Raw genomic sequence first — 144,179 nt, forward strand, 5'->3', positions numbered from 1 at the left:
TCCTGTGGCAAAAATGCGCATAAAAAGCAAAATGACAACGATTTTTAAATGTCCTGGGGCTAAAAACCGCATAAAAGCAAAATTACAACGGCTTGTAATTGTCGTGAGGCTGGCGCAAGACATGTTCAGTATGCAGCCCACCTTTTTCTGTCACAAGCTGAAATCGAGGAACAGCGTATTCCACAACACATCGGGTGTCTCGACGCTCACGTACAGAATGCGTGGCGCAATGCTACCTTCAATTCAGCTACGTTCGTAATTGGAACACTCGGCACAACATCTTTAGATAACCCCACAGTCAGAAGTTAAGCGGATTAAGATCAGGTGATCTGTACGGCCAGGCGTAGGCAAATGAGAGCTGATACTTGTTGCATTTCCGAAATGTCTCTGCAACAGCCACTTCACTGGTTGTGCAACGTTCGGCGCAGCGCCGCCTTGCAATAAAAATGATCCTACCCAGACATACAGGTTGTTTAACACTTGGAATGACGTTGGTGCGCAAAGACTCTCATAGCGTTGACCATTGACGGTACAGGAAACAGGACGGGCAGGAATAATATACTCGAAAATCTGCAGCACTACGGCAAACAATGCCGCCAACCCGCAGCACACAGTTACCTTTGCAGAATGAAGTACCGGCTGACGTGCGTGCGGATTATCCGTTGCCCATATGCTGCAGTTCTGCGTACTGACATGTCTTTGTAGACGTAAATGGGCCTCGACTGTCCACAGAATATTCCATGGCCATTCGTTGTCCACTTCGATCCGGACAAGAAATTCCGGAGCGAACGTTTGTCTTACTGGCTGGTCAGCAGGAAGCAGTTCCTGAACATGGTGATTTTGTATGAATAATAATGCAGTATGTTTCGTAAGATTTTATGCACTGTGCTCTTAGCCATATTCAACGTTCGGGTTCCCCATGCACTACATGTTTGCACAACCACAGTTCGATCCCTTCTGCAATGATATGGCCACATCTTCGACAGACGTCGGATCAAGTGCTTTCCTCCCCCTGCCACAATGCGATTCGAAAGAACCTGTCTTTTCGATTTTTGCAATCATTTTTTCAGGACTCTTAGTGAACATCGGACCAATACCTTTTTCATGCCCTTGGGTGCACGAAACATCCGCACAGGCTACTGGGGCACAGTCGCTGTTCTTGTAAAAGAGCTTACCAGCAGCTCGCGATCTTTTATGGAGGGAGTCATGGTGGACGCCTCGAACTCAAACTAAGCTGTGTGCCACGCGTCTGTTGGTGTACATATTCTGACGCTTACAGCGCCATATTTTGGTCAAATTTTCGTTAAAAATTTTTTGTTCCATGATGTTTCCCCCTGCGTCTGTAACAGGCTGTTCGATTTTGACGCCGTTCTCAGTTGTGGTTCTCTTTCTACAGCGTTTTGAAATCGAAATTTCAATTATGGACACATTGTACTCTTTCAACGTATCCATCCTCTCCTCTGCTGTTAACAGTGGAATTCCCTCTGTACCCTCAATGTTTTCGCCCTTACTTTTAAGTTCTCCGAAAGCTGTTCTAACTTTTTTATCTCATGACTTAGCCCTTCTGACGATAATTTTGTTTATTTCTTCATATTTTTCCTGCAGCCATTTCACCTTGGCTTCCCTGGCCTGTATTTCATTCCAAATTGATTTATGTTGCCACATTCCCGTCTTCCGTTGAACATTTTTGTACTTTCTTCTTTCGTCGATCTGTTGAAGCACTTCGCAGTTACTCTTCTAATACTTACGGTTGTCTGCCCAAAATCTGTGATCGCTCTTTTAGAGATGTCTACTCACGTTCAATTGAACTGTCTAGTGTGGTATTCCTTACCGCAGTATCCACATTTTTAGCATTACTAAATTATGATCAGAGATTATATCTTCCCCTGGATACGCCGACAATCCAATATCTGATTTCAGAATCTTTGTCTGACCACTGCGTGATCCAACTGGAATCTCTCCGTGTCTCTGGGCCTTTTCCACGTATACCTCTCCTTCCTGTGATTCTTGAACTGAATATTCGCACTTACTAGCTGAAGTTTGTCGCAGAACTGAATTAGTCTTTCTCCTCTCTTATTCGTACTACCAAGCTCCTATTTCCCTGTAACCCCTTTTTTTCAACTCCTTCCATTCGGCCGTCATTATTAGATTTTCATCTCCACGTGCTGAATTACGCCTTCAATATCCTCATGTAGTTTCTCTATCTCTTCATTTTCGGCTTGTGAAGTTGACATGTATACCTTAACTATTGTTCTCGGTGTTGGTTTGCTGCCAAATCTGATGAGAACAACCCTATCACTCTCTGCCCTGTCTTCTTATTTAAAATAAATCCCACTCCTGTTATACCATTTTCTGATCCGTTGGTATTACCCTTTCTTCGTCTGGCCAGAAATCCTTGTTTCATTTCCATTTTCATTCACTTACCCACACTATATCTAGATTGAGCCTTTGCATTTTCTTTTTCAGATTCTCCAGCTTCGTTACAAATATGAGATTCCACGCTCAGCCTCGTAGAATGTTACCCTTTAGTTTTTCCATATTTTGCTCATGGTCACCTCCACCTTGACCATCTCCTCCTTAATATCTTGCCTATAAGTGTAGGTTATCTTGTAGAATGCATTACTTATTTTATTGACACCAAGTATGTTGTGTACATCTTCCCAGTTTGTAATTTACAAATACATTTTAACGTAATCAGTTCCTTTTTTATCTTCGAGTATTTATCTTCTAGCTTAACTGTAAGTAATTACACGATGACTTTGAAATGTTTTCAGTAGTAGCACTTCTGGATTACGTAACACCTGTAAATTATATGAGCGATAGTTAGATTATACGAAATGAGAAGTGACTTAAGTATATCTGTACAACAGGTATGTCCTAAACATTAATAATCTGTTTAGAAGTTAAAAACTTTAGTAATGTTACATTGATAACTCAAAATAACGAGCTGTATCCCAGTATATTGTGACTATTCCCACTGACTTCCTATGAATTTCTACTTCTAGATTCAAAATTCTACTTACCGCAAAAATTGGGAGTATCAGTGATTTAAGATTTGCGTTCTTTCTTATTATAAGTTAATTTTTAGAGTTGATTCTTTCGTCACTTCTTGGTAGAAAAGCTTTATAGTTATAAACGAAAAGCGTGAAACTGTGGACGTCCTACAATATAAACTTATTTCGTCAATGGTTTTCAGTATGCAAGGGCATCAGTAGATTTCAACTTAACAGCGGTAGTCCCTTAAAATCTGCTGATGGCATTCTAACCGGAAAACCGGTTGACGAAATAAATTAATATTGTGGAATGCCACCATTTAGTGGTTTTCATTTAGAATTATAAATCCTAACAAGAAGTCACTCTATGTGGGTGTATCGAAATGGACGAAACAGAATTATCCCACTTAAAAGCTCCGTAAACAATTCGCAGTCACGGAGCCACTTACTCACACCTGAACGACTCGTCGCATGCGATTTAGCGTATTGCTTGGAAATTACGAGTAATCAGTGATCGATAATTCTGAATTTCTCACAAATCTGCGATGTACGACAGACCGCACGTCCTGTGACGGATCCCCGTGAATCGCCGTTCGTCCATGGAGCTCTTTTTATAGTAAGGTGTCGCAGTGGTTGAGACCTCGATTCAAACAACGAAGACGGGAAGAGGGAGTTTATGGCTGGCAGGGGGGAGTGGGCATGACAGAAACCAGTTCGGCTGTCCTGGTTATCTGTGCTTACAGTAAGTTAATTAAGGTGAATGACCGGACTGCTGCACTGAAAATGACAAGATGAAACGGAGCTCGTGCTCCTGCTTTAACGGCATAGTTATGGGCGGGTCGTTCAACATTAATACACACTGAAGAGTCAAAGAAACTGGTACTTATGCCTAATATCGCGTAGGGCTCCCGCGGGCACTCAGGACTGCCGCAGTACGAAGTGGCATGGACTCGACTGATGTCTGCGGTAGTGCTGGAGGGAACTGACGCCATGAATCCTGCAGGGCCGTCCATAAATCCATAAGAGTATGAGAGGGTAGAGATCTCTTTCGAAAAGCACGTTGCAAGGCATCCCAGATATGCTCAATAATGTTCATGTCTGGGGAGCTAGGTGGTCAGTGGAAGTGTTTCAACTCTGAAGAGTGATCCTGGAGCCACTCTGTAGCAATTCTGAACGTGTGGAGTCTCGCATTGTCCTGCTGCGATTGCCCAAGTTCTTTGGAATTCACGATGGACATGAACGGATGCAAGTCATCACCACCGAGCGAGGTGGCGCAGTGGTTCGACACTGGACTCGCATTCGGGAGGACGACGGTTCAATCCCGCGTCCGGCCATCCTGATTTAGGTTTTCCGTCATTTCCCTAAATCACTCCAGGCAAATGCCGGGATGGTTCCTCTGAAAGGGCACGGCCGACTTCATTCCCCATCCTTCCCTAATCCGATGAGACCGATGACCACGCTGTCTGGTCTCCTTCCCCAAACCAACCAACCAACCAACCAAGTCATCAGACAGGATGCTTACGTACGTGTCACCTGTCAGAGTATAAAGGAATCCCATATCACTCCAAATGCACACGCCTCACATCATTACAGAGCCTCCACCAGCTTTAACAGTCCCTGCTGACTTGCGGCGTCCATGGATTCATGAGGCTGTCTCTATCCGCTCGATACAATTTGAAACGAGACTCGCCCGACCAGGCAACATGTTTCCAGTCATCAACAGCCCAATGTCGGTGTTGACGAGCCCAGGCGAGGCGTAAGGCTTTGTGTCATGCAGTCATCAATGGCGCAGTCCGCACCGGTAGCAGAGTGGTCAGCGTGACAGACTGTCAATCCTAAGGGCCCGGGTTCGATTCCCGGCTGGGTCGGAGATTTTCTCCGCTCAGGGACTGGTTGTTGTGTTGTCCTAATCATCATCATTTCATCCCCATCGACGCGCAGGTCGCCGAAGTGCCGTTAAATCGAAAGACCTGTACCAGGCGAACGGTCTACACGACGGGAGACCCCAGCCGCACGACATTTCATTTCATTTTTCATCAATGGCACACGAGTGGGCCTTCGGCTCCGAAAGCCCATATCGATGATGTTTCGTTGAATGTTTCGCACGCTGACACTTGCTGCTGGTCCAGCATTGAATTCTGCAGCAATTTGCGGAAGGGTTGCACTTCTGTCACGCTGAATGATTCTCTTCAGTCGTCGTTGGTCCTGTTCTTACAGGATCTTTTTCCGGTCGCAACGATGTCGGAGATCTGGTGTTTTATCGGATTCCTACTTCGAAGACGCTGTGTTGCATCGCTTGTGCGCCGACTATAACGCCATGTTCAAACTGACTTTAATCTTGACAACCTGCCATTGTAGCAGCAATAACCGATCTAACAACTGCTCCAGACACTTATTATCTTGTATAGGCGTTGCCGATCGCAGCGCCGTATTCTGACTGTTTACATTGTCTCTGTATTTGAATACGCATGCCTATAACAGTTTCTTTGGCGCTTGAATGTGTCTTCTTTCTTCCTAATGTCAATCTTCTTCGCTAGCACACACAATGTGTTTATCTTCCACTGTGGCAGATGGAATCAAGTTGCAACTTTAAAATTTGGCTATGATGATACAGCTTCTCTACAGATTCGCTCTTCGAGGTGAAACATAGTTCCCAAGATGAATGGTCTGGCGGAGGCCTTGGTTGCAGAAGTCTGCATTTTCCTTGTTCAGAGAACGCTCCACATCGAAAACCACATCGTCATCCTGGTAACGCTTACCACGTAATGATTTCTTCATTCGAGGAAAGAGGAAGAAGTTGGTCGGTGCCATGTCAGGAGAATACAACGGTGTGACCAAATTTGACACGCAAATAAGCAGCATACATGACTTTGTCCTGTGTGGAGTTAGCTGAGGAGTTGTCGCCGAGTAGATACATCGCCTTGGAAAGGAATCCGCGAAGTTTCGTCTTGGCAGTCTCCCCTAAACCCGTCACATTTCGGTAGTACGACCCTGTGACCGTTTGCTCCTTACGCGCACAGCACCATGAAAAACAACACTCGGCATCATCTCGTCCGAAAGTGTTTGGACATTCGCCTTCTCGGGGATGATTGCCTCGCTCGTTTGCTTCGGGGTCAAACGAGGTGATACACCTAGCACTTACCCATTCTGACTGTCCAGCTAAGTAAGTCATCTAGAGTAACCTTAGACAGCTTCAGTACTGCAGCTGCTGCCTCGATTCGGATGTTTGAATGAGTGTGAGAAGACGCGGAACCCAGAGGTTGTGACCTTTTCTCATGTTCAAAATATCGTGTGCGATCTTGAAATCTAATCCACGACTGATTTTTCGCGTTTTTCAGTATCGCCTCGATTGTGACACGCCAGGGTTCGAACACTAGGGCCTCCTCTAGCGATTCCCGGCACCACACAGAAATATGGTCTGTCACGTCGTTCTTCGTGGTTCAGACTCGTTTGACTGGACTGGATGCGTTTGCGTCACGTGATAACAGTGTTATTTGATGGCGCGCTGTCATGGTACACTTCTACCGAATCAGCGAGGCTGGTTGTAGCTTTTTTCCTCCTCCAACGCAGAAAACAAACTACTGCTGGATACTCCACTTTGTCAATGGATGGCCTCATTTTGCGTGCTTCGGTACTGTGGTGAGGAAATTTCAATGTACAGGGTGACCCGAAAGTCCGCTAACATTTGAAAATGCATTAATTCGCGAATAATGTATGTAAAGAGGTAAAAATTAACATATATTCCTGGAATGGCATGGAGTCTTATTGAAACCAAAAACGAGTGCAACTACTAGTCAACAGATCGTGCTAGACAGCAACACGTCAGTGACGCAGCATTAGAGTCGTGTACAAAATGAGCTGAAGTTAGAGGAGGATGGCCGAGCTACTGCTTCGGTCGCAGGTTCGAATCCTGCCTCGGGCAGGGATGTGTGTGAAGTCCTTAGGTTAGTAAGGTTTAAGTAGTTCTAAGTCTAGGGGTCGGATGACCTCAGATGTTAAGTCCCACAGTGCTTAGAGCCATTTTTTAGTGGAGTCAGATCACCCCTAGCTGAAAACACCTGCTGGAAGGTACGACTTTTTTGGAGGATTGTGCCCCAGCCCACACCGCTGCACTTGCGTGCATCATTTAATGAGGATCGCATGCTGTGCCGCCACGTGCGTCACGCTTGTCCTTCCAGGTCCCCAGAGCTTCGTCCATGTGATTATCGGTTGTGAAGTTACCTGAAGTCGCAAATCTACTGCTATCCCTCGACTTCGTTAGTCATGCTAAAAGACAACAACCGAGGAGCAATTTCTCACGTTTCGCACTGAGATACTGTACAATGCTATTCACAACATTGTCTCTCGACTACAGGTGTTGTTGTTAAGTGATAGTCGACATGTTTAGCATTTGTTATAAAGAACGTCGTCTTTGCTAAAGCTCCATTGTATGCTAATTATTGATTTTGCATCGTATGAAGCGCCATCTGTTGGTGATTTCAAACGTTCTTTTTGGTTTTAATAAAACCCCGTGTCTTTTCAATCAAACGTGTCAATTTTTACGCCCCAACTTACATTATTCAGTGAAGTGGCCAATCCTCAAATGTCGATGAACTTATGGTTCAGGACAGAAGACAAGTACTCGCAAACAGGAAAAAAAAATTGTGTAACATTATTTTTACGAGGTGGTAAGTAGAACTTAATGGCTACTTCTTGTATACCTACCATCGGCAAGAGCAGGTTCAAAATTCCAGGCCAACTTCCTGACTTTTTTTCCGTAATCTCAGTTATCATTTACTGCAAGAGATTCTGCAACGAAACCACGCCTGATTTTTCCATCAACCGTTCTAAATCAAACTGGTCCTTCAAATCCAAGATTTCGGTTTCAGTTTAGTATCAAATTTTGTCTAACCTTTTACAGTTGCTCCTTTATCTTCAGTCTACAAGTCACCTTAAGGAAGAAGTACGTGCCGAGTATGTGGATTAAGGACAGAAAACACCTACCGTGGTTTAGCAACGTTATTAGGAAAATGCTGACGATGCAAAGGCCATTGCACTCTCAATTCAAAAGAGAATGCGCAAATGCCGACAGGCGAAAGTTAGCAAACATTCGTGCCTCTGTAAAAAGATCGATTCACGAATCATACAACAACTACCACCGTTATGTCTTAGCAAAAGATCTTGCCGAGAATTCGAGAAAATTCTGGCTCTACGCAAATTCTCTAAACAGGTTTAAGACTTCTGCCTAGGTACTCGTTGACCAGTATGGTGTGGCAGTAGAAGATCGCAAAAGGAAAACCGAAGATCACGCAGGAGTATCGTGCAAACGTACCGTCGTTTGAGCAACGAACAGACTCCCTTATGGAGGACATAGTAATGGGCATCCCTGCTGTAGAGAAACAACGAAAAGAGTTGAGAACAAGCGAATCGCCACGTCCGTGGGGAATCCCAGTTCTGTTTTACAAACAGTACTCTACGCCATGATATCCTGCGAACAGGCAGATTCCATATTCCTAGATCTCCGAAAAGTATTTGACATGGTGTCCCAAGGCAGACTGTTTACGAAAGCACGAGCATACGGAATAGGTTCCCAGATACGTGAGTCGCTCGAAGATTTCTTAGGTAACAGAACCGAGAATGCTGTCATCGTCAGAAACAAAGGTATCGTCAGCACTGCCCCAGGGAAGAGTGACAGGACCGTTGTTATTTTATACCTATGTAAATGACCTAGCGGCCAGGGTGAGAAGCAATCTGTGGCTGTTTACTGATGATATGACTTAAGCCTTAGGCAAAATTTCTAGTGATTATGATGAAAGCCAGTCAGCACTAAATGTAGAAAAATGTAAATTAATGCGGATGAATAGGAAAAACAAACTCGTGATGTTCAATACAGCATTAGTAGTGTGTTGGTTGATACAGCGTAAACTTACAAAGCGATACGAAATGGAACGAGCACATAAAGATTTTAGTAGGCAAGGCGAATGGTGGACTTCGGATTACTGGGAGAATTTTAGGAAAATGTGGTTCATCTGTAAAGGATACCGCATATAGGACACCAGTGCTACCTAGTCTTGAGCACTGCTCTACTGTTAGTGATCCTCACCAGATAGGACTGAAGGAAGACATCAAAGAAATTCAGGGGCGGGCTGCTAGAGTTGTTACCGGTAGGTCCGATCAACACGCAAGCATTACGGAGATGCTTCGGAAACTCAGACGGGAATCCACGGAGAGAAGGCGAAAGTCTTTTTTTAGGAATAGTGTTGAGAAAATATAGAGACCCGGCATTTGAAGTTGATTGCAAAACGATTCTACTGCTACCAATGAACATTTCACGTAAGGACCGCTAAGGTAAGATAAAAGAAATAAGCGCTCGTACGGAGGCAAATAGATAATCGTTTTCCCATTACTCTGTTTGCGAGTGGAACAGGAAAGCAGATGACTAATAGGGATACCGGATACCCTCTGCCACGCACAGTACCGTGGCTTGCGGAGTACGTATGTAGATGCAGATGTAGATGCACGACGTGCGGCTGAGTGTACGTCGTGTACCGTTACCATTTCCCTAGCTTTCGCAAAAGGTGTACGGGAAGAAGCCTTACCGGTTAGCGCCCTTTGTTGTTGTTGTTTTTCAAATGGTTCAAATGGCTCTGGGCACCATGGGAATTAACATCTGAGGTCATCAGTCCCCTAGAACTTAGATCTACTTAAACCTAACTAAGGACAACACACACATACATGGCCAAGACAGGATGCGAACATGCGACCGTAGCGGTCGCGCGGTTCCAGACTGAAGCGCCTAGAACCGCTCTGTCACAGCGGCCGGTTGTTGTTGTGGTCTTCAGTCCGAAGACTGGTTTGATGCAGCTCTCCATGTTACTCTATCCTGTACAAGCTTCTGCATCTCCCAGTATCTACTGCAACCTACATCCTGAATCTGCTTAGTGTATTCATCTCTTGGTCTCCCTCTACCGTCCACACTGCCCTCCAATACTAAATTGGTGATCCCTTGATGCCTCAGAATATGCCCTACCAACCGATCCCTTCTTCTAGTCAAGTTGTGCCACAAATTTCTCTTCTCTCCAATTCTATTCAATACCTCCTCATTAGTTATGTGATATACACATCTAATCTTCAGCATTCTTCTGTAGCACATTTCGAAAGCTTCTATTCTCTTCTCGTCCAAACTATTTATCGTCCATGTTTCACTTCCGTACATGCCTGCACTACATACAAATACTTTCAGAAACGATTTCCTGACACTTAATTCTACACTCGATGTTAAAAAATTTCTCTTCTTCAGAAACGCTTTCCTTGCCATTCCCAGTCTACATTTTACTTCCTCTCTACTTCGACCATCATCAGTCATTTTGCTCCCCAAATAGCAAAACTCCTTTACTACTTTAAGTGTCTCATTTCCTAATCTAATTCCCTCAGCATCACCCTACTTAATTCGACTACATTCCATTATCCTCGTTTTGGTTTTGTTGATGTTCATCTTATACCCTCCTTTCAGACACTGTCCATTACGTTCTACTGCTCCTCCAGGTCCTTTGCTGTCTCCGACAGAATTACAATGTCATTGGCGAACCTCAAAGTTTCTATTTCTTCTCCATGGATTTTAATTCCAACTCCAAATTTTTCTTTTGTTTCCTTTACTGCGTCCTTATGAGCTCGAATTTCTCTGGTGTTATCGTCATGATATATTGATATATCGAAACTTGTGGGAGGAATTAATATGTTATTTTGCCCTACCTGGAACGTGTGTTCTCGAAACTCGTAATTCGTGATGTTGAACGCCTCTCTTATAGTGTTGGACACTGGTATTGGTGAACATCTCCGAAATGCTCTCGCGCCGGCTAAACGAATCCATGACGAGACCCGATTTTGTTCTTTGAGTTTTCTTCAATCTGTCCAATTAATCCTGCCTGGTAATGGCCTCACTCTGCTAAATGGTACCTAAAAGAGCTTTACAACCTCACTCCGCGAGTGAATCAAGTTTCCTTAGAATTCATCCAGTGAATCTTAGTCTGTCGTCTGTATTTCAGTTTCCAGTTTTATATGGTTGTTCCACTTTCACTCACTCCGTACGCATATTCCCAGATATTTAACGTTTGTAACTGTTTCCGGTACTGATCACTATCAGACTATTCAACAAATCATGAATATTTCCATATATCCTTTTGCAACTTGCTACATTTTTTATGTTGAATATCAAGTGCCAAGAAACCATGCTTTTGGAGGTTCTTCCTGCATTTTGAATCACTATTATTTTTCGTGTACAGTATCGGTCCCGTGAAATTTCTTCGAGCAACACTAGAGGTTACTTTCGTTTTTGACGATTTCTCTCCGTTAGCAATGCGGAACTGCGCTTTATTTGCCAGGAATACTTCACTTCAGTGCCAAACATGGTTCAATATTCGATAATCTCGTATTCTATCCACTGTTAACTTTTTGAATTATGACAGCTATTCACAAATTTAGAGTTTAATGATTGTAGCACTGAAGGTTCCTTTATTATTTATTTTGTAGGTGTTTGTACAAATATAGTGGGGTTTCTTTGAAATCAGTGGCAGGTATCGTAAGATTTTTCGTTTCCACACCTAAGGCCACGGATAATTAGTAGTCCTTTCCGCCTCTAACACTGGTTCTGCATGCGAGTGGCAACCTTCGAACGTTGCTGTGCAGTAAAACTCACTTCCCTTGACACCGTTTCTGAACGATAAGACTAATGGCCATGTTAAGGTGAGCTCTGTTCGCGTAAGCAGTGACCACGACAAGGCATTCCTGAACACCTAAGTTAGTGCAGACCCATGGAACAGGCAGCTGTCGGTATTTACAGTTTCCAAACTGCGATTACTCGTGTACTACTTGTACTAGAAGCCATTTGAAAAATGTGACTTGCTGAAATAATCTGTGTGCCATTCCAAAAAGTTTCGAGACTGGAGTAACAAAAAAAATTGAAGAACGTTAAGATGGTGGTTTTAATACATCAGCTGCTCTAAATAGTCTCTCCCGCCCCTCCTTGAGGACCATGTACCACGCAAAGAATGTTCATACTATAATGTGAAACTAGAAAATCCCTTATTTGAAACGGCATTCAACTCGCTCATCACAAAGTCTTCAACGTCGGTTGTGTATTCAAAGCCTTGGACCTTCACGAGAATTTCAGTACTTTGTCGTTTTGTGGTGGGTACATATTGATAACACTAAATCTCGTCACTCATGACGATTTTTTCCAAAAAAGAATTGGCCGCGTTTTGCATTCCAATTAAGCCGCGGCAAGTGTCCACGAATCGTGGTTTTTGTGCAGACGTTGCCAAACATTCTACACACTTTTCTCTTCTTCAAAACGTTGTGGTGGACATCTTGTACACTTGATTTAGTGACGTTGCTCTATTGTGCTTTCTGATACAACAGCGTTAACACCACTGCTAAACAGCCACTATTTATCACTGCCTGCTCAGACATCTCGTTTGCAGTTTTTAGTTTAAGCTGCCACCGTAGTTCCTGCGTTTACATCGCTCATTGACCAGGAATAAAATCTGTCTCGGAACATTTTGGAGGCACGGTATATGTGCTGCAATTGTGCGCTCTTGGCAACACTGTATTGCTATGAAAACAGCACATCAAGAGGGCAAGATATAGTCCGCAAGTCACAGTATAGTGCACGGCGGAGAGTACTTCGTTCAATATTAACGATTTTCTGGCCATTATGTGCACTAAAATGGCTAGGCCACGAATTGTTCCTGTATAGGGTAAACCAACGCCAGTGGAGCAAGGTACATGATACACAACACCTCTCCAATGTTGACAATACTATATTCAAATATACCTGCCAGCTCTTAAGTGCCGAGAGAGAAATCTTGCTCGTCCGCCACTCGCGAGTTCCTAGGACCTAGTCCTCACAGGGGTGGGGCTGGGTAGGCCCCTGGGTCCTGAAGGGGACCTAGTTTAATCTCGTAATTATTATAATTTAATACAAACTAGAAAAAAATATTTAAAATAGATATTTATGATAAACTGTTTATCATAAAAGGTTAATAAAACTGGTGCTAGTACATACTGTCATTGCGTATTAGCGCAGTTAGGGTTGCTCCCCCCCCCCCCCCCCCCCCCGCCCCGACGACCCACTTCCCCACCTCCAATCTCCATTCCTGCCATGCCTACTTTTTGCCTAGCCCAGCTGTCGCAACTGGCAGACCACAAAAGGTCAAAATATTTTGAAAGTATAAATTACGTACTCAGATTATTTTCAAAAATATTTTTGTGCAGGTAACTTCGTTTGAAAACCGACCTTATAACTTTTTCTAGTAGTGTACAGTTAACTGTTGCATAATTAGAATTTTTAATGGTTAGTTATAGGTAGATTAAACACGTAGTTGCTATGCTGTGCACCGCAGGAGATTGCGCTGATGAGCGGGGGCCGAAGGCAGCAAGCTGGCCCGCCCGCGCAACATGTCATGTCGATCCACATAAAAGATCTGTACACACTAATGTAAAGCTAGAATTTTATTTAATGAACAAGGAAATATTAAAAATGGCTCTGAGCACTATGCGACTTAACATCTGTGGTCATCAGTCCCCTAGAACTTAGAACTACTTAAACCTAACTAACCTAAGGACATCACACACATCCACGCCCGAGTCAAGATTCCAAACTGCGACCGTAGCGGTCACGCGGTTCCGGACTGAAGCGCCTAGAACCGCACGGCCACACCGGCCGGCAAGAAAATCTTATAAATCGATTTCAGACTCTGCCGAACTCTCTATTAAATCGAAGGCACATGCACTTAAACACCACTTTTTGTGCAAGTAGCTCACACGATAGAGTCAAGCTACTATATCAAACTTCGGGTGATTTCACTCGGCGGCGGCGATCTTTGACAAGAAAGTGCCTCCTTTGCAGTGCGGCTCCTTTTGGAGCTGCAGCGGACACTCACCCCGCTTACTTGGGGCTCCCAAACTGGATTTCGTATACCGATTTCCCAGTCCTGCTTCTGAGTGCTCATGTGAACAGTTCAGAATCAATTCTGGAAATCCGCTTCTACGAGGGTCACTCCAAAAGAAATGCACACTATATTTGTAAACATACAGTTTTCATTCTGCATGTGTGAAAGTTTTACAGTGTGTAGATACATCCTTCCCTCTTGTTTTCAAGCTTAGTTCAACCTGTTCCCACGTCACAGCATGTCTTCAAGATGGCTGCTACACTCGACGTTCGTCAGAAGCGACGAACTGTCATAGAATTCCTGTGCTGTGAAAACGAGACAGTGGGAAACATTCACAAGAGGTTGAAAAAGGTGAATGGAGATGCTGCTGTCGATCTCAGTACAGTCAGTTGGCGGGCAAGCAGGTTAAGTGATGATAGCGGGCATGGCGATATTGAGGATTGTCCTCGCAGCGACAGGCCTCGTACTGCACACACTCCAGATAACTGCAGAGAGTTAACGAATTAGTGACTGCTGACAGACGCATATGTGACAACTCTGAGTCGTGTTCGACCACATCGGCAAAAACAGGATGTTTTGCTGTTGCACGACAATGCACGGCCACATGTCAGTCAGAAAACTGTGGAAGCAATCACAAAACTCGGATGGACAACACAGAAACACCCGCCTTACAGTCCTGACCTGGCTCCATGTGACTATCATCTCTTAGGGAAACTGAAAAACTCTCTTCGTGGAACAAGGTTTGAAGATGCAGCCAAACAGTGACTCCAACAGGTTCGTCCAGAATTTTACAGTGTGGATATACAGGCGCTGGTTCCAAGATGGCGCAAGGCAGTTGAGAGGGATGGAAATTATGTGGAGAAATCAAAATATTGTTCTTAAAGGATGTATCTACACACTGTAAAACTTTCAAACATGTAGAATAAAAGATGGACATAAAAAAATTGTGTGCATTTCTTTTGGAGTGAACCTCGTAGTTGCGGTTCTCCAATAACGCAATCGACTTTCGTTCCCATGTAAACGCAACCGGTTTTAAAACGTGCTTGGGCTGTCAGGTTTCGTCTTCTTTCCCAAAACTTTCGGCTAATATGTACAGTGTGGCTTTCTGTACAGTGAAGGATAAGTAGAAACATCAGACTGCAGCTCTGAAGAGAAATAGCGATTGTGCTGACTAAATAAGAAAGTGTAACAGCTGTTTTGCACGTGCCATATTTAATTACGCTAGCAAATATGCTTCAGACCTTAACATACAAACACGACAGCAAGAAATGGTTGTCGAAATTCGGTTTTCTTCTTTGGGAAGTTGTGTCGCACGTAAACGAAGTCACTTTGATACGGAAGCAGCTCCTGTGCGGTGCATCGCACGTGCTGTATGCCGGGCGCCGGTATTTTTCTCAAGAACGGATCTAAATAAATTACACATATTTTATCGCCAGTTCTTCAGCAGTTGTTGCGTTCTCGTACGGAGCGTTTCGTTGTAATCGAAGCTTGTAACGTCTCATTTATATCCATATGGATCCTAAAAAGCGTAAAGTTGATGGCGAAAACAGGAAGTTTTGACTGAGTATACTGAACAATATGGTTTTACGGTGCCTTATAGGCCTGAATCTGTTCCAATTTATCTCATATGCAACAGAACTGTCGCTCTTGAGCCGGCCGGAGTGGCCGAGCGTTTCTAGGCGCTACAGTCTGGAACCGCGCGACCGCTACGGTCGCAGGTTCGAATCCTGTCTCGGGCATAGATGTGTGTGATGTCCTTAGATTAGTTAGGTTTAAGTAGTTCTAAGTTCTAGGAGTCTGGTGACCTCAGAAGTTTAGTCCCATAGTGCTCAGAGACATTTGAACCATTTGTCGCTCTTGTTAAAAGTGTCAATTTACAGCGACACAACGAAACAGCTCATCAGCAGTTCCATAAAAATTTTCCTCTGTGTAGTCATGCTCGTTAAGAAAAACTCCTCGCATACCAAAAAAAGAGCGATCTTCCTAGTTCCCTCTATGAGCGAGCAAGAAAAATCTGCAGTAGTTATGCGTCTGTGTTGGACGCTTAATAAACACCACAAGCCATTATCTGACTCTGAGGTAGTGAAAATATGTATGCTGGAACGGGCTGTGGCACTTTTTTAAGAGAAAAAGGACGTTTTTGCCGAATTTCAGGGTATTCCATTGTCGGCAAGAATTAATACGAGAAGAACCGAAATTTTGGCTGCTGACAATAAAAGAAGTTTGCAAGAAACTTCTGCAGAAGGCGCCATGCTACGCCATAACACTAGTTGAATCATACGACGTTGTTGATGAAGGACAAATGTCCATTTTCGTGAGCAAAGAATTTAGAGAAGAATTGCTAACAATATTGCCGCAGAAAGGCAAGAATCATGGAGAAGATTTATTCAAGGCCTTTGATGACTTCATAACGATATCAAACATTAGTTATGATAAAATGTTGTCTTTTTCTACTGTTCACTCTTCAACCAGCGACGATCGACAAAGATCAAGACTAGTAAAGGGAATCAAAATGAGGAATGCTGGGCTTCTGCCTCATCAATGCATAATTCACCAGGCAGTCCTTTGTGGAAAACTTGGTGTCATGCTGAAAGAAGTAATGAACAGGTTAATTAATTTTATGAAGTCTCTTTCTGCTCTTCAGCACAGACAATTCAAAGAGTTTCTTTCTGGGCGAGATTTGGCGCATTGTGGCTTAATTCAGTACAACAACAGTCGTTGGCTATGTAAAGATCAAGTAGCTTATTTTGGCAAATAAAAGAAGAAGTAACGTACTTATTAGAAAACTTGGGAGTCACAAGAAGTAAGAAACCATTTAGAGTTCTTAACAAACGAAAGCAGTATGCTTTCTTCCTTTCTTTGGCTTTCACCGGCCGGAGTGGTCGAGCGGTTGTAGGCGCTACAGTCTGGAACCGCGCGACCACTACGGTCGCAGGTTCGAATCCTGCCTCGGGCATGGAAGTGTGTGACGTCCTTAGGTTAGTTAGGTTTAATTAGTTCTAAGTTCTATGGGACGGATGACCTCAGATGTTTAAGTCCCATAATGCTCAGTGCAATTTGAACTATTATCTTTGGCTTTCTTTAAAGACATTCTAAAACATTTAAATGAGCTCAATACAGGGCTACAAGGAAATGGGAAATTAATATGGGATCTGATACAAAGTGTATCTTCTTCCTGTCGCAAGCTGGATATCTTTGAAAAAGACATGGCAAATCAAGATTTTTTTTCATTTTCCAACAATTTTTGAATAGAAAAATTATTCTGAACTAGAAAAAATTGTTCAAATGGCTCCGAGCACTATGGGACTTAACATCTTAGGTCATCAGTCCACTATAACGTAGAATTACTTAAACCTAACTAACCTAAGGACACCACACACACCCATACCCGAGGCAGGATTCGAACCTGCGACCGTAGCAGTCCCGCATTACGGACTGAAGTGCCTAGAACCGCATGCCACCGCTTCCGGCTCTGAAATAGACACCTCAATATTCTCAATTTTTATGTCGGAATTTAAGAAGGAATTTGCAGCAAGATTCCAAAGCTTTTCAGAGATACAGAAGCTGTCGCGTTTCTTAAAATCGCCTGTTGACGTTTCCCCAGCAGCAGAATGGACGGATGTGGCTGCGAAATTGTTCTGCCTTTCAAAGCCTTTAGTCAGATGAAAATAATAAATCTGCAGGAAGACATTTCCTTGCAAACGTATAAAACTACATCCCTCATGGAATTTTGGACTAAACATTTCCCAGCAAAATATGAAAATTCCAATAAATTATTGTGTTTGGCTCCACATATATTTGTGAAATTCCAGTTTCAAAAATGAATTTTTTGAAGGACAAGTATCGCTCTAGATTAACGGCCGCCCACCTTGAAGAGACTATTTGCATAAGCTGCTCCCTACATGACCCTTACTTTAAAGAATTGGCTCGAGAGTGCATATGTAATTTCTCCCATTGATTTTGTAATACTGATATGCCCATCTATTATAGCTCATATTTTGTGAGTGAGAATTAAAATAAAAAATAGTACCAAAAATACGTTTTTTCTGTATTTTTCAGCACGTATATGCCTATTTACTGTATTTCAAATTTTTGTATTTGAAAATAAAAATTAGTTAAGAATCACGGGTAATTTACCAAACGGCGATTTTACCTGACTGGCATACCAATTCTGAACTGTACGGCATTCGAACGTAAACATTTTGATCGCCCCTTGTATAGTGAAGTATTGTCTGAAGACGAAGTGCAGAAATGTTCAATAGGATGACAAATCTTCAGAATGTGGCATAGATTTCAAACTTGCTTTAAATGTTCAGAAACGTAAAACTATGCACTCCACAGAACAAAAAACGTAATATGCTATGTGTGTGTGTATTGAACTGGGGACCTAGAAACGACAGAGAGGCTTCGTCCCACCGTAGCCCTCAGTGATTAACAACCCCACAACAGGCCCCAGAAGTCCACCCACCCCACCGCCGCCCCACACCAAATCCAAGGTCATTGTGCGATTCGCACCCCAGTGAACCCCCCCCCCCCCCCCCCCCTTCGAGAACGCCTCGTACCAGACGAGTGTAACCTCAAATGTTGATGTGGTGGAGTAATTACGGCGTACGCGTACTTGGAGACTATGTGCGCGCAGCAATTGCCGACATAGTGTAACTGAGGCGGGATAAGGGGAACCAGCCAGCATTCGCCGAGGGAGATGGAAAACCGCCTTAAAAACAATCCACAGGCTGGTCGGCACACCGAACCTCAACACTAATCCGCCGGGCGGATACGTGCCGAGGACCAGCACGCCTTCCCGCTCGTAAACAGCGCATTAGACCTCGTGGCTAGATGAGATAATATCATATGACTACAGAGGCGTTTAAACAATCATCCTTCTCGCACTCCATGCACGAATGGAACGGGAAGAAGCCCTAATGACAGGTAAAATGGGAAGTGCCGACAGTCATGGGTTTTACAGTGGTCTGCAAAACGTGGCTGTAGATGTAGGAATGTGTTCATCCGGAAAACACACACTTACGCGCAGGAGGTATGATTAACAGGAAGTCAACTGCAATGAGAGAGCATTTATTGTTATCCTTACATGTTCAACTATTACCTGCGTTGTAGCGCAGTTATAACGCAGAACAATAAAACGCAGACGATAAACGCTGGCGGGGTGACGTACCTTACAGCGATAAACCGGGCAGTACGAGGAGTACATTGCCAACTCTTGTCCTTGCCACGATAACAAAACTCGAACTTTAAGTCCTGAACTAGGACTTTCAGCGACGTCTCAGTTTTCGCCCTCTCTCCGCCATGGACACAACGACATCAGTGACTTTCAGGTGAGTTCCGGAAGTGTATGCAACAATCAAAATTTTACAGCAGACACTATCGGTAGCGTACCCTAAAATTTCATAATTAATTCCCTCCAGGGCGTTAATGGTAAGATAAAGATCAGTTATAAGAAGGATTGTGTCGTACAGCATAGTTTTCTGTGATACCACAAGAGGTAGATTAAGCTGCCTAATCGCAAAGGATTTTCTTCCTCCCCATACAATGGTTCCTGCCTGGTTTCAATCTGGCCTGCGAAAAGAATTCGCATAGTTACTACTAGTTGTTTGTCGACTGGGATTGCTTGCCTTATTGGCGTATTTTGTTGTTCTGTTCTTTCTCATGTCAACATGAGTAAATAATTCTTGTCCGTTATAGACGTATTAGAGCACTGCAACTGTTGAAACGGAAGGTAATTCATAATGAGTTAGCTGCAACCAGTTGCTTTTATAGACCTTCATTTTTCCATGTTGTCATTTCAAGATGCCTTGGCAACCTTTCACCATGTGTTTACGTTTATTTATGTGTCGTGAACATTGTTTCTTTACTTACAGCGTTGTAGATTTTTGCAACGGAAGTTTTTAAGACAGCTATTCTAAAACCGTAAATAATGATACAAAGTTCACAACGAGTAAATAAATGTAATCATATTGTAAGTAGGCTGTTTAGGTTTTTACTTTGGTAATGCGTAGTGCTGTGTATGAAAATAGCGGACTGTGCTGTGTGCAGTCTGTGGCTGGTTGGACACGTTGTTGGAATATTCGCTAGTGTAGTGCTGGGTAGTTTGACGTGAACAGCGCGCGGTGTTGTGCAGTTGGAGGTGAGCAGCCAGCAGTGGTGGATGTGGAGAGAGAGATGCCAGAGTTTTGAGAGGTTACTATAAGCGGACGATCTGGACGTGTGTCCGCCAGAAAAAGGAAATTTGTAAAGATGGTTGTCATGAATTGATATATATATATATATATATATATATATATATATATATATATATATATATATATATATATATATGACTTTTGAAAATTATTAAGGTAAATACAGTGTTTGTTCTCTATCAAAATCTTTCATTTGCTAACTATGCCTATCAGTAGTTAGTGTCTTCAGTAGTTAGAATCTTTTATTTAGCTGGCAGTATTGGCACTCGCTGTATTGCAATAGTTCGAGTAACGAAGATTTTTCTGAGGTAAGTGATTCACAAAAGGTATAGGTTATTGTTAGTCAAGGTCATTCTTTTGTAGGGATTATTGAAAGTCTGATTGCGTTGCGCTAAAATATTGTGTGTCAGTTTAGTGTGTGAGATCTTATGGGACTAAGGTCATCAGCCCCTAAGCTTGCTCAACCTAAATTATCCTAAGGACAAACACACACACCCATGCCCGAGGGAGGACTCGAATCTCTGTCGGGACCAGCCGCACAGTCCATGAATGCAGCGCCTAAGACCGCACGGATAAACCCACGCGTCGTCAGTTTAGTGATGATCAGAATAAGTAAAGAGAGAACTGTCTGAGCACGTTCAATTTTGCTCAGCTGTTTGAAAATCAAATAACGTATGAGTTTTTCCAGCACTGTCATTCTTAATTTTCAAAGGAATGTTTCGATATGAAGATGAGATGAACATAAAATGAATGTACTCTCAAAAACGCGTGTATTGAGGCATAATTTGTTGGCGAGATGTGTCGGGCAATGGGTGCCGTTTATATCGGTGCGTTACCTCATAAACATTAACGTCAGGGGCGCTACAGTTTAGACTTTATGCGCTAGGAGCGCTGCCAGCGCGTCACTTGATTAAGCGGCTCGCGATTTTCAGTAAGTACGCTGAACAGGCGGAGCATTATGACTACCCACCTAATAGCTGGCGCTTCCACCTCTGGCACGGATAACAGCGGCGACGCGTTGTGGCATTGAAGCAATGAGGGCATGGTAGATCGCTGGAGGGAGTTGGCACCACATCTTTACACATAAGTCACATAATTCTCGTATATTCCGGAGAGAGGAACGATGAGCTCTGACGCCATGTTAAATCACATCCCAGATGTGTTCGATCGGGTTCGGATTTGGCGAGTTGGAGGGCCAGTACATCAGCTGGAACTCAACAATGTGTTCCACGAACCACTCCATCACATTCCTAGCCTGATGACACGGCGTATTATCTTGTTGAAAAATGCCATGTCGTCGGGAAATATGATTATCAGGAAGGGCTGTACATGGTCTGCAACCAGCGTACGATACTCCTTGGCCGTCATGGTGCCTTGTACGAGCTCCACTGGAGCAACGGATACCCACTTGAATGTTCCCCAGAGCATAATGGAGCCGTCGCCAGCTTGTCTCTATCTCACAGTACAGGTGTCAAGAAGCTATTCCCCTGGAAGACGACTGATTCGCGCCCTCCCATTGTCATGATGAATAAGTATTAGGATTCATCAGACCATCCAACGCTCTGACACTGCACCAACGTCCAGTACCAATGGTCACGTGCCAATTTCACTCACAGTTGTCACTGTCGTGGTGTTAACATTAGCACATGCATGGGTCGTCGGCTGCATAGGCCTATCATGGGAGTGTTTGTGCACTGTGTGCTGAGACACAGTTGTACTCTGCCCATCATTAAAGTCTTATGCTAATTTCACCAGAGTTCGCGTCCGCAGCTCGTGGTCTGGTGGCTAACATTGCTATCTCTGCATCACGGGGTCTTGGGTTCGATTCCCGGCCGGGTTGGGGATTTTCTCTGCCAGGGGATTCGGCGTTTGTGTTGTCCTCATCATGTCAAAAAAATGGTTCAAATGGCTCTGAGCACTATGGGACTTAACATCTATGGTCATCAGCCCCCTAGAACTTAGAACTACTTAAACCTAACTAACCTAAGGACATAACACGACACCCAGCCATCACGAGGCAGAGAAAGTCCCTCATCATGTCATCATCATCCTCATGATTCGTGGCAGTGGCTAGATTGGACTGTGAAAAAAATTGGTCTGTGAAAAACTTGGGACTTTGTTCGGGCGCTGATGACCGCACAGTTGAGCGCCCCACAAACCAAACGTCATCACCACCACAGTTCGCAGCCTGATCTGTTTTACCAGTCTGTCCAGCCTACGACGTCCGATTTCTGTAACGATGGGTGGCCGCCCAATCCCATGACGTCTGGACATCGTTTCACCTTGGTTTCACCACGTGTTGTAGACACTCACCACAGCGCTCCTCGAACACCCTAAAAGTCGTGCAGTTTCCGAAATGCTCGTGCCGAGTCATCACAACCTGCCCTCAATCAAACTCAGATACACTGCGCGCCTTCCCCATTCCAAACACGGACAGCACACTCACTGATACTAAACGCACAGTGCGTGTGTCTGACTAGCGGTCATTCCCCGCCAGGCGACGCTCCTATTGCCTGGACGGGTTTATATCGATAGTAGGTCTGTGGTCAAAATGTTCTGGCTGATTAGTGTATGTGAACGAATCCCGCAGGCTGTCTATGCCTGTCCAAGAGATAGGTGACTGTAACTGTCATAGATTAACGTGTGTCTTGTTTGTGTTGGATGATGATTAGCCACATAACCCACTACTCTTGAGTAGCACCACAGGGCCCACCCATCTTAAACGCCCTCATCTGACAAACGGATCACCATCGACTAACTCACATTCGCTCATGTAGTGAGACACTGCAGGAAGGCGTGAAATTTAATCCAGGCCAAAGGCGCTGTTTGGAGACTTAGGAACTCTGCATCAACACCCCTGCTCTCCCCGTAGGCTGAACACTGGCGATGAAAGTTTCTTCCGCCACGCGGGTTCGCACCGACTACTGCAGAGTCGAGCACCTACGCCCAATCATCTGTTAGTGATTTCGGCTACGGAAGCGGGTGTCAATTACAAGTTATTATCCGGTTTAGCAAAAATTTATTTTCATCAACTGTGAAATAAGTTTTTTTAGAGGACGTCTCAGGAGGAATGGTCAATATTTAGAGGTATGACAGAAACAAACCATCATTCGGAGCAAAAAAGTCTAGTATACAGAGGCTCTAAAATGCACGCCTTAAGAGGTATGAGTATTTCTTCATCTTTGATACTGTGAAACAATCTCTTCTGCTGGAAGCTCTTCGCTTTCCATATTTTGAGAGTAGGCAGTGTAGATCAAAACAAGAAAAAAATGTGTAGAAAACATCGGCTCTAAAATGCATGCCTTAAGAGTCGTGAAAACTTGTTCAGTAGGAGAGATTTGTTTCACAACATCGAAGATGAAGAAGTGCTCGTAACTCTTTAGGTACGCTTTTTAGAGCCCATGTTTATAGAATTTTGTGCTTCGAATGATCGTTCCTGTCATATCTCTGAATATTGACCAGTCCTCCCCTGAACACCTCGGTTACAGAGCGTTTCAAATAATGTGGTTTCCTCTGTAACTTATAAAACAATAAGTGAAAGAAGTAGCCTTATTTATTTACAATGGTAAACATAAGATAAATTACTCTTTCTGTTGGGTTATGAACGCAGTTCATTTAGTCATTTTTAATATAACTGAAACAACGAGTTATAATTTTTCTAAACAGAACATTAGTTTTTTCTACAGTGTAGCTCAGTAATAACCAACCTTCCTAAGATTATTACCCAAGAGTGAATCAGGTGTAAGCTAGGAACCCACCACTTCCTACCATCATCAACATTAGCGCCTAACTAAACCTAGACTGAAAAAGTGTTTTCTTTTAACGCTTTTATTTTTAAAATGACGAAACATCAATGATATTTAGTTTCTGTAGGTATTTTATTAAACTACGAACTAATGAGTCAATGAGGCAATTGCTACTCCTAACTTCTACCAACCATTTTTACAGAATAATGAATCTTTTGTCAGCGTATCGCGAGTGCTACCTACTCTTCTCGGGAAAGAAAGCAAGCTGTCCGCATCGTTACAAATATTATTCCTCTCCACCACTCCTCTCTCTAGCGACACTTGCTTCACGTCACCCTTCGCCCTCTAAAATCAGTCAAGTTAAAATATGTGCACTATACTTAATATCTTTAATACTCTTGAGTGTTGGACTCCTTAGTTATGAAATAGCAAAAATTGGAAGACCTCAGGTTGTCAGTACATTGTGTTTGACCATTGTCATTGATAATTACAGTAATAATAATAATAATAATAATGACATAATGGTAGTTATACGCTGGAGAGCCAAAGAAACTGGTACACTAGCCTAATATAGTGCAAGGCCCCACGAGCACTCAGAAGTGCCGCCAGCTTGAACAGTCCGCTGCTGACGTGCAGGGTCCATGGATTCATGAGATTGTCTCCATACTCGTACGCGTCCATCCGCTCGATACAATTTGAAACGAGACTCGTACGACCAAGCAACATGTTTCCAGTCATCAACAGTACAATGTCGATGTTGACGGTCCCAGGCGAGGCGTAAAGATTTGTGTCGTGCTGTGATCAAGGGTACGAGAGTGGGCCTTCGGCTCCACAAGCCCATATCGATGATGTTTCATTGAGTGGTTCGCACGCTGACACTTGTTGATGGGCCAGCTTTGAAGTCTGCAACAATTTTCGGAACGGTTGCACTTCTGTCACGTTCAACGATTCTGTTCAGTCGTCGTTGGTCCCGTTCTTGCAGGATCTTTCTACGGCCGCGGCGATGTCGGAGGTTTGATGTTTTACCCAATTCCTGATATTCACGGTAAATGGTCGCACGGGAAAATCCAGACTTCATCGCTGCCTCGGAGATGTTATGTCCAATTGCTCATGCGCCGACTGTAGCACCACGTTCAAACTCACTTAAATCTTGATAACCTGCCATTGTGCACAGCAGTAAGCGGTCTAACAACTGCTTCAATGTTATACTATGTGAACTCTCCAGCAGTATAATATCCATTACACAAGACACTTGCGCTGTGACTCTCAATTAGATCTTTATTATCGCGAAGTGAATAACGAATCTATTTCTGGCCTATTTTGGGAACTAACCCCAAATCGGAGGAAGAATTTCCACGAAGCATTTAAGAGTATGTGATGTATACATATCATTTTTACTTTCATAAATACATGATACAAAGTACCAAGTATGTGGGTAGAAGACTATTTCAGGACGACGTTGTTCATATATTAATTTCACAATTAGTAGCCTTCACCCCACGGTGTCACCTGTTAATTCCAGCAAGTTAAAAACAGTGATGATAGTAATAATAATGATCTTTTAAAAATAATTTACTTTCTCAACCGAAACACAACTGAACTCTTTTTGTTTTTATTCCCCAGAAAATTTAATTTTGCCCTCAGGGAGATAATTACCCGTCTGGTTGGGAACCACTGACTTGACCCTCTGAATATCTCGCGGCGGAAGAGTGTGCCGCAACCCAAGTGTTGCTCACTTTCTATTTATAGGAATTCCCAGATTCGCCCTCCCCCAGAATTCCACTTGTCTATCTCCTGTTTCCTTGTATAATCAGTGAGAAACTATCCGTTTAAGTGAAAACATCGCACAACCGGCGCTCCATAACGCGCGAAGTCAGTCAGGTACGTATTTACTTTGACGTATCTCCCTTTACTTTACCGTTGTTTGTGCTAACCGTCGCTGCATATCGCGATAAGTGCAGTGCACATAATTACGTCTATGGTCCCTTTTGCTTTTCTATGAACATGATCTGATGGAGTTGTACCTCAAATACTTAGTGGGCTGCCTGAGGACGAAGATGAAGGGATAGAGCCTCCATGAGACTTCACCAATGAAAGCGAAGGGTAGGAAGAAATTGTGAACGCGGATTGTCACAGTAGCGACTCAGAACAATCCAGGGATGAACATTCCAATCCTTTAGATGATATTCAAGGCAATGATTACCGTTTAACGGCGGAAAAAGATGGAGAAGCACTTTGGAAAAGCAATTCCTTATAACTATCGAATAAAAAAATCATTATAAAAGTATCAACAGGCCCGAACAGCGAGGGCAGAAATATTTCCTCGGAATTGGACGCCTTTATGAGATTAATTCCTACAAATATGAGTGACAAAAATGTGCGTTACATAAAACTATATATTTCAGGACAGAGATGTGCAATTCAGTGTATGAAGGTAAGAGATTCTAGGTTTACATCTTCTTCAGAAATGGAAGTTCTTTCTTCTTGTTCTTCATCGCTCTCAACGAAAGTAGCCGCACCAACACCCGAAGAGCTTGAAACGTAGTTGCGCACGGATGATGGCTTGACGATCTGAGTTTTCCTATTACAGATTTATTATGTACGTACCGAGCAGCACCAAGTTTGACGAGAGGGCGACCAGGGCAATAAGAGAAAAGTATGATGAATTAGCAGCTCTTAGGGAGGTACATAAGGACTTTGAAAGTACCTGTAAAAACAATTACTCCCTATCAGGATTAGTGACCATTCATGAAATGCTGCTTCCCTTTCGAGGTCGGTACAGTTTCATGCAATACATGCCTGCCAAGCTGGCAAAGTAGGCTTGAAATTGTATGCCATCTGTGACAGTAGAACATTTTACGTGCACAGCTTTGAGATGTAGTGCGGCGAACAAAGGGAACGTCCTTACTTTAGATCCAACAAACTGTTCGACATAGTCAAGACCCCTTCTTAGGTTCTTACAGAAACGTGATCACTCACAACTACTACACTAGCTATCCATTGGTGCAGTTGTTTCTGGAGAACGGTGTAAAATTTCTTGGTACAATGAAAGAGAATACAAAAGAAATTCCCTCCGATTTTCTGGATTTGATATCCCGAGAAAGGAGCTCTTCGCTACTTGGATTCCAGAACAATTGCACCCTGGTATCTTATGTGCCAAAGAAGAAAAAACGTATCCTCCTGTTCTCTACAGAGCTGGATTTCGGCGCAACAGACGCAGAAACGGGAAAACCTACGCCAACAACGGACTATAACCACACAAGGGAGGGGTGAGGGGGGGGGGGGGGGGCGGGAGAGCAGGGATCAGTTCACCAAAAGTGTCTGCTTTATTCGACTTCAAGAAAAACGAAAAGGTGGCCGCTGGTAATATTCTTCAGATTTTTCGACATTGCAGGAATAAATGCAATGATATTGTGAATGTGGTATAATATAAAACAAACACGAAGTAGGCGGGACCTCCTAGAAAATATGGCTTTCGGGCTTCTTGAAAAACACTATCGAGAACCAACTAACACCAATTCGTCGAGACAATAGAAAGAAAAAAAGAGTAAGTCTGTGTCAAGAATGCAGCCCACACTAAAGTAGCAAGACTACTACACGTTGTTCGACATGCAAACATTTTGCATCCAAGAATGATTCAAAACGCCAAGTACTTTGTGATTGCAGTCGTCGGAGGGATGATGGGATAATGGAGGTGCAGAGCGATTAATACTTAGTGTATCCATGTTTATATATGGTGTAATTTGTAATATCGCTAGTTTCTGTTAACACGAGAAATATATGAACATGATTTAAGCTGCAATTATTCGATATTATACATTATTGAAAGCAAAAGTCTTACTATTATAATATCAAACATAGCTACGTATTCATTTGTCTTTACACCTAAATTGGTATCGAAGTAAGAATAAATATCATTTTTTTGTGGCTTGCAATGTCCTTATATTGTACTGACATTATACAAGTAATAATACTTACACAAATGTACTGATGGTACTATTTTGTACCTGGTATCCAGTACCAGGGCCTCGTGCGGTATCTCACGAAACTATGATGCACGTGGTATTTAGAAGGTTAAACAAACTGTGTAAAAATCAGTTTAACCCTATAACATACTAGTTATTAAAACGTGGTAAAAAAAATTCAGTTAAAATTAATTATAACTTTTAAATCCCTTAAATTTTCATTTATTATTGCATTATGGGTACAGAACGAAAAATTTGCGAAAACGCTACATCATGCTGTGAGACTAATATTTAATATTGTGCAAAAACGCTACACCGTGCAGTGTGACATGAAATGGGTTAGATTAGCACCATTTAACAAACTGTACAATCGATATTTCATAGCTTCTAAGATGTAATTCTGCACAATATAGAAAAATAGTCACATTTTTGCAAAACTGTCAGTCACCATGAAATATTTAGAAACAAACACTGTAAAAAATGACCCTTATTCAATGCGATAAATTTTGAAGCAGTCAATGTTCTTCTTCACACGCAGAGCTACTCCACACTTTTCACACTGGACTAATGTTTAAGTGCCTTGCAGCTGGCACGCTTACAACGTTGACGATTTTCCATCACTTTTGGTCAATGACCAATACCATCTCTCCGTACATCAATTGTTGGCTGAGCTGCAACAGGAGACCTTATCACTTTATTCAGAGGACTGGATGTTGGTCTACCCCCCTTCCCTTGTGTTCCTCCTACTTTGCAGAGACTTCTCCCAACGTCCATTCGAAATTCAGACAATTTCAGTGTATTTAAACCTATGTTTTGCTTTGCAGCACGTTTGTAGAGAATCCAGGCATTTATGGTTGCAACATCTGTTAGATGATAAAATAGTCTAAAGTACCATTTTTTGCTCCTCTTTACAATTTTGTAGCGTCCAAGTAGACTGCCATGAAGTTCCACACCCCCCATATGTTTGTTATATTCCTGTATCACATAAGGAACACTTATCACTTCCCTCTGTTTATTTTTGTGATTGTACCTTTCGGCTGCACGTCTCAGTAGTTCCCCTGCGTATGTTGACAGTAATGTTACGCATTTATTGTCTTTCCGTACTTTAGAGGATACATCTGTTCCACTTATGTGTGTCATATACTCCACAGAAGTTCCCCTCGACTCCTTTCGCAAATCATCATCTGTTGGAAGCTTACAGTCTGGAATTCTGTTTCTCCTAACAGTTCCCAGAGACAAAATTCCTTGAGAAGCCAAGTATGTTTACTGATTTGACCCAATATATTTGGGGGGGGGGGCTCCCTAAAGAATCGTGTTTAACCACGATTCCAGATGACTTCAAAATAGACGACGTCGAGGAATCTTGTCACTGTGTCACACAAGAAACTTTATTTACAGCAACTTTCATCCACCCCTGAAACTTTGAACATTTCTAGCTCGCTTATTAAAATTGATAGAAATTTGATTTCAGCTGATTTATACTCAGTTTAAACGCATCACCTACACAAAAGAAAAAATACTGTTCTGTTTAAAGAAATACACTCTAAGACATAAAAAAACGCACCGCCAAAGAATTATCCGAATGGAAATCGCTGCTACAAAAAGAAACGGCACCGCAGACCATCACTTCCGGTTGTTGGGTCATATGGCGAGTGTCAGTCAGATTGATATCCCACCACAGACCGTGGCGTCTCCAGACATATGTTCCTTGATTATCGGGGCTCATCTCGAAGTGGGACTCTTCAATGACGACAATCCTGCTCCCATCATTGAGATTCCAGTCCGAAGACGTGTCTGGAGACACACTGGACACAACAGGGGGATACCATCATAACCATCGCCCGCCGTACGGCTAGACAACCATGGGTCACGGTCCGTTGATTAGGTAGCGGTTTGGAACTGTTTCGAATACCTTCCGGAAGTCAAGGAACGCGGCATTCATCTGGGCGCCGGTATCTACTGCGTTCTGGATCTCGCGAACGATCGTAGCGAGCTGGATTTCACACGATCGTTGTTTTTGGAACCTATGTCGACTCCTACAGCGGAGATTTTTGGCATTAGTAAATGTTATAATAAGCGATCATAAGACATGTTCCAAAATTCTACAGCTGACTGAATTGGGAGAAATAGGCCAATAGTTTTATGCAACTGTCCGATGACCTTTCTTGAAGACAGATATAACCTGTTGACCTGTGCTTGTTTCCAATAATCTGGAAAACTTTGCTTCTCCAAAGATCTACGGCACACTTCATCCAGGAGGGCCAAGTTCTTTCGTATAGTGTACGTAGAATCATTACTGGTATCCAGTCAGGTCCAGTGGCCTTCCCTCTATTGAGTTGCTTACCAATCACATGATCACTTATTTCGATATCAGCCATTCCGTCGTTCGTACGACGAGTTACAGGAGACACTACAGTGCGATCTACCTCTTTGATACAGTTTTGGAGAAACACATTTAGTATTTACGTCTTTTCTGTCTCATCCTCCATCTCTTCTGTGTCGTCCTCCGTCTCAATGTCAATCTAGTCATAGAGTGTGCAGGCAATGGCTTCGATATGTTTATTGATTTAACATAACACAAAAACTTCTTAGGTTTCTCTCTCAATTCGGAAGACAGAATTTTACTTTAGAATTCGTCGAACGTTTCATTCACGGTTCTCCTCACACTGATTTTGCTTTCGTTTAATTTTTGTTTGTCTGTGAGGCTCTGGTTACGTTTAAATGTGCAGTGAAAATCTCTTTGCTTTCGTAGTATTTTTTAACATGGCTGTCTTTTCTGTCCCTTCAGGTTTGCGTGGCGCATACCTGACTTCTATTCGTATGTACAGCCGTATTCAGCCTTATGATGACTGATTCCCTGTTCTACGCTGACTCAAAAGTTCGTGTTTAAGATGCCATCTTCAGAGTCCTTCTCTGATTATCTGCTCAAGGTAATTTTCGGATAACGCACTTTGAACAATTTCACTTGATTCTCTAAATTATAACATGACCAGGAAATTTACACGTAATATTCTCCAAGTTTCACTTCAACTGTTCCGCTACTACCGGTGCTGAGAAAAGAGACATCCGATGACCGTGTTTGGTCCACCTTTAATACTTATCTTCATCCATATTATTTCATATTCGGAATCTGTAATAATCTCTCTAGATATTGTCGTATTTCGTATGGCTATGAATATGCCTCCACCACCAGCGTTCATGGTATCTTTGCAATATACGCTACTGGCCATTAAAATTACTACACCACGAAGATGACGTGATACAGACGCAAAATTTAACCGACAGGAAGAAGATTCTATGATATGCAAATGCTTAGCTTTTCAGAACATTCACACAAGATTGGCGCCGGTGGCGACACCTACAACGTGCTGACATGAGTTAAGTTTCCAACCGATTTCTCATACACAAATAGCAGTTGACCGGCGTTGCCTGGTGAAACGTTGTTGTGATGCCTCGTGTAGGGAGGAGAAATGCGTTTCATCACGTTTCTGACTTTGATAAAGGTCGGATTGTAGCCTATCGCGATTGCGGTTTACCGTATCGCGGCATTGCTGCTCGCGTTGGACGAGATCCAATGACTGTTAGCAGAATATGGAATCGGTGAGTTCAGGAGGGTAATACGGAACGCCGTGCTGGATCCCAACGGCCTCGTATCACTAGCAGTCGAGATGACAGGCATCTTATCCGCATGGCTGTAATGGATCGTGCAGCCACGTCTCGAACCCTGAGTCAACAGATGGGGACGTTTGCAAGACAACCGCCATCTGTACGAACAGTTCGATGACGTTTGCAGCAGCAAGGACTATCAGCTCGGAGACCATGGCTGCGGTTACCTTTGACGCTGCATCACAGACAGGAGCGCCTGCGATGGTGTACTCAATGATTAACCTGGGTGCACTAATGGCAATACGTCATTTTCTCGGATGGTTCCAGGTTCTGTTTACAGCATCATGATGGTCGCATCCGCGTTTGGCGATATCGCGGTGAACGCACATTGGAAGCGTGTATTTGTCGTCGCCATACTGGCGTTTCACCTGGCATGATAGTATGGGGTGCTATTGGTTACACGTCTCTGTAACCTCTTGTTCGCATTGACAGCACTTTAAACAGTGGACGTTACATTTCAAACGTGTTACGACCCGTGGCTCTACCCTTCATTCGATCCCTGCGAAACCCTACATTTCAGCAGGACAATGCATGACCGCATGTTGCAGGTCCTGTACGGGCCTTTCTGGATACAGAAAATGTTCGACTGCTGCCCTGGCCAGCACATTCTCCAGATCTCTCACCAACTGAAAACGTCTTGTCAATGGTGGCCGAGCAACTGGCTCGTCACAACATGCCAGTCACTACTCTTGATGAACTGTGGTATCGTGTTGAAGCTGCATGGGTAGATGTACCTGTACACGCCATCCAAGCTCTGTTTGACTGATTTGTCAGGATCTATGCACCCAAATTGCGTGAAAATGTAGTCACATGTCAGTTCTAGTACAATATATTTGTCCAATGAATACCAGTTTATCATCTGCATTTCTTATTGGTGTAGCAATTTTAATGGCCAGTAGGGTAATTTCAGTCAGAGTTTAGAATTTCATTGTTATTGTCATCTGCTTTAATCCAGCTTTCTGTCCTTACTATTATACGGGCATTGTTACCATTTATAAACGAGATTAGTCCCAGGGCATTTCCATTGACGCTTCTGCAGTTAGCAGATATTATATTAACATTTTCTTTCTCCGATCTGCTATGACGAATGATAGTCTTTCTGGACCCAAAAGACATCTTGTCAGGCCTATGGAGGGATTTCTCTACCCTAAAAACCCCACATGTGCACGCCACACGTACTCCGCTGCCCTAGCAGGCTCTTCCTGCGTGTAGTTCACGACTAATCTATTAAGTGGGACCCTACAGATCCCCATCCGACAGCGGAGGTCGAGAAATTTGCTTCCAATATCGTCGCTGATTCGCCTGAGTCTCTGTGTTAGCCCTTCCACTCTGCTCCAGACCAGAGGACCATGATCAGTTCCCCGTGGGCAAAGCTAGCTGTCTTCACCAAATCTGTCATCTGCATGTAGGAACCAAGGGTAGTGCAGAACCCAGGCGACAGGTGTCAATCGTGCCTACGCGAGCCACGTTTTACGGCTGGGTGCACCTGTGCACTCAACTACTGCCAGCAGAGCTTCCTCCACAACTGCGATGAGAACCACAGGCAAACAGGCTGGACACTGGCCTTCTCTCCCGACGTGCCCGCTATTTTCCTGAGGGGCTCCATCACGCGCCTAACATTGGAGCTCGCAACAACAAGGAATCTGATCCTCTGAACTTGTCCAGAGTTCTCAGGAAGATCAGCCATAGTTTTAACATACGAGGTGTTCCTAGCTGACGTGGATGGACTTTTCAAACCTGTTTTTAAAGAGTAAGGGGCGACCGTGCGGCCAGTACCTACTTTCAGTTCCTGTCCAGAAGTTCACGAACCCGCCACTATTCGCCAGTCACCGTCAGGTAACTGTCGACCAACCTCGCCGTGCGAATTGGAAGATTCAGTGACATCAGGGATCCCAGGCGACACAACAGGCTCCAGAGGTGCCACAGCACTCGCCTCAGATGACACAACGCCACCGTAGCTCAGAACAGCAGCATGAAGCCTGTCGACCATGGCCAACACAGCTTCCAGTTGTTTACGGTCAGTGGCTAATTCCCCCTGCATAGCCGTAGTACCTATCCATCTTTAACCAGTTGTTGTCTGAACCACAGGTAATTCAACCATAAGCCAAGAAACTGAATTCACGACACAAAAAATCGAAATACTCGCACACTCTTACAACAAAAATAAATAGCACAACTAAAAATAGCTGTATAACGAGCTACTGTTCACTTCTACTCAGAAGTAAGTTAGATGATCGCTAAACTACACGATGTACAGTATGCAATCTGTGAGCAAAGAGTAAACTGCTGTTACCGTTGCTGATTCCGCTCGTGTAGGAAATGGACCCAAATCATGGTGTGGAAACCACCTCTGAAACTACACATAACTACCTCCAGCCTAAGCTACACTCTCCATACTCACCGCTGATTAAGCATCTCATTGGGCCGCCGGGGTACTCGAGGCCTTGTATCTTTCGGAAGGAGGTAACATCGCGACTTGCCAGAAATACTACCTGCCTCTAGTCAGAAACTGTCCAGTTTCTATGTTTTTTGGACCGTCGAAGTGCACCTTTATATGCCGCTGTGAGCAACGGCTTTTTCTGAGGTATCTGCCTCCTAATATCTGTTTCATGCACTTCCCTTCGCAATGTTCGCTCGAAAACTAGATGAGACGGACCTGCATTCACTGACACCAGTCCCTGTTGACTATGCTTTTTTACGACCATTGTTCTTAGTCCATCTTACGTGGCTGCGAGTGGTTCACCATTCCTTGTGTTGCAAAGTTCACACCTACAAGTCAGACAATTTCACTCACAGCGTGATCATGGGCACGTCCAAATATGATAGTTTCTTTCTGACATTCTGTCACATTTCCACATCGACCGATCTTACTGCGCTGATTCCATACAAGTGCCTGGCACAGACACACCACTTCACTATCACAACTTACATAACTATCAAATGAAACTATATGGTTCCAGAGACCTTTTCAAGTCTCAGACATCTATGATGTATACAGGGTGGTCCATTGACCGTGACCAAGCCAAATATCTCACGAAATAAGCGTCAAACGAAAAAACTACAAAGAACGAAACTCGTCTAGCTTGAATGGGTAAACCAGATGGCGCTATGGTTGGCCCGCTAGATGGTGCTGCCATAGGTCAAACGGACATCAACTGCATTTTTTTAAAAATAGGGACCCCCATTTTTATTACATATTCGTGTAGTACGTAGAAATATGAATGTTTTAGTTGGATCACTTTATTCGCTTTGTGATAGATGGCGCTGTAATAGTCACAAACATATGGTTCACAATTTTAGACGAACAGTTGGTAACAGGAAGGTTTTTTTAAATTAAAATTCAGAACATAGGTACGTTTGAACATTTTATTTTGGTTGTTCCAATGTGATACATGTACCTTTGCGAACTTATCATTTCTGAGAACGCATGCTGTTACAGCGTGATTACCTGTAAACACCATATTAATGCAATAAATGCTCAAAATGATGTCCATCAACCTCAATGCATTTGGCAATGCGTGTAACGACATTCCTCTCAACAGCGAGTAGTTCGCCTTCCGTAATGTTCGCACATGCGGTGCTTCGACGACCAGTCCACCCGTCATGAAATATGCTATTCAGTACCGTTTCAACTGCACGCGAGCTATGTGCCGGACATCCATCATGTTGGAAGTACATCGCCATTCTGTCATGCAGTGAAACATCTTGTAGTAACATCGGTAGAACATTACGTAGGAAATCAGCATACATTGCACCATTTAGATTGCCATCGATAAAATGCGGGCCAATTATCCTTCCTCCCATAATGCCCCACCATAATTAACCCGCCAAGGTCGCTGATGTTCCACTTGTCGCAGCCATCGTGAATTTTCCGTTGCCCAATTGTGCATATTATGCCGGTTTACGTTACCGCTGTTGGCGAGTGACGCTTCGTCGCTAAATAGAACGCATGCAAAAAATCTGTCATCGTCCCGTAATTTCTCGTGTGCCTAGTGGCAGAACTGTACACGACGTTCAGAGTCGTCGCCATTCAATTCCTGGTGCATGGAAATATGGTACGGGTGCAATCGATGTTGATGTAGCATTATCAACACCGACGTTTTTGAGATTCGAGATTCTCACGCAATTTGTCTGCTACTGATGTGCGGATTAGTCGCGACAGCAGCTAAAACACCTACTTGGACATCATCATTTGTTGTAGGTCGTGGTTGACGTTTCACATGTGGCTGAACACTTCCTGTTTCCTTAAATAACGTAACTATCCGGCGAACGGTCCGGACGTTTGGATGATGTCGTCCAGGATACCGAGCAGCATACACAGCACACGCCCATTGGGCATTTTGATCACAATATCCATACACCAACAGGATATCAACCTTTTCCGCAATTGGTAAACGGTCCATTTTAACACGGGTAATGAATCACGAAGCAAATACCGTCCGCACTGGCGGAATGTTACGTGATACCACGTACTTATACGTTTGTGACCATTACAGCGCCATCTATCACAAAGCGATTAGTGGTCCAACTAAAACATTCATATTTCTTTACGTACTGCACAAATATGTAATAAAAATGGGGGTTCCTATTTTTAAAAAAACGCAGTTGATATCCGTTTGACCTATGGCAGCGCCGTCTAGCGGGCCAACCATAGCGCCATCTGGTTTCCCCATTCAAGCTACACGAGTTTCGTTCTTTATAGTTTTTTCGTTTGATGCTTATTTCATGAGATATTTGGCCCGGTCACTATCAGTGGACCACGCTGTATATACAGACTGAAGCGACCAAACAAAATTGGTACCAAGGCAAGGATTCGGACCTTGGGTCTTCTGCCCATTACACAGATGCGCTATCTGCTTCTCCAGCCTAGCACAGTGGCTTTTCACACCTACATGGACTACACTAGCGTGCCTACTTCCTCAATCCAAATTTCCATTCACGCCTCAGTCCACTTGGTATTCCCCCTAAACTCAAACAACATTGCAGAGGCTATCCAACTGCATTGGAATAGCACATCAGCATCGAATGAAATAGGAGATCCTGTCTGAAACCCAGCCATAGATGAGATGCTGAGGTGCGATTCCAATACAATTTTAGGGCCTCTGCAATGCTGTTCGACTGTGAATCTTACAAGGCCTTAAAGTTCTGAATTGTCCGATAACTATTCGGATGCATATAAAAAAAAGGTGGTATCGAACATTTCATCTACATCTACATTTATACCCCGCAAGCCACCCAACGGTGTGTGGCGGAGGGCACCTTGTGTGCCACTGTCACTGCTTCCCTTTTCTGTTCCAGTCGCGTATGGTTCGCGGGAAGAACGACTGTCTGAAAGCCTCCGTGGGCGCTCGAATCTCTCTAATTTTACATTCGTGATCTCCTCGGGAGGTATAAGTAGGGGGAAGCAATATATTCGATACCTCATCCAGAAACGCACCCTCTCGAAACCTGGCGAGCAAGCTACACCGCGATGCAGAGCGCCTCTCTTGCAGAGTCTGCCACTTGAGTTTGCTCAACATCTCCGTAACGCTATCACGGTTATCAAATATCAATCCTCCGTCAACCCGACCTGGTACGGATCCCACACTGATGAGCAATACTCAAGTATAGGTCGAACGAGTGTTTTGTGAGCCACCTCCTTTGTTCATGGACTACATTTCCTAAGGACTCTCCCAATGAATCTCAACCTGGTACCCGCCTTACCAACAATTAATTTTATATGATCATTCCACTTCAAATCGTTCCGCACGCATACTCCCAGATATTTTACAGAAGTAACTGCTACCAGTGTTTGTTCCGCTATCATATAATCATACAATAAAGGATCCTTCTTTCTATGTATTTGCAACACATTACATTTGTCTATGTTAAGGGTCAGTTGTTACTCCCTGCACCAAGTGCCTATCCCACTGCAGATCTTCCTGCATTTCGCTACAATTTTATAATGCTGCAACTTGGAACATGGAACTTCCGACACTATCTACTAGGTCATTTATATATATTCATTTGAGTCCTGGGGGAGGCTGTACCATTATAACACTAATTTCTTTTTATACATTTTAACCTGAAATACAAGTTGTACAACTGTGCTTCCACCGTTTTCCCCCAACATTTCAGGCTTTAATAAAACAAATTGGTTACACATGTATCATTCAAAGTATTTTCCATCACTGGCCACTACTTTCTCCCATCTTTCAGGCAGTGTACGAACCCTGTGTCGAAAAAATTATTCATCTTTTGAAGCGATCCATGAAATGACCCCATTTGTGACTTCTTCATGAGATCGGAAATGTTGGTCAGCCAGGCCATGTGCCAGTGATCTAAACAGGTGATAGTTAGAGGGTGCAATGTCTGGAGAATACGGAGGGTGGGGTAGGGCTTCCTGTTTTAACATTTCCAAGTATGTTTTGACCTCTTTTGCAACGTGGGGTCAAGCGTTGTCCTGCTGCCAAATCAGTTTATTGTGCCTCTCACTGTATTGTGCCCGTTTGTCATTTAATGTTCTGCTCAAATGCATTAATTGAGTTCGATAACGAGCACCTGTGATTGTCTAACTCGGTTTTAATACCTCATAGTACACGAAGCCGAGCTGGTCCCACCAAATGCAGAACATGATCTTGGAGTCGTGAATATCGGTTTGGCCATTGACGTGGTTGCATGGCCAGGATACCCCAGTCATTTTTTGCGTTTAGGGTTATTGTACTGACCCCATTTTTGGTCCCTGGTCTCAATGCAATGCAGAAATCCCTTCAGTTTTTGCCTCTGAAGCAACTGTTCACAAACACACAAACGCTGTTCAGCATCTCTTGGTTTCATCTCACACGGGACTTAAGTTCCTTCTTTCTAAATCATGCCCATAGCCTTGAGACGTTTAAAATCGTTTGCTGTGTCACTTCCACAAATCGTGCCAATTCTTTTTGAGTTTGATGTAAGTCTTCACTCAACATTGTCTCCAATTCTGCATCTTTGAAAACATTCTCTCTTCCACCACTATGCCGGTCTACAATGTTAAAATCACCATCCTAGAAGCGTTGAAACCACTCATGACACATTATTTCACTAATAGAATCCTTACCACATGAACGTGATAGCATTTGATGAGACTCAGCTGATGTTTTCTTCATATTGAAACAAAACATAACACCTCCCACAAATGACAAGAATTAGGCTTGTAAATTAGCATTTTCAGTCAAGAACAACTTTATGATGCAGACACAATGTGACTAATGTTTGAATGAGGTTATGTTGACTGAGGTCCAAACTAACTGAATGACATTCTGTGTGAGACTCAAGATTATACATGGTATGGGTTGTTGTTGTTGTTGTTGTCTTCAGTCCTGAGACTGGTTTGATGCAGCTCTCCATGCTACTCTATCCTGTGCAAGCTGCTTCATCTCCCAGTACCTACTGCAACCTACATCCTTCTGAATCTGCTTAGTGTACTCATCTCTCGGTCTCCCTCTACGATTTTTACCCTCCACGCTGCCCTCCAATGCTAAATTTGTGATCCCTTGATGCCTCAAAACATGTCCTACCAACCGATCCCTTCTTCTAGTCAAGTTGTGCCACAAACTTCTCTTCTCCCCAATCCTATTCAATACCTCCTCATTAGTTACGTGATCTATCCACCTTATCTTCAGTATTCTTCTGTAGCACCACATTTCGAAAGCTTCTATTCTCTTCTTGTCCAAACTAGTTATCGTCCATGTTTCACTTCCATACATGGCTACACTCCAAAGAAGGTGATGTTAGAGGAGGGTGATTTATTACAATACCCCCCTCATAAAATTTGGAAACAGGGTGTTTGCAATAGTTTGTGACAGACCATAAGGTTTGTTAAACTGTGTACAAAATGATCCACAGAATAGCAGATGGATGTATAGAAGTATCTGATACATAACATATTGTACAGCATGTAAGAAAAATGTCTACTATAAAAATCATGATCTATACATGTATCAGGATATGGCATTCAGATTTTCAGATAAGTGGAATATACTGCCACAAGACAAATAATACGAGGTCAGAACTACAACGTTATACCACTAAACTATAGAATTAAATACAAAGACAGTGTAAATTACTAGAAATTGTAAATGTTAAGTTAAGATCTTTGCAATCAAACCTTCAAAATTTTCAAAAGAGAAGAGAAAAAAATATCAGATCCTAAGTGTACGAGTGAGCCGACTCAAAAAACTCACAATGACATGTACAGACCAGAAGGAATGAGTAGGAATCAATCATCTATATAAACCATAGTATATATGGATGTGTTGACTCATGTAACAACAAAATAATGGAAAAATATTAGGACCTAAGTTTACGATGTGGGAATCGACTCATGAATCCAAACCACACCTGCTAAAAACCAGCAAAAAAGTTTCGGCACAACAAAACGAATAAAGTTCACAATCATATCAATGAGTTCAATTATTTGCAATGTGTAATTGTGAGAAGCATCTAGCTTCGATCAATGGTTGTACGATCTGCTTGAGTTCACACACACAGTCATGATGACGAGGGATACCCAAAACAGAATTACGCAGGACTCTGTCCACAACTCAAAATCCAATCAGATACAATATTCCAATACTCATGGTAAATTCAGGTAAATATAGTCATAATCAGCTTCGAATGATGACACAATCTAGTAGCTTGAGAACCAAAATCAGATCATTAATATACATCTTGTTATATTGTCCATACTAGTAAATGTCTTCCACACCAACCGATGTACACAAAGACCTAGAAGATTCATTTATAATCAATAATAATAAAAATACATTCTGATTTAAAGTTACATGACGATTGCAGAGTCAGCCCCCCAATGAAACTAAAAAAACATGCATTTATGCTGAATAACACTGTCTTTAGCTGTCTTGGATAAGAATTTACACATATCAGACTCAACACACATTCCAGTCGGCAGACGCTTGAGTACATTACCCAGCACCCACAATCTCTTGCAAGATGACTGGTCCAACAGGCTACAGCCATACAGCAGTGTGAGGAGTCGATCTACCAACATCTTTCAGTTTTCTCCTTAGAGTTATCGTCAAAGGCTCCAACATCTAGCATTTGCATCAAATCCTGAAACATTGTTCTTTGTAGTAAATATGCTTTTCAATACCTCTTTCACATCACACGAGATATGTTCTCCTTAGCAGCTTTTAAAACTCAATTATATGGGATTTATGGCAGTTGAGGTTAAAAGTATTCAGATTAGAAACATTAATAAACAAAGTTAAATGCAATAAAGAATAATTTGAGCTCTGATACTATTCCTATCTTTACAGTACAAGTTATGAATATTGTCCCATTTCAAAACTGTAAAAAGTTCTACTCATTTAGTCTCATGTCATCTATATATGTAATTCTAAAGTGCAAATCCATAGCACATGCTACACCTATTGTGTATCATAGATTTTAACTCAGTCAATAGATAAGACAAAACTTCAAAATTCACATCAACTCACATACTAAATTTGAGAAAAAAACATGGTTCTACAGTCTTATGAATCTACAGATAGTTTTAAACTGAGTCAATGGATAAAACAGAACTCTAGAAATCACATCATCTTACATACTAAATTCACAACAATGGAAAAAACAACAAACTAACAAAAATTAGATACTTATGGATCACATCTACATGCTTTCAGTTCAGTGGTATTGTGTAATCCTAACAAAATCTTGGATTTTGGATACACATGTCTGTATGCATTAGGATATGGATTTTTGAGAAATTCGAATGATCCAATATAAATATCAAAAAATTTCTTTGTCTAAGATGTCAACACTTTAGATTTATCTTTGGCGTTCACCAACAGAAGATCTCCTACTTCAAACTTAGAAAATTTACCTTTATCATCATATCTCTGATTTCTCCTATTCCCCTGTTTTTTCATCATCTCCCTAACATGCTTCCCTCTCTTATGGCGACAGAATTTTACATGGTGGAAACTCAACATTTTCAGAAATAAAGTTTGCTGGTCTGAGATTAAATATGATTTCAAATGGTGGAAAACCTGTTGAAGAGTGTTGTAAGCTGTTCATAATATCCTCAAAGTAACTAACTTAATCTGTCCAACTGGTATGAGTCTTACTACAATATGTTCAAACAGTCTTCCAATCCTAGGCTAGAATATGCTTTATTTTTGTGTGATCAACAAAATCTTTCCCAGCTTGTGACGTAAACTGAGACCCATTATCAGATAAACTTGTTAAACTTAGAGATGATTTGCTTACTGATAGATTTCTTGAGAGGAAACAACTTTATGAGCTTCAAAAATACATCAACCACACAAAAACATAACAAAAACCATTCTTAAACTTAGGTAAAGGTCCACAGACATCGACATACATGAGATCTAGGTTACTATTAGCAGTATGTTTTGTATTTGGCCTCTACTTGTTTGCTTACTTATCTTCACTCATTGACATCTGTCACAACTGACAATCTTCTTCTTGACTCTTCTTCCTATGTTATAAAAACAGATGTTTTCCTGAATCTTTTGTGTGCATTTTGTTGATCCACAATGACCAAAACTCTCATGTATTTAATTAATTAAAGTATTAATACATTGTTCCAACCAACATAGTTTCCAATCCTCTGAGTCAGTCTTATATCTCCTGAATAAAATACCCTTGTGTACCTTATAATAGTGCTCTGTCTTTTCTCCTCATTGCTTACCCAACATGTTCTTAATCAATTTCCAGTTCTGATCATGAATTTGATATCTACGGACGTCTTTGCAAATTTTCAAGATCTCTTTTTCCTCTCACACCTTTCAAGTACATGATTTTAAACTCTTTCTCACCTTCTCCAAAGTTGTTAAATTTTCACCTCCTAAAGGTAGCCTAGACAGCAATTACATTGCCTGTGCCCTTAATGGATCTGATTTTCATAATTAAAGTGCTGTAAAAACAAGGCTCAATGAGTAATTCTATTATGGTACAGTTTACACACCTGAAGATAACATAATGCTTTGTGATCAGTATAGATGATGACTTTGTGACCTAGTAAATAATTTTTAAATTTGTTGAATGCCCAATGTACAGCCAAAAGTTCTTTCTCAGTAAGACTGTATGTCTTCTCATGTTTCTGCAATACTCTAGCAGCAAATGCAAGATATCTATGTTCAATAACACCATCAACTTCAACCTCCTTAAATAAATGAGCACTCAATCCAACATTACTAGTGTCTGTCATAATACAAGAAGTTTCTTTTGGCTTAATTATTGTTTCAGTCCCTCATACAGGCCTTTGAGGAAGGTTGTACTTTTTACAGTTGGATATGAGGATCCGATCACACCCATCTCAGAAAGTGCCCTGGTTCCCATCAACTAGACCATAAAAAACAACTGATTATGCTCTAATAATTACAAAGTGAAAAAATCTGGGAACTTGTAGTAAATGAATTACAGCACATTTTAAGTGACCTAGAAAAATTAGAGCTTTCACACAAAATTGACACTGTGGCACATACCACAGAGTAGGACCTGCAAAAAAAAAAAAAAAAAAAAAAAAAAAAAAAAAAAAAAAAAAAAAAAAAAAAAAAAAAAAGGTGTGCATGGATAATGTCCTTGAGATGGAGTAGGCATCTTTGAAATTAATGCAACTGATCTCTCAATACATCGTTTAACTTAAGAATGGCAATGGCAAGAGCAGCTGATAGACCACAAGATAAGGTGCTGATGGAAGAATTGATTTTACTCTTCATTTTTCAGATCACTGAAATGGGATTCCGCCTCTACACAGATAGTTGACTCTGTGGGCTATGGAGGTTGTCTGGGGAATAAACAGAGTACAGTAATTCAATTTTCCAAGAAATGCTCAAAGATTCTTCATAGATTTAGGCACAGACATGTTCTAAATGGCCTCTACATATTCTTTGGTGGTCCAAAGGCCCTCTGCACTGGTGATATTGCCTAAATAAGTGACCGCTGGTTATTAGAAGGTCACTTTAAACTAATTTATTACGTTAATTATAGTGCTCTGCAAGCATACCATTAAAGGTTTTTGTCTTACTCGCGTATTTTCACAGTAATCACGTAAAGTTCATTTTGTTTACATATCGCGGCCAGGCCGAACTTTTGAGTTTTCAGATTAAACTTCATACCGCAATCTTAAGTGCATTTACTGATAGTTTAGTGTGCTAAATACGTTTGCTGCCCCTTTATATCTGTAGAGTATCGTCATCTCTTAAGTAATTTCCAGTAAAAAAACTTCTGAACCACTGTTTACATAGTCGCGAGTAGGCCTAATTTTTCGTACACGTATTTTCATTGTTTTCCGGTAACTTAATTGTCTTTCTGTCACTAAAATAGATTTGTACCATGAGTGTAAAGTGCCTGACGTGCCGTAGGATCGTTAGCTCCGGGGTCTGGTGTGATGGATGTAGTAACTTTTTTCATTGGGGCGACTGTAGTGGCGTGGGAATTGGGAAAATGAGCGAGACTCATCAGTGGTTCTGTAGGCTATGCAGTAGAGATAGGAAGATTGTGGAACAGGAGGGGAAAATTGCTGCCCTTCAGGCTGAGTTAGATGAGGCTAGGCGAGAACTGGGCAGGTTAAGGGGGGAGAAGGGTAAACAGGGGTGGGAAGTGGCAACAGGCACGAGGAACAGGCCAAGAAATTCTTCTGACCGCTTTGTTATTAATGTACAAAATAGGTTTGACCTGTTGCCTCAGTCAGAAACTGATGAGCCTCTCACAGAAGTAGATGTACACAGGGCTCAACAAGCTTTCAGCAGCAAATTGATTAAGAATGTAGGGAAGTCTGCAAAGAGAAAGAAAGTCTTGTTGCTAGGTAGTTCGCATGCTAGGGGTGTGGGCCAACTTCTGCAGGATGAATTAGGGTTGGATTACCAGGTCACAAGTTTTTTCAAACCTAGTGCTGAACTTGGGCAGGTTACAGAGGATTTAGGTTCACTATGTAAAGGTTTTACTAAGGAAGACACCGTGGTTATTGTGGGTGGGCCGGGCAACAGTATTGACAGAGATCCGGGGTACAGCATAGAGTGTGACCTGGCAAAGATTGCATCGGCATCGAATCATACCAGTGTTGGGTTTGTGTCGGTTCTGGAACGCCACGACCGACCTCATTTGACCTCTTTTGTCAGGAGAGTTAATTTGGAGTTGGAACGGCTACTTGGATCTGGTGCGGGGTCACACATTGGTGTGGTTCGTGTTGATTCACTCTGTAGGTGGGACTATACTAGACATGGCCTACACCTCAACAGGAAAGGGAAGGGTAAACTGGCTGGGCTGATAGCAGGAAATTTAAAGGGGGGAGGAACTACATCTCATGGTGGAAACTCTTTTTTAGTGTAAGATCAGTGTCCAGTGGGAAACTCAGCCATGCAAGTACTAAAGATGTCAAAAAAGTTCAAGATAGTTGCAAAAGTAAAATGAAAAATGTTAGTATATTTCATCAAAATATTGGGGGATTGAACAATAAAATTGATGAGCTTCTGCTTTGTTTAGAAGATATAGAAACTGAGAATGTAATAGATGTACTATGCCTGTCTGAGCATCACATTGTCACTGATATGCAAAAGGTTAGCATCAATGGGTACAAATTAGCTGCACATGTAAGTAGAGATAATATGATGAGAGGAGGAGTTGCCATATATGTCAAAAGCTTCCACACTGCAAAAAATTTAGAAACTAAAAAATTTTGTGTAGAGCAACATATGGAAGCATGTGCCACTGAACTTAAACTAAAGGATGGCACTTTCATAATTGTAACAGTGTATAGGTCCCCCTCAGGGAATTTCCAGCTATTTCTGGAAAACTTGGATGCTTTGTTGTGCTATCTGTCAGACAGGGGGAAGCAAATTATCATTTGTGGGGATTTCAATGTTGATTCCCTGAAAGAGTGTAATAGGAAGAATGACCTTTTAGTATTACTCAGTTCTTTCAATTTGAGCTCCGTCATTGATTTTCCTACTCGGATAACAAAGAACAGCAGTACATTGATAGATAACTTTTTTATAGACCAAGATAAGTTTAAGGACATAAATGCTTATCCTGTTGAGAATGGTCTTTCAGATCATAGTGCACAGCTTGTTACAGTACATGACATAGCTCCATGCAGTATAATAAATCAGACTTTCAAAGCAGTGCGTTCAATTAACAATATAAATGTTGCAAACTTTAGGGAAAGCCTACAGCAGCTAGACTGGGATGAAGTGTATAAGGAACCCGATGCAAACTTGAAATATAACTTATTTCACAATACATTTTTAAGGGTATTTGAAAATTGTTTTCCCAAGAAAATAGTTAAACATAATTCCAAGAAAACATATAATAAACCTTGGCTAACTAAAGGAATAAGAATATCTTGCAACCGCAAAAGAGAACTGTATCTAACAGCAAGATGGAGTACTGACCCCGAAATTGTTCAATATCATAAAAACTATTGTGCGGTACTAAGAAAAGTTATTAAAAAGTCCAGAAGCATGTGTATCATGTCTGAGATCAGTAACTCTGATAATAAAATTAAAGCAATTTGGAATATTATTGAAAGGGAAACAGGGCAACCAAGAGCACAGGAAGACTTTAGTGCAATAAAATTGAATGACAAGTGCACTAACAAACAATCAGAAATTGAAAATATTTTGAATAATCATTTTTTAAATGTTGTGGAGAAAATAGGATCTAGATCTTCACTAGAAGAGGCAAGGCTATTAATAGAAGAGGCGATACCTGCACAGTTTGAAACAGCTGTAATTCCACCAACCTCTCCCTCTGAAATCAGTAAAATAATAAACTCACTGAAAAGTAAAAGCTCTTACGGAATTGATGGCATTTCCAGCAAAGTACTTAAAGCTTGTTCCCCACAGATAAGTAGAATTCTCAGCCACGTATGTAATAGCTCTTTGGAGCAGGGTGTTTTCCCTGATAGACTGAAATATGCCATTGTAAAACCATTGCATAAAAAGGGGGATATGTCGGATGTCAACAACTACCGCCCAATCTCTCTTCTGACAGCTCTATCAAAAATTTTTGAGAAAGTAATGTATTCAAGAGTAGCCTCCCATATTTGTAAAAATAAAGTACTAACAAAATGTCAGTTTGGTTTTCAGAAAGGCTTTTCAACAGAAAATGCTATATATGCTTTCACTGATCAAATATTAAATGCTCTGAATAACCGGACATCACCCATTGGTATTTTTTGTGATCTCTCAAAGGCCTTTGATTGTGTAAATCATGGAATTCTTTTAGATAAGCTAAATCATTATGGTTTGAGTGGGGCAGTGCACAAATGGTTTAATTCATACTTAACTGGAAGAATGCAGAAAGTTGAAATAAGTGGTTCGTGTAATGTTAAAACAGCTGATTCCTCAAACTGGGGTGCTATCAAGCACGGGGTCCCACAGGGTTCGGTCTTAGGTCCTTTACTGTTCTTGATATACATTAATGACTTACCATTCCACATTGATGAAGATGCAAAGTTAGTTCTTTTTGCTGATGATACAAGTATAGTAATAACATCCAAAAACCAAGAACTAAGTGATGTAATTGTAAATGATGTTTTTCACAAAATTATTAAGTGGTTCTCAGCAAACGGACTCTCTTTAAATTTTGATAAAACACAGTATATACAGTTCCGTACAGTAAATGGCAAAACTCCAGTAATAAATATAGAATTTGAACAGAAGTCTGTAGCTAAGGTAGAATTTTCAAAATTTTTAGGTGTGTCCATTGATGAGAGGTTAAACTGGAAGCAACACATTGATGGTCTGCTGAAACGTCTGAGTTCAGCTACGTATGCTATTAGGGTTATTGCAAATTTTGGTGATAAGAATCTCAGTAAATTAGCTTACTATGCCTACTTTCATTCACTGCTTTCGTATGGCATCATATTCTGGGGTAATTCATCGTTGAGTAGAAAAGTATTCATTGCACAAAAACGTGTAATCAGAATAATTGCTGGAGCCCACCCACGGTCATCCTGCAGACATCTATTTAAGGATCTAGGGATCCTCACAGTAACCTCACAGTATATATATTCCCTTATGAAATTTGTTGATAATAATCCAACCCAATTCAAAAGTAATAGCAGTGTGCATACCTATAACACCAGGAGAAAGGATGATCTTCACTATGCAGGGTTAAATCTGACTTTGGCACAGAAAGGGGTAAATTATGCTGCCACAAAAGTCTTTGGGCACCTACCAAACAGCATCAAAAGCCTGACAGATAGCCAACTAACATTTAAAAATAAATTAAAAGAATTTCTAGATGACAACTCCTTCTACTCATTGGCTGAATTTTTAGATATAAAGTAAAAAAAAAAAAAAAAAAAAAAAACTTAATCATTAGTGTCATGCAATATTTTGTGTAATGTAATTTCTTGTACAGACATCTTTTATTAACCTGACACGTTCCACATCATTACGAAGTGTCGTATTCATGATCTATGGAACAAGTATTAATCTAATCTAATCTAATTCAGAAAAATTATCCTTAGGACCATCATGTGCAAAGGCTACAATAACCAGACATAGATTATGCTTGCAACAGTTAGATTGAGATGATGTGTACAGGAAACCTGATGCTAATTTAAATTTAACCTATTTTATGATTCTTTTGTGAGTATATTTGAAAATGGTTTCCCTGATAAAATGGTGAAACATAATTGTAAGAAACCATCTAAAAGCCATGACTTACTAAAGGGACAAAAATACCTTGTAAACAAAAAAGGGAAATGTATATTGTAGCTAAAAGGATAATGATCCAGAAACAGTCAAACATTATAAAAACTACTGTACTGTAGTAAGAACAGTTATTAAAAAGTCTAGAAGTATGTGCATTATGTCTCAGAATAGCACCATTGATAATAAAATTAGTAGGACAGTGCACAAATGGTTTACTTCATATTTAACTGGAAGAAAGTAGAAGGTTGAAATTAACAGTAATAGTTTGCAAAAATCAGTAGCTTACTCTAATTGGGGAGGTATCAAGAATGGTGTCCCATAGGGTTCAGTCTTGGACCCCTTATTGTTCTTAATATATGTTTATGACTTGTCACTCTGTATTCATGATGATGCAATGCTAGTTCTTTTTGCTGATGATACATGTATAGTAATCACACCCAACAAACAAGAATTAGTTAGGAAACTGTAAATAATGTCTTTCAGTAAATTGTTCAGAGGTTATCTGCAAATGGACTGTCACTAAATTTTGAGAAAACACAATATATTCCATTCTGTATACTAAATGGCATAAAGTCATTATAAATATAGACTGTCAACAGAAGTCTGATTCTATGGGGAAATATACAAAAATTTCTGGGTATTTACATTGATGAGAAATTGAATTGGAAGAAATACATTGATGTTCTGCTAAAACATTTAGGTTCAGCTACTTATGCTATCAGTGTTATTGCAAATATTGGTGATAAATGTATCAGTAAATTAGTCTACTATGTCTGTTTTCATTCACTGCTTCCATATGGCATCATATTTTGGGGTAATTCATCATTAAGAGAAAGAGTATGCATTACACAGAAGTGTGTAATCAGAATAGTAGCTGGAGCCCATCCAAGATCATCTTGCACACATTTGTTTAAGGAACTCAAGATATTCTTAGTACTGTCACAATACGTAGATTCACTTATGAAATTTATTATTAATAACTCATCCCCTTTCAAAAATAATCACAAAGTGCATAGCTACAACACTAGAAGAAAGGATGATCTTCACTATTCTGGGTTAAATCTGACTTTTTCACACAAAAGGATGAATTATGCTGCCACAAAAACCTTTTGTCATGTACCAAATAGCATTAAAAGTCTGACAGATAGCCACCCTGCATTTAAAAATAAATTGAACACATTTCTGAATGACAACTCCTCCTGCTCAGCAGATGAATTTTAAGATATGAAGTAATAAAAAATAAATCAATAAAAAAATAAAAATTATATCACGTAAAGAAAATTTATTTCAAACTGACACATTCCACATCTTTATGAAATGTCATGTTCATGATCTATGGAACAAGTATTTATGTAACATAATGTAATGTTCCTCCACTGCATGCACAGTTATGAGCATGATGTTAAGATTTTATTTTTTATTTTATTTATTTGTCTTTCTGCATAGAGTCAACAAAGGTGATGACTTTTGCAATGGTCAGTGTTTTTTTTACATCATTCTGAGAATTTCTTTTGAAATACAAACAAAAAGCAAATAGTTGATATAAATTAACAAACCTGCAATGCAAGTACATAAAAGAGAATGTAAAGCCACAAAAGAAGGTATACAAGTAAAGTGTGTCTAATTTTTAAAAAACTGTTAGATCACATGTTCTGAACTGAAAATTTAAGAAGTAATAATAAACATTTCTGTGTCAGGAACTATTAAGGTTCTTTTTGAAGATATGTCCACCATGCACACACAAGTTGTAGCAGTTATCCTACTTTGTTTCTTCATTTGTTGTCCTTGGTGTCGACATATTGGCTGAAAAAATAGGGGATGGATGTGCAGTACTGTATACATTAAATGATGTAACTTACAAATGCACTACTGTGTTTCACAGTCTCATACTTTCACTTTTCACAGCTCCCCAATAATACACAGTTATATATGGGCAGTGCAATATTGTTGTAACTTCCCATAAACCTCATTACAAGTTTGCAGGTGAACATCCAAATACTGCTTCAATAGTGTACTGCTGAACATATATGAGCAGCAAAAACATAACCACATAATTCACAGGTCTTGAAGAATAGAAAGGTACGCATGGAACAGACACTGTCGTTGCTTTAACACGTGGCCTATTGGTGTAACACTTATTTCACTGTTAAGTTGATGCATTGTTGTCATTCTAACCAACACAGGTTTCTCGTCTGCTTCTCAACCGTAGATAGACTGTTTTGTGAGAAAAAATCAGGTCCTTATATATCATCACAATAATAGGTACTGAAACTGCACACTGTTCAAAGTTAAATTTACAGAAATTACACTTAAAACTTAACTCATTATATTAACTGAATACATCAAAAAATTCCGAATTGAGCCAAATAGATACTTTAAGATTATTAGTATTTTGTCTTTCAAATGTTTGTAGTTAGTACAGAACTTATATTTGTTTGCACATCAACAACATAATTTAAGTTACAAAACAATTACTGATTTTAATTTTATCCATTGTTTACCAGTGTTTCGTCCGCGACTGTTTTACTTTCGTAAAATAAAGAACAAACCGCCTTCAGTCACAAGTTGCATTTATTTATTGCACTATGCATTTCGAGCCCTGGAGGCTCATCTTCAGGTGCTTTTTAGTGATTTACTTCATGTGTTTTAGTTGTTTGCCTGTTGATATTACATTTTTGGTTACAACATGGTATATTGTAAATATAAGTTTAACAGCGTTAATAATATGAAAGTAACTTACAGTTAACATTGTATACTGTCTACTTCTGTTGTCCAGTTGGTATACACAATACACATCTTTAATTTTACGGTACATACTGGTATATATAGATAGTCACACACTTTTTTGCACATTGTGTTAGCAGAACGTAAACATGCCAAAGATTCTCGTTCATACAGATATTCTACTTCTAAATATTTGCCCTATAATAAAAGACACTAACTAGTAATAGTCCAAATAAATTGTAAAATCAATTACATATATAAAGCTAAGCACAAAATTAGATCTGGTGTTATATTCTTTAAAACTGAGGGACAACCTTTTTCTTTTATGGAAATGCAGATCATATTCATGTATGTTAATGCTAATAAGTTAAAAGTGAAAAAACGATTTTAAGGAGGCAGATGGCAAAACAAGAGGGCTGGTAAAAATATCACAGTTTCTTCGCCACAGAGTCTTTTGGGAATTTGTTAAACCAGATTCGACATCTGATATATGCATTGTGGTCTGCTATTTTTAGAATAGTTCTTTGCCTAAAATAGCGATTTTTAGTTCTAGTATTCTAGTCATGTATGTCTTTGTATGTTCTAAAATCTTTTGGATGATATACAAAAAAATATAATCACCTTCTATAAAAACAAGGAATATACTGTAAGGTACTTTCATTTTTTATGTTTATGATTTGTCAGAAAAAATAACTAAAGGGATAACAGCACTTTTTGCAGAAGACACAAATATACTAATCAAATCATGTGATGAGGAAAGCCTACAAAATACAGCTACAGGTATGATACAAAATTTAACACAGTGGTTCAGAACAAACAAGCTAATAATAGATAATAAAAAAACAGTGACAGTCAATTTCCACAATTCACAGAAACTACATCCTGCAAGACTGATTTTTAAAATTGATTGGAAACCTCTCTCATCTGTGAGCGACACAAAATTTTTAGGTATAAATATTCAGCAAAACCTAAAATGGGAGACACATCTTAATTATGTAAATAAATAGTTAAACACTCTTACATATGCAGTAACAATCCTCTCACAAAATACAAGCGGTGTGTCAGTAATCACAATGTACCATGGCAGTATTCAGTCACTGCTGATGTACGGCATTATTTTTTGGCGGAACTCCGTAGGTACAAACAAAACATTTAGGCTACAGAAAAAGATTGTTAGAATAATAAACCATGCTAAGTACAGAGACTCTTGTAGACCAATATTTAAAAATGTCAAAATACTGCCTCTTCCTTGCTTATATGTGTATGAAGTACTAAATTTCACAAAAGAAGTATTTCAAAAGATGGAAATATCTTCAACTACAACTGTGATTTCCACCCTCTTGATACAAGGCAGAAGCGCTATTTGCATGTCTACATCTACATCTACATCTACATTTATACTCTGCAAGCCACCCAATGGTGTGTGGCGGAGGGCACTTTACGTGCCACTGTCATTAGCTACCTTTTCTGTTCCAGTCGCGTATGGTTTGCAGGAAGAACGACTGACTGAAAGCCTCTGAGCGCGCCCGAATCTCTCTAGTTTTACATTCATGATCTCCTCGGGAGGTATAAGTAGGGGCAAGCAATATATTCGATACCTCATCTAGAAACGCACCCTCTTGATACGTGGCGAGCAAGCTACACCGCGATGCAGTGTGCCTCTCTTGCAGAGTCTGCCACTTGAGTTTGCTAAACATCTCCGTAATGCTATCACAGTTACCAAATAACCCTGTGACGAAACGCACCGCTCTTCTTTGGATCTTCTCTATCTCCTCCATCAACCCGATCTCGTATGGATCCCACACTGATGAGCAATACTCAAGTATAGGTCGAACGAGTGTTTTGTAAGCCACCTCCTTTGTTGATGGACTACATTTTCTAAGGACTCTCCCAATGAATCTCAACCTGGTACCCACCTTACCAACAATTAATTTTATATGATCATTCCACTTCAAATCGTTCCGCACACATACTCCCAGATATTTTACAGAAGTAACTGCTACCAGTGTTTGTTCTGCTATCATATAATAATACAATAAAGGATCCCTCTTTCAATGTATTTGCAATACATTACATTCGTCTATGTTAAGGGTCAGTTGCCACTCCCTGCACCAAGTGCCTATGCGCTGCAGATCTTCCTGCATTTCGCTACAATTTTCTAATGCTGCAACGTCTCTGTATACTACAGCATCATCCGCGAAAAGCCGCATGGAACTTCCAACACTATCTACTAGGTCATTTAAATATATTGTGAAAAGCAATGGTCCCATAACACTCACATGTGGCATGGCAGAGGTTACTTTAACATCTGTAGAAGTCTCTCCATTGAGAACAACATGCTGTGTTCTGTTTGCTAAAAACTCTTCAATCCACCCACACAGCTGGTCTGATATTCTGTAGGCTCTTACTTTGTTTATCAGGCGACAGTTACCAATACAGTAAGTACAAACATTTGCAAGAGAGGAGTGTATCATACTCGCATAATGCTGTACTACCACATACCATCCTATGTAAAACAGATGCAAAATTTACAAAAGTTTAAAGTGAACTAAAAGAGTACTTGCTTGACCACTGCTTCTATTCTGCTTCCAAGTTTTTAGAGTACTAGAAAAAATTAGTATTAACTGCTCAAATATTCTTCACCAATCTATTATTTTATTTCATAATCTTAGTTTTGTCATCAATATTCAACATGTATTGAATAATTTTTAATTGTTTATCTTTTCAAAATAACAGTGTGTATGATGTTATATATACTGTACCAACGTGACTTGTCCTATATTGTTTGTGCAAAATATGTACCTAAACATGATTTACAGGACCAATAAAGAAATACAAATACAAAAAAAATGGTTCAAATGGCTTTGAGCACTATGGGACTTAACATCTGAGGTCATCAGTCCCCTAGAACTTAGAACTACTTAAACCTAACTAACCTAAGGACATCACAGACATCCATGCCCGAGGCAGGGTTCGAATCTGCGAGGGCAGCTGTCATGCGGTTCCAGACTAAAGTGCCTGTAACCGCTCAGCCACTGCAGCCAGCAATACAAATGCAAATACTTATATTGCACGAAAACCTCTCTATAAGAATCACAGTGACCTAAACCATGCATTATTCTAAAAGCCTTCTTGTACAGAATATTTTACAAACTGTAAATATACAGTGTTTGATGTAACATTCCCGCCATCTCAAAAATGGTCATATATGCAATGCCACGGGAAACCCATCTCTGTCTGGCAACACTGGATTCAGCTGGCAGTAATAGTGCATCAATGTGATGAACATGAATTGGGATGGGGGGGATTCACAACCTTATTAATACTGTTTTCCTCCCACCTTGCCATCACAAACATAGAACACTGTCTAGCCTGTGATGCATCATTGCAGTCTACAGTGCTAGTGAACTTGAATTGAAAGTTATTTATGTTGTCAGTAACAGTACAATATTTTTATTAGTAGCTAGTTTCATAATGGAAAAAAATAGGTATTCATATGATGTAGGCTATAAATTGAAAGAAATAGCAGATTTAGAAGAACATGGAAACAGAACAGCTGAGTGGCATTTCAGTCCTTCATCAACAGAAAAAAATCCATTTGCAATTGGCAAGTGAGTTAAAAAAATTGCAAATAGTAGACTGAATGCAAAATGGTCAAAACTAGAAGATGATGTACTGAAATTGATTTAAGGACACCATCAAAATTTCACTAGAATTAACACAAAGATGATTCAAATACACACTCATAAGCTAGTGCTACAGTAGAACTTACCAGACTTCAAGGGTGCAGTTGGTTGGTGCTATAGTTTATGAAGCATAATAGACTTAGCATGGGAACCGAAAACGAAATAGCTCAGAAAATGCCACAAGAGTACAAAGAATAAATATTATCTTTCCATCACTTTTTATTACTCACAATCGAAAGGAAACCCGTGTGGCATTAAGCCAAATAGAAAATATGGATGAATCTCCTCCAGCATTTGATGTGCTGAATAACAGAACTGTTACCACAAAAGGTGCTGAAACTGTAACTGTAAAAACAAGTGGACAAGAAGACATGCACTAAACTGTTGTCGTTTCATGTTGTGCTGATGGTACTAAACTTAATCCAATGATCATTTTCAAGTGCAAAACAATGCTGCCACGTGTGGTTGTTCACATACATGACAAGGGTTGTATGGACAAGATTGGTCTGAAATCTTGGATTAGCAGAGTGTGGACAGAAGGACAGGTGCTTTATTGAAGAAGAGTTCTCTTCTTGTCCTAGATTAGTTTAATAGTCTTTTGAAAAATTCTGTGGAAGAGATATCAACACAGGGATATACAGAGCTTGCTATCACTCCAGGAGTACTTATTTCACAATTACAACCTCTTCATGTCTCAATAAATAAACCATTTAAAACATATATGAGAGACGAATGGAACAAATGCATGGTGGGTGAAACTCCACATGAATTCATGCCAAATGGAGCTCTAAAAGACTTACAATCAAACAAGTGTAACAGTGGACAAAACAGTGTCATGGTTTAGAGTGAGAGAAGACATTATCATTAAATGTTTCAAGAATTGTGGCGTAAACAATGCTCTTGATAGCAGTGAAGACCATCTCATACATGAAGAGGACAACAAAGAGGAAGAAAGCAAAGAATGTTCAGATGACAATTTTCAGGGATATTTAAAGGCCATTTTGATTTTATAAACTAACTTTTTTTTAGTCTTGCTTTTCAGTCTGATAGTAAAAATGTTAAACATTATATTTTTTAAAAAATTTCTTAAAAATTATGATGCATCTTAAGTCTGTAGCATATTATAGTCCATAAAATACGTTAATCTATTATTCACTACCATAATTTAGTTAAGGATATTGAATTGCTTGTGTCTGCTTGTGTCTGTGTATGTGTGGATGGATATGTGTGTGTGTGCAAGTGTATACCTGTCCTTTTTTCCCCTTAAGGTAAGTCTTTCTGCTCCCGGGATTGGAATGACTCCTTACCCTCTCCCTTAAAACCCACATCCTTTCGTCTTTCCCTCTCCTTCCCTCTTTCCTGAAGAAGCAACCGTTGCTTGCAAAAGCTTGAATTTTGTGTGTATGTTTGTGTTTGTTTGTGTACCTGCCAGCGCTTTTGTTTGGTAAGTCACATCAACTTTGTTTTTAGATATAGTTTTCCCAAGTGGAATGTTTCCCTCTATTATAAATTACTTAATTATATATATTACCCCAGTTGTTCCAGAGGATATAAGCTCACAGATATATTTGCCAAAAACAAGAGAGATGCATCATCTGCATAACTCACTATTTTGGAATTTTGTGCCTGGGTGGCATCAGTCACATAGACTAAGAAGAGAAAGGGACCAAGAATTGACCCCCGTGGGACGGCATGTTTCACTAAAAGACTGGGAGATTGCAACTCTGTTATTAATGTGATAGGTTAGCTTTCTGCATTGCTTTCTGCATTCGCCTGTTGCCAAATTTCCTTCATTTAGGACACTGCATATACTATATAAAAATTCAGAGATTGCTGAAATGATGCTGTGGTTTTTCTTGAAACCATGATGAGTTTCAGTGAGCACATATATTTTTTGTGAAATAGTCAATGATTGTGAAAGCAAAACACATACAAAGACTTTGCTAAATAGGGGGATTAATAAAATTGGCCTTAAGTTTTCAACATGTTTTTTGAATCCTTGCTTACATATTGGTTTAACTAGGCACCTTTTTAATGACCGAAGGTAGGTGTTTTCCATAACACAGCAGTTAATGAGATAGGTAATTGGTTTAACTCATTCTTTGTGACACTTCTTAATTAGGGTATGAGATATCTCATCACAGCCAGCTGAGTGCTTGGTCTGTAATGTGTTGATTATTCAAGTTAATTTATGTTCAGTTACAGTTCTGAATTCAAGGGTTATACCTTGGGATGACCAAACGTTTCATCTGACTGTTCTGGTCAGTGGGTTGAGCTTGAATACCTCTATTCTTGAGTCATCTATTAATTGTCCCTCGTGCACTATGCTTGTCTCTTCCATATTCATGTATGATGGAGCTTCCAAGATGCTTTGCTCACATTATCATATTTCATTACTGAATCACTGTGAATATTTTTTCTTAATTTCAAAAGCTCTGTTTTAATCATTTTCATGGCTTTGCAATACTTTTCCTTGAGAATGATATCCTTGTTAGATCTATAAAATAAGTAGAGGTCAATATTCATTCATTCATTCATTTATTGAGCATCCATTTTATTATATACAATGATATAGGAATTGTCATGTTACATTGTATGAGTTTCTAATTGTACAGTAAATTAATAACATAGGCCTATGGTGGTAAAACATATATAAATATATATCTCACGCAGCATATAGTACATAATAATGAAACAAACAATAATTAATTATTTATAGTGCATACAATTTCATACATTTGTTTTTCAGATATGACTTATCATTATCATTGACCACTCTACCAGAGAATAACAGAACAAACAATAATTAATTAATTATAGTGTGTACAGGATCATTCTGATTCAGTTTAATCAGACTACTGGGTAGTTTCCACTTTTGATTCTTTATATGTATTAGAATCCTTTTAACATCTTTATAAATGGGCAGCAATGATTATAATGTCTCAAAGTTGTTTTATAGAATTCATCCCTTTTATTGTTTAAGCCATTTACCTTATAAATACTGTTCAATACCTACTGGGCTAGTTTATGTTTGAGATGGTTTGTATTATGATTGTTCAGGGTTCATTTCTGTCAGTAACATTTGTTGTTTGTGCTGTGTTTATACCCACATACTCAACAGACCGACAGTAATGGTCTGAGTCCTGAAATTCTATATTGCTGTGTTTAACAATGTAGCATGTTTACTGATTACGACGTAATCTGTCCTGCTGGCTGTGTAGTCTGTCACTCTCATATCAGTGCCTACTATGTTTACAAGGTTTATGAATTCAGTATATCTGTCAGCCTCAAGTTACTCATGTTCTTGGAGTCTGAGTTAATATTCAGATCCCAAAGTATAGTAAAATTACTGGAGCCACTTAGACTAAATACTGATCTAAGTGCATACATCTGCATTTGGTGGGTGATAAATTCCTGTTACTTTGTGGTTCATGTAATTACTACCCTCTCCCTTCAGTTCAAGAGTAATTCCAGTAATTTCTAGATTTATTTCACTGTTGTGTTCATCCAGGAATGATATTTTTGAAGTAAGAGTATCTTGAACAAAAGTAGCCATCACCTTTCTGCTGCTGCCTACAGTAGCTGTTAGCTACAACACAACACTCTAATTTACACAAGTTTAATTCCTCAGCTTTAAGACCACATTCAGTAATCACAATCACATGTTAAGTAACAAAAACTTGTGAAAGGGGTGGTTTATTTCACAGGAACTGAATATTTATCTGCGTCAGTTTCAGAGCTTGTTTCATATGTGCTACACTACTGAATTGTTCAGACCAAAACTGTTCAGACCAACCTGGCTCTCACAAAAAGCCTTGTCGAAAGTAATAAGCATATTAATTCTTTTGTTCCACCCTACTTCTTTGTCTGATGTGTGAGACTGGAGGCTAATTTGTTCATTTATTATGTGTGCTACTTTGGTTCCTCCCTACCATCTGAAGACTCAATGCACTCGGTATGGAATCCCCAAAACATCCTGTTCAGGAAACCTCTGGAATATGGTGGGGACACTGTCAAGACCCAAAGGGTAGCCTGTTGCAGTCCAGACAGAGGGTCAGTAACGAAAACTTCTTGCCTTTGTCAAGAGGGAGCTGAAAGTATGTACCCTAAGATCATTTTTAGAAAATAATTTTTCTCCTGAAAGTATAGAAAACAAATTCAATTCATCTGGATAAGGCAAGAGATTAGAATCAATGTCCACTTTTGCACTAATCATTTGATTGAAGTCTCCACAGAATTGAACACATCTCAAGCTTCATAACTGTGCTAATGGTGAAGCCCTATCACTATAGGAAATAGGGGACAAAATCTGTTGTTCTAATCTCTCTAGTTCAGTCTTAACCTCATCCATATTGTGTATGTAAACTGAAGTTGGAGGGATGGGTGAGGGTGGGATAAGGGGGGGGGGGGGGGGCTGTTAAGGAAAGAGGAAAGGAAAGGGAAGGAATTGTTGATGTCAACTACATTGGGACAGTATGCTAAATTGTTGGCAATGAATGAAAATGTGTGCTGGACTGGGATTTGAACCTGGGATCTTCTGCAAACTAGGCACTTGCATTAACTACTGTGCTATCCAGAACACCGTTTTATCATAATTGCGATGACTGTCTCAGCACACCTCTCGGCTGACCCCTACTCACATCCAGCACCACCTAACCACAGCCCTTGCACATGTCCTCTATGCTCACTACTCAGAGATTCCCTCAATGGGTCAGACATATTTGTACATTGGCAGTGAAATCAGTGGATTCATTGCCCATCTAGGTGAATCAGTTATATGAATGTGTGGTGTCTGCTCTTTTACACACATTCAAAAGAACAGACGCCACACGTTCATATAGCTGATCAACCTAGATGGGCAATGAATCCACCTTCTTCAGTGCAGATGTACAAATACAGGTGTCCCCCTACAGGAATCCGTTAGCAGTGAGCATGGTGGACATGGACAGGGGCTACAGATAGGTGGTGCTGGATGCAAGTGTTGGTCAGGAAGTGGTTAATCCAATGCCTAGTAAGCAGAGATCCCAGATTCGAATCACAGTCTGGTGCACATACATCTGTCCTCCTACAGGAATCTGTTAGTAGTGAGCATGGTGGACATGGACAGGGGCTACAGATAGGTGGTGCTGGATGCAAGTGTTGGTCAGGCAGTGGTTAATGCAATGCCTAGTAAGCAGAGATCCCAGATTCGAATCACAGTCTGGCGCTCATTTGCATTTGTCACCGCTGATTCTGCATAATATCCCAGTACAGCTGACATCAGTAATCCCTTTCCTTTCCTTTCTCCCTCTTCCACTTTCAATTTACATATAATATAACACAGCTGTGGAGTCTGTGTGCTGTCTGTTCTTTCGGACATGCTTGAAAGAACAGGCACCATACATTCCTATATAATATAACACAGCTGTGGAGTCTGTGTGCTGTCTGTTCTTTCGGACATGCTTGAAAGAACAGGCACCATACATTCCTATCATCCCTCCTTTCCAAGAAATTCAGGAGAGCTTCATAAAATTGTGGACTTCCTATTGGCTTTAAGACAATGTGCTTGAAAGCCAGGAAAAATATTTTTTTTAAATTTAAAAACATAATTGTTTTCACTGTTAACATACAAGAAGTCTTTATAATAAAATTTGGAACTGTGAGAAGTTTTTCCCTGACAACACAATTAAAAATATGTATTTTAATTATATTCATTGCTGTACACAATTTTAGTTATATTTCCTTATACATTTTTCATCAATGGCAAGAACTTTTCTCAATGTTATTGCACACAATTTACCAAACACCTTGCTTTCCAAAATAATATTCTGTTTGAAGAGCACTATTCCATCTACTCTTGTACTGTGTTCACACCTGAATCTCTGAAACTGATACTATTTGCTCCATCAGATTCCAGACAATTTTAGGCCCACTATGCAATTCATCCTTCTGTATGTGCCTAAAACATATTTTATCCTAAATAGCTCAAATTTGTTGTTTCAGGGAGAAAAAGCTATTACAGTATTTCTGAAAATACTGTACTTACAGAATACCATAACATGTTTGATTTTCTGAGTTAACAGGCTCCTGCTGGTGGTTGGAAGTGCAAGCTTGGGCAGTTGCCTAGGGGATCAGTGCTCTGTAGTACACTATCTGGCAGCTGGGGAAATGCGATCTTTCCCCTTTCGGTCTGGCAGTCAGTTCATAGACAATCTGCACTGCATCTTCAGCTTCTCAGCACCCACGGGTCATCATCTGACAATGGCAGTGTCTGACCTTGATATGGCACCACCCTCAACTGATATGAATGGCAAGACTTCATGTGTCAACGATGTGCTCACCATCTATGACCTGACTGGTGGACAGTTACAAGCCATTGGCAGGTGTGTCTTCCAATATTATACCCATCTCTCAAGTACTGTTTGACCAGTTTCCCAAATTTTAAAACTTTCTGATATTTGTTATGTGTTTTTATCACTTCTAACTTTTGATGACAACTGCAACAGACAAACAGAGTAGCCAGAATGAATCAAAACTGGGAGAATTTGTAAAACTTGGTAATAACTACAAATTACTTAGAATACAGCAAGCTATACTCATAGACCAGCAATGCATACTCTTATGTAAAGGGAAAGATCAGTGTCATGTCAAACAAAGCTGAAACATGAAGACCAGCATCAGTATGAGATCTCAACATCAGACAAACGTCACAGTATCAGATTCTGGCTAGGTAAGGATGCAGAAGAATTATTGGTCTCTAGGAAATGGCTTTGACATTCAGTGACTTTTTGCCTTTGTATTGCATATACTACAATAGAGATAGCGATGGTGTGGAACCTGTGGATAGAAGAGGGTCAGCTGCAGCGATGAACAGACTTTGGAGAACACAAAGTGCACACATCATAAGATGACTCCATCATGTCTGCTGATCATAATGAGCCAGAGAACTTCATACACAGTATTGTCTTGATGTGTGAGCTGTGGGTATGGGCATGTTTGTATCAAAAGTGTGAAGTCATCTGCTACATATTAATCTGGCAGTACAGAGTCCACTGGGTCAGCATCCATTGTGAAAAACTTGTCTTTTTTGGAGGAAGGGGGTAGGCATTATCATAGGGAAACCTTAAAAAACCTCAGTCAAAAATGATTGTCATAATCTGTTGTTACCACATGTACTCACATGCTCAAATTATGTTTTCTTCTAAAACTTCAAACAAAACATTTACTTAAGTTTACACAGATCAGTAATACTGATCAACTTGTTACATAAATAATGAGACCAAATAAATGAAAATGTAAACCAAATTAATACATGGCCTGACAACTTATATGATGTATTCTTGTTGCAGCTGTTGTGGAAACAATGCTACTGTGAAGCCAGAGTTTGTCCTGTCTTCAAATGTTGCTGTGGTGAGCTTCGTTTCTAATGAGAGCTCTACACCACGCAGGTTCACTTTAACACTGGGAGTTGTACAGCAAATGCAGCAAGTGCAGCAGAATGGATCTACTTCTGAAGGACAGAAAGAAGTGGAGACAGGAACAGAAGAAGGACAAGGAAATGGAGAAGAAGGAGAAGGAAATGGTGAAGAAGAAGGAACAGGAGAAGAGGAGACCACAACAGAGACTGGTGAAGGAGAAGAGGAGACTGTGACAGAGACTGGAAATGGAGAAGGGGAGGAAGAAAGTGAAGAAGGGGAAGGGGAAGGGGAAGGAGAAGGGGAAGGGGAAGGGGAAGGGGAAGGGGAAGGGGAAGGGGAAGGGGAAGGGGAGGGCAATGAAGATGAGGAAGCAACTGGTGAGAGTCAGAGGAGGGGCAAAGCTGTGCCAAAGAGCTCAGCAGTAGCTCCAGGTCAAGGGTCAGTCAATGCTTCAGTTCAGCAAAGAGCCACAAGAAAAGCCAGTAAGCAACAAGGTGTGAGGTGGAATGCCACAGATAAACCTAGACAGAAAAGAATCAAGCATAAGAAGCGCCAAACAGCACATACAAAGTAAGTAATTCATATAAGCAACACGGTTATTTTGTACAAACTCATCATTTTTACAAAAAGACTTGAATCTTGTGAAAGCTCTGTTGTTATTTTTGTTAAATGACAGACTAAGCTAAACACAAATATTGTGTGAGAAATCAGAGTATCAGTTGTTTCAAATAACTTTATATGTATAACAAACTAGCAGATCACCTATTCATTTCAAAAACAGTAGAATATGCTTGAACACAACAGTACCATCCAACCAAAATGTAATTCATTTTTCAGCTAGAACATTGACAATGGCCACCATTACCAGCAAATAATTCAACCACTTTGAGAACACATTATTAATCACAGTTACTTCAAAGCATAGATACTCTACCATTGATGTATGCACACTTATCATGCAAATTTGCTTGAAACTTGAAATTATAGCCCACTGATTATGTGAGTGCCCTGGAGAAAACTTCAAGTCTGCACACACACAAGCAGGATCCTACTCTTGTTTTAATGATAGTGATTATGTGGGAAAATGAAAGTACCTCCCATCCTAGAATATTGCTCAAGTGTTTAGCCCAAACCAAAAAGGACTAAAGCATTACATTTAATGTGTACAAAGAAGGGCAGCATAAATGTTCATATGTTTGTTTATTTCATCAAAGGATATCACAGAAATGCTGAAAGCTCTGAACTGGCATGATACTGAGGACAGACCTCAGCTGTCCTCTGAAAGCCTACTTAAAAAGTTTTAGGAACCAGTATTATGTGATGATGTCTAAGAATATACCACAGCCTCATAAATATCATTCCCATAGGGAAAAGACAAGATTAGGCCAATTATAACACAAGTAGAGGAATTTAAACAGTCATTTTTTTTCCACACTCCATTAGCAAATGAAACAGGAAGAAACCCTGATATGTGGTCTACTTGGGAGCACCCTCCGTAGGCTACTTCACAGCGACTTGTAGACAGAACATTCTGTACTATGTTAAAGCAGGTGAAGAATGTGTGGGGCTGAAATACTGGATTCTGCTTCCAAAACTTTCCTCACAAGGGAAATCTAGAAAAGTTTTTACAAAGCTGACTTATGCACATACAACAGAATTACTAATGTTGAAAAGCAACTGAAATTTCTAAATCTCAGCAAAGCTCTAGGGGCTGACAGAACTTTTCAAGTGGTATAAAAAAACCTGAATGTAATGTAATGAAAACAAGCTTGAACATAATTTACAGGAGATTTCATGAACACAGAATGGTAATCAGAAACTAGAAGAGAAAACTGGTTACATCCTTCTACAGAAAAGTAAGAACAGATCCATAGAATAATGTCATATATCATTCATCTTCACCATTAGTGGAAATATGCAACATGTTATTAACAACCAACTTGAAACAAGGCAACAAACATGGACTTTTAAGGAACTGATAATATGACAAAGAATTTGTTTGTTTAAGGTATGATATCCCAGTACCCCCAGTTAAAGGTAATCCAGTAGATCAAGTATTTCTAGTCTTTGCTGTATTTCTAGATTTACAAAAACCATTTGACTTAGGACCACATCTATGCAAATTATCAAATGTATGATCATATGTGGTATCAAATACAATTTGTGACTTGATTGAGGATTTTTTGGTAGGGAGAACACAACAACTTATCTTTGGTGAAGAGTCATCAACAGATGTAGAAGCAACATAGGGTGAGCCCCAGGGAAGTGGGAACTTCTGCTGTTCATTTTGTATATTAATGACCTTGCAGACAATATTAATAATAACTTTACACTTTCTGCAGATGATGCAGTTCTCTCTAGTGAAGTATAGTCTGAATGAAGCTGTATAATTATTCAGTCAGATCTTGGTAAATTTTCAAATTAGTGAGGCTTTAAACATTCAGAAATGCAAAATTTTACACTTCACAAAATGAAAAACCATATTATCCTATGACTAAAATGTCACTGAGTCACAGTTGGAATTTGTTAACTCATACAAACGTCTAGGTGCAACTCTTTGTAGGGATATGAAATGGAATGAGCACATCTGCTCAGTTGTGGATAAACCAGATGGTAGACTTTGGTTTATTGGTGAAAAACTGGGGAAATGCAGTCAGCCAACAAAGGCAACCCATATTAGAAAGCTGCTTAAGAGTGCTGGACCCTAACTAAATAGGACTAACAGGGATTACTGAATGTATAGAGAGAAGAGCAGCATCAAAGCCCACAGGTTTGTTTCATCCTTCGAAGAGTGCCAAAAATATGCTGAAGAAACTGGACTGATCAACACCTGAAGACAGACATAAATTATCCTGAGAAAGCCTACTTACAAAGTTTCAAGAACCAGCTTTAAATGATGACTCTAAGAATATACTACAACCCCCTAGCAATGGTTCCTGTAGGAATTACATTAATTATTGCACACAGTAATTCTCTCCACACTCAGTACATGAATGGAATGTGAGAATAACTGTTATAACTGGTACAATAGGACATACACTCTGCCATACACTTCCCCGTGGTTTTCGGAGTATAGATGTAAATGTGGATTTAGGAGATATTAATGTGCTGTACAGGGTATCTAGCCAGGTTTGTGACTGGACTGAGAACGTCATAACAGTCTTAATGAAGACCAGACTCTTATGCTTAAGGCAGAAGTAAGTTTCTGATGTGCCCTTGGAAATGTGATGTAACCATTATTAATCATATCATATATTAATAACTCAACAGGTAGCATTGATGGCAAATCCAGCCTGCCCACCCTTCACTTTCTAACCCACCTGTTATACCAGAAATCTCCACAACAGTTCCATCACACAAGTTGTGACTCTATTAAAACCAAGTTTATGCTCAGTAGTTTCCTCACCCTACAGCAGCCAGCTACTGGCCAAAAACCACTCACCAACTTTGTCAGGTGTCATATGACCATGTGAACGTGGCACTATGATTTTGTTTACCACCTGTCATTTTATGATTTGAAATTTTTTTTATCTTGCAGTTAGATATTGGATTTTGCATGATCAAAACTAATGAACATTGTTCAAGAGTTGTAAAATAGATTTACAAGTGGAAAAAAGTCTAACATTTGCAACATATTGTTTGCTCTGGGTCTGACAGAGGTATAAAGGCAGCAAGGGAGATTAGAACACTTGCACTGTGTGGAGCAAGTGCTTGCAAAACACATCAGCAAAGGATTTTACTGTTTCAAGAAATGTTGCTTATTCTGCCATGATTCATTTTCTACATTCCGGAAGTCTCAATAACTGAAATATGTGATGACCCATGAACATTTAATCATAATACACCACTTACATTCAATAGACAAGGTTCAGAAGTTTGGTGTAATAGTACAACAGGCTCTAACCAAAAGCAACAAAAATCAAAGAGGTGACAATTAGTGAATTTTAGCTTGAATGTCATCATTTTGCCCATTGAGAATTCCTATGCAGTATTGTTACTGGAGTCTAGTTATGAAATCTTTATGTTAACTTCTTAAGAGGTTCAGCCATAAGAAAAGACATCTACTTGAGCAAAGCGCAGTATGAATATAACATTTTTCAGCTGGTGTACACTTAAAACCCTCCGCAGGGTGGTGTCTGTTGCAGCTGATATTTGTTGCCAACAACTACGAACTGTAATTCAGCTTATGTAAGTCTGTTTTAATAAAACAGAAAGTACTTTAAAATGAGCATGCCTATAACAGGATGAATAAATAAGATATTATTGATCTGAACTTCAAACCGGTCTGTATTTATTTGCTGTCCTGTGTCAAACTGAAACAGTGTGCAAGCTTGGCATATTATAGTTATAATTTAGTTATTGACTTTGGACCTGACTGACTGTAGCTCTGTCAAGAAACAGCTAAGAATCTGGCCTTCAGCAAGACTGGAACCGTGATGCACAGCAGCCATCGCTTCAGAAGCAAACACATCACCTCAGTGGCACTGAAGTGCTGCCGTGATTGTGTCTTCCTTATTGCCCCAGTGGTAGCTACAACCGATAAACTGCGATGTAAAAGACAAGATTAGCTGCAATTTCTGCATGGAATGATCTCCCCAGACTCAAAAGCAAAAGTGATGTGTCAATGTCACACCTTATAAAGAAAATAACTGAGATTATTCAAACTGACAAGGACGTATCAAGTGAATTTGTCAGTATATTGAAATGTCTTCCAGGAAATAATTCAGCAGTCACACCAAAGCTAAATATATTCTACATTGTTGCCAAGTTTCAGTTATTCATTCCACCAGACAATGTGAAGCCTGGCGCAGAAGTAAGCACCTATTGTGTCAGAAGTGAGCACCTATTGTGTCTGAAAGACATGACAAATGAGGGTCTGATACCAAAAGTATATGTCAATGGATTTTGTTCACATTTCTGAACTACAGCATAGTTACTAATAATACTCAGATGCTCCAACTGCAAATTAAAAATCATAAATCAGTAAATGTACTTCTGTTTTTCTGTCACAAGCACATTGAAAGCTGAAAAGCTAATTCACCGAATGCCATCCACATGTCTCGAGTGTCTCAAGTGATTATACTGGATGCATTATCACAAAGTAACACATCTTTTGATCATTGCAGACTTTGAAAATGTTTCTCTTAAGAATGCTTTTGTTGGCATCATCTGCAGAACAAAGGGACACAAATGAAAGGAAAGTTCAGGTCTAAGAAGAGACTTCATAAGCTATAAATAATGTTCCATTCCAAACCAAGAATTAGCTTGAAAGCAGGCTCAAAAAGCTGTGTAACAATTGACATCATTGAATATGCACAGTGTTAGTTCAATTTGAGCTGCTGCTAAAAAGAAAGGAGGAGCAATTGTCGCCAGGACATGGAATTAGGAACAAGAAGTGTAGACAGCATATATATATTTTTTGAAAGAATGACAAGTATCTACTCATAATGATTACAGTATAACCACTGTTGATGTTTTGTCAGTAAAAGCAAAGAGTGTCCATGCTGAAGAGCTTTTCAACTTGCATTATGTTTAAGACAGAGAGATCTGAGATAACAATGCATTCACCATGCTGAGCATTGTGATAATTTTCTGTGCAGTGCTTCACAGTGAGTGCACAGTGTTATTAACTGAGCCAGCCATGGTGGCTGAGCGGTTCTAGGCACTTAGTCCGGAACCACGCGACTGCTACGGTCGCAGGTTCGAATCCTGCCTGGGGCATGGATGTGTGTGATGTCCTTAGGTTAGTTTGGTTTAAGTAGTTCTAAGTTCTAGGGGACTGATGACCACAGCTGTTAAGTCCCATAGTGCTCAGAGCCATTTATTAACTGAGTCCTTGGCAGTATCATTTATAAATGATGTCTCTATCCTGCTATAATACTCAGATGAGAATTATCAGGATGTAATATGATGACATAGATGGGTAGACAGCTCTAGTACTCACACAGGCTATCTAAGCACTGTTGAATCATGACACTAAACTGACACTATATCAGATTATAGCTCAGATTTATTTTATGCTCATGGAAGAGTTGCTCAGTAGTAGGCAAATAGCCTCCACACCCTAGTTCCTCACACATAAGACAGACCCATAATATACCAATTAATCACAGTGAAATGTTTTTCTGCCTTTCTGGCAGCATTTACTTTTTTCTTCTTTTTCTTTTTTCTTCTTTTAGAGTAAATTATCACCTCACTTTGGAAGTGATAAACAATTGTTACAGTCTACCACACCGTAATTCACACCCACTCCCTCCCTGGCCAACAACAACAATAACCAGCAATGTTTCTTAAAATATGGCACTGGCCGCAGTTTTATAACTACCAGCTTCTTGTTGTCAGCTTTTTTGAGTGGCTATTCCATTGTTACTCTGAAGATGAATATGAAAGGTCTACCATTCAAAATGCAGTGAAAATGAATGACATCAATGTGCTTATGACTGATAAACAATACAGGGTGTATCAGAAAGAATCATCCAATTGGGCATGTATATATTTCTGAAACTAATAAATATTTACATTGAATTTTGTTTTTTGATAAACAGGAAACTTAAAAAGTTTTTTTTCATAGCGTTTCATAGGTGTTCAATATGCCCCCTTGAGGTCTGTGGCATGGTCTATGTGGTATTCAAATTGTTCCCACACTGCAACGGGCATATCTTGAGTTACAGCTTCCACAGCTACTGTTATGTAATGTCTCAGTTCATTCATTGTTGTTGGTAATGGAGGCACATAAATAGAGTCTTTTGTAAATTCCCACAAGAAGTAATCACATATAGTCAGGTCCAGTGACCATGGAGGAAAGTAATGTAAGGCTGAATCATTTGTTCCAGCGCAACTGATCCATCATTCAGTAATCCTTTGATTTAAAAATTCCGGCACTTCCAGGTGCCAGTGTGGTGGTGCCCCATCCTGTTAGTAAATGAAGTTGTTCGAATCAGTCTGCAGCTGTGGAAAAAGAAAGTTTTCAAGCATATCGAGATATGTGCTCCCTGTAACAGTGTTTTCAGCAGAGATAAGTGCATTATATACCTTTTCCTGTGAAACTGTGCAAAACACATTACATTTTGGAGAGTCCCTCTCCTGTTGAACAACTTCATGTGGTTGCTCCATACCCCATATTCTCACAATATGGGTGATAACCTTTCCATTTAACTGAAATGTTGCCCCATCACTAAACACTATGCGTGGAAGAAAACCGTTGTCCTCCATCTTTCCAAGAACAAAATTACAGAACTCCACTCATTGTTGTTTGTCATCTTCATGAAGAGCTTTCAGTAGCTGAATTCTGTATGGTTTAATGTGTAAACATCAACACAACACATGCCAGTTTGACATCAGGGACATGTTGAGCTATTGAGCTGCATAGCAAATGAATTTCTTTGGACTCCTTGTGAAACTGTGGCAGATGCAATTGATGTCTGTGTCAGACAATCGTGGATGGGGTGGCATTTTCCCTTTACACAAACAACCTGTTTCTCAACATTGTTCATGTCATCATCTAATGCTCTGTGCTGTAGGAGGATCACACCATACCTAGTACGAAAGTCATGCAGAACAGTTATTACTGAGCTGCACTGTACAAAGCATACAATACAAAATGCTCTCTGTTGTCCCACCACCATTTTTACTAGAACTGAAGTAGGCACACACTGCTGTTACCTAGCAGTAACCATGTTAAACTCGAGAGTATACTCATTCCAACAGTATGTTGTTCATGAACATATCTCAAATAATGTAATAGTTATGATTTCTCTAAATTGGATGATTCTTTTCGATTTTCCCTGTATTATAGTAGTAACTAGCAAAGTGTGGCAAACTCGATCAGCCATCTGACAATTATAATCTCAAATGTTTCATATGATTTCCTTAGTTGATTTCGTTGTGGTCATTATCAGTTAAAACAGAGGAAGAGGAAAACATCTGGACTTAAATATATGTTTGTAGTGGGATCTAAATGTACGGCTATTGTTGCACCAGCATGCAGTTAGTGAGATACCATTGGGAATGTGAACTTTCTCTCATTGCTTTAGTACAGACTAAGATAGAAAATAGCTGTTATAATTATTTATTTTATGTTTAACATATTGCAACCCATTTCAAGTGTGTTTTGATCAACAAAATGTTTTTATGCATATTGAAGATTGTTACTTGAAGATAAATTGTCTTAGTTTAGAGCTGTTTTGTTTATTGTTCATTCCTGGAGTGGCTACTGGAGTGGAGTATTTGGGGGGAAGCAGTGTCAGTGAGTGGCCAGAAATTGATTGTCAGTGGTGCCTTCTGATGGCATGGAGCTGTGTCTCATCGTTTGTCATGACTAAAATCATTTATTTATTTAGTCCTTCTAATACTACATGTATAGAATAAATACAAGGATATTGGACATGGTTAGATATTTACAAGATAAAATACAGTTTGTATTGCAATCCTAAGGACTAGATATTGAAGTAATTTAGCAAAGATTCATAAATACAAAAAACATTACAGCCAACATACAAAGTAGAATATTAATAATGCATCTTTATTTTTGTTGTTTGGCTTTTATATATTCTGTCAGACTGTAAAAGCAATGATCAATTAAATATGCCTTTACTTCAGCCTTAAAACTACAGAGTTTACCTGCTGATTTAATATGGTTAGGTACATTATTGAAAATCTTTATCCCAGTATGTAGTGTGCCTTTTTGGCATAATGATGTTCTCACCTGTTTCATATGAAGGTCAAATTTTTGTCTTGTATTGTGAGCATTTTTTAATAAGATATCTGGGTGTCTATTGTTTGATGAAAACTGATGTTTTGTAGATAAAAATGCAATGAAGAGGAAGGACTGATAGTTTTTTGAATATGGGTCTGCATGGTTTTGTATTGTTACCCCTTCAATAATTCTTAATATTCTCTTTTGCATCCTGAGAAGTTTAATATTTGTTGTTGCATTGCTCCAGAAAATTAAGCCATATTTAATTACAGAATGCATATAGGAGTAGTATACATTTAACAGGCTGGCTTTGCTGCAACAAATTTTTAAGATCCATATCATGTAACAGGTTTTGCTTAGTTTTCTTTGCAAATATTCAATGTGTACCTCCCATTTTGTGTTGTTCTGGAGCAGAGTCCCAGAAATTTAGTGCTGTCAACACTTTAAGAACACTGTCCCTAAGTTCTATTTCTATATTTGGGTGGTGTCTTTCTTTTAGATTATAGAAGTTCAGTGCTACTGTCTTTTCTTTGTTTATAATTAGCTTGTTATAGCTGAACCACTGTTCTACACTGTTCATTGTTTGGATAGCGGAGTCTTTTAGTTTTTCTTCTGTTTTACCACTAATAAGGAAGCTTGTATTATTTGCAAATTGGAGGGTAGTTTGGCAATACTTGTTGTACATAAGATCATTGACATAGAGGAGAAACAGAATGGGTCTTAATACTGATCCTTGAGAGATGCCATATTTCACATTTTTCATATCCTGGATAGTAGTAGCTGATTTTGTTATGGTCAGTATACTGCACTTCAACCACCTGCTTGCGACCACATAAGTATGTCTTGAGCCACTCATTGGATATACCTCTGATTCCTAGTTGGTCAAGCTTATGCAGTAGGACATTATGGTCAATGATGTCAAAAGCTTTAAATAAATCAAGATATATGCCTCTCACAAACTCACTTGCATCCAGTTTAGTATAGATTTCATTAAGAAATTCAAATAGTGCACTTTCAGTTGAATAGCCTTTCGTGAAGCCATGCTGTGAAGGAGAGAGAATTTTATTTTTATTTAGGAAATCAGACAATCTCTCTTAAAAATAAATTTCTAAAATTATTTAAAATAGACAGCAGGGCTTGTGCAGGTTGCAGATAATGTTTATCCAGTTGTTTTGGAGAGATATTGTGTGATACACTTTTCATAAGTCACATGTTCACTTACATTTTTGGCATCCCATGATTCATCTGCATCCATGGCACACTGGATGAGTAGTTTATGACATTACTCTAATGTACTGCTTAATATGACACTGATTTTGATGTAATTATTCCACATAGTCATGGTCCTTAAATTTGACGAGCATGGTAACAATGAATTAAGAAAAATGAGATTTTCCATTAAATAAATTATGATAGACATTACAATTTACTCATAAAATAACCACCTTGTAGCCTAGGCCAAAATATTAACTTTCCAATGCTCTGTTGCTAATTATGCATGAATTTTCAGGCATTAAAATTCCAAACAAACATCTAGTGACCTACAGTAATTCAGCTCCAGCCCTGAAAGTCAGTAGACTATCACTGTTTTGTCAAACACTTTTCAGATGTCATTTTATATAGAAATTTTTTCAGACAATATATGTAATGGGACTTTAATGGCATCCTTTCATTAGTCATTGTCCTGTGATGGTGCTAAAACATGTCAAATACTTGTGACTCAAAGTGAAATGACTATTGATTCAGAAAACTAATGGGTTGTTGTTGTGGTCTTCAGTCCTGAGACTTGTTTGATGCAGCTCTCCATGCTGCTCTACCCTGTGCAAGCTTCTTCATCTCCCAGTACTTACTGCAACCTACATCCTTCTGAATCTGCTTAGTGTACTCATCTCTTGGTCTCCCTCTACGATTCTTACCCTCCATGCTGCCCTCCAGTGCTAAATTTGTGATCCCTTGATGCCTTAGAACATGTCCTACCAACCGGTCCCTTCTTTTTAAGTTGTACCACAAACTCCTCTTCTCCCCAATTCTATTCAATACCTCCTCACTAGTTATGTGATCTACCCATCTAATCTTCAGCATTCTTCTGTAGCACCACATTTCAAAAGCTTCTATTCTCTTCTTGTCCAAACTATTTATCATCCAAGTTTCACTACCATACATGGCTACACTCCATACAAATACGAAACGACTTCCTGACACTAAATCTATACACGATGTTAACAAATTTCTCTTCTTCAGAAACAATTTCCTTGCCATTGCCAGTCTACATTTCTCTTCTTCAGAAACAATTTCCTTGCCATTGCCAGTCTACATTTTATATCCTCACTACTTCGATCATCATCAGTTATTTTCTCCCTAAATAGCAAAACTCCTTTACTACTTTAAGTGTCTCATTTCCTAATCTAATACCATCAGCATCACCCAATTTAATTTGACTACATTCCATTATCCTCATTTTGCTTTTGTTGATGTTCATCTTATATCCTCCTTTCAAAGACACTGTCCATTCCGTTCAACTGCTCTTCCAAATCCTTTGCTGTCTCTGACAGAATTACAATGTCATCGGCAAACCTCAAAGTTTTTACTTATTCTCCATGAATTTTAATATCTACTCCGAATTTTTCTCTTGTTTCCTTTACTGCTTGCTCAATATACAGATTGAATAACATCAGGGAGAGGCTACAACCCTGTCTCACTCTCTTCCCAACCACTGCTTCCCTTTCATGCCCCTCAACTCTTATAACTGCCATCTGCTTTCTGTACAAATTGTAAATAGCCTTACGCTCCCTGTATTTTACCCCTGCCACCTTCAGAATTTGAAAGGAGTATTCCAGTTAACATTGTCAAAAACTGTCTCTAAGTCTACAAAGGCTAGAAACGTAGGTTTGCCTTTTCTTAATCTTTCTTCTAAGATAAGTTGTAAGGTTAGTATTGCCTCACGTGTTCTAACATTTCTGCGAAATCCAAACTGATCTTCCCCGAGGTCTGCTTCTACCAGTTTCTCCATTCGTCTGCAAAGAATTTGCGTTGGTATTTTGCAGCTGTGACTTATTAAACTGATAGTTCGGTAATTTTCACATCTGTCAACACCTGCCTTTTTTGGGATTGGAATTATTATATTCTTCTTCAAGTCTGAGGGTATTTCGCCTGTCTCATACATCTTGCTCAGCAGATGGTAGAGGTTTGTCATGACTGGCTCTCACAAGGCCGTCAGTAGTTCTAATGGAATGTTGTCTACTCCGGGGGCCTTGTTTTGACTCAGGTCTTTCAGTGCTCTGTCAAACTCTTCACATAGTATCGTATCTCCCATTTCGTCTTCATCTACGTCCTCTTCCATTTCCATAATATTGTCCTCAAGTACATCGCCCTTGTATAGACCCTCTATATACTCCTTCCACCTTTCCGCCCTCCCTTCTTTGCTTAGAACTGGGTTTCCATCTGAGCTCTTGATATTCATACAAGTGGTTCTCTTCTCTCCAAATGTCTCTTTAATTTTCCTGTAGGCAGTATCTATCTTACCCCTAGTGAGATAAGCTTCTACATCCTTACATTTGTTCTCTAGCCATTCCTGCTTAGCCATTTTGCACTTCCTGTCGATCTCATTTTTGAGACGTTTGTATTCCTTTTTGTCTGCTTCATTTACTGCATTTTTATATTTTCTCCTTTCATCAATTAAATTCGATATTTCTTCTGTTACCCAAGGATTTCTATTAGCCCTCGTCTTTATACCTACTTTATCCTCTGCTGCCTTCACTACTTCATCCCTCAGAGCTACCCATTCTTCTTCTACTGTATTTCTTTCCCCCATTCCTGTCAATTGTTCCCTTATGCTCTCCCTAAAGCTCTCTACAACCTCTGGTTCTTTCAGTGTATCCAGGTCCCATCTCCTTAAATTAGCACCTTCTTGTAGTTTCTTCAGTTTTAATCTACAGTTCATAACCAATTGATTGTGGTCAGAGTCCACATCTGCCCCTGGAAATGTCTTACAATTTAAAACCTGATTCCTAAATCTCTGTCTTACCATTATATAATCTGTCTGATACCTTTTAGTATCTCCAGGATTCTTCCATGTATACAACCTTCTTTTATGATTCTTGAACTAAGTATTAGCTACGATTAAGTTATGCTCTGTGCAAAATTCTAACAGACGGCTTCCTCTTTAATTTCTTCCCCCCAGTCCATATTCACCTACTGCGTTTCCTTCTCTCCCTTTTCCTACTGACGAATTCCAGTTACCCATGACTATTAAATTTTCATCTCCCTTTACCACCTGAATAATTTCTTTTATCTCATCATACATTTCATCAATTCTTCATCATCTGCAGAGCTAGTTGGCATATAAACTTGTACTACTGTAGTAGTTGTGGGCTTTGTGTCTATCTTGGCCACAATAATGCGTTCACTATGCTGTTTGTAGTAGCTTACCCGCACTCCTATTTTTTTATTCATTATTAAACCTACTCCTGCATTACCCCTATTTGATTTTGTATTTATAACCCTGTATTCACCTGACCAAAAGTCTTGTTCCTCCTGCCACCGAACTTCACTAATTCCACTGTATCTAACTTTAAACTGCACATTTCCCTTTTTAAATTTTCTAACCTACCTGTCCGATTAAGAGATCTGACATTCCACACTCCGATCCGTAGAACGCCAGTTCTCTTTCTCCTGATAACGACATCCTGTTGAGTAGTCCCCGCCCGGAGATCTGAATGGGGGACTATTTTACCTCCGGAATATTTTACCCAAGAGGACGCCATCATCATTTAATCATACATAAAAAGCTGCATGCTCTCGGGAAAAATTACGGCTGTAGTTTCTCCTTGCTTTCAGCCGTTCGAAGTACCAGCACAGCAAGGCCGTTTTGGTTAATGTTACAAGGCCAGATCAGTCAATCATCCAGACTGTTGTCCTTGCAGCTACTGAAAAGGCTGCTGTCCCTCTTCAGGAACCACACGTTTGTCTGGCCTCTCAACAGATACCCCTTCGTTGTGGTTGCAGCTACGGTATGGCCATCTGTATTGCTGAGGCACGCAAGCCGCCCCAACAACGGCAAGTTCCATGGTTCATGGGGAGGGGGGGAGGGTCTAATGGGTAGTATATTTCATAACAGTGGAAGGAATTCTGGAACAAACTGATTACTTAACTAAGGGTAAAATATAGAACTCTTGCAATTACTGTCATTTTAGTTGCATAGCAGATGGTAATTTGCCTAAGCAGTTATCTGCAGAATTACTGTACAAATGAAGTAGGTGCTTTGCATATTGGATTGAACAGATTGATGAGAGTTTCCCTTCCAATGTTAAGGGTTTTTGTTTCATTCTCTGTTTGTTCTTGATGGAGACATGAGACAATATTGTAAAGAAGTTGTTCATAGTCACACAAAAGTGCATAGCTTATGGAGTGGGATGAAAGAGGTAGAGCCTCATTAGAGCTGCTAGTCATAAGGAGAGAAGGCAACACCACACTATCTTTAAGTAGTCAGAGCTAGAGTAAGTGCACCAACAGTAATGTCATGCAAAACCAGTGGACAGCATGATGCCACACCATTCTCTGAACACATGTACTATTCTGATTATACAGTTGTCAGTGCCATCTATTAATGAGGGTTACAATATAACTGCTGCTGATGCTTTCCCAATAAATGTGAAAAGCACCTTATAGATGAGAATTTATATTTTCAGTTTGCCTCGATTCTTGTGTTTGATCTTAGTAAATTCCTGACAGTTTCATGCTAATGAGCCCTTTTAGCTGAGGTGGTTACTCGGGTTGGTTACACCAAACAACACCAATGTAACAGCAGTTTGTTTATTCACCTAAACGCATCAAAGGCTCACAAAGAACTGACATGGCGGAACAGCCCAAAGACAATGCTCAGTGTCCAAAGACGATGCTCGGAGTCTAGAAACAAACGTATATTGATGCTGGTGTTGACCTCATCGGCGCCACATAGCACCCCCCCCTTTTCCCCCACCCTGGCCACAGTACAGAGTACTCTTAAGAGGCCGGGGGGGAGGGGGGGGGGGAGAGGGGTGACTAAGGCATCAGCAGATCTGGATCACAGTCAGCTCGACAGTGTTGTTGGGGAGCTGCGTGGGTAGATTTTGTGAAGGAAGGTTCAACCACCGAACCTGGAAGTCATTGAAGCGCGCTGGGCGTCATACTGGGCATGCTGGTCGTGCGGCGACAGGTAGGCCGGTGGTTTGCGGGTGGAATGGAATGACAACGATGGTGTCTCCGTTGGGCGTGGCAAACACACGAAGCATGTCCAGGTCGACGTCGGGCGAGAGGGGAACACAATTCACCAGGTGGCAGGGAATGGCGGAGGTTGTGTCATCATGAGAACTGGATGAAGGGAAACACATGATGAACAGTGTATAATTGCATAGTATTATTGAGATGTCGTGGATTATGTCCGGGGGGACAGGCACAAACACCTTGAGTGAACGCACGTTGAAGATGGGGGGGGGGGGGGGGGCTTGAGAAACCTTGATAGGGCGAGGCAGGCGATGGTGGAGAGGTCAAAGGGGCCGGCAAAGGGCCCGGCGGCGAGGGCATGATCATAGGTAAGCTCGGCGTGGGGAGCATGTGGTCACTCGATAGAGTGAGTTAGACCGGAGTAGGGGGCAAGGTCGGAGGAGAGCTCAATGATTGTAACTGGAAGTCACCCAACAGAGTGTGTGAGACCAGCGTAGCAGGTGAAGTCAGAGGAGAGCTCGACGATTGGAGCTGGAAGTCACTCAATCGAGTGTGTAAGTCCGAAGTGGAGGGAGTGGTCAGAGCATTGTGAGCCACGACAGTGAGTGGCATGGTCATGGCCTGAATTGGCATATAAGAAGGCTCAAAATGATCAGGCTTAGGTCTGTTGAGAGAGACTGTCACATCTGAATCTTTCATCTGCATGTCATAGGTCTTGGCTGAGCGCCGGAGAACTCGGTACGGTCCGGTACATGGAGGTTGGAGGGGAGCATGGACAGTATCCTCTCGGAGCATGACGTACTCACAATTGTCCAGAGATTTCGGGATGTGAACCTTATGGCTGGCGGGCGGAGGGATATGGAGGTTGATGAAGTGGCGTCTGATGCGGTCCATGAAGGAAGGTAAGTCAGCCTGAAGGAGAGAAGCAGAAGGGCTCACGAGTTCGCCAGGGAGAACAATGTTCTGGCTGTATACGAACTCGGCTATTGTGCCTTTGAGGTCTTCCTTATAGATCGCATGAATGCCAAGTAGCACAAGGGGAAGGGCTTCTGTCCATAAAGAGTCATGGCATTGAACAGCCGCCTTGAGAGTGTGGTGCTAGCACTTGACTAGCCCATTACTTTGCTGTGGTATGGATGTGCAGGATGTTGCAAATGTTACAAATCCCATTGAACAGGGCCGACTCAATTTGTCTGCCTTGGTCAGTCGTGATGATAGCTGGACATCCAAAACGTGATACTCATGACTCGACGAAAGCTCGAGCAACTGTTTCTGCCATAATATTAGTGAGGGGGGCAGCCTCAACCCAGTGAGTTGTTCGGTCAATAGACGAGAGAACATAACAAGAGCCATTAGAGGGGGAGAGAGGGCTGACACTGTCAATATGAATATGCTGGAAACACCCAGGAGGGATCGAAAAGGAGTCGAGGGGGGGGGGGGGGGGGTGAAGTGTGCTTGTGTAATTTGCAGTGTTGGCACGCGACGCAGGAGCATGCCCATTACTGGCAGTCCTTGCTGACATTTCCCCACACAAAGCACTCCATTATGAGGCGGGCGGACACACAAACACCGGGGTGGACTAAATTATGCAATGTGTTGAAGACAACTCGACGGAGCATGGTTAGGATGAGGGGGCATAACGTGCCTGTACTGTCGTCTCACCAGATCCCACCAGAGATGCCAGGGAAGGTGGTGCAGACGAAGCGTAGCGAAGAAGTAGAGTCTGAAATCAGGTTTTGTGTTTCCTTATCGCCGGGTAGGACGTTATGCAGTTCAGGTTCTAACAGAGAATGGACGGCATTGACCCGTGAAAGGAATTCAGCAACTATATTGTCAGCACCCTTTATGTGTCTGACATCAGTGGTGAACTGAGATATGAAGTCCATGTATCTGAAGCGGCGAGGTGGGTCAGCTGGTGGGTTGTGGTGCATTAGAACATAGAAAGGGCGTCCCTCAACATCTGTCTTAAAATGCTTAATTGCTTCATAGACCGCAAGCAACTCCCTGTCAAATGTGGAATATTTCTGGTGTGCATTGGTGAGCTTGCACGAGAAGAACTGCAGAGGCGAAGTTTGGCTGTCAATTGTCTGGCTAAGGACCGCACCGATGGCAGTATCGCTCACATCTGTGGTGATGAAAAGCTGCGCATTGGGATGAGGATGCGCAATGGTGCATGCCTCGGCAAGAAGATTTTTGAGGGCCGTGAAAGAGTCAGTCATAGCAGGGGTCCATAGAACGGGCCGAGATCCAGACATGTTGGTGCCTGCCAACGCATCCGTCAGTGGAGCCTGAATCTCCGCAACCCGAGGTAGATGTCGACGATAATAATTGACTGTCCCCGGAAAGTGCCGGAGGTCTTTGACTGACGAAAGTCTGGGTAGGTTTATTATTGTTTGTACTTTCTCAGGGGACGGCGAAATGCCGTCAGCAGAGACCCAAAAACCAAGAAAAGTGACAGCGGGTTGATGTAGCTGCAATTTGTCCTGGTTGGTCTCAATGCCTGCTGCCGCGAGAGTGTTCATAATAGTTTGCACATGTCAAATGTTGTCCTCGACGGAGGAGCTGAACACAAGAATGTCATCAAGATATGCAAAGCAGAATTTTAGGTCGAATAGCACTTCGTTGATGAAGCATTGCCAGGTCTGGGTTGCGTTTTTCAGACCGAAGGGCATCAATCGAAACTGAAATAACCCAATCAGGGTGGTGAATGCTGCCTTCTCGATGTCTTCAGATGCCATGGGGATCTGGTGGTAGGCCCGTTTGCAATCAATTACAGAGAATGTGATCGCACCTGCGAGGGAACTGGCAAAGTCGGCAATGTTGGGTATGGGGTAGGTGTCCATAATTGTTCGTGCGTTTAGATGACGGTAGTCTCCGCACGTGCACCAGGACCCATCTTTCTTGGGTGTCATATGTATGGGCGTAGACCAGCTACTGGCAGAGGGTTCAATGACGCCAGAGCTTAGTAGTTCAGAAATCTGATTTTTAAGGTCAGAGAGGTGCTCAGGACAAAGTTGACGTGGTTTACTAGTGATCGGGGGACCTGGCGTGAGGTGAAGCTTGTGAACTGTGCCGTTAGTGATGACGGAAATGTTGTCGGCAGTGCAGGAGGTGGTTTGTTTACAATGTGTACTGGGCGGGGCAGACAAGGCACGGTCATGGTGTTTGGAGCCACTCGGCAGATCCAATGGGTGCTGAGGCGGCAAAATGTCCCAGGAGTCAATGCGACAAGATGGCCCCCGGCCCGAAGCAGTGGCACAATGGTCAAGTGAGACCAGTAGATCTCGTGAGCTGTTAGTGAGTCCATTGTCCTAGGTCCGCTGAAAGTTTGTGGTGTTGCAAGAAGTCAATGCTTAGTATAGGTTCATCAATTTTGCACACTAAAAAAGTCCACTCGAGTTTGCAGTTTGCGGAGAGTGAGACAATGTGGGAAGTTGAACCCAAGCATCGTAGTTTAGTTGAATTCACGGCATGTAGTGAAGTATGATGAGGGCTGATGTTCAACGACTTTAAGGACGTAGGCAGCAGCAAAACATCGGTGCCTGTGTCCACTAGGAAAAAGTATCCAGACGAAATATCTTTATTATAAAGTCGTCCGCAATTATTTGGTCATTCCCGTACAGAATGGAGCACTGGAGGGTGCCTGTCATGTTGTGCGCAGGAGGCGGCACCTGGACCTAGCTGCGACTGACGTTTGTGAAGTAGCAGGGTGGTCTACAGTGCCGCCTCACCAAACTGTGTGTGGAAGTAACAGTATGGGTAGTGCCATTGCATTTCCTGTGGAAAGTTGATTGCCAGAGGTGGTGGCCGAGATTCGGTGCAGTGCGGTCCTGGCCGCGACCGTCCGCGTGATGATGAGCCTGAACCTGAGACTTGTCAGGTAGGCAGTGGCTGGCAAAACAGAGCAGTGATGCATCATGTAGCTTGTCAGCAATTGTCATTCTTTGCTCGACAGGTTCGGGAGACCTCTGAGCCAGAGCAAAGCGGATGTGAGGAAATAGTTTATCTGACCAGATGGCGAGGAGGGCTGTGTCAGAGAGTAGATCATCGATGACCAGGGCATGTAGCCGTCTCCAGAGCTGGGAAGGTTTGTCATTGCCTAGTTGCTCGACATGGAGCACTTGCTGTATTGCTGCCTCAGTTGAGCGTGCAAGCCGATGTAGAACTGACTTTTTGGCTAGAGTTTACTGGGTAGCTGAGTCCAGGGCGTCGACCAGGTCAGCAATCAAGTCCTCCTGGTCGTGCAGGTGGGTGATGAGGCACAGAAACCTGGTTGACTCGTCGAGTTTGTAATGGTCGAACACTTTGTCCACAATTTTGAACCAGGTTGTTGCTCTGTCGGGATTAAATGGCGGCAGCATTGGTAAGCATTGTAGAATGTTCAGAAGAACAGGTTGAGTTGAGTTCGTTGGGGCACTGCCTGAAACGAGCTGTTGTTGCTGTAGTATTCCAGGAGAGTGTGCCTGCAGGGGATGTGGCGACCATGGCTGGTCGGGTGGCAGCATGAAGGTGACGCGTTGTGGTTGAGCACAATCCATCGTGACACGGAAGGCCGACACGGGTGAGACACCGTAACATGTCGTTTGTGGCTGCGGAAGCTCAGCACATTGCGGGTGTGTTTGGATTGACGTGTCGCGGAAGACCGACATGGATGAGGCACTGAGATGAGCCAAGAATGGTAGCGGAAGCTCAACTGGAGCCAGCGTGGGGGCGACAGGTGAGAAAAAGTTCAAAGTTTGAGAATGTGTGTTAGTCCACAGAAAGCTCAGAGCCAGGGCCACCTGTGTTGCAGGGAGGCTGCAGGGGTGCAGGCTGTCCAGAAGCACAGTGTGGGAAATGATGTCGAATGTGAGATGGAATGTGTGAATCTTCCCTGTTCATAGTCACTTCACTCAAAATGGTGTGCAGATAAGGTGAATGTCGTGGCACAAAACACTGAGGTGTAGCAGTGGGACGGAGATGGAGGTCAGGCACAGATAACAAGTTATTGTCCCTGTTGTAGGCCGAGGTATCGAAGCAGGAAGGCATGTGCTGATGCTGAACCAAGGCAGGCGTGGGCGTGGTCGGATGCTGAGGAGTTTGACCTGTGAACGAAGCAGTTCCGGCCATGTGGCATGAATCTGCATGGTACTGCACGGATTGCAGTGTGGCAAATCATTGTACTGGTGGTGGTAGGTTGTCCAACGAAGCGTTTGCAGAAATCGGCATCAGTCCCGCACTGCACGCAGATCCGTAAGAGGTAACTGCACCGTCAATGAGGGAGGGCACATGTGGTGGGAACAAAGGCGTCTGACAGCCGGAGTCATGCACACTCCTAACCTCACTTATTGTTGCATGCTTGAAAACGTCCAGTGAAATCGGCGTAATCGTCGAGTGAGAGGCATCGTGTTGCAGTCCTGGCAGGTGTACATCGCCCGCAACATGATGCATGTCGATCACAAAATCCATCGTTAGGCACTGGGCTGAAGTCATTGTTCGAATGCTGTGTCGATGTAATACACACGAAAATAACCGACACAGTAAAACGGTGAAAACGGAAGACGTTACAACTAGGGGTCACCAGTGAGGTGGTTATTCGGGTTGGTTACACGAAACAACACCAATTTAACAGTAGTTCGTTTATTCAGCTAAACACATCAATGGCTCACAAAGAACTGACATGGTGGAACAGCCCAAAGACAATACTCAACGTCCAAAGACGATGCTTGGAGTCTAGGGACAAACATATATTGATGCTGGTGTTGACTTCATCAGCGCCACACAGCTATCAAATTATTTGTATGGATTTTACCTAAGGGTAATTGCTGGAACACATGACTGCTTCGAGTGATATTCCCTTCTGGAATGAATATGACTTGGAAAGTGATGTTAATTTGATTTGCAGTTCCTCTCCTGTTGACTTACTGAATGCTATCTGAATGATCTGAAAAACTGTGTTGTCTCATGGTGTGGACTCCACAAAGTGTTGTAGCAACTGTGAGTCAGTGCTGAGTGCACACATGTGCAGAGATGTTCACTGCAGTAAAGGGAAAGGGGAGGAGGGGTTACTCTCTATTCTTAAATATCCCAGTATCAAAATGAGTAAAGTAACACAAGGTTCATTCACAAGAAAAACTTGATGTCTGCATATCCATGATCACACTAAAGTAGTTTCTGTTTTATTGAAACAGACTTTCAAAAGCTGAATTACAGTTCTTAGATGTTGGTAACAAATACCAGCTGCAATAGACGCAAGTCTGGAGAGGGTTTCGAAGTATACAACGTCTTTATTGAGCCACCAGCTGCAAAATATTATATTTACAATGCCCTTTGCCCAAGGAGATGTGTTTTCTTACAGCTGAACCACCAATTTCCTCTTAAGATGTTAACAAAAAGATGTCATAACTAGGCACCAGTAACAATACTGCATAGGAACTTCAAATAAGCGAAATGGTCATATTCAAGATAAAATGCAGTAATAGTCACCCCTTTGATTATTGTTGCTTTCAGTTATAGCTTGTCGTACTCCTACACCCAACTTCTGAATCTTATCTATTGAATGCAAGTTGCGTACTATTGTTAAATGGTCACAGTTCATCACATATGGCAGTTATTGAAACTGCCTGAATATAGAAACCCTGTCATGCCAGAACAAACAACATTTCTTGAAACAGTAAAATCTGTTGCTGACATGTTTTGCAAGCACTCACTCCGAACAGCAAAAGTGTTCTGAGCTCCTTTGCTGCCTTCACACATCTGTTGAATCGAGAGCAAACAATATGTTGCAAATGTTAGACTTTTCTCCACTTGTGACACCATTTTAAAACTCTTGAATAACATTCCTAAGTTTCAGTCATGCAAACTCCAATATTTGACTATAAAATAAAAATACTTCAAATTAGAAAATGACAATTGATAAACACAATCATAGCATCATGTTCACCTGGTCGTAGGATGCCTGACAAACTTGGTGAGTGGTGTGTGGCCAGTAGCCGGCTGCCTGGGGCTGTTGTAGGGTGAGGAAACTACTGAGAGTAAACTTGGTTTTGACACAGCTGCAACCTGTGTGATGGAATTGTTGTGGAGATTGCTGGTATTACAGGAGGGTTAGGAAATAAAGGGAACTATTTTTGAGTTCCATCAGGTTGACTACTTCTGCAGACAACTGAAATGCATTAAAAAAATTGAATGGAGTGGATTCAATCTTGCAACTTTGTGGTTATCTTGTGTGATGTCTATCACTAGACTACAAGCTGCTGCAGCCTTGTAGTCACTTAAGGAAATGACTACACTTCCTCCAGACACTCCTGCATTCTATAGTGCTGCCACATTGTACGTATCGCCAAACATAAAATTCTGAGGAGTGATTGATTTTATTGTCCACCTTAAGTCAACAAATCTGACCTAGCCTCTGCGGCGGCTGGCCAGTGATCAATTTTTTGTCTAAGGCTGTACATATGGGCATCCACATAAATGCAGTAATTGCTAAAGACATAACATTGTTTCACAGCAGTCAGCCATGTCACACTACAATGGCATAAATAAAAGGTTTAGTGGAACTGCAAGAAATCAGTTCCAGAAGTGTATGTGAATTCTGTAAAGAATAAAAACTCTGTATTGATATTCCAGGTGTGTGTGTGGCATGGGGGGGGGGGGGGGGGGGGTCAAGAGGCCCCTCTTGCTCCTCTTGCACACAACTGTGGCTGTATGCTGAACTAATGCTTTAGACACTAGAAACCAGTATTCTATACTCAATATATTAAACTTTTCATGTGAAAGGATAAAACTTATTACACAAAACTACTTAAAATTTAAGTATAGCTCCCTCATTCAACTTTCTGTGAATCAGTATGTTGGCAGAAGTTTTACTATAGTTTCTCCTAATTCTCCATAAATTTGTTGTACAGGTATAAGCCTACTTTCTCAACAATTTTTCCAAATATTAAGGATGGTATGTTTACATAGAGACTAGTGTACATCTGAGGACAGGGAGTATATTGCAAAGTTTCAGTAAAAAAATTAGTACTTTCAAATCAGGAGAACCACTGATAAATTTGACTTTACTTTGAATACCATTGTTAAAGAGCAGAAACATTACCAAATTGTCTGCAGTGTTTCTCAATAGCAAAGTAAATAAATTCACATATTTCTTAATTGTTAGAAGCTGCCAGTAAGAATAAGTGGAATGCAACACCAGTAAGAGTTCACATGATTGAAAATCATACCACTTGAAAGTTACCACAAGAGGCTTGAAGCACCACATATTGTGCTGTAAATACAGTAATTCTGTGATTTCATCTCCTGAGGTGTGAGGTGTAATGAACTCACACTTTCAGGTGGCCACCAAAAAGATATGACAAGTTCTCAGTACTGGAATGGACATGTGTCAAAATTCCCTTCATAAATTACACCAGAACATACTGATAACTCATGCTACATTCTTTGATGAAATGTAATGTGTCTGACAGTTTGCAAGCTGAGTAGAAGGGGTAAACCCTAAGCCAATTGTAAGTCTTCTTTGAACTCCATGTGTTTGGTATATTGGCATTTTTTACAAAAACTTGTGGCCTTCAGAAGACCAGTATGTAAGCATAAATGATCTATCACTTTCAAGCAATGGAACTTTGAAAAGCATGAGTTTGCATGGTGAAAAATTGCACAAAGCTAGGGACACAGCTACATATCTAATAGAAAGCACAGAACCAATAATTCATTAGAAGAAAGACAGAGAGAGAGCTGTTTTAAATATCCTCCGATCTTCCCTTTTGTGTTCTCATAGTTGTATGGACCAAAATAAACAATGAGCTGTTTTTTAATAGCCATTTGCACATTTCAAAGGGTGTCTGCAGTAGGGGCACATCCTGTCCACAACAGAGCACGACAGGAAGACAAAGCAGTCAGGCCACTTCAACAGCATACATCACAACCATTTGGAGGCAGAACAAAAGCAAACAGGCAACATCAGCTTCAACCACGAAGGCATACACCACGACTACAGCGAAGAGGACATTCACTGCATCCAAAAGGGCACATCATACACCGAAAGAGGAAGCACGCCATGCTGCAACAGAACCAGGAGCTGAGACACACAAAAAATGAAAAGTGATGTCATTTCATACGAGAAAATAAAACAGTAAAAAAAAAAAAATACAGTTAATCAAAGAAGGGGGAGTTGGTGACAAATCCTCCAAACATTGTGTGTAGATGATGTGGTTGAAGGAAAAATGAGAAAAAATATTGGTGTGTGTGTGTGTAACATAAGTCTAGGTAGTAAATTTCAGGTGATATATATGTAAATCAAAGTCTCACTATAGAGAGTGAAAAACAGCAGAAGTGTATAGAAAACAAAACTTTTATTATTCTTTGCTAGCCACCTGACATTAACATTCACTCACATTGTGCAACTCAGTAGGGAAGAGTAGTACACAGAAAAACAGATTTTTGTTGATTTTGTAGAAATTATTTCTTAAAGGACAAAATGGCTGTATTTATTCATTTTTATTTATTTATTTGTCCATATTTAAGCATTTGCATGCAATTGATGTCATGATGAGTAATTTACAACAGTTTTTACAAACTGTGGTTGACATGTTAAGAAATATAACTATGGTACCATGCATAACTAAAGTACACACTGTAAAAGAACATACATAATAAAACAATGCAGTTGACACATAAAGATTTCTCCACATGGTTAACAGTTAAATGTGGAACGAAAAATTGTTAAGTTACTTGCTAAGTTTCACATAATAAAAGAACAGTGAACATTCACAAAAAAATTTTTGATGCAGTTAATAGTAGAATGTGATCTGAACATTATTTAGTACTTGCATATTCATTATATATGTAGAACAAGAGATAAGAATAGAGAAAAAAAGTACAGGAAGAGGTATTTATTTATTTGTCCATGAGATGTGGTTGGTACACAGAATGTACATAAGATGTTGGACATCATTTACTACAGTATTGTTTCTATCATTTTAACATCATTAAGATCTTATGGTTACACTACTTATTGAATAAAATATTCTCGGACTTCTTGCTGCATCAAATCTTAGTAAAACCTCGAGCTTTCGACGATATTCACCACCATCGTCATCGCCAGGAAACTGATTGGCTAAACAGCAGCTGTGGTGGACCTTATGTAGCCCCAGGATGGCTTGTGATTGGACGGCTCCTGATTGGATGGCGAATACGTCACGGTGTCGCAGATGTTGTCGACGCCTGCACTGTTGACGCCATCGCTCCTGGCGTATCGAAGACCCACGGCGAATCTCTCTGACACTTCTCCATATCAAGCGCTTGCATCCATGCACCACTAAGATTGTAACCATTGTAACGATTAAAATTGTTATCGCACATTCTAATTTCTATCGCCTCTTTAATTACCGAGTCCCAGTATGTGGAGGCCTGAGACAGAACTTTTGTTTCACCAAACAAAATTTTATGTTTCCTAGTGAGGCTATGTTCCGCAATTGCCGATTTTTCCAGCTCCCTATTTTTAATGTGACGTTGATGTTCTGTACAGCGATCGGAAATGGTCCTGACTGACTGACCAATGTAACTACTTCCACATTCACAAGGAATTTTGTAAATACCAGGAATCCTGAGACCGAGGCAGTCCTTCACAGGGCGCAACATCCCTTTGATTTTCCTTGGAGGTCGAAAGATTGGTCTTAAACCTCGTCTACGAAGGATCCTGCCTATTTTACTGGAAATAGAACCGAAGAAAGGAAGAAGAAACATGCTAGGTTGTTCATCATGCAAATAATCATTATTTTCACATTTCTTTCTCTTGCAGAATGCTGACTTTACATCACGTGAACCATAGCCGTTCCTACGAAACATGTATTTAAGGTGATTAATTTCAGAATTTAAATGGTCTTTGTCAGACACAGTTCTTGCTCTATATATCAATGTAGTTAGAACGGCTTTCTTCTGAGCTGGATGATGGAAACTCTTAGCGTCGAGATATAGATCTGTGTGCGTTGGTTTGCGGTGCACAGAGTGGCCAAGCCACCCATCTGCTTTTCCTTGCACCAGTACATCTAGAAACGGCAGTTTTCCCTCTCTCTCTATCTCGGCAGTGAACTGAATATTCGGGTGCACACTATTCATATGTTCCAGAAAATTCTCGAGGGCTCCTGCGCCATGCGGCCAAACCAAAAACGTATCATCCACATAACGACAAAAAATAGATGGACGGAGTGGAGCCGAATTTAGTGCACGTTCCTCAAATTGTTCCATGAAATAGTTAGCCAATACAGGGGATAACGGAGAACCCATGGCCATTCCATCCCTCATTTCATAAAATTTCCCACCATACAGAAAGTAGGTGGTCGTCATGACATGCCGACACAACTGTACAGTTTCCGGAGGAAAGTGTTCTGTCAGAAATTGCAATGTGTCCTCAACAGGAACCTTGGTAAAAAGCGAGACCACATCTAGGCTGACTAAATATCATTTGGACCAACTCTAATCTGTTTGATTTTCTCAATAAACATTTGAGAGTTTTTGATGTGGTGTTCACAATGGCCAACTATGGGAGTCATTAAATTAGCCAAGAATTTCACTAGCCTGTATGTAGAAGATCCAATGGCACTAATGATGGGTCTTAAAGGGACATTATCTTTATGGATCTTTGGTAATCCGTAAAGCCTTGGAGGCCTAGGGGCTTTAAGATTTTTTATGACATCTTCTGGAAGACCAAAATTTTTCAAGAGCTCCGTTGTTTTTCTGCTATATGATAGAGTTGGGTCCCGTTTCAAACATTTATAAGTGCTATTCTCCAATAAAGATGCTATTTTGCTACGATAATCTTTAGCATCAAGAACCACTGTGGCCTTACCCTTATCTGCTGGCAGAACAACAAGATCTTCATCCCTCTGTAACGCATGGAGACCCTCTCTTTCTTCTCTACTAATATTAGATTTGGGAGGCTTGGCTGAGGCTAAAATGTGACTGGTGGTAAGTCTTACCTCGTCGGCGTTGTCCTGTGAAAGATGTCGAACAGCCTGTTCCACTCCACTAATAAAATCCACAATAGGAACAGTGCGGGGTGTAGGAGCATAATTCAGTCCTTTATTAAGGGCTGAAATAGTTCCTTCGTCCAAATTCTTGCTTGGCAAGTTGACAACTGTGCATGCTGGTTCATGAGATGAACCCAATCTTTCCGTGCCTGCAAGCTGCTCAAATTTCTTAGTTTGTTTAGCCGTTGTATTGCTATAATGAGCTCTTTGATGAGCTGCCGTCGACATATCGACCCACTCCCAATCTAAAGCTGAGAGGACTGCAGACAAATGGAGATGGCAGTTATACAAACAGTGAGCATTAGTATCCAGTTCATACCTGGTGTGTCGTATCCTTTCTCTGACGATCGCCTTGCTGGTTATCTGTAAAATATTACTCACTCCTGCCGACCTTATGTGATGTTTAACCACAGCAAACTTGGGTATGATCTCCTTATCCCGACATCGTTGCAGAAATGCCAAATTACTGCGCAACTGAGCATATTTCACACGTAGCTTCTCCAATTGACGAACCTGGCGTGCAATGTCCTCGCTGTAGAGGAATGTAATATGAGAACGAAGTCTTTCGCGCCGGCACTGTTGCATAAAATATAGTCGAAAGCTCGAGGTTTTACCAAGATTTGATGCGGCAAGAAGTCTGAGAATATATTGGCACATTATTATTTATCAAAATACTCTTTCAGACTGTAGAAGTAGGGATCAATTAGATACTCCTTTACTCCAGCTTTGAACCCCACTGTGTTGTTTATTGATTGTATTTGCCTCAGTAGTTCCCTGAATATATTTTTCCCAAGGTGTAAAACTCCATTTTGGCAGTTCTTAGGTTTTGTATGATACATATGGAAATCCAATTTTTGCCTTGTGGTGTAGGTGTGTACATCTTCATTTTTGAGGAAGAGTGCTGGATTTTCAGTCGCATACTGCTGTATGAATGCTATGGTTTCATATATATATATGAAGGCAAGGAAATGAGAGGATTTGCAGTTTTCTGAAGAGTGGCTTGTAAGATTTTCTGTGTTTGGCACCTTCTATGATTTTATTTTGCTAACAGATTTTCTTCCATCGCCACAACCCCGTAATATTTTCCATTATCACTGTACCCTAAAGCATTTTTTCATCTTTCCAAACTGCACATGCTCTGACTTCTGAGCCACACACAACACATGGCTATGTGGCCACGTGGTTGTTGGTGCAGCATCTCATGCTCCTAATTCTTCCCACCAATAATTATAACTACCCCTATTGAACAGATCTCCTTCCTCATTCTCATATATTTTTGCATTTCATTTTCCACAACTACCCATGCCACACCCCCCAACCAAGGCCAATCTAATCCCAACATTGAACCTTGTCTTTCTCAGTTCACCCCACCATCCATCTGTGACTCTCTGTCCCATCTAACCATCCCTGGTCACCTCACAGGAATTCATCACCTCCATCTCAGCCTCACCATCCTTCCCCGGGCCCCTTCCCAAGAACACCAACATTGCAGCAGAAGAAAAGACTGCCATACACAACCTGAAAACAAATCCTGACCTAATCATCCTAGCTGCACACAAAGGTTTCACCACTGTCATTTCAAACTGAAGTGACTACTTGACATGAGGCCTATGCCAATTATCTCACTATTCCATCTATAAATCCAGTCAGAATGATTCCATCTCAGAAGTCCACATAACCTCTAGTACCTGCTTAAAGCATTGGGTCCTTTGCAGAACCTCTACCATGAATCCATTTCTCTTCTCTCCTCTATAACACCCAACACCTCCTCATTCTAAATGATGCAATATACTTTTTTCCCTGCCAATTTCAACTGAAAAAATGCGGAATTTGTTGTGGCACATTGTGGAATAAACTCACTTCAGTCTCTTTAGTTTCATGAAGTTCTGATACAGGGTGGTGCTATACATAGTCTTCAGAATGGCATCTGAAAGAGTGGTGCATTCCAAGCAGATAGCTGTCATTGAGTTTGTTTTAGCAGAAAACCAGAGCATCACAGATATTAAAGGCACTTGCAGAATGTCTACAGAGCCTTGACAGTGAGCAAAAGCATGGTGAGTCATTGGGCAAGGCATCTGTTATCATCGAAAGTTTAGCCACACCTATCTAATCTCCCATGTGCCAAATGGCCATGCACACCTGTGAGCTGCCCAGTCCATACACCCAGCCCTTCTTATTCCAGTCCTGTCACAGGCTTATCCTCTCCCATCAGAGTCGAGGTCATCTGTGAAAGCAGCCATGTCATATACTTGCTCTGCTGCAATCATTGCACACCTGCACAGCTTTTTATATTGGTATGACCAGCCCCAGAACTATAATATTTATGAACAGGGGAAAAAATTTAAAATACCCCCCCCTGGAACATTTGAGATAAGACATCAAAATCTAAAAATAAAAAAAAAATTTCAAAAATGTGTTCATTTTGTAGTATACATCTTTATGAAGAGTTTGATATAAAAAACATATATCTCAAAGGAAATGTAAGACATGTTATTTGGCCTTAAGTGTACCATAGTGCAGTGCCACACCTCTTCACACAGCATTCTTGTTTCACACGTCACTGTATTTCACTCTGTGGTATTCTAATGGGCATATTTTGTAGTTGAAGCCATCAAACCTATATTTAGGACAGTGGAAATTATCACAGTTGATACTTGGTGGGGTTATTTGTGACCAGGAGAATAAGAACTCTTCAGAAAAATTGTGCTCTTTATTGCCTATTAACTGATAACTTTCTCTTTTGAAATAAAATTAAATGTAGGAAACATAAAGACAATAAAGGCAAGAGTGAAGCAAGACAGTACACATTTCTTCAATCCTTGGATCTCAGCATTTTTTCTCTCAAATGTTGCTGCAGCTTTACACAGCCTGCTTTCCTTTCTGCAAAAGAATCTAGTGCCTCATCAAAGTTCGTCAACCATTGTGGTACATGAAAAATCAAAATGTCACTGTCTAATACTGAAAAAGCTTTTAATACAAATAGTATCCAAGACTGGCATGGTTTCTCGATTTGATTATGTCTGTTTTGTACTTATCTGCTAGAAAAAACAAAAGAGACCTTTCTAATATTGCAGCAATTTTAACACATTCCATATACACAAGACTGTTTTGGCACAAATGGTCATTTTTATCTACAACATTTACATCAATAATACGAGAGAATATCATTCACAAAATACCAATAATAAATGCCTATTAGGCTTACTACAAGCAAAAAGTTTTATGTTAGGAAATAGTTTCACATTTCCTTCATACACTTCAGTTTCTCAAAAATGAGATTGAAAAGTAGTAGTAGTACAAAATTTTTATATAAATCTAGAATCATCACTGTCTTCCATAGAATTTGTGTGATGTTCCCGTTTCTTCTCCTTCCTCATTCTAACAAATAATCTTGCTGTCACTAATTCTGTAACTATGCCTGCCATTGCCAAAACTTATTCTCCAGTTAACTTCACTAACCCTGTCAAAATAACCGGTTTAGTTTTCCCACATTTATTCTCCAGTTAGGCATTACTACGTGTTCGTACAATGCATTTTCCATGCATTCCAAGAATAGAATGAAGTAGCTGCTAACCAGGGAATGTACAACAGGCCCTTAGTAGTGTAACGATCTGGCAAAATTTTTTTGTCAAAATTTCATTTTTTTGGGCACACCGAGAAGATACTATGTAATATTTCTTGCCTGTTAGCCCTGTTAGTTATTTATTTCCGCTCTGGTAGTCTGAAACTACAGATTTCATAATAATAATGACAATGCTTATTGTTCACACGCACAATCAACCAAATAAATAAACAGCTATTGGCATTCACCTGCTTGGGTTAATTCGGCTCAGCTCGTATAATCCCGCTCCCTTTTGTCATTGGGAAAGTTTTTTTTCTAGATGTGGTGGGGATCCCTCTGACAAAGACATAATGTACACTATGCACACATTCAAAAGTCAGTGTATGCTTCATTCAGAAATCGACTTAAAATGTGTTCATAAACTAACAGGGATGCATTTCAAAATCATATGAACAATCAATAGACCAACTGCTAGGTGCTTTGTGAAACAATTTTTTTTTCTTCAAGAATATGAATTTGGTGCCCCTGGGGCAGATACCCCAGCTTGTCCCCCTCCCCCCTAGATATGGACCTAGGTATGACTACCAACTACCTGTCCACCAAGATGAAAGGGCATGGACAAACTGATCAAAAGCAAAGTACACCGGCCTGTGGCACAACATGCAGCTGAACATAACATGCTCAAGTTCAGTAGCTGGTTGACAACCTGAGCTACCTGGATTCTTCCCTTCTTCTTACTACACATCCTCCACTCACAAAATACGTTATCTTCCTATGTTAAAAATGGTTCGAATTACTGTTATTCTGAATGATTATAACATTCAATGAGCATTTAAACCCAACATTCTCACAAAATATTTGTTATTTTTATGTAATTAAAGCTTACAAACCATTAAATATCAAGATCTGGTCATGTGATCGAAAACACACTGCTATTGGCTGCTGCTCTGGTGATGTCACAGACTAGGAGTAAGACAAACCTGTACTTGTGTTAAAAGTAATGTTATCCAAAGTTACGAGGTTTTTATGTACTTTTACAGCAAACAGTTTAGCTATTTAGCAATGGAAAATTCAATTACAACTTGTAAGTAACAACGGAAAGGATTGTGAACGTTAATAGTGAAAGCCTTGTAAAAATTGATGCGTTTATGCTTCGCCCAATTAGAGCAGCGATATGTGCTACTTTTCCCTGTTGCCTGCACCATTGTTAAACTTGCTCAAAACTAAGGAATTGTAGAGCTTTTGCAAAAGGGTCCGTGTATTATAACTAGACTGTCGATTATCAGTCGTGAACTACAATCAAAAGCACAAATTCTTGGTAAAACTTAGTGCTGATTTCCTATGAAGAAGATACTCTTGTCAGGTGTTCCGTAATGCAACAGGTAGTACATTCGACTGCAGTGTAAGAGGTCACATGTTCAAATCCTGGAAGGGTCATATATTTTTTAAAGTTTCATACAAAATATGAAAATAGCATTAGCAAGAACTGATTGTAGCACTTGTTTCAGTTGTGGGAATGTTTTATATACAGCCTGACATTGGTCTTAATCTGAGAAATGGACAACAGAGGATACACTCATTTATTTTGCGGTCAAACAATTCACTTTTTTTAGAAGGCATTGTTAGTAGAGAAGATATAACCATATGCCCACAGTTCAACAAGGTACAGGACAGTACGGTTATACAGAGAGATATAGAGTCTGTACCACATTCAGGTGACACAAATGTAAGGCTGAAGTTTTTGTGAGTGTAAACTAATGTTAGCATCTGACGCTAACTTACTTCATCTTAATGTAAGATGATGAAACTGCAACAGTTTAAGCAATAAATATCCTAGCTAGACAGTATGAAGATAAAAACATAGTTTCTAATACTTTAAAAAGTGTGTGGTCACATTAACAAGAAAATATATTTTTGAACATGATGTATGCGAACAGCAATTGCAAATGTGAGGGCATGTAAACAGTAAGGAAAACACAATAATATCCTGTTTCTGGTCGGTGTGATGAAGTTTTGTAATTATGATTTTGTGTACATATGAGAGGACTGTCAAGTCACTTTACAAATAAGTTAAAGTGTTCTTTTGAGTTAGGTTTGTGCCAGCAGTCTATGGACATCACCTTATAAAATTCGACACTTCAGCACTCCAAAAATTGAGTTACTGAATAATTGAGGTGTAGTTATGTAAAACAATAATTTTCACAAGAAGAGCATATCTTGGAGGTAAGTTCATGTTAACTTCACAATGCAACACAGTTTTAATTCAGTTAGTGAACTTGTGGATCATTGTGATGGCAATTTGCTGGTACAGTGCAACCACATTTATGCATCTTCTCATTCTCTAGAACACTCAAAAACAATTTTTCAGGAGTCTTTGTAGATGTATTTGTACAGCATGGCACTACACACCATTTGTAACCCATTTTTGAAACATGAACTCCAAAACAAGACATCACTGTGAATCAGCATTATGACAGTAGGAGCAGCGAATTAGCTAGCAACATCACAGGCATCACGAAAATAAAATGGAACATTTTAGCCAGCTTTCAAATTGTTTGAATTTCAGTTCCATTTTTATAAAAGAATACTGAAATTTAAGAAAAAAAAAGTATTTCGGAGCATAAAATATCATTTAAAACAATTTCCAGAAAACAGTCAAATACCCTATTATCTTGGTCTTAACTTACGGTAACGTGCTGCCCCCACACCCTCCACCCAACAGTTATCACCTCTTCTGTTCAGTCATCTCCATATTCACATCCCCTCATGCTCACTGTGTGTGTCCTCTACCACGTATCAACCCGTCTTTCCCCCTTTCCCTGCTCCCCCCTCCCCCCCCCCCCAAAAAAAAAGCATCCTTCCCCGACAGCTCCCAACACTCAACACTGTGCCTGACAGTCTTTGTGCCAGAAAACGTACTCCCCCCCCCCCCCCCCCCCCCCAAAGACTGCTTCAATGCAACATGACAGTTTAATTCTGGTCCGAGCTGCCCAAGAAAGCAGTCATGTGTGTGAGGTGTGCCTGCTTGTGCGAATAATGGCTGCATTTCTTCCTGAAGAACACTTTGGCCAAAACCTATATCTAAAGATTTGTGCCTGTCTGCAACTCAACATATCATCTTTATGGTGGGTAGCAATCCAGCCTTCTCCCAAAATAGGCCTTAAAGCTGATAACACTGTAACTAATAAAACGTGTAATCAGCACACTACAAAGAAAATTGTACACATTAATAACTCAGCCATATAAACAAATTGTATTTTAAACAGTTTGTGTATTCGTATTTAGGTCAGCTGAAGACAGCAGCTGGTAGGACAGTACAGGAAATAAACAGACTAGATGTAGCCATAGCCAGTTTTGGCCAATGGGAGTGAAGCATATACATTTAACACAAAAAACACTCAAACACTGAGAGTTGATCAGATTGGGGTGAAGACATAATTATCACTATTATGAGAGCAGAAGGAAACAAAAAAAGCTAGAGGAGGGAAGGGCAAACAGCCGAGCAAATGGATAATAGATGGACCAACGAAATTCTCGTGGTTCGAGTCCAACAGATATGAGAAAACCAAGGTAATGACGTACACCAACATTTGTATTTGCGAATTGCTGTGACGTATGACGTAAAGAGTACAGTCTACTGATCATATATTAAGTGTTCTTCCCATTCCATCCACACACTGAATGGCATGAAATTACTGCTTGTATCTCTGTGCAAGCTATTATTTGCCTGATTTTATCTTTATGATTTCTCGGAGTTAGCTATGTGTGGGCTACGAAATACTGGTACTTTCTATTGCGAAAGATAGTTCTTGATGTTTTCAAAGTAATTCATATGGGATATATGACACCTTGTTTTCTAGCACATGCAAATTAAGATTTTTCAACACTTACATCAACACAGTCTTGCCAGTCAAATATAAGAACATTCATACTGCCCACCTGGAAGGTGGATACATGACATTAGATAAAATGTTTGTGCTTTTAGCAGAAACATCTTATGTGCACAATTTGTAGTTTAAAAAAAGGTACACTACTAGTAAGACATTGCACTACAATCTTCCTTTTTTCATTTGAATGTTCTCCACTCAAAATATTTAATATTTGCTAGCATCCTTTAGACAAGTAGCTTGAAGCATCTGGGTATAACCATGATTCTACACCTTTCCCTGCAAAAATTTGCCGTCCCCTTAGCACAGTCAGTTTCTGTAAACATTGCAGTCATTTGGATGATAAGATAGTGCTATAACCTTAAAACTGACTGCAGTTAAAATATTTATCATGATAAAAGGAGCAACTTTCAAGTTCTGGTCTTTAACATAGATTTTAAGTCTCTAGGATACATAATGTTCCATTACCAATGTGTAGCAACTACCTTTTAATAGTGTCCCAGAATACCTATAGCACACTGATGTGAGGTGCATACATACACACAACAGAAAAAAGTAGTGTTAATGTGCCGCATACCCATCCAATATAGGTGAATGGGTGCCTTTCCCTTATTTTACATGTTGTTCTAACCAGGAATACCCATTAAAGTTTAATCACTTTAATATTGACATCTTGGGTTGTCGGGTGTTTTGCCGTATATCAGCGTTGTACTCGCACGATATTTCGGTCACGTAGCTCGTAACCTTCATCAGGTGCGACCAGTCTCAGGTTGCACCTGATGAACATTACGAGCTACGTGACCGAAATATCATGCAGCTACAACGCTGATATCCGGCAGAACACCCGGCAACCCAAGATGACATTAGATCACCGGGAGAGCCTGAAGAGTTACATCACTTTAATATCGTCTTACAAGGTGGTGTGAACTACAGATACAGATAAGCTAATGAATAATTCTATGCTACTGCAGAAAATATCCTTAGAGTTGCAGTGATACATCTATAACACTCGAAAGATGCTACAGAGAGAATTTCAGAACAAGTTTTTTGCTCACAAATCATGTCGTTTTTGGAAACCCAGAATCTACTCTGTAGGAATCAACATGGATTCCAGAAACAGCGATCGTGTGAGACCCAACTCACTTTATTTGTTCATGAGACCCAGTAAATATTAGATACAGGCTCCCAGGTAGATGCTATTTTCCTTGACTACCGGAAGGCGTTCGAAACAGTTCTGCACTGTCGCTGATAAACAAAGTAAGAGCCTACGGAATATCAGACCAGCTGTGTGGCTGGATTGAAGAGTTTTTAGCAAACAGAACACAGCAAGTTATCAATGAAGAGATGTCTACAGACGTTAAGGTAACCTCCGGCATGCCACAGGGGAGTGTTATGGCACCATTGCTTTTCACAATATATATAAATGACCTAGTAGATAGTGTCTGAACTTCCAAGCGGCTTTTCGCGGATGATGCTGCAGTATACAGAGAAGTTGCAGCATTAGAAAATTGTAGCGAAATGCAGGAAGATCTGCAGCGGATAGGCACTTTGTGCAGGGAGTGGCAACTGGCCCTTAACATAGACAAATGTAATGTATTGCGAATACATAGAAAGAAGAATCCTTTATTGTATGATTATATGATAGCGGAACAAACACTGGTAGCAGTTACTTCTGTAAAATATCTGGGAGTATGCGTGCGGAACGATTTGAAGTGAAATGATCATATAAAATTAATTGTTGGTAAGGCAGGTACCAGGCTAAGATTCATTGGGAGAGTCCTTAAAAAATGTAGTCCATCAACAAAGGAGGTGGCTTACAAAACACTTGTTCAACCTATACTTGAGTATTGCCCATCAGGTGGCATCCGTACCAGGTCGGGTTGACGGAGGAGATAGAGAATATTCAAAGAAGAGCGGCGCGTTTCGTCACAGGGTTATTTGGTAACCATGATAGTGTTACGGAGATGTTTAGCAAACTCAAGTGGCAGACTCTGCAAGAGAGGTGCTCTGCATCGCGGTGTAGCTTGCTCGCCAGGTTTCAAGAGGGTGCGTTTCTGCACGAGGTATCGAATATATTGCTTCCCCCTACTTATACCTCTCGAGGAGATCACGAATGTAAAATTAGAGAGATTCGAGCGCGCACGGAGGCTTTCAGACAGTCGTTCTTCCCGCAAAGCATATGCGACTGGAACAGAAAAGGGAGGTAATGACAGTGGCACGTAAAGTGCCCTCCGCCATGCACCATTGGGTGGCTTGCGGAGTATAAATGTAGATGTAGAACATGGGCAGCCATGTCAAAAAATTAGGAATGTTTTCTCAAACCTGTGATTCAAGCTAGTCAACAAGTTATTTTGTACTGCAGACCTGCTCACCATTCTTTTGTGGTGTGGCTTGGCAACAAAGAAAGACCTATGGTAGAACTTATTCAAACAGCTCAAGCTCTGTCTATAGTTCACATTTAGGTTGGTCTCAGTTCTCACAGAAACAAGTTTCTGCACAAAATCCCATATTGTGGAACTATTCTACGACCTCTATCAACATGCATTCTCAAAACTTTCTCTCATGATGATAACATAGGCTCCCTCATTCCTTAGTTTCAGTAACACACAGGCAAGTCTGCCAGCTATGGGGAAAAAGTCAGTTTACAGCAACTTTATAAAAAGTTGTTAACACTCATGAACACATTATTTTAGTCCTACTTACGTAACTACACTTAACAACAGGCCTTTTTTTTTTATACTGGTCACCAGTTTTTAAGTAGAAATTCGTCCAAGGGATAGGAGTTGTCCATGAGCAACAATTTTAAATTACATTTAAAACTTGCTTTGTTACTTGCCAGACATTTTATGTTATTGGGCAAATGATCAAAAATTTTTCTTGCTTCATATTTAACTTCACTGACAGTTGTAACAATGGGTGATAAAGCAATGTGGTGAACCACTGGCAGAAGAGCAATCAGCAGCTGTCCTTTGAAACAGTCTAAGTATAAGCATTTGTCTAAAACATAGCGGAATACAAATTTCAGGATTTGGTTGCAAGTAGAAAAGCTTTATCCTGATCAGTTTTAAAACATATTTATTTAACTTCAGCTTGAGGCAATATCACTGTGTTTAAGCCTGAATAGCATAAATCTTCATCTCCTGCCTCGATTCAGCTGAAGGGAACAGCTTCTTGCTCTTTTTATTCTTCAAAGAAATAGCACACATTGCAACACCTAGTAAAACTGAGTTACCCTTCTCAGCTACAAACTATAAAATATCCAGATGTTTCAGATGCACAAATGTTAGAGCTTTATTTGGTCACTTCTACACACCAAGCACTTTACAAAAAATAATTGTATTATTTATATATGACATTAATTGACAATTGTTGGTTTGTAACCATACAGATCTAGAAAATAAAAGATAACTGTGCTATGTTAACAAACAACCACTAGCATATTCATTAATACTGAATAGTTCATCAACAGCAAACAACACTTGTTTTCAGACCTGTTACTTAAATGCTTTGCTACAGCTCTCAAATGCTGATGACAAAATGAGGATGTTCCCAATAAGTTAAACAACAGATCTTGCAGCTGAAAATACACATCATTGGAATATAAATGCTATACCACAGGTTACACTACAATAAAAATCACACTTTTGTGGCACATCAATTTTAGTGACTGCTGGCTTACACTCTTGCCAAACTACTTACAGACAGAGATTCACATAAAAAACAAAATAAAAATCATGCATACAATACGTTACAATGGTGTTTACAGATATAAAATTTCTGTTATCAACAGCGTGCTATATATCAAATCACTCCTCAGAACAATAATACAAAAACATAAAACCAAATATGGTACATTACACTTCAGTATGTGCATTTGATGATCTGTCATAGGAAAGCAACTTCCCATTACATAAAAACAAATGATCTATTATAATCAAGCATCATGACCCATTGTAGCCCTACAGGAGGGTACAATCTGTCATTACAAATCTTTATTCCATTCATGACAACACATGATTAAAAACAAAGGCACATAACAAAATATAAAATTTTTTATCAGATAGGGATGTTCTTAAAGGTAACATAAAATTCAACTGCTTCCAATTATAATAACAAATAATAAAAATTATACATAAAGTACACAAAACAAAAAGCAGACAAATACTGTTACACTCTGAAATCTGAATAAGATCACACACACATTTTTTATCTAATCAAAATATAAATTCACGAGGTGAGAATTAGTCAGCCTCAGCATACTATTATTTCAAGCATAATCTTATATTATGCTGTACATCTGATATATGGAGATTCACTGGCACATGAAAATAAAAATTCTCAGAACAGTACAAAAATCAGATGAAACAATAATGAAATACTTACAAATTAATACTTTTCTACCATTACACGAGACTCACTAATCAGGCCAACAGTAGTCTGACGCACACCCAAAAACAAGTGCACAATGAATTATCGTGCATGACAATGCTTAGTTAAACAATGCTTTATATACTGTAAATAAAATGGTAGCTTTCTTTACATTTCGGAATCATATCTTCTAAAAGGAAACACGTTTCGCTAGAACTCAAGCACAAACTCGAAATTTTAGATAAGTTAAACCGAAGTTCTTCGCTGTAAGCCATTGCTGCTGAGTTCAATGTTGGACGAGCAAGTATTTACAACATCAAAAAGAAAGAGGACATTATTCAACAGTACTCAACACAAATGGATAGCGAGTTGGAAAAACAGAAGGTTATGCGAAAGAGTGAGAATGAAGAATTGGATGTAGCTGTTTATAGATGGTTCATACAGCAACACAGTAAAGGAATTCCAGCCAGTGGGCTGATTATAAAGGAAAAAGCACCTCCATTTAACAAACAACTTGGCAGTAGTGACTTGTTTGCAGCAAGTGAAGTCTGGCTATCAAACTGGAAAGAACAAAATGGCATTCGGCAGCTGACAGTCACCAGGGAAAGGACACTGATGAGTTTTTAAGCAAGATACAGAAGATAATAGAAGAAGATTTAACAGCTGATGCCTTGTATAATGTTGATGATACAGGACTTTTTTACAAGATGCTTCCTTCAAAAATATTAGCTGCCAGGAACGAGAATGAAGCTTGTGGTTACAAGCAACAAACAGCATGTAGCATTAATGGCAAGTTGAGATGCCAATGGGAGTCATAAACTACCGCTTATGATGACTTGAAAATCCCAACACCCACATGGTTTTCAACACACTGACATAAATACTCTATCAGCACAGTATTGCGCTCAGAAGAAAGCGTGGATGAACAGACAAATATTGTCTCGATGGTTCCATGACACACTTGTACCAGCAGTGAGAAAAGAGCTAAAGAAAAAAGCTTCCACTGAAAGGTATCCTTACAATTGACAATGCTCTCAGTCATGCTTCAGATGTTCCTCTAAAGTCAGATGGTGTACATTTACAAGCACTCTTTCTCCCATTCAATGTGACAGCCCTTTCAGCCCATGGACCAACAAATTTTGGAATGAATTAAACATTGTTATCGACATTTACTTCTTCTCTCCTTGCTATATGAAAGTGAAAACGACTCTATTGAGACTATGCTGAAGGTGTGGAAATCAATTAACATACATGATGCTGTTTTCCAAGCAGCCAAAGCATGGGATAAAGTGGAGAGTACTACCATAATTGAGAGCTGGAGACAATTGTGGCCACTCATTCATAACTAGTTGGATCCAGTAGTGAGTGACAGTGATGAGCCAGTCTATTTGGAATTATCAATTACTTTGTACACAGACATGTACCACAACCTTCCAGGAGGAGGAGAAATTGATGATCAAGATGTTACTAAGTGGCTGAATGAGGAAAACTGTCATAAGGACCAAACTTTAACAGATTAAGAAATAATCAAAAGCGTGCAAGAAAGTAGTGATGAAAGTGATGAAGAACAGGACACAAGAGGAGAGAGCATTAAGATTTCTCACACTGCTGGTGCTGAGGTCTTCCTGGAGTATATTTGGCAACAAACATATGTGCAGTACCAATGTAATGCTTGTAAAGCAGTTGCATGATAAAGCATGCTACCATTGCGTATCATCATTGCAACAGTTAAAAATTAGGGACATGTTTCATAGTCAGTGATATGACTGTATAATTACGTACAGTATACACCCGAGGACTGTTTTCTGTGGAAATTAATGCATTTTTGAACTCAATAAACTATATCCTGTGTTTTAAAATTGTATCCTTTGGTTTAATAAAGTACAGTACACTATATCCCCTATGTTTTCAAAATAAATAAAAAACAAAATAAATGAATAAAATAAATTTCAGGCGCTAAATAATCCGGCACCCATATGTCGCAAGAATGACCAGCTCAGCGGGAGTCTAGTGCATTAAAATATGTAGATCCACATATTTGATGTGGTACATGTTTCATATATTTAATCTATGAAACATGTTAACACACACAATTGTTACACAAGTATTTGATTATTATGTACAAGATAACTTATAGATTCCAGTATATATTTCTCTTTGTACCTTGGGTCAAGAATATGGTTATAATATAGAAGCTTCAACAAATAGCAGCAACTTCAATCTCCTGCTGAGAATCAACTGTAAATCTAGAAGCTGTTCTATTTCATTTAGCTTATGGAAGGGGGGGGGGGACCTATGTACTGATATTTCACTCATAAGGATGAAAATAAAAAGTAAAACAGACAGAAAATAAAGCTTTTTTCTAAAATATTATATTCATTCTAGTGGTGAAATATTCCAAACAGCCAATTTAGAAACACCATAAAACAATTTGTTTTAATTTGAGGCTAAAATAAAAAGAACAACAACAGTCTACTATGTTTATTCACAATTCAGCACCCTACATTTACTTTTCACATACATAGCAGTAATACACAAAAAGGACCTCACCAAAATTGAAAAAGAACAGCTTCATAAATGAGATTACTGATGTACCAAATGATTTAAAAATACATATATATCTATTCCATCTTATATTGCTTCTTAAAGTTTTAACTTTAAAAATTTCCTTCACAGTACACATTACATACTACAGAAACACAATCCATTGCACTTAGGATAGAGCATGCAATCTGATCTTGTTGCAGTTAGGCTAGTTACAGACCTCATATTTTCATAAACTCTTCCTATATTCTCATCATTTCCTAAACTGATAACAACCCACAGAAGCAATCCTGTCATTTTCTTACTGTAAGTAAGGTATTACACAACTCAACTGAGTTTAATAGCTAAAACTTTTCAATGTTTCTAATGCACAAATTTTAACAGCACAATTTTTACAATCAATTATTTGTAATATCACCACAGTAGCTCACAGAAATTCATAACACATACTATTACATTTTATACCTGGTCTACAAATATACTTTGCATAGTATTCCATTACAAACAACATTTCTGATTTAACTCTCACACTGTGTGTGCTAAAACTATGAACTATACAACAATATTTTTTTTTAACATTTCACAAGACGTTATCATGTTCAGTAGTAATTTACTACAAAACAATGGATTTATATCTAACACACTACTACTTTTTGCATGCAGTCTACACTAACAGTAATTTCACAGCACAAAGTACTTTCTGATTTACTGTTCAGTGTAACTGTTTTTAAGAAAACTTTTCAACATTCAGGGTGAATGTCCATTAAGTGTGACATTTTCCACAAATAAGCGATACACACACGATCCAAATATGAAACACAAAAGATTGAATTTACCCTACCCTTAACTAAATTGTATAGACCTACATGAATTTTCTCCTCTTATGCAAAATAAATTATACAGCCATTCACACAGCTTGACAGAAGAAGTAAGTGTGAAACAGGCAATGGCAAAGCAGTATTAATGCTGCACAGTACCATGAACAAGTGTTATTAAATCAGGAAATAGACAATATAGTATCCGATTTATTTAATGAATTATCGTTTATCTGAATTGTGCACTGTAATGGCATTGGAAAAAAATTATACGTAAGTAACTGTATAAACGGTCCTTTAGCATAATGTTGCATGCTGTCGTAACACACTACCTGCATATATTTATATACAACAGCTGCTCACTATTTTCTTGAACTTATGCTGTTATAGGGAGATGTAGTGACAAGTTTACATGGATGCCCATAGCAAAAATTCAAATGCCCAGAAGAGGTGAAGGGGATTAGAACAATGAATCAAACACACTAACAGGGGCTTGAAACCAGGGCACACAAGATAGACAGTAATAATTTGTCACAATGCCTAGGTCCTGGTCTGCAGCCAGGATTTCAATGCAGTGTGAGATCCATAGTATTTTCTCTGAAAGGAAATTCTTCATGTCAAATTCCTCTGCAGTGATTTAGTCCCTCCATACCTCTTGTTGTCTATGTTTTTCTTGCAAGCTACCATGTACATTGGATTGGCATTACAGCACCCTACAGTACCATCTGAACCTAAAGATGGTGTACTGTTGTCACACTTGAGAACCATTTAAGCAATTTTTACATCAGGAAAGAATCAACTGTGACCAAAAAATACTATAAAATTAATAGTAAGTTGTATTGTGACTAAGAAATCTGTATAACTCATCGATGCTAAACTCCTGAAAGCAGTGGAAATATATGAGATGCAGACATCATTTACAATAGATCGTCATTAAAAGAATATATACTTCTATTAATAGATGTGTTCCTTTTTATAGTTTAATAGTGCTCACAAACTGCATAACATAGAACTCATGTAAAATCACTTACTCAGGCAATAATTTTATAATAGGTCCTGGAGAAGAGATCATCACGACATATCTGATGATTTACCATTACTGAAACCTTGAGACAACACTATGAACCACAGGCAACAACTCATAAAATTCTAAGCAACACCTTAACAGTGAATTAGTTACAATTTTAAATCCTGTACATATACTGACATTAAGCTCACTTGAATATCTGAAATGGTAAGAGTAACAAATATTTGAAGTCCAAATGCAAAGGGGTGGCAATAACTACAGGTTCATATCAGAAGTAAGAAAAAAACTGAATAAAATTTTCATTGGTACAACTGTGAATCCAGATTACTAATAGTAATTAACAAACATAAAAATCAGGACTAGTGAATGCAAGAAAATCTAAAATATGGATGAAACATAACAATTTGTTTGCATTTCTTTTTGTAGCAAACATAAACACTGAATCATCATTGCAGAATTTTAACACAGTACTAGTGATCCAAAATTCTCAAATTGCCTGACACTATTTTATTTTCCAACACTGCCCCAGATGGTATATCAATTCTGTCACCATGATTAGCAACAATAATTACAGTGCCTTTCAGAGACACACCCCTCCCAAATGTCACATCACCAGAAACAGTTAAATGATCAAGTTCAAGAAGATCTGGAATATCTGCAAATCTTGATAGAAATTCCTTTACTTTTGCAAAATGATTGTCACCCAGCTTGACCAATGGTGTCGTGGGGAACATGCGTAAAGGGCTCATAACAAGAGAGCCATGGTTGAGGCTATATAAGTTACTTTTCACTAACAGTAAATCTGATGTCTTCTTGACTGGCAAGAAACGCATCCGAGGAACATTTATACCGAGGCCACCATTAAAAGTCTTCATTGCTGCACCTACAGCAGTCTCTAGTTGAATAACATTCAGTCCGTTAGCTAATGTTTTATTGTTCACAATAATTTCCATGTTCAGTGTTTTTTCTTGCAGTACTCGTTCTATAGCACTGAGTTTTACCCATAAATTATTTGTATTGAAGAATTTGAAAGTCTTTACTGACTTGAAATCATCGATATGTTCTTTAGGAACTTGTGCAATTTCCAGCAATCGTAACTTTTGTTCATACTGTATTAAGGTACCACCTTTCACGTCAGCTCTTGTCTTGTCTGTTACCTCCATCACAAATTCTGGTGATCTGTCTTCGGGGCGAAAGAGAAGATTCAGAATTTTTGGATCAACAGTTGCACCAAGGTTGTCAATATTAGATATAAAACAATATTCACGACCTTGTTGAATAAACTCTTTTAAGAGCCCACAGTTTCTGAAGCTGTCATAAAAATCACCGTGGCCAGGTGGATACCATGCTTCCATGTCACCTTCAATATCACATGTTCTTGCAATCGGTAGTAACGTATCCCTGCTGATTCTTGGGAAACAGCTCTGGTTAAAAGTATATATCTCGACTTTAAGACCTTTATATCTACGTACAAATTTTTGGGTATCATCGTCGGTGTTGAACGAGTTCATTAAAACAAGGGGTACATTGACATCGTACGTCTTATTGAGATGTTCAATTTGTTGCACAGTGAGATCAAGAAAATTTAATTCGTTTCGCACATGAATCATAGACTTAGGGCCATGGCAACCCATTGAAGTTCCCAGACCACCATTCAACTTGATTACAACAAGTTTGTTTAACATCTCGCGCACGAGTTGTGTTGACGGTTCCGGAAGAGAAAAGTAATCCTTAACGGCATCTTCGGGAAGCTTTTCAATACGTTCCCAGATAATTGATGGACCCTTTTCGCTGAGAAAGCGCTCAAAAAGCTGCCTAAAACATTCAAGTTGTGTTCTCAGCTTTGGAATTTGATTCTCAGTGGCGGTACTCAACAGGCTGTCAAGTTCATGCTGCAGTTGGTTAACAGCGTCGCGTTTAGTCATTTCTTTAAATTCATGAGATCCTGATGGAACTCTTTGATGACTAAATTTCTCTTTTTTGCCGTATGTGCCCACGACATTAACTTCCATCTTCAGTAAAAAATAAGGAAACAATGGAGTCTATGCTATTTAAGTTTGTGTATTAACAGTTAACTTTCAGTTTAAAAATTCAGTGTCTCTCTTATCAGTTCTGTTATGATCTACAGCTAAAAAGGAAATAAAACGCAGCTGATCACTAAATCAACAGCGACAGGTCGAACACTATTTACCACCACATAACACACAATAACAACTCGTTGTCATCACATCAACATATCATACAAACAAAACAACACCGGTACACTACTGTATATATATATATATATCGGCAAGTGTCAAAGATTCAGAGCGTTCCAAAGCCAAAACAAAAACAAAGAAATATCTAGCGTACGAAAGACAAACCCCGCAGTCACATCAAAGTTAATATTCACAGCCCTGTCCGTCCGTCCCGTCCGGTGATCTCAATATAAACAGGATGTACGACTGTAGTGCTCTGGATCTGTGAAAATCACGACGGCCGATTATCGCTAGATTGGCAACTCCGAACGTATTAGTCGTGTTGTTGTTTTGTGCTTTTTGTCATTTGTAAATATGTTGCGAACGATTGGTTCCCTTTATAAAGGTATAATAGTGAAGTACTGTGTAGCTTATGGTTGTAGAGAACTGCAAAGGAAATGGAGATCAGCTTCATAGGTAAATTATATTTTTATTCAGAACTAGTGTTTTTACTGCATTGTATTTGATGTTTGAATTACAGTACTGTAGACGTTACTTCTCTTATTCAGCCCTATAGTCGCCTCTTGTTTAAAGTAGATTTCCATTTTTTCGGTCGGGAATTCAAAAATTATGAGTACGAGTAAATTTCATGGAGCTCTGGTCCGTTACTGCCTACATTTAATAAGTATCCAACACTTCCAAGAAAATTGCTTCCAAACGAGACCGGGAGCAACTGGTTAAAAGACGATATCGTCCCATCTGTCTGAGGCTTTCCCAAACATCTACAGAAAAATATGGTTGCAAGGAAATAATTTATTCGAAAAGAACGTGTTAGGACTCATATAAGTTAAATATATTAAAACCGTTTACATTAGAATTGTATCATCGAAATAATAGCTACTTCCCACCAAAGTATTGTTTGTTTGACTGTAGATTGTAGATTGTATTTTATTGGTCCTGTTGTCTAAATAGCAGCTTATGCATAAGACATTGGACAAGTCAAGTTATAAATATACAGGCTGAAAGTAATTTCATGGCATACATATTTAAGCTTACAATAATACACTTTACACGTAAGCAACTATTTATATAACACATTTCATAAATTTAAATATTCTTCAATGGAGTTAAAGCAGTGATGCTGTAAATATGACTTTAGAGATTTTCCAAATGTATTGACCTCAGTGATAGCTTTTATGTTTTCAGGAAGTTTGTTATAAAGCTTAACTCCCATGTGAAAAATACCTTTTTGGCACAGTTCTGTGCTGATTTGAGTCATATGTAAGTTTCTGTTTTGTCTGGTAAAGTGCTCATGTATATCACAATTTTTTGTAGTCTCCGGTCCTTGCATATTACATTTAATTTAAAGAACAAAAGGGTTTCCATAATGTATACACATGGTAATGGGGGAATACCAGATTTCTTAAACAGGGGTTTACAAGAGTCTCTAGGCTTTCACCCAAACAAGATTCTAATGGCCCTTTTTTGTAGTTTAAAAGTGCTATTAGCTGTTTTAGAGTTTCCCTAGAAGCTGACCCCATATCTAAGACGAGAATGAAAGTACGCATGATATGTATTCAATACTGTTTTCTCACTACAGCATGATTTTAATGAAGAAAGAAGATAACATGTTTTGCTCAGTTCAGCAATGAGACATTCAAGATGCTTATTCCATCTGATGTTACTCTGCAGCCAAAGTCCTAAGAATTCGGTTTCAGTACTGTTACCAACTGGCTCGTCATTGATAGAGACTGATGGGATAAACATGTCCTTGTTAGGAACATTGTGGAATTTTAGAGCAACGGTTTTCTTACTGTTTATTACAAGGTGATTAGTCTGTGCCCAGCTACTAAGTTGTTTCGTGACCGTGTTTACTGTCTGCTGTAACTCTTCATCGTCGCCTCCTTTTAGTAGAATCGTGGTGTCATCTGCAAATCTGATTGTTTTGTGTGCATCAATATTTAAGCTTAGATCATTTATGTACAGAAGAAACAGAAGGGGTCCCAATATGGATCCTTGGGGTACACCACATTTTATTTGTTTATAGTCAGATAAGTGATTAGATACATTTTTTAATTCAATATTTGTGTGCTTGACGCACACTGCCTGCATACGATTTGTCAGGATGGAACTGATCCACTTGTCGGTCAGACCTCGAATACCATATCTTTCTAGCTTTGATAGCAGAATTTTATGGTCCACCATGTCAAAAGCTTTTGACAAGTCAATAAAGACTCCTATTGTTTCCTGTTTTTTGTCCATCAGGTTTAGGATGGAATTGATGCACTCATAGACAGCAGTTGTTGTTGACCTCTTATTTCTGAATCCATGTTGTTCATTACATAGGATGCTGTTTTTATTAATAAATTTCATAAGTTTCTCGTACATCACTTTTTCCAGTACTTTAGAGATGCAGGAGGTAATTGTGATGGGTCTGCAGTTATTTACATTCTCTTTATCCCCTTTTTTATATACAGGAATAACTTTTGATGTTTTAAATACATCAGGGAAAGTGCCTGCCTGAAGTGAGCAGTTGCATAAATGTGTGAGTACTTCAATCAGGTTTGATGCGCTCTTCTTTAACATTGTTGCAGGTATACCATCAATACCTGCCGATTTGGAATTTTTTTGTCCTTTTGTTGCTTTAGTTACTTCATCTTGTGAAACAGAACTGATATACATTGATCCTCTACATGCACTTATTTTATATTCATTTAACTGGGTGCTCTTAACGTTTGATTGTAACATATTTTCAGCAACACCTGTGAAAAAGTTGTTAAATGTGTTGGCTACTTCTAAGGGGTTTGTTACTTTTTCATTTTTTGTGATAGTGTTATATTTTTCCATGGTTGTCTGTATTCTCCACATTCTTTTTTTTATAACACTCCACATAGCCTTTGATTTATTAGCTGAATTAAAAATGATTTCATCATTATGCATTATTTTTGCTCCTTTTATTACGTTTCTTAATATTTTGGAGTATTTTTTATAGTATGCGCGTACTACAGGTGAGGAATTTTTTGAGTTACATATTTCATGAAGTAGTCTTTTCTTCTAGCATGAAACTCTTATTCCCTTTGTGATCCAGCTGCTTGTTCTAGAGTTTCCCCGTATGATTAATGTTTTCAGTGGGAATGCAAGTTCAAAGAAATGGGTTAATACATCAATGAAAGTGTTGAATTTTTCATTTATATCATTCATTTTGTACACTCCTAGCCACTTTTCTTCCTGTAATAAGTTGTTGAAGTAGTTCACATTATGCTGATTATAACTTTGATATGCTGTTCAGAAAGACATGTTGTTAATAATACTGTCTTGTACTTTTATACTTAATATTTGAGCAAGATGATCACTAAAACCTGCATTGAAAATTCTTAGTGAGGTGTTGTGTAAACTCTTCTTGACTAGAAACTGATCAAGAGCTGTTTGGCAAGTTTCTGATACTAGGGTAGCTGCTTTTACTTCAGCCTTTAAATTGTAGGACATTGCAAGGTTCAAGATGGTCTCCCTATTTCCACTATTCGTGAGGAAGTCAATATTGAAGTCACAACAGATTATCAATTCACAATCCATTTTATTTACTTTATTTAGCTGTGTCTCCATTTTGTTTAAGAAAAGTTCAGAATTCCCGGACGGTGATCGGTAAACTGTAGCAAATAACCAAGGTGAACTGAGTAATTTTTATAGCTGCAATTTCATAACCCTTTTCGACATTTGCCCTAGTTAAGTCAGGTAGTGTAATAAAATCTACATTATCCTTTGTGTAAATTGCTATCCCACCCTGCTTGCTGTTTTTCCTGCAGCAGTAAGAAGCCAAGACAAATTTGTTTATTTTAGTATTCTGGATTAATTCTGGGTTAAGCCAGTGCTCAGAAATGCATAACACTGAGATATCATTAAGTTCGTGTGTTAATAGAACGTTAATTTCATCGATCTTATTACGCAGGGATTGCACATTATGGTGATAAATTTTTAGTTCGGGCGTATTCACGATTTGGTAATTGGGAATCATATTTACAGCATCACATACCTCTAGTTTAAGTTAGGAATGTCAGCAGTGTTGTATTTTCGTTCTTCTTTCTTGTTTATTTTGTTTCCCTCGCTTTTGGAAGGATGTTCAGGAAGCTGATAAATTGTTCTATCCCTTAAAAGTCTTTCTTTAATTATTTCACTAACACGATCACAAACAAATTTTTTCCCTTCATAGTTCAAATGCATTCCATGCTTCGTGTGCAGATTTCGATGCAGCTTGCTTTATCCAGTGCATCGCACTTAGTGTGTTGAGAACACAGTTTCCTTATTGTAATGTTTGTTTTCCGCATTTCTTTGTTTACACCCGAACTATAAATCAGATCATGCCTATGGGGAAGTGTGGCATCTACTGTGTTTCTTCATTTATTAGCTTGTAAAAAATTCTGTAGCGTTTTCACGCAAACCTCCGCTGCATTTTTTGCCACATCGTTTGAACCCATTATACAGACGATAAAGTCAGTTTCTTGCATTAATTTCGTCTGAGAGTTAATGTCTACAACATTTTTACATCCCGCTCCCAGTTTCACTACACTAGTCACTTTTATGTCGCGATTTTTCTCACGGAGCCTGCTGGATAGATTCCTGCCATGACTGTCTGTTAGTAATAGTACATTACTCTTTTTCCCTGATGACCTGTGTTTGTTGTTGACATTATTTGAAAAAACGCTTTTCATTTTCAGTTCACTGACTTCTTCAAGTTCACGATCATTTGGAGAGTCGTTATCATAGTCACTTGTTTGCAAAACATGATATTTGTTTTTTTCCGGAAATGTGACAGTTTTAGCAAACTTTGTTGTTCTTTTTGTAGTTGGAACACTGTTTTTGTACGGCACTTTTACCCACTCGGACGATATATTACTTTTGTCTTGCATCACTTCACTTAGTGTTGGCTTCGATCGCAGATCCCGATTTTCTTTCTTCAGTGAGTCAATATCGCTTCTTAAGGAACTGACTATGAATTGTAACCTAGCAATTCGTTCTTTTAGCGTTGTTATTTCAGTGTTACAATTCTTACAAAGTCCCTTTTTAACAGCATAACTATAACTATTTCTCAAGTTAGGTTCACACACTTCTCCACTCGCGGCCATGTGTGCTTACAGGCTATTATAATTGTGAACTACTGTGTATGCAAAATTACAATGATCTTCTTTCTTGCAGGATGTAAACCAGGCAGATATACATTTGGCAAAGTCTCCTGAAGCACATGGTGAAAACAAAGCAACACAGACAAATCACCATTTGCCAAAAGAAATAAATTACATGAAGAAGATGACAAGGATGCAAATGTTCGTGATCTGAAGAAACAAAAAGATCTCAATAATGACCCAGCTGGCTGATGGGCTTTAAATAAATGACTCCTTAATAGTGATGTGGGGAATCATTTGAAATTTAATTTTAGTGATTTTCCATTGCATTTCATTGTTAACCACTTGAAAAACTGTGAGCAGAAATCAAGCTAGACGGTACTCTGATATCATAAAAGAGTTTGCTCTCGCATTAAATATTTATCCACCTGAAGCTCACTTACAGACATCTCAGATCCTTATTTTGGTTTCCCCATCCAAACTACATCAGATCTTGGATTTCTTCTATCACTGTGAGTCTGGGTTCATAAGTGAAGTGTTCAGTTACTTGAAAGAAAATATAAAAAAGAACCCCACTTAAAAGAATGCACATTAATTTTTGACAGTATGATGATTTGAAAGCTATTGTTATGGAACAGCAGTAGAAAAATGAATAGTGGCTATGTCAATATTCTTGCCACGGGGCCAGTAGATTCTAATTAACTAGTAATAGAGGCATTAGTCTTTCAAGTCATATCGTACAGAAAAAAATTAAATGCTAACTTGTATATATTTTTTGTATATAATGTTTAAAATTGTACATTGCGAAGAATGTTATTTAATAGCTTCACTGGCAGGTAAATATCTCTTTCTTACAGGAGATGGATTGCTTTGCATTCTATGCGTCAATGGAAATTTATTATCGTCGTTAAGCGTTATTCTGTAGACTTCTAATAAGCCAGTTTGTCTTTTTTATTTATGAGGAACTTGTTTTATTCCTAAATAACCAAACAGGCTATGAGTCCAGATGTGCTACTGTATAATCATTTAAAGGCATAGAAGAAAGACAAGTTTTAAGTTTTGTATGTAAATGAAATGTAAATTTTGATATTCGCATATTGCGATTTTCGTACAGTGGTGTAACTTTTGGTGTGAAGTTCGACTATGTATTCGACAAAAGGTTACTGGAAGGGAAATAAAATTGGAATGCACGGAAATACAAAGCAAACACCTGTCTACATGGTATTCCTGGAGAGCTAACCTGTAGGACCAGCAAAAGTGCTACTGCTCAAGTAAAAGAGACATATAAGAACGCACTATATAATTATCTTAAGGCTGACAACAATGCCGTAATCGTATTGGATATGAATATGAAAGAGGAAACATTGCAGAAAATAATGCATCTTAATACACCTCGAGAAGTATGAGCAGAATTGTATAAATTATTTGATGGTGTCTCTGAAGATCGTTTATGACTTTGTTTACATTTTTTTTTGGGGGGGGGGGGGCATGTGAAACATTCTAGTGATGAGGTAGAAACTCATATATCAAAGATTAAAAATATGTGGAAGGATTTGAAGCAAGACCTGGTCAAAGATGTAGAAAATAATCCAGAACTTCCAAATTTTAGACATGCTACCAGATGAGTATTTCTCATTTAAATCTATTTTGATGATTATGTCAAAAAGTGATAGAACAGTTGATTACTTGACAACTCAACTTTGTGCATATGAGAAAGCTTTGTTGAGTGAAGGGGGAGATTCTACATCTACATGACTACTCTTCAATTCACATTTAAGTGCTTGGCAGAGGGTTCATCGAACCACAATCATACTATCTCTCTACTATTCCACTCACGAACAGCGAGCGGGAAAAACGAACACCTAAACCTTTCTGTTCGAGCTCTGATTTCTCTTATTTTATTTTGATGATCATTCCTACCTATGTAGGTTGGGCTCAACAAAATATTTTCGCATTCGGAAGAGAAAGTTGGTGACTGAAATTTTCGTAAAAAGGTCTCGCCGCGACGAAAAACGTCTATGCTGTAATGACTTCTATCCCAACTCGTGTATCATATCTGCCACACTCTCTCCCCTATAACGCGATAATACAAAACGAGCTGCCCTTCTTTGCACCCTCTCGATGTCCTCCGTCAATCCCACTTGGTAAGGATCCCACACCGCGCAGCAATATTCTAACAGAGGACGAACGAGTGTAGTGTAAGCTGTCTCTTTAGTGGACTTGTTGCATCTTCTAAGTGTCCTGCCAATGAAACGCAACCTTTGGCTCGCCTTCCCGACAATATTATCTATGTGGTCCTTCCAACTGAAGTTGTTCGTAATTTTAACACCCAGGTACTTAGTTGAATTGACAGCCTTGAGAATTGTACTATTTATCGAGTAATCGAATTCCAACGGATTTCTTTTGGAACTCATGTGGATCATCTCACACTTTTCGTTATTTAGCTTCAACTGCCACCTGACACACCATACAGCAATCTTTTCTAAATCGCTTTGCAGCTGATACTGGTCTTCGGATGACCTTACTAGACGGTAAATTACAGCATGATCTGCGAACAGTCTAAGAGAACTGCTCAGATTGTCACCCAGGTCATTTATATAGATCAGGAACAGTAGAGGTCCCAGGACGCTTCCCTGGGGAACACCTGATATCACTTCAGTTTTACTCGATGATTTGCCGTCTATTACTACGAACTGCGACCTTCCTGACAGGAAATCACGAATCCAGTGGCACAACTGAGACGATACCCCATAGCTCCGCAGCTTGATTAGAAGTCGCTTGTGAGGAACGGTGTCAATAGCTTTCCGGAAATCTAGAAATACGGAATCAACTTGAGATCCCCTGTCGATAGCGGCCATTACTTCGTGCAAATATAGAGCTAGCTGCGTTGCACAAGAGCGATGTTTTGTGAAGCCATGCTGATTACATGTCAATAGAGATTCCACATCTCAAGAGGCTGTTATAAGTAATTCATTGAAATAATCATCTTGACGACAACAGTGGAAATAGAAAGTGGTCTCTCATTACTGTAAGAATCCAAATCAATGATCAAGAACTGCTAAAAATGGACTGCAGATGCTCGACAACAAGAGCCTCAGAAAAGTGATTGTTGGAAGCTGCTAAGACTCCAAATACGAACATGGTTCTCCTCGCTGAAACAAATATTGTTTGTTATCTGAATGTGATACTGGTAGCTGGTATGTAGAGAAAGGTGCAACAAGTCATATCGCCAATGCTGACAGTGATAGTTTTGAGGCTGTTGGTAAGGGTATAATAGAAATGGAAGCAATAGTGAATGGAAAGTGGCAAAAATCACTTTGAGTGAGGTGTGGTACTTACCAAAAATTAAAAAAAATCTATGTTCAGTCTTAGCAGCACAAGCAAAAATCCAAAAAGTACATTTTTAGCCACTATAGAAAGGTATTATTTTAAAATTGGTGAACTCGAAAACCTAGTTGGCTATCAAGATCTTTATGGAGGACTATTATAATTAATGATAAGAAGTATTCCTGCTGAAGTAAATTAAAGCAGTCGAGAAAATTTGCTACAATTGTATCATGGAAGATATGGACACTGGCGTGAGGGACATGTCAAGATGTTATCTCCAAGATCTTAGGCTTAAATGTGGGATTGGACTCTAAGCTCTATGAAGGCTATATTCATGGTAAACCACATCAGCTTCCATTTGGCAGCCATAAGAGAGCTTCTGAACTGGGAGAGCTGATTTGTAAGGATGTTCCTTTAGAAAAGTCCAATTCAGGGTATCGCCACTTTGTGTCATTCAAAGATGATTACAGCAAATTTCGAGCTGTTTACATTGTCAAGGAAAAATCAGAAGTTCCTAATAAACTCAGGCAGTTTATAATTGAAACAAAGACTGCTGGGTATACAATTAAGCGGTGATGGAGGAGAGTTCAGCAACAGGCAGACAAGAGAGAGTTTACAGAAGGAGGACATAATCCAGTCTTTTACTATGCTGTACGCTCCACAAAAAAGGGATGCAGCGAAAGAGTAAATCGTTGTTTTGCTATGATGCATGTTCATGCAAACATTCCTCAGTTGTTTTGGACTGAAATGAAAAATCCTTCAAGTATACATCCTGAATTGGTTGGGACCTTCCAGCATTTTAGGGATGTCTCCACACGAAATGTGCTATCGAAAGAAGTCTGGCGTGAAGCACCTACGAATAATAGGCACTATATGTTATATGGATCGAGAAGCAACAAAAGGGATTCTGATTGGCTATGACCACAATGATGGTTATCAGATCTGGTGTGAAGAAAATCGTCAGTTAATAAGATTGCAGGATGTTATTTTGAAGAGTAAATTATGCAAAAGGCAAGTTCAGTAGTTCCTGTGGACCTTGATCTTTCTCGTCAGAAGTCTCAAGAGTCATCAGACGGAATTAAGAGCAAAATAAAATTTAGTTGTGCAAGAGAAAACGAGTTCGATAATTATGATGACTTACAGGATGAAACAGAATAGAAATTAGAACAAAATGATTCCGATAATTATGACGATTTACAGAATGAAACTGAAGAGAGATTAGAAGAATCTGATGAAGGAAGGATTAGGCCACAATTGCATGACCGTTTAACTCTAAAACATCTGGAAAGACTTCAAGACTACGTAATGCAGTTGAAAGTTGGACGTCTATGATTTTGCTGTGTGCACACACAAACTATGAGTCTGGGATATTATTATCGCGAGTAGCAGCGATTGAGCAGTTGTCGAGGCAGTGGCGGATACATATGGGGGGGGGGGGGGCGACCCCCTCTTACGGGACCGTATGCATTGCCACCTCCGCCGCCCCCTCCAGTCAGCCCGCACGCTATTCATTCGTTTCTTTCGTCAGTCGACTCGACTGAATTGAATTATCGAGTAGTTGTACTTTGCTATGTAGCACGTGCTTCCGCGTTTCTGTCTGGCACATAGATAACTAACACATACCTACGTGAAAAGTCACGGCCATTCTAGTGATCATGACAAGTTATTCTGTCTGGCATTTGTTCGAGAAAAGTCGCGAATATTCTACTGTTATCTAGTATAGACAACGTTCGAAACGTAGCGTCATAAATACGGCTATTGGCGGAATAGGAAGCAAGTTTACATTCGGAAGCAAGAATATTAAGACTGAAGAATGAATAAGTAAAAAGTCCTACTTGTAGCAAGTGCAAGTGTGAAAATTAGTCAAGAGTGAGACGATGTAATTAACCAACTTGCCAGGAAGAAAAGGTGCATAGAATTCATCATTTAAGGAAGAGAACCACAACTGTAATTTTTTTATATCATAAGATGGCATTGCCTTGTGTATGTGTATAATCAGGCTAAATAAAATTTTCTTAAACTTATTTTTCTGTATCCTTCACTGTGTCGAGGGGAGTTGGAGGTATGCATGGTGCAGTGGAGAGAACCATGCAACATGAGAGATCACAGCATGCCTTGATCGTGCAGGTATTGCTGGAAGAGACCTTGGCACTAATTGAGAATTTGTTTCGTAATTTTTCTTTTCGCTGAACATAGTTGTTGGTTGCTTGCACACTGCAGGGATTTTGCCAGATTTGTGTGGATGCACTCAGAGTAATACTCAAATCTTTGTTGTGCCCAGAAAGGTGTTTATTGATTATAGACATTGTGAATAACGAAAGTTTGTCAGAATTTAAATCATCAACTTTCTGAATATAGTAAATTAAAATTTTTTATTGGTTTACCACATTTTTCTCTACATCGTTTCACGTTAGCAAACCAAACCCCTTCTGATCATTCAATTACTGTGTATAAAATTATAGCAGTAATTGTTGCAGTTATTCGATGCATTGCACTCTGCATGGATCGCAGTATTGCTTTTTGACATATTTTAGCATGTTGCTGATCAGATGAGGTAACTTGTCTGTTGCACAAAGGAGCATTACAGAACAGTTTGTAGGAGACATTACAGTATGTTTTTAAAACTCACAGTAATCTGGTTTATAACTGATTTCTTTCTAATTTGTGGGAGGAGTAATTAATTTTCTCTTCAAAATTCTGTTTACTTTTGTTCTCAATCAGAATTTTGTCATGGTCAGAGATTGAATGTCACACGCATATTTCTGTACATCATTTAAAATAATTAGAAACACGTTTCACATTTAATGACGTTTGAGAAAACGGAATCTTATTGTGACGCCATAAATTCGAGACAATGAGACGACAGGAAAGCAGCAATGGATCAAGATATGGCGGCACACCAATAAAATGGAACTTAGACTTTGGAAGATTTGCCTCCTGGAAAGAGAGCAATTCCATGTAAGTGGATCTACAAACTGGAGATGAATGCTGATGGATCGGTAGACAGATTCAGAGCAAAATTGGTTATCAAGGGATTTTCTCAAAAGAAAGGGACCGATTATAAACGAACTTTCAGCCCTGTGACAAAGATATCGACTATTTGAACATTACTCAGTGTTGCATCCAAAGAGAAGATGAACATTGCATAAATAGAAGTAGCTGCTGTGTTTCTTAATGGTGACCTGAAGGAAACACAACCTGAAGGTTATAATGCTGGTTCTGGAAAAGTATGTCGCTTAATGAAAATATTATATGACCTGAAACAAACACTCCACAGCTGAAATGAGGGATTCACAGATTATGTGATGGAATTCAGATTTAAGAGGAGTGAACCTAATCCCTGCTTCTTTGTGAGACCGAAAGGTTCTTACAAGCTAATAATGACAGTGAAGTTGAAGAATGTATTGAAGACACTGAAAGATAATTTCCTATGGTCGCAGGTTCGAATCCTGCCTTGGGCATGGATGTGTGTGATGTCCTTAGGTTAGTTAGGTTTAAATAGTTCTAAGTTCTAGGGGACTGATGACCTCAGATGTTAAGTCCCATAGTGCTCAGAGCCATTTGAACCACTTTGAAAGAGAATTCCAAATAAAATCAAAGCGAGAATTATATTTCTTAGTCTTGGAAACTGATAGAAAAGAAGATGGGTCCATCCAAGTCATTCAGACTTACTACATGTAGAACGTTTTGGAGCGCTTTGGCATGAGTGACTGTAGAGCTGTAACAACTCCAATTATCAAGGGCGATGACATGGAAGAGGACTCTGTCCACACTGAATATCCTTATATACAAGCAGTTGGATTGATGTGCTGATGAGTGGAAGAGGACCAGACATAGCATATACTGTTGGAGTAGTATCTAGATGTCTTGAAAATCCAACAAAGTCTGATGTAATAAGAGCAAAAAGAATTTTTCGCTCTTTCAGAGGCACATATAACTATGGACTTACTTACAAAAGCGGTAAAGACAAACGCGTTCTTTAATGTTATAGTGATGCTGATCATGGAGGTGATGCAGGGATTGGATGATCTGTCTCACTGGTGTCCTCTGCCTGTACTTTGGTGCACCTGTCAGTCGAATGAGTCAGCCACAAACTTCAGTTGCAATCTGAGAAGTGGTCTGTCTGGATGAAGAGACTTTTAACTGAACTTTTCCAGCTTAAGTATTCGAGACATTGCCTGCAAGTGGATAATGAAGTTTCTGTTGGACTTGCACAGAATCCTGAATTTCACCAGTAGACAAAGCATATTCGTCTCAGACACTTCTTTGTTCGAAAATTAGTCACAGCTGGTGAACTAACCGTTTCAAGAGGAGATGTAGAAAATCAACTTGCAGATTTATTAACAAAACCATTATTTGCTGCCTGACTAAGACAGCTGTGCAAAAATAAGTGTGTGTGAAATAATAAATAAATAAGGTAGAATGTTAGTTTCACATTGTGAATAATTAATAACTACATAGACATTTTACAGTCATGGATTGTTTTGCATTGTTTGCCACAGCAGAAAGTCATTATCGTTGTTAAGCATTTTTCTGTAGACTTCTAAGAAACCAGTGTGTTTTTTTATTCATGAAAAACTTGGGTCATTCCAAAATAACTATACAAATATCATTCAGTCTGACACTTTAGCTGAATTACTCCATATATGCCTCATGAAATTGCATGAAGTTGGTGGTTTTGTACACTCTGTTACTTGTGATGGCCCACCTGTAGCTTTGAGAAACTTGGCCTGAAACTATGAACCTCAGAATATTACTTCATACTTTAAACACCCATCGCCTGAATGCATTGTTTATGCCATTTTGGACCCTTACCACATGCCTAACTTGGCACAAAATACTTTGGCTGATAAACATATTTTACAGACTGTAGATGGTGCTGTACAGTGGAGTTATTTAGTTAATTTAAGTGATTTGCAGGAGAGTGAGGGCTTGAAATTTGCAAACTCAGTCACCAACCAGCACATCTGATTCTACAATAAGAAGATGAATGTCTCTGTCGCTGCTTAGACTCTGAGTTCAAGTGTAGCACATGCTACTGAATTCCTCTAACTGCAATAGCACAGAGATTCTGAAGGATCAGCTGCAACTGTTGTGTTCATTAGAAAAGTAGCCAAACTTTTTGATATATTAAACAGTAGAAATATTTATGGTTAAGGCTTTAAACAACCATTCAATTTATTTAACATTAGTTTCTGTCAAAATTATACTAAAAAGGTGGCACAGTTTTTGAAATCCATCTCCATTGACGGTGATCCCACTCTATGGCATCTTCACTTAACCTATTTCTCTAAGTTTCTTTCTGTCAGTTAAAACTATAAAAATGTTAGCTACGGAATTTCATTTCTGAGAGAGAGGCCCAATTCAATATTTCTTAACATATAAAGTGACTGGAACTATTATTTTCATGTATTAGAGTTAATGGAGGGAGGGTTAATAATCCAAACACCATTTCATTCAGATCTCAGAGCTCTGTTATTAAAAAATAACATAACTTATGGATACAAGACAAATGTCCTTGATTTTGAATCAAACTCTGATTTCTCCCTTGTCCACTTTGGGTATAACCATATTCAGTGTGAAAATATTGATTTAAATGATGCTTCAGTGAGACAGTGTTCGACTTATTGCAGTGCTCTGAATGATACAAATTTCAGTGAGTATGTTAATAACTGTAAATGTCTACAGGTTTGCACGTACAGTACGTAACACGCACTCACCAGCCGACCTATCTTGGTATGCTGACAATTTGCTTGGTCAAAAGACGTGCGTCTGGCCGCACTGCGCCACAGTGCGCCATATAAGTAGCACAGCCTCAGTCACGAATATGTCTCGTTTCTTAGCTCACCATGGATCCCTTCGATACGACCGTAATTAGCTGTTGTTAGGATGTCAGACACAGTGATGATGGGTGCATGTAGCGTGTGTGTTTATAATCAGTCTTTTGTTAATAAACTGTTAAAACTTACTTCTCTGTGTTCAGTACCTCAAGGACCCACTGCTTACAAATCCTGATAAATATTTCGTGTAATTATCATCCGGAGGCAACAACACAAGCAAAAAGCTTATAGAAGTGGTGTCAGAAGTGGAATAATTATGGAAAACGTACAGTTCCAAAGAGGTGCAGCACAGCGTGAACTTTCAGAAGCAGCAGCATGAACATCTTGCGACTACATGGGGACATCCAACGCTGGAATTCAGGTTGGTACATTCCAGTTTGGCCAGAATTCGAAAGGCAGTGATGGATTTTTGTTTTACTCTTGAGTGACTCATTGGCGTTAAATAGACGAAATGCCACAATCCAGTCAGATTAACTTTGTCGATCAACAAACTGTTAATTATGAACTGCAAGAACAGATTCGGCAGTTAAAAGCAGAAAGAAGCGAGTGTAACATTCCAAAGGTTTTGTTATATTATAGTTCATGCAGTACAATGCAACTACAATAAAGAATTTTTCATTATTGAGATCTGCATCAGTGTTTAGGGGGAAACCTGAAGATGATGTGAAAGTGCTTTTTTCTTAAACTTGAAGTTGCCGCCCTGTTAGGATCATGAACAGATCCAGATAAGCTAGTTGTTGCCAAAGTAAGAATTCATGGAGCAGCACAAGATTTCATAAGCACAGAGCCTACTTGCCGGAAAACAAAGGATTACAATGAGTTTAGAACGGTTGTCCTTAAGAGGTTTAAACGTAAAAACGCGATCAGCTTTAACAGGGAGCAGCTTCAGAAGATGAAAATGAAAATCGCATTCAATTTATCGAAGACGACCAGAGGGCCTTGGACATATTTATTCATGGGTTCTATGGAGAGGAAGTAAGCAAAGATGTTAGATTAGCGCGGTGTAAAAGTTTCACGAAGCGGTAGAATCAGCTGTTGGTTTCGCTTAAGTACTAAGACGACCGAATGAGATGCAGAAAATGAGAACACAGAGTTTTCAAGGTAATGTGAACAACAGACAATCTGCCAGATCTTTAAACGAGTATTGGGATGTATGGGCGACCACTCCATCTGCCCCCTGCCAGAGACAGTGATATCTGTTAGTTCCAACGAAAATCAGACCGAAAATGACTTCCTGATAGGTGCTGTATATCGTGGGAGAAACATTAAACTAATTATTGACACAGGAGCACAGACCTCATTAATGTGATGCTGCATAGATAAACGGGATAAATGGAAACCGCCGCTATTAAAAGTGTGAGGGTTAAATGGAGGAAGACTACGTAACTATGAAGAAGTTGTAGGATTAATTCTTGGCCAAGGCCAAGATGGTTCAAATGGCTCTGAGCACTATGGGACTTAACATCTATGGTCATCAGTCCCCTAGAACTTAGAACTACTTAAACCTAACTAACCTAAGGACATCACACAACACCCAGCCATCACAAGGCAGAGAAAATCCCTGACCCCGCCAGGAATCAAACCCGGGAACCCGGGCGTGGGAAGCGAGAATGCTACCGCACGATCACGAGATGCGGGCAAAGCCAAGATAAAGGTGAAAATAAAGATAAAGATAAATAAACAGCAAAGGTACAAAAGTTTCAAATAACGAAACGCGTTACGATGGTGTACTCGGATTTGATTTCTTGTTCACTAAATAGGCAGATATATTTGTCGCAAAAAGGTACAAAAGTTTCAAATAACGAAACGCGTTACGATGGTGTACTCGGATTTGATTTCTTGTCCACTAAATAGGCAGATATATTTGTCGCAGAAAGAAAGATCAGACTAGGCCCTAGTAACTACAATCTAGGAAATCGTTCAGATCGTACTCAAAGGAGCAGCAATACTGACGTCATGGAAATGGACCACCCAAACGATGCATCAGTTCAAACCATCCGATTCGATGTTCAAATTGATCAGCCCCAGCAAATTCCCAAGGGAGCAGGCAAGACAATCTACGTTGAAGTTAAGTAACCCCAATGCAAGGGAGGAACTTTGTTATTAATTGAGCGATCTGGGAAAAGTGAGTTACTGGATACAATGCATTGTTATGTTACTAGAAGTGTAGGTGTCGATACAATGGTGAGACAGAACGTTGCAAAAGTCCTGGTTACAATAACGAATATGAGCAGTGAGGATGTTGTTTTGTCACGAGGAACGAAAGTTGCTGAAGTGTCAAGTGTAAGTAAAAGTGACGTAATACAGATTCCAGGTGAGGTAACAAACGCTGCAGTTATAGACACAGATTTTTGTAACAGTACCACAAAACTGCAATGAGGAGACGAAGTTAATGATGAACTGAAGCACAAGACTTGAAAGAAGATAGAGCATTTGACAGCTGGTGAACAGAAGATTTTAGCGCCTGTTTTGTTGGAGTATGCAAACGGAATTATAAAACGAAGAGATCCTTCAGACCCACCGTGGTGTTCGCCTGTTGTAATTGTAAAGAAGAAATCAATTTCTGGAGAACCACAGCTCCGTTTTTGTGTTGATTACCGATATTTTAATGCTGTGACCACACTGAACATTATCCCTTACCAAATTTAGTGAAACCTTGGATTACTTGGGTAGATGCCGAATTTTTTCAATATGTGATTTAACAAGTGGTTATCATCAGTTAACAGTGGATCCTGATGATCAAGCAAAACCTTCATTTGTAACTGCAACAGGAGTATACAAGTATCTTTGTATGACGTTTGGACTTCGTAATGCTCCAACTACAATTCAACACCTGATGGATTCAGTTTTACGAGAGCTCACCCCAACACAAGCACTTGTTTACCTTGATGATGTGAAAACGTGAAGGAGCATACTGAGAGATGAGCATATAAGAAGTGTCAACCTATCTTTATCAATAGATAAATGTCATTTTGTACAAAGTAAAGTTAACTACCTTGGTCATGCTATAACCAGTGAAGGTGTTCGACCTGATCAAAATTAATTGCAGATGTAAAGAATTTTTCTGAACCACAGAATTTGAAAGAACTGCAGTCATTCTTGGGACTGTCAAATTTCTACCAAGAATTTATAGCCAGTTATGCGAATATAGCACATCAAATGACACAGTTACTGAAGAAAGGAGCCATATTTAATTGGTCAACAGAATGCATAAAGTCAATGGAAGAATTTAAAACTGCTCTAACCACAGCCCCAATGTGAGACTATCGAGATTTCAGTAAACCTTTTATTCTTTTAACAGATGTATCCAATTTTACCATATGTGCAATCTTGTCTTAAGAAGTTGATGGTCTCATGAACATCCAATCTCATTTGCCTCCAGACAATCAAACAAAGCAGAATGTAATTATACTACTACTGAGAAAGAGCTTTGTGCTTTGGTGTTTGGTATAACACAAAAGAGATGTTTCTTAACAGGAAGAGAATTTACAGTTGTTACAGATCATGCTGCACTTAAATGGTTATTGAGCTTAAAGGATCCAAGTTCCAGATTAACAAGATGGGCATTAAGACTGAGTAAGAAACAATTTAACGTTATTCACCGACCTGGTAAAAAAACATGTGAATGCTGATGCAGTGAATCGAAAGGTCAATGTTTGTGTTACAATAAGTCGGGAAGAGGAGGAAGATCAACAATGCAAATTATGAAAAATTATGATCAACGTTTTGTCGAAATCGATGGATTGTTGTACAAAATCACTAGTAAAGGAAACCGCCTATTTATTCCAGAAAGCATGAAAGAGCAAATCATGAGAGAACAACACGATTCTTTACCATCAGGACACTGCAGTAAAAAAGCAACAAAGATTAAAATAGCTCAAATGTTTTGGTGGCCGAATTTCGAGTTTGTTTCCCAAAGCGATTCCTGTAACAGACAGAAGAATATAGGAAAAAGTAGGTAACCATTGCAAGAAATGCCAGAGACAAGTGAACCATTTGACAGAGTAGGACTAGATGCTTTAGGACCGTTGCCTAAGCCTAAAGATGGAAACAAATACATATTGACAATGTTAGATCATTTTTCTAGATACCTTCTCATGATACCGATACCTGATCAGAGTGCTGAGACTATAGCTAAAGTTTTTGCAAAAGAATGGATTCTTGAGTTTGTATTACCATTAAGTATAATTAGTGATCAAGGAACGAATTTTATGACTGAACTACTTAAACAGACTTGTAAATTCATGCAAACAACTCAGTTAAGGACTACACCAGCACACACTGAAGGAAATGGAAGAGTCGAGCAATTCCACAGAACAATTATTAAAATGGTTAGCCATTATGTGGGTAGCACACACAATTGCGATGTCTGTTTACCATACTTGTAAGTTGTTACAATTATCTACAGTTCTCTCGCCGTTTGACTGGAAGTGGGTCGAGATGACGACAGCTGCTCATCAAAGAGCTCATCTTAGCAATACATCTGCTAGACAAGTAAAGAAATTTGAGCATCTTGCAGTTGTGCAAAGATCAGAGTCATCGTACGAAACAGCAAGCACTGTTGTCAACCTGTCGGGCAAGAACCTGGACAAAGGAGCCATCTCTGCCCTTAATAAAGGTTTGAATTTTGCTCCTACACCACGTACTATACCCATCGTGGATCTTATCAGTGGAGTAGAACAGGCTGTGTGGCATCTTGCACATGGCGACGCCGACGAAGTGAGACTTGGTACCAGTCGCTTTTTGGTCTCAGCTAAACCTCCTAGGTCTAATATCAGTACAGAGGAGAGGGAGGAGCTCTGTTTACTTCGGAAGGATGAAGATCTTGTCATATTGCCAGCTGACAAAGTAAATGTCACCGTGATCCTTAATACTACCAAATATCATAGCAAAATGACATCACTGTTGGAGGACCGTATGTATAAGTGTCATAAACGGGACCCAACTTTGATGTACAGCAGAAAAACCATGAAGTTACTGAAGAATTCCGGGTTGTCAGACAATATTACAAAAAATCTCAGAGTCCGAGCTCCTAGACCGCCCAGGTTATGCGACTACTGAAGCTCCATAAGGATAATGTTCCCATGAGACCTATTGTCAGTGAAATTGGTTCTCCTACTTATAAGCTGGCTATATACCTAACAAAGTTGATGACTCCTATAGTCGGCCAGTGTGAACATCACATCAAAAACTCCCAGATGTTCATTGAGAAAATCAATGAGATCAGAGTTGGTCCAAATGACATTTTAGTCAGCTTGGATAAGGTATTGCTGTTCACAAAAGTTCCTGTGGAGGACACTTTGAAAATGCTGGTGGATCTTTTTCCTCCTGAAACTAAAAAGTTGTTCCGGCGCATGATGATGACAACCTACTTCTTTTATGGTAATAAATTTTATGAAATGACAGAAGGGCTCTCCGTTGTCTCCATCACTGGCCAAATTTTTTATGGAGAATTTTGAAGAACGTGCATTAAATTCGGCTCCCCTCCATCCATTCTTATTTTATCGTTACGTTGACGATACATCTATGATCTGGCCACACGGCGCAGAAGCTCTCGAGCAATTCATGGAACACATTAACAGCATCCACTCGAGCATCCAGTTCACTGTCGAGATGGAGAAGGAATGGAGACTGCCTTTCTTAGACGTTTTAGTACAACGACAGGCGGACGGGCGTCCCGGCCACTCTGTTTACTGTAAGCCGACGCATACCGATTTATACCTGAATGCACAGAGTTTCCATCATTCTGCTCAGAAGAGAGCCGTTTTGAACACGTTGGTATAGAGAGCCAAAACTGTTTCTGAAGAGGACCACTTAAGGTCCGTGATTAACCACCTGAAGAACGTGTTCCGAAAGAATGGCTATGGTGCACGCAATATAAAGGCAGCGTTCTCCAAAAGAAGGAAACGTAAAAATGCTGCGACCTCACAGGATGAAACACCGATTGCGGTTCTTCCTTTTTGTGGCGCGATTTCCAGCAAAATAGTAAGAGACCTGCGTAGATGTGGTATAACACCGATTTTTCGTCCTCCTAAGAAAATTAAGGAGATGATGCGCCCTGTTAAGGACAATCTCGGCCTCAGGGCTTCTGGAGTTTATAATATACCCTGTAAGTGTGGAAGCAATTATATAGGTCAGACGATATGTACCGTTTCCATCCGCTGTGCAGAACACCAACGCCATATTAAAAATAGAGAACTGGAGAGATCGGCAATTGCGGAGCACAGCATCACAAACAAACATAAAATATTGTTCCATGAAACTAAAATTCTGTCCCATGCCTCCACGTACTGGGATTCTGTTATTAAGGAGGCTGTTGAAATAAGAATGAGCCACTAGAACTTTAACCACGATAGCAGATAGCATATGAGCTGTGCGTGGAAACGAGCGCTTGATGCAGAGAAGCAGCAGAGATGTTCCTTCCAAGCTTTACGTTCAAACGGAAGCGGTGGCGCCACCGGCGCACACATTGACACCGTCTGAGACAGCAGCACGTATTCGCCGACCAATCAGAAGCAGTCTTCGGGCTACATAGAGACTACCATAGCACCAGTGGAGACAGTCAGCTCCTGACGATGACGATGGAGGTAATCGTCGAAAGCTCGAGATTTTATCTAGAACTGACGCGGCAAGAATACCGAGAATGTTTTATATATAAACTAACAACTGATATCAAGCACAAAAAATGTGACAAAAGGAAAGATGGAGATCTGCCCGTGGCCTCATATCGGGAGGAAATGAGCTTGACAGTCACGTGGTCAGCAATGAACAGAAGATATCAGCCATCAAAACTTTCTTCACAGAAACCTTGACGATGTTGTGATGGGATGGGATGGGATGGCCTGTGCAGATGCCACCACTTGAAATGCATTGCAGAATGTTTTGATGGGACAGGATGTGATGTGACGGACAGTGTGACCTGGCCTCAATACACATTTGCGTTGAATTCTAGGGCTGTGTTTGAATGTGACTCAAGCTGTTCGAACAGTTTATGTTACAGTCCGAGAATTCACGACTTTTTGATTGGCCTGCGATTTAGTGGCTTTTGTTGGTATTATCGTAATGACCAGTCTTAACGTCTGTAATGCCCTATGTATTTCAACAATAAAAATAACCGTGAAACGTGTGTTAACATATCTTGCAGGGTGCATATAATGCATCACAACAATGGTTAATAAATAAATAAAAGATTGCAATCATGCTTCTGTGTAATTCTGGAGCTTTCATTCATGCTACTATCTTGTAACGTCTCATCATCCTGTTTCTTGAAGGGTCTTGCCCACTGTAATTCTCACTATAAAATTAGTCACTTTATTACGATATGTTTCAGCAAATTATTGTAGACTAATATTCTTACTGATTCATCTGAATGTTGACGTCTTGTTTGCAGACTGATAGATCGTCAACATCTGGAGCTGGTTGGAGGGTCCTGTCCACAACACCCCAAACGTGCAAGTGGGCACTATCTTAATGAAACGTAAGGCCAGGATGGCTCCCCATGAAGGGGAAACAAACCAGAGCACAAAATACCATCGACATACCATTGTGCTTTAAGGGTGCTGTGTCTCCATACGTGTTTTTGTTGGTAATTGTGGTCGGAAATTTCATTGATTGGCATAGAATTGTCGAACTGAGACCCAATGACTAGTGAAGACGTGTCTGGAGACGTCCTGAGCAACGTTGGGATACCAACTGACTCTCGCCCACCATATAATATGATATAAGTATGCCTGTGTAGGATTTTACCAACTGCAGTAAAACCATGTAATAACAAAACTATTGTTCTTTTGCAACATGAATTATATTGTATTATAGGCATGATCTTGTCAATTGTAATATTATACTGCTATAACAAATCTATTGCTCTTTTGCAACAAGAATTATATTGTGTTATAAGCATGACTTTGTAGGATTTCATCAATTGTAATATTGTATTTCACTGTAATAACAAACGGCGGCTGGAGTGGCCGAGCAGTTCTAGGCATTACAGTCTGGAACTGCGCAACCGCTACGGTCGCAGGTTCGAATTCTGCCTTGGGCATGGATGTGTGTGATGTCCTTATGTTGGTTAGGTTTAAGTAGTTCTGAGTTCTAGGGGACTGATGACCTTAGAAGTTAAGTACCATAGTGCTCAGAGCCATTTGTAATAACAAACCTTTGCTCTACTGCAACATCAATTATATTGTATTATATGTATGACTTTGTCTATTGCCTTAATGGCATAATAACAATAAAAATTATTCTATTCTATTGTCTTCTATGGACAAACATCTTGGAGTGACTGTCTAGGATGCAATTCAAACAAACCCTTTGGTTGTCATCCTTGGCATTTTTACAGCACAGTGGTAAGTCGATGATATTCTCAGTGGCAGTTTGCTGCTCTTCATGGCAAGCCATTATGGGCTTATATTTCATCAGAATAATGTCGCCCGCACACAACAAGAGTTTCTACTGCTTGTCTTCGTGTTTTCCAAACACTATCCGATTGTGATAGTGTTGTTCTTATAGATGCTATCCTTCTGATGTCCCCAGAAAAGAGTGTCGGCGGGAGATAAATCTGAAGATCCAGTAGGCCATGGATAAACTGAAATGATGAGTTCCCCAAGAACTCGCCATTGCGTTGTTCCACCATCTTGCTGCAACTAGCAGTGTCGTTCATCAACCTCTAACAACGCTATGAATTGCACGATTATGACCTGCTAACAATCAGCTGTCGCCGTTTCTGAGTAAAGTAAGAACGCCTGAATTCTTTTGTGCGAAACTGCACACCAAGTTCCAGCCTTCTGTAAAGGGGTCTCGGGAAAAGCGAGGCTTCTCTGAACTCCAATATCGGTCGTTCTGACTCTTTACTTAGTCACTTAGATGAAAACATTCTTCATCATAGTAGGAAACATAACCCAACACCTAAACATTATTGAAAATAAAACGCAAAATCCATTGGCAGTAATAAAGTCCTTTTCCTCTACTAGGATCACGAAGCTCAAGCAGAACGTGAATGAATTACCGCCGGAATTGCAGCTTCTTTGTAGCTCTACAAACATTCCTGTAAGAGATTGCAATTCGCTGGCACAATTTTCGTGTCGAGCTTCTTAGTGTACGGTGCAAGCATGCGCAGATATTCGCCAATGGGGCACCACTTAATATCAAAGATCTACTGAAAAGTTCACATTCAATCACATTAGCAGTTTTCGTGAACCTGGCGACCATGTGTGAACTCGTTGATTTGTTATTTCAGATAAAGCTATCCTAAAGTCATTTCAGATTTTAAGAAAGACTGTGATTTGAAGAACTTCGATTTTCAAGAACAAACCCACGTGCAGTAGAAGTCCAGTAGAAGCTTATCTACAGTTAGACGACCTTGGGGATATCATTGATGTAACCTTGGCGCCCACAGATTCAGATTTACAGAAAAAAGATCGTAAAACAATATGTAAATTAATTCTTCTAGTCGATCCCGAAAGTAATATTCATCTACAAAAGGCAAGTATGGTCAAGAAAGTATGGGACAATTTAAGAGGAGCCTCTGAGGGCAGAGATTTAACTGCAAAAGTCGGTTACATGAACGTAAAAATGTTGTTGAATATATGAACAAAATCATCTTCACTTCGCATTTTGTAAAATAAATTGGATTTGATATTGCTGGAGAAGGGATTGATACTTTGTTACTAGCGAGCCTACCTGATAAGAACTCCTCCATGGTAATGGGCTTAGAGAGTTCAGGGGTACCAGTTTAAGGCTACAGCGTAAAAGTTCAAGTAGTTGCTGCATATTATTATTATGGAAAAACTGAAAGCAAGAGTACAGATTGTTTCTTGTATGCTGGGGCATGAATGCATTTTACCAAAGACGAAATTAGTTTTACGCGCTATTTCAGAAAAAATATTTGTTAGTGTTTCAGCATAGATGACTTTCAGTTACATTGCGAACTGGTAGGAAAGATGAACTTTAATCTGAATTTTCTAGGAGACTCAGAATGACATACATTACTTAAAGAATGTTACTACAAATTTGCTTTTAGTGAGTGAAGTAGTGAATAAGAGCAACAAGGTAATTTTTTACTTAGATGTTGCAGAAATAATTGATCAGCGTGGGAGTGTGATAGCTACAGCAAGTAAAGAAAGGGGTATTTATAAATTAGATGTTCTTCAAGTTAGAAATATCCTGTATATTGAGCAAAAAGTATTTTCTGGCATCGAAGACTCAGACATCTTAACAGGAAAAGTGTGGCCTTGTTAAAATGTGTTGCAACAGAGATAAAGGTGGATAACAGTTGCAAAAGAATCTATAGGAGGCAGGTGTTATTTCTTTGCCTTCACTGATGGTTGTTTAGGGTATACCATTGTTTATTTCCTCAAGGACAAAGTGAGGGAAATAACTGCCAGTTTTCACTCTATGGTTGAAAGCAGACTAATAAGACGATAAAAGTTATCAGATCACACAGTGATACAGAATATTCCAATAAACAGTTTAGGAAACAACTGAGTTGATGTAGAATCAGACAGCAAATTACAATTCGCTATAGTTGTGCTCAAAGTAGAGTAGCAGAATGGTCTAACACAACAATTGTAGAGAAAGCAAGGAACATGTTAAAGAATACAGTATTACCAAGATGTAATAGGGCAGAAGCAGTATCAACTGCAGTTTATATACTACTAAAGCTGTACCAGACCAGAGTCCATATTAAGCTTGGACTGGAAAGAAACGTAATGTAGACAATCTATAGATTTTTGGATATAAAGACCAGTCCACATGCAACGACCTGTCTCCACAGCTATTTGCACAAATGACTATGCATGTAATAGATCGCTACAAATTCGGTGTATAGTTTTCATTACATACAAGTTTCAATCTGCTGTTTGCCTACCATCTGTTGATGTAGAAAAGAAGTTTCAGTGATGAACGACTACATCATCTTACAGTAACATCAAAGTTTATTTCGTTTATTCAGAAATGGAGGAAATTCAGTTAGAGTCTATGTTCACAGGATGTGTTGAAATAAAAATAATGCCATGAGCAGAAAGACAAACCAATATGGTCTATGCAGTGGCTGCTTAACTGGAGGAAGGTTTTGCACAAAAAATTCATTTGTGATCTTCGAGACTAGCTTGACAAGCAGTATAATTCTTTCAGAATGGATTTAGAAATGTGTAATTATCTTTTGCCAGTCATAATTCCTAGTGAAATATAGAAAAAAGCTTGCATGAGGAGAGCAATTCTCCACATGAATGGCTGGTGGTAGCGTTAAGATTTCTGGACATAGCTGCTCCAAATTTATAGACTTTGCTGCTGCAATTTAGAAATGAGCATTGAGCAAAATCAAGCTCAACACATATGAGCTATTTACGCTGTCCTGAAGGACTATTTCATGAAGGCAAGTAAATTACAGTACCAGCACATGAATTGTGACAAGTTACAGACAACATTTTTACAGACAATATTTTTACAGTTTTAGACATGTTTCAGACACAGTACATTCTTTAAGTTATACGTGTGGCCAATGAACTATAGTTACGTTTGTTTCTAAGTCGATATTTTCAATTCCCTGTAAGAAGTGTATCAGCAACTTTAGCACCAGAATGTAAAATTCCTTTCTGAACAGTGATTCATAGTATATGTGGAAAGTTTTACTTCTAGTACTACAGAAAGTTTTATTTCTAGTACTGCAATTGTGAATGCTACACTTCATCTTTAAATCAATTTTGTTATGGGTCACATATTATATGAGGAACTAAAAGAAGTGTAATGATAACTGTTTCCCTGAAGGCTCTGTTCCAAGACCTTCAATTATCAGCTTAACACAATGTTCTGACTAAACTCTTCTTTGTAACAAATAGGGCCTACCCCTCATTACATTTGTGCAGAGGATAATACTGAGTCAAAGTATGCCAGCAATCCGCCCACATCAGATCGAAGAGATTTCATTACTTTGCTTAGCTCTTTGCAGTAAAGAGTTTGCAATGATTTTTTCTTTTTTTGTGTACCATTTCTCTGTTTGTCATAGAGTCAACTACTTGTAATTTCTGTGTTGAAGAATTATAAGCTGCTGCCGTCTTATCCCTATCGCTGTAGTCCTTGATTTAATTTTCCCCAAACATGCAAGACTCCTGATCTGTCTAGGACACAGTCGTGTATATGCCATTCTAAAATTCACTGTGCATAGTGTGCACACAGACAAGAAACACCAGACTGAACACAAAGGTAACCAAACGCATTTTAGTGGGACAAATCTGCAGTGATCTCCTGCATGCTTGCTCATATGTGTCTACGGAGATGTGATTTGAACCCTCAGATTTGAGCAATTTCGTTCATACCTCCAATCCAACTTCCAGGTATGCCCACATCTCATATCTGCACAAATATCCTGTTCACACAGGTGAGATGTGCACACACATTTGTGCAGAGAGAGCATTGCATGTAGATGGGCCATAAGGCTATGGTACAAGTTCCCAAATAACTTAGAAGCAAATGGGACTTTAAATGTGAAATATATATTTCTATTGGATACTGTGAAGTTCCAAAGCTTACACATTCATAAATTCTAAAAACAAAAGGGTAACAACTAGCAGAGATGTAATATTTTTAGAATCTGGTGAAAATTAAACAAATGGTGAAAAATTATATGTAGATGTTAATCCTGAACATGCAAAAGAGACAGTTAATTTAGAAACTAAAGGACATGGAGGAGTTGTACAGGTTGAGTCAGATATGTTTATTGAAAATGAAATTGACAGTGAGTTCCAGGAGACTCCACCAACAGAGGAAGTACATTTATGTCATTCATAACATGCTATAGAACCTAAATTGTTACCAGATTATGAAATGTATTTGGCTGCTCAAACATTCAAGACTGAACCTCTTAATGCTGAAGCATCCTGGACCAGTGTGAATGAAGGTAATTGGAAGAAAGCTACAGAAAAGGAATTACTCTCTTTTTCCAATAATGACATTTATGAATGAATTGATGCACCACAAGGAAAGAAACCGTTATGAGTGAGATGGGTCTTTAGTGTTGAAAATCTTGAAGACGCAATACCAAATTTTAAAGATTGTTTGATAGTTAAAGGCTACTCTCAGATACAGTGCACAGACTATAAAGAAGTAGTCACACCTGAAGTGAAATATGCTTCTTTGAGATATCTCCTGTCCATTGCTGTGAAAGAAAATTTGTCAATCCACCATTTGGATTTAAAGGCCACATATCTCAGTGTAGAACTGGAGGCAGAAATTTTTGTGATTTCACCAGACGAAAACTTCCCTTGAAAACTACTCAATAAAAGAACAGAATCTGGTGTTTGAAAAGGAATGTGTATGACCTTAAACAGAGTGGATATTGTTGGAATCTGTGTGCACATAAATCATTCAGAAGTATGAACATGAGTCAGTCAGCAGTTGGTCCTGGATTATAACACACAAGAAATGAAGAAGAAACTATAATTTTGGCTATACTGGATGATGGTATTTTTATTTTGATAAACACCAAAATTCAATGAATAGTTTCAGGAAACAATTTCAATCTGAATGTATTATACACAACTCAGGTGAAGTGAAGAAATATGTTGGAATGAAGATCATTAAAATTGACAGTGGAGAAGAACTGTCAGTTGTCGAAGCAATATATGCAAAGCGAATACTAGAAAAATTTGTCAAGAATAATTGTAAGCCAGTATTCTCACCTGTGGGAAAGAGTGTGAGCTTGTCAGTAGCAGAAGAACGTGAAATGTGTAAAGAGGAAATATCTTATATGGAGTCAGTGGGAGTCTTTCATATTTAGCTCAAACTCCCACGCCAGATAATACCTTTGCTACTAGTACTGTGAGCATATTTTGCAAAGATGCTAGACTTAAATATTGGGGCAAAAGAATATTTAGATATTTAAAAGGAATTTCAAATACAAATTAAGGCACTGTAATACAGGAACCTGATGTCTTATAGCGAGGAGACTGGGGAAACTAACTGCACAACAGACATTCTATTGCAGGTAGCTGTTTCAAGTTAATGGGATGTTAATATCCCAATTTTGCAAGAAACGAAGAACAGTGTCTTTGGGTACCATTACAGTTGAGTATATGGCAATATCTTTCATAACACAAGAATGTTACATTTTAGAACACTAAGAGGTGAAACTATGCCACATATGATTATTGAGCCAACCAGAGGAAATTATTGTGCAATGTGTATGCGATGCATGTGTAGACACATGATTGATGCCATATGATAGTTTAGGTCTGACTGTGAGAGAATGCTTGGATAGCCAAATGGCAATAAGCAGGAAATCCAGGTTCTAATCCCCGTCCAGTACAAATTTTCGTTGTCATCATTCCATTATACCTCTGATGGTTGTGCATATTCGCAACTGTGAATATGTTTCATGTATTTCACAATGGCTGTAGTCACAGCAATGTCTGTTCCTCTGGACATAAATGCATCGTAATTCAGAATAACATAAACACCACAATATCTTATTTATGCGCTACCACCAGGTGAGAGACTTTCAGTAAAATGTCGCCCCTGTATGGGAATGTATGTAATGGATGTACAGGTACAGGTTGTAGTCACATGGTTGACAACATATGGAAATTTGGGTCTGGCTATGACTCATGCTTGAATGGCCACATGCTAAAGTGACCAAAACAATTTTCATTGTCGTAATTCCATTATACAGGTGATGGTTGTCCATATTCGCAACTTTTAATACATTTCATATATGGCAACTATGAAGTTAGTTTAGTATTCAAATAAAAAGTGTATGGTCCAAGCACACTGATATTAAGTACTATTTTATTAGGTACCATCTAAAAAAGTAGGATGTTACTATAAACTACTTGTGTAGAAGAAATGCTTTCTGATTTGTTGACCATACAGCTCAGTAAAGACAAATTCCAGAAATTGCTAAAACTGTATGGTTTAACAATGTAAAGTTCCATGCATAGTGCTTTGTAGTGTTCAAAATTATTGTGAGGTCATAAAAATATTTTTTCAAGGGATGGTGTTGGGATATGGTGAACAAGATCTTTGTTACGTCATCAGTGAACTCATGTATATAGATCTCTCTGCCTATTATTTGTATTCTTAGGTGTCTAAAAAATGTTCAAATGTGTGTGAAATCTTATGGGAGTTAGCTGCTAAGGTCATCAGTCCCTAAGTTTACACACTACTTAACCTAAATTATCCTAAGGACAAACACATACACCTATGCCTGTGGGACAACTCGAATCTCCGCCAGGACCAGCCGCACAGTCCATGACTGTAGAGCCTTAGACCACTCGGCTAATCCAGCACGGCTATGTGTCTATGCTATATGTTCTGTGCAACATGCTTTCGTGTTGTACGTCTTTGAAAAGTGCATGGAGCATATTTAATAAAGTAAAATATTTGTTCCTAAATAGTGCTTCTCTGTCAGCGTTATTTTACTCCACAAATATATAATCCAACAATATGTCACATCTGAAATACTTGAAATGAGCTACTGGTTCTGTTGGTTTATTAACCAAACACTGGGAACTATGTTAACTGTTATGTTTATATGTATTTTATGGGTATAATTATTTCAATTTGGCCTCCTAACAGTTGGATTACAACTGCTTATATTTTTTCATTTTATCTTTTAACTGCCACTTAAAACTGATACACAGAATCTCCAGTGAATTCATGAAATGTATACTAAATATCTATATTTATACCACTACAGCAATGTTAATCGTTAATGTTGTTCTACATGTGTCACTTATGTCATCAATTTATTGTTTTCATTACATGTTTCTTATTTCACTTTAGGTTGGATAAATGGTCATTAGCACGAGTCAAATAAATAAATAATAAATAATGATGCAACAAGCTACACTTTCGTTTTATTCCTTATTTTCTTTGTATTTCATGTGTTATCTCTTTACCTATGTCAGTTATTTTGTGATGTTCATATAAAGGATTTTAGGACTTGAACCAGATGTTTATGGGTTCCTCACTTACCCATTATTGCCCTTAGCTTATCCTTGTAAATTCTGCCAAATAATTTTTCATTATTCAGAAAAGCTATGTGAGGTTCCAATATAAATTCTCATCTCTTTTGTATACTCTGTTTCAGTGCGAAACCATTGCCTATGCATGACTTTCCATTTTGAGAACCCACTTGTTCCTCCAATAAAGAGATATTTCGTAGCCTTTCATTTATTATTTTGCTGTAGAATTCGTAAGCATTATTCATAATACTTATAACCCTGTACTTACATGTATTACGTCTTTCGCTTTTTGGAGGTGTAATTAGGGGAGAGAGCGCTGCAGGAAATACCATGATGTGTGGCTGGTGTTTGGCTGAAATCGAGAATCAGTCATGTAACGTCCCTCCACTCAGATGCAACTGGAAATTGATTAGGTGGTCCTTCGCTCACTGTGTGGTATGGTCTTTGTCTTGACTGATAAATTTACGAAAGCTTTGTTAAGGATTCGATTCCAGCTCAATATTTGTGAGAAGAAAGATTATAAATATGATTGCTGCTCATTTCATTCATGGCAATTTAAGATGTACTGTTCAATTCCTCCTTAACCATACCCTACGAATTTGCCACGTATTCGGAAAAAAATGTCAAATTTTTGTCACAAGAAGGAACATAAATGTCCCTTTTGCTTGTTTACCAATTTCATTTTGCTTTTTAGTGAGACTGAAGTCATAAAATATAAGAAACTCATTAGTGCCAGAGCTTGCTCTTATATGTAAATAATATCGAATATTGCAGGGCATACTGCTGTTACATGAATAAGAAAATTTCGGAACGTGTTACAAATGCGAAGATGAAAAAAATATTAACCTGTATTAGGACACAAAATCAGCTTCCTTCTACTCTACAGCTCCATGACTCGAATAACAGGACCACAGCTATCTCAAACAGTTTCAGATTTTACTACTGTTCATGTTAAATCTGAATTGGACTTTTACAGCTATGTGTTATTAACTGACATTTAATCATAACTAATCATACATAGATGATGATGAGGTCCGATACTCCGTGAAGCGTAGAGGACGACTCTGGCTAGGTAAGGTCCTCACGGAGGTCGTTTGCCATTGCCTTCCTCCGACCGTAATGGGGATGAATGATGTTGATAAAAACGACAAAGCAACACCCAGTCATCTCAAGGCAGGAAAAATCCCTGAACCCGCTGGGAATTGAACCCAGGACCCTACGCGTGGGAAGCGAGAACACTACCGCAAGGCCACGAATGATGTGTTTGCCATAAATGTTAAATGCACCATTGTCTGCAAATGGCCTACTGTAATAAAATGCAAGTTACAAAATGGAAACAACACAAATATAGAGAATCCAACAGGGCGTTTCAAAGGTAGCGACTAAGAGCAACACGTGGCCGATTTCCGATTTCAGTAAAATGCCAGTTATAGATTTCCTATTTCACTGAATGCCAACCACAAGCTGTGGCACTTGCTAGGTTTAATCATTTGTGGTGCTACAGACTTATGCTATATGTTGCATTGGAGCTGGCACCACTGTGTTAGACGTCTCTGAACATTAGCAGACTGTTGTTTACGGTCGCTTTTGTTCTTAATGTCTGCAGCTCATGATCTCGCGGTAGCGTTCTCTATTCCCGAGCAAGAGGTCGCGGGTTCGATTCCGGCGGGGTCAGGGATTTTCATCTGCTTCAAGATGACTGGGTGTTGTTGTGTCGTCTTTATCATGATCATTCATCCCCATTACAGTCGGAGGAATGCAATGGCAGACCATCTTCACTAGAACCTTGCCTAGTACGGCGGTGCGGGTCTCCCACATTGTTCCCCTACGCTCTGTAAAGTCGTATGAGACTTCATCATCATCATTGTTCTTAATTTCTGTCGTGTGCAAGCAACAATTATTTTAAACTGAATCTGTTACACAGCTGTCGTGAATAACAAAGCATCAAGAAGGCATTTTCAGACCTTTTTTCTGGACTTAAATACCTATTTGATCCAGTAACACGATGCATTTCGCTTCGTTAATGTAACTTCCTGCTTGTTATACATTTCGAATAACCATGAAGAAAAGTAAGTGATAGGAATAGCCTTCTTTCATAATGCAGCATTTTCCTTAATATGAACTAACAATACTGAAGTTCCGTTCCCAAAATAATGTGAACATATGTTGCCATGTTTGGTCAGTTTCTAGTATTTCCTTCCCGTGGCATTCACCCAGAAAGCTTCCTGAGTTGGATTGACAGGGATACTAAGGTCAAATAAAAGACATGAAACAGAAGTAGAACCATGTGGAGATGGCTACTTATAAGTGAGTCAGGCAGTAAGGCAGCTCTACTGTCACACCCATGCACCACGTCCTGAAAAGAGGCAAGGTAAATTGAAAAAAAGTATGTTAGGCAATATTTATTCTTCCTTAATCAGTACATGATCAACTGACAATATGTTCTGTTCGTTAATGTCTATGCACTCACATCTGAGTGACTGCAGTGTATGGCATTAATACAAATAGTTTGAATCGAATATTGTTCTGGAGATTACATGCACCTTATTGATAAGAACGCTTCACTGTACCATGGGCCCATTGGAATGCAATGGAAGTGTTTCCGTAATTAAGCATTTTCTTGTCGTACTGTGGGGCTACATTTACCTTGCAGATGTTACGAAACGAAAACAAAACGACCGACACCAAATTAACTTTACATGTACACTGGTGGCAAGTCATATGGACATGGCTAGCAGAATCAGGCTCCTAGAATACACATCTGCATGATACCAATGCCGAACTTGCACCGTTTTGTTTGCCTCTCTACGATGCGCTTTCACACCATTGCCAGAATTTGGTGTAACAGTAAATCTGCATGCCAGTGGATGCTGTATGCCACTCACTTCGTGCTGGCTGTGAAGTGGACTTCTACCATTCAAGCATTTATGTGGTATAGCTGCCACATAGATCACACTTTGAAGGGCAGAGCTGGAAAGTAGTGAGAAAGCACAGGCCTGCAGCTAGCATATGTTTGGGGCTCATGCGTCTTGCAATAATAGCAGCATTTGAAAGGCACCAAATAATTCTACAATCAAAAGATGACAGTGATATTATTTACAAAATTTTACACATGTGAATCTCACCTAGGAGAAATTAATCTTAGTTTTTGATTGAGATTGGCGGATATACTACAATCTAAGGTCACAAACATATTTTTAGTAATTCAATTTACCATTGGCCTAGAGGCCCACCCATAAAGTGAAAATGAAAAAGATTATCATCTAACACTCTTATTGCTAAGAGCATTTTCGCACCATATTTTCCCATACTCGAAGTACATTGCCAGGCTACTACGAGCACTGCTGTTGTTCTCTTCTTCCAAATAGTAATGTGACCCTCGAACTTCGTATATTTTGGTGTTCCATGCTGAACATGTCACTATCTAAAGACAATACTTATTTGTCTGACCTTGAACATATTGAAACAACACATACCATCAATATTTTTGTCAATATTGTCAGCTGGCAATGCGGTTTTACAAGGTCGAATATCCAAAGAAAACGTGTGCCACAATTATATTATTTCAAACAACAGAAAACGGAAAAGTATATTGATCATGAAATGGTTGTAGGTCAGTTTTACTGACTGAAATCGGAATCATATACCCCCCAAAAAATTCATATATTATTTTTGGATCAGTCCTACATGATATGACAAATTATCAGTGTCAGTCTACATGAAAAACAGAAAGAAGGACATTTGGTTTTCATCAGTGTCCATAGATATATAAATAGTGGCAAATTTAGTTGTCCACATGACTGAATACACTATTGGACAACCACCTATGGACACTCAGCTAGAACTGTCAGTTTGGAACAAATAACCTAATTCCTTCACCCCACATGACATGAATCATGGCCATCATCATGAAGTGATAGTATGCATTCGTCAGCAATACAGATTGCCATACCACAGGTACAGTGATGTATGAAGGATATCTATAGAAAAGGCAGACCGCTATAATTATGAACCTTGAAGAAAGACAGAAGCATTTTCAGAAGATTCAGAAGAAACCGTCTGAATCATTGACTGATCTGGTCTTCTATCACTAACCAACATGACTTTGGCATTGTACTTGGCAGTGGTAAACTAAACCTATTATTTTTCCTCAGGGCAGGAACTCTAATATATAATCTAGTAGTGATGGCATTCTCTTGGGTAAAATGTTTCTGAGATAAAATAGTCCTCTATATGGATTTCAAGGTTAGGACTGCTCATGAGAATGTTATTATTATGAAAAACAAATGTGGCTTTCCACAGGTTAGAATATTAGATCACTCAATTTGGTAGGTGCGTTAGAGTATATGAAGAGAGAGATCAGCAAACTGAAGTTAGACATAGTGAGCTTTGGGAAAGAGTGGTAGCAGGAAGAACAAAGCTTCTGTTCAAGTGAAGTCAGGGTCATCAACATAAAATCCGAAACGGGTACAAGGGAGTTACATCGTCTAATTATAAATAAGAAAAAAAGGGATGTAGGATAGCTACTACAAACAGTATAATGGAAACATTACAGCAGCCAAGATAAACAACAAGGTAACACTCACCACAGTAGTATCAGTTTCTATGTGTACCAGATTCACAGATGAATTTGAAAGAATGCATAATGAGATTAAATAAATAATTCGGATTGTTAAAGGAAGTGAAAATTTAATTGAGATAAAGGACTGTAATTCCGTGATAGGAAAAGGAAGAGAAGGAAAAATTGTAGGAGAACTTGGACTAGGAAAAAGAAATGAAAGGGACAAGCCACCTGGTACAGTTTTGTACATAGCTTAAGTCAGTCATTGCCCACACTTGGTTTAAGAAACCTGTACAAAGGTTGCATACATGGAAGAGACCTGGAGACACTGGATGGTCTCACATAGATTTAATAGCAAAATAGGGATTTCAGAACCTTATTTTAAACTGCAATCCATTACTAGGGGCAGTTGTGTACTATTATCCTGATTTATTGGTTATGAAATGCAAATTAAACTGAAGAAACAGCAGAAAGGTAGCGGAGTTATACACTGAAGGTTACAGGGTTTGAAGAGGATTTCAAAGGGATATTACAGGACTACTGACTGAAACAAGGAAAGGAAACAATAGAGGATGAATGGGTAGCTTAGGGACCTGTTAAAGTGGCTGCAGCAGAGAATCAGACAGGCAAAAAGACAACAACATATACACTGAATCTGATGAAACGAGAAAATATAAGAATTCAACAGACAAAACACGTAAAAAGAATACAGAAACCAAAAAATAGGTGGATAGAAAACACAAAATGACAAAGCAGGAAGAGCTAGAGGAGAAATGGAAAGCTGCAGAAGCTTGCATGAAAATGGGAAATACAGACTTCACATATAGGAAAATTAAACAGGTTTTTGAAGGGAATGGAAGCAGTTGTACAAATACCAAGAGCTTAAATAGCAAGCCAGTACTAATCGAAGAAGGAAAGACTCAAAGGTGGAAGGTGTGTGTAGAAGGGCTATACAAGGTAAGCAAACTTAGTGACAATACGACTAAAAGGGAAGAGGAAGTAAATGAAAATAAGATTTACACATGATACTGCAAGAAGATTTAGACAAATTACTGAAAGCCAGACGTCAGAACAAGACACCTGGAGAAGACATCATACCCTCAGAATTATTGCAGTCCTTGAGAGAATTAACAATAGCCAAACTACTGCACTGGATTTGTAAGATATATGAGATAGGTAACACACCCCGAGATTTGAAGAAGAGTTTAGTAAATGGAATTCCAAAGAAGTTTCAAACTGATAAATGTAAATATTGCCAACCAATCACATTAATTAATCATGGTTCCAACATAATAACACAAATTATTTTCAGAAGAATGGGAAAACTTGTAGAAGCTGACTTCAGGAAAAAAACAGTTCGGGTTTCACAGTTTTGGTTCTTAGAAAACAGACTGAAGGAAGACAAAGCTACATTAATTGCATTTGTATATTTAGAGAAAGCTTGTAACGATGATGACTGGAATACACTCTTTGAAATTCTGAAGGCAAGATGGATAAAATACAGGGAGCGAAATCTTATCTACAACTTGTGCAGATATCAGTCATGAGAATCGAAGGATGTGAAAGGAAGACAGTAATTGGAAGTGAGTGAGACAGAGTTGTAGCTGATCTCCTACATTATTCAACCTGTACATTAATCAAGCAGTAAAGGAAACCACAGGGAAATTTTGAAAAGGGATTACTGTTAATGGAGAGAAAATAGAAACTTCGATGTTTACTGATAACATTGCAATTCTGTCAGAGACGCCAAGGACTTGGAAGATCAGTTCAACAAAATGGATACTGTAATCTCTCGAAAAAAAATGGTTAAAACAACAATAATGGGATGTTTCTGATTTCAATCAGCCAAGGATATAGGGAATTAGATTAATAATGAAGTCGATTAATTATGTTATTTGGGCAGCAAAACAGCTGACAATGGCCAAAGGAGACAGAAAGAGAATCTAAATGCAGACTGGAAATGGCTAGAAATGCTGTTCAGAAGAAGCACATTTTGTTAACATCAAATATAATCTTTTTAGTTTCAGAAGGGTTCATAGTTATTCTTAAATAATTTCGAAAATTGTTGGATCCTAGCTCCTTGAGTAATGAGTCATGAATGAACCTTTTTCCCTTCAGGAAGCTG

At 39.6% G+C, this 144,179-nt stretch overlaps 2 protein-coding genes across 3 annotated transcripts; one reads left to right on the top strand and one right to left on the bottom strand.

Moving 5' to 3' along the window:
- Positions 1-19,194: 19,194 nt before the first annotated feature.
- LOC126284047 (filaggrin-2-like) lies at positions 19,195-85,992 on the top strand. 2 transcript variants are annotated; one of them, XM_049982627.1, is made up of 5 exons: positions 19,214-19,254; positions 30,618-30,759; positions 60,635-60,934; positions 61,901-62,539; positions 85,683-85,992. In XM_049982627.1, exons 3-5 carry the CDS (start codon positions 60,720-60,722, stop codon positions 85,948-85,950), a joined length of 1,122 nt encoding a protein of 373 aa, XP_049838584.1. In that variant the 5' UTR covers positions 19,214-19,254; positions 30,618-30,759; positions 60,635-60,719; the 3' UTR covers positions 85,951-85,992. The 2 variants fall into 2 exon arrangements, with proteins under 2 accessions (XP_049838583.1, XP_049838584.1); XM_049982626.1 differs by lacking the exon at positions 30,618-30,759 and having other exon boundaries at positions 19,195-19,254.
- Positions 85,993-99,588: 13,596 nt separating this feature from the next.
- Positions 99,589-107,725, bottom strand: LOC126284045 (UTP--glucose-1-phosphate uridylyltransferase-like). Its single transcript, XM_049982622.1, has one exon. It carries the CDS (start codon positions 107,086-107,088, stop codon positions 105,547-105,549), a length of 1,542 nt encoding a protein of 513 aa, XP_049838579.1. The 5' UTR covers positions 107,089-107,725; the 3' UTR covers positions 99,589-105,546.
- Positions 107,726-144,179: the final 36,454 nt, after the last annotated feature.

The sequence above is a fragment of the Schistocerca gregaria genome, chromosome 8, assembly GCF_023897955.1.
Source record: "Schistocerca gregaria isolate iqSchGreg1 chromosome 8, iqSchGreg1.2, whole genome shotgun sequence".
NCBI lineage: Eukaryota > Metazoa > Arthropoda > Insecta > Orthoptera > Acrididae > Schistocerca > Schistocerca gregaria.

What these genes read in the sequence shown, in the direction of transcription:
- LOC126284047 (XM_049982626.1), top strand. Translation starts at nt 19,226, where the DNA reads ATGGACACAACGACATCAGTGACTTTCAG. An exon ending in ACGACATCAGTGACTTTCAG is followed by an intron (nt 19,255 to 60,634) that starts GTGAGTTCCGGA and finishes CTGAGTTAACAG; the next exon opens with GCTCCTGCTGGTGGTTGGAA. An exon ending in CGCCAAACAGCACATACAAA is followed by an intron (nt 62,540 to 85,682) that starts GTAAGTAATTCA and finishes CACATTTCAAAG; the next exon opens with GGTGTCTGCAGTAGGGGCAC.
- LOC126284045 (XM_049982622.1), bottom strand. Translation starts at nt 107,088, where the DNA reads ATGGAAGTTAATGTCGTGGGCACATACGGCAAAAAAGAGAAATTTAGT.